The sequence below is a fragment of the Camelus ferus genome, chromosome 1 (assembly GCF_009834535.1).
Source record: "Camelus ferus isolate YT-003-E chromosome 1, BCGSAC_Cfer_1.0, whole genome shotgun sequence".
In the NCBI taxonomy this organism is placed as follows: Eukaryota; Metazoa; Chordata; class Mammalia; order Artiodactyla; family Camelidae; genus Camelus; species Camelus ferus.
The window spans coordinates 57,690,368-57,822,417 of record NC_045696.1 but is presented as its reverse complement, the minus strand read 5'-3'; the positions used below and the strand labels follow the sequence as shown (position 1 = coordinate 57,822,417).

Sequence of the window (132,050 nt, the reverse complement as noted above, 5' to 3'; positions counted from 1 at the left end):
ACGAGGATGACAGTTTTTGGAGTTTCTTTTCAAAGTGATGAAAATGTTCTAAAATTTGCTGTGATGATGGTTGCATACATCTTTGAACATACTAAAAACCATTGAATTGTATACTTTGTATATAATTGTATGGTATGTAAATTATACTGCAATAAAAGTGTTAAAAAGAGAAAAATGGCAATTAAATGGAGCACATGGTTTTGGACTGGAGCTTTTTTTTGCAATAAATGACATTTTTGGGATGAGTGGGGAAATTTGAACATTGTCTGAAGATTAGATGCTAGCAAAAGTTTCATGTTAATTTCCCAGTGTTGATGGCTGTATTTCAGTTACTCAGGAGAATATACTTGTTTGTAGGAAATGCACACTAAAGTATTTACTGGTGATGGGGCATCACTGTAGATAACGTACTCTCAAATGTCGGGAAGAAAGTCTTGGGGGGCAACTTATCAGTAAGTTGGAGATTGTTTCAAAATATAAATATATTTTGTAAAATACAAATATATTTTGTAAAATACTTGATTTTCTTTTAAAATGTGAGGGAGGATGGAGATGGCATGTTGGGTTTTCAGCAGCCCCAGGGCACTGACAGCCCATGACCTAGCCTGCTGGTGGTACGAGTAGTGGTGGTGTCATCCTTTAGCCAGCTGCATTAGGCCTGACTAATTTTTGTAAGATTTCCAATTGACATCCATTTGTATGGAATTTCTTCTCTAAAGCAATAATGTTGATTCTGAGAAAGAAAAGGTAATTACTATTATATAAAATAGATGAGAACTAATTGAAAAGATTCATTTATTTGGTAAGGGACAACTCCTTATTGTTAGTTACATTTATTAGCAGGGATCATCCATCAGCAGCCGGTGGAAAGAATTGGCCACTTTTGGAACATGCTGCTAAAAGCCCGTCAGCTCGTCGTCCTTGTTTTTGTCAGTCTGGTAACCAGTAAGTGTCAAAGACTGATCTTGTTGAGGAAGACTTTTGAATATTTTTAGGTGAATATATTTATTCTCACCTACTCGTACCTGAAAGGTTAAAAAAAGAAAAAGAAAAAATGAAAAAGGAGATTCATTCACATGAAAGATCTACAGACCTATAAAGACTTCGCATGCAAGAAGCTTTTCTGGAATTGCATTCCTAGGCCAGCATTCTTAGACCCTTGGTTTTCATAAACCCACCACCTTATTTTATGAGAGAAAGGGCAGGCGAAAGGCAGGGCAAGAGGCATAGGTCCTGGGTTTATTTTACTTGATATTTTACTCTACTCTGGGCACAAATGAAAGTCCAGAGTTGCATTTCATTTTTTAAATGCATAAATCAAGAAAATAAGTGGCAGACTTTTTGGCGATTCTGTTTCCTGACTCCCAAATTGGGACACTATTAATATTAGAATTTGCTGTATAAATACCCACTGGTAGGACTGGGCAGGGCCCAGCAGTGGACAGTCTTGTTTCCCTTCTAAAGTAAGGGATCTTGCTGGAAAATCATTGGTACGAAGATTGAAATGGTAGTGTGGGCATGAATCTGGGACCTAGAAAATCATGGTAAAAATTTCCACTTTTGTTCCTGGTTCAATTTTGTCCTTGAATAATATTTATTGTGCTTTGATGTCCCTTCCTAACCTAATTTTATTTTTATTTTTTAGAATTATTACAGATGAATGGCTTTATTGCCCTGTGCTGTACAATAGACACTTGTGGCTTATTTATTTTGTACATGGTAGTTAATAATTCTTAATCCCCTACCCCCATCTTGCCTCTCCCCCTTTCCCTTTCTCCACTGGTAACCACTAGTTCATCCTTTATATCTTTGAGTCTAACTAACCTAATTTTAGTAAATGCCATGTATCAAATGTTTACTGTGAGTTGAACACTATGATGACCATTCTACACACTTGATTTATATTTACTTCTTATTATAGGCCTGAAAAAAGGTGGAACAGTGACAATTTTACAGATGCTGTAGCAGATTAAGAGAGATTAAGTAATTTTCCACAAATCTCTCAACTAATAAGTGATAGAGCCAAAATTCAAATCCAGACCCCATCATCTGTGTTCTTTTCACTCTATGGGGCAACTTTTTAAAAACATTTATTCTGTGCTTGGAACAGGGCACCAGGCTTTGCATATGTTACTAGAGGCAGCGCAGCTGTAAGCATCAGACTGCCTGGGTTCAGATTCTGGTTGTGCTCTTATAGCTTTGTGATCTTTGTTAGTTACTCTACCTCCCCAGAGCTCAATTTTCTCATGAGTAGCACAAAGGAAGTGAGGAAATGATCGTACATATAGATAGTATATAAAGAGGGTTAGATGAGATAATACAGGCCCAGCTCTTAGAACAGTGCCCAGCACATTGTAAACGTCTAGTTTATTTATTCCACCCTGCAAAGCAGATTATTATTACTCACATTGCGTAGGTAAGGGAATTAAGGCTCAGAGAAAATGACAGGCTGTGATCACACAGGTTTTGCGAGAGTTCAGATGCAGCACTGCCTGACAGCAAAGCCTACAATCCTTCCATTTTACCACCTGCCTCTTGACAGAACAAAAGGAGGTCACAACACCAGCCAGACCTGAAATCCAGGGAGTGAGTGGCTCAGAGGAAAGAGATCAACAGCTAGACTGCCAGGAAATAAGGAGGAAGCTGGGATCAGGGCCTGTAATCCGGTAGGAAAAATATGATAGCAGATGGAAGGGGACTGTGGTTAAGACTGGTCTTAAGGGAAGAAATTTTCAAGATAATTTCAAGACAGTTTTCTGATGGGCTTTTTAAGAAATATCTGAGCTGGTTAGTATGTAAAAGTTACACACTTGGATTAATCATAATTTATTAAAATAATGATGCCAATTTTGATGGAATGCTTCTTATCTTTGAACAAGACCACTTTTAAATGGAAATCATTCTCTTCCAGCTGTGAAGAAAGCAGGAAAGGAGGAAACAAGGCCATTGCTTTCTGAGGATAAGGCAGGATCTCACTCCTGTGCAGCACCCCAGAGCATGGCATGTGCTAGGGGTCAAATTTGGTAGGACTGAGTTGATCTAGTTACGTGACCCAGTCTTGTAATTTTCTCATGCTTAGCTGGTTAGCACTGCTTATTTTATTTTTACGCTGAAAACATTAAAATATTTTTATATCTTAAGTATAATTGTTTGTTAAAGAGAAGTAAGCCAGAGTGTGCCCTGGTCAAATAGTTTAGGAAAGATGAAGTAAATACATTTGAATGTTTGTTGTTATTATTTATTAAATCAGAGTGACCATCTTCTTGATACAAAAGGACAAAAATGCCCTCCAAATATCTATGGTTAAACCATTGGATTCAATAACTTCACCAATATTTTTTTCAATTAGTGCTGGATTGGTACGTCATTTAATTTTCTGATATAGCTATAAAATTAATTTTTAAAATACTTTTAATGATCCACTGCTCCAAACTACACCTACAATGTCACAAGTTAATCTACTTATTGAGTGGCAGAAATTACTTAAATTACACTACTCAAAATGTTTATTTAAAAGGCAAAAGTGGTTTAAATTATCTTCCCACCTAATGATTCAAGTCATTCCTTAAGTCCATTTAATTTAGACACATAGAATCACAAAGCTTTAAGGTGAAATAAGCATCAAGGTAGCATCTGGTCCAGTCCGACATCCCACATCTCAGGATCCCACTTCATACCTGAAGCAGCCGTGGCCAGAAGCTAAACATGCTCTGAACTCTGAAAACTATAAAATCTTTTTCTGTACATTTTCTGGAAATTCAGTTAAGGATCAAAATAAGAAATCTTTCTAAATTCACAGAAAAAGATAATGTAAATATACCATCATCTTTCAAATTTGAGAATTTACCACTTGGGAAGTATCATGCTTTATAGGTATCTCAATTTAGGACAAGGAGAAGGGAAAAATTATAAGGTAGGGGTGACAGAGAACATTACATAGAGTGAAAGATACAATATCCTTTAGTGCTAAAGTGACTGTTGAGCTCTAACCTTAATGTAGTAATTTACTCCAGCAACCACTTGGGTTTTATATTCTACAGCTTCAAATTCTTCATAAGCCTCATTTGTTTTTTCTTCAAGCTGTGATTTAACCTGAAGAAGAGAAAAGAGGAAACAAATGACCAAACCTGTGTTGAACTCCATTTATGTAGTTTACAAATCTGTTAAATATGTTACGAAGAGGTATATGTGTTTGATTACCAATAAGGAGAGACCAATAATTACTACTTCATTATAAAATTTTAAATTTTGAAATAATTTCAGACTTAAAGTTGCAAAGATAGTATAGCATATCTTACGATCCTTAATTTAATCACATCTGCAAGTCCCTTTGCCATGTAAGGTAGCGTATTTCAGGATTTGGGGATTAGGATGTGGGCAACTTTGGAGGACCATCATTCTGTCTACCACAGAGGGCTACAACTTTAGATGCCAGCATTCCTGAACCAAGCAGGAGGAGGCAGCGAGAGGGTCTCAAATTCAATATGTAAACTTTTCCTAAATCCACCAGTTTTCAGTATAGGTCTTCCATTCCTGCCCTCAGCTGGGCCTGATATTCTAGGGTCCACTGTGGTTTCTCTAACTCAGTTTCTGCTAAGAGTAAAGCTCCAATCTCCTGCCTGAGTGGAGGACCGGTAATAGCTTGTCTTCCAGGGTGGTGGATAGTGCGAGGGAAGGATCTGGGTGAGGGAAGTCTAACTGCTCCTCATATCGATCTTCCATCAGTTCTCCTGGTTTTGGCCCCATGCCTCACTCTCGTCTTCCTGTTTCTGGCATTGCTATCTCTGGAGCCACTTTGGAGATCTGCAGCGTGAATGTGCGTGCTCCCAGCTCAGACATTCCCCTGTGTGGCTTGGGCTCTGTCTAGATGGCTCAGTCATTTTCCATTGTTCATATGTTTTCCATCTTCCAAGGTTTTATCGATGTCTCTGAAGTGTTTGCCTATCTCTCGTTGTCTCTTTTTTCCTATTCATTTCTTCTTTTATGTTTCAGTGTACAGTGGCGTGGGGAAGGGGAAATTAGCCCTCTTAGCTCTTTTTAAAAAATCTATTTTTATATATAGTGGCTAACATTTGCAAATCTCAAATTTATCTTTTCTCATCCTCTTTCCCTGGTAACCATACAATTGTTTACTATGTCTGAGAGTCTGTTTCTGTTGTGTAGATGAGTTTTTTTTCTTTTTTCTTTTTTTTTAGATTTCACATATGAGTGATATCATATGGTTTTTTCTTTCTCCTTCTGGCCTACTTCACTTAGAATGACGATCTCTAGGTCCATCCATGTTGCTGCAAATGGCATTATTTTATTTTTTATAGTTGAGTAGTATTCCACATAAATATACACAACTTCTTTATCCAGTCATCTGTTGGTGGACATTTAGGTTGCTTCCATGTCTTGGCTATTGTACATAGTGCTGCTATGAACATTGGGGTGCATGTATCTTTTCAAATTAGAGTTCCCTCCAGATATATACCCAGAAGTGGGATTGCTGGATCATATGGTAAATCTATTTTTAGTTTTCTGAGGAATCTCCATATTGTTTTCCATAATGGCTGCCCCAATGTCATCATCTTTATATCTGTGGATTTGTGCCTTTTCCTCCCTTTAATCCTTTTCTATCATTTAGAGGGAAAGGAAACAAATGTGTGAGTTCAAATACCTTGTTTATTGGGAAGTTGCCTCCCTGCCAGTAACTGAAGCATTTTATGTGCCTGGACAGCTTTAGTCAGGCCTCCAGTGGATCTAGGGTTCTCCCATGGCCACCCAGTCCTTCCCATCAGTGGGCAAATGTTTTGAATCCTTCTCTGTTAGTGCCTCAGTTTGGGTACCAGAACTGTTTCCAAAGACCTAGACATTTGCAAACTCTTTGAGTTCTCAGACCATTTTTGAAGGGCAAGCCCTTCATGGACCACCACCCAATCCTCCTGTACGGTTCAGAATAGATGAGAAGAATGTAATTGCTTTCTTGAGATGGAAAGCCAAGTTTCAAAGTGGAGAGAGGAAGAAGACAAATAGAAAAAATAGAAGAGAAAGAAAGAAATGAGAAGAGGTAGGGCACAGGAGAGAGAGGAGACAAGTGGACAAGTGTGCACAGAGAAGTTGAGGGAGGGAAGAGTTGCTGTCTTTTTGCTCTGTCCTTTCCCTTTTGAGCCAACACTGGGTACCAGTCAAGTAAGGAGCTGAGCTGGAAAGGGTTACTCTCTACACTCAACCCCCAATTATCTATTTAAGCCTCATTTTCCAGATGAGGAACCTGAGGCTTCCAGGAGAACAGGACCGCTTAAGGCTGAAATATTACTAATTATAGTTATTTAAAGTTTTAAATCCCTTGCCTGCTAAGTATCTGGTTTATCTTTTTTTTTTTTAAACCACATATCAGAAGTTTGTATTTCTATCTGTCCTAGAAACCCATCCAAATCTGTATACTTTCCATTGTTTCTATGCAATCCACAAGTCCAGAATTTCCCATGAAAGAGTTGATTTCAAATGTCCTGGTTTGTTTCCGTAAGTGCACTGGTGCCTGTCAGGCTGGGTGCCCTGAATTCAAGTTCATTGTACCTGTAGCTCTGCTCCCCCTTTCCAGTAAAACAGATTTGTACTTCTCTAATGTTGGATGCTATGAACCTGGGATGATGAGATTTAAGGTGATTAAGGTGATGAGATTTAAGATGAGGAGCAGGAAAAGGGGCAGACTAGGAAGGAGCTGGTCAGTGAACCTTCAGTTCCAGAAGACAGGTTGGTGTTGAAAAACCCCCCAGGACAGATGCCAGGAGGATGAAGGCCAGCTGGCAATGGGGATCCGGAGTCTGGTGGTAAATTGACAGATCTTGAGCTGAACGTAGTTGGCACTCACCCGTCCTCAGGCCCACCATGCGTCGTGGTGGCTGAGAGACTGGAGGGAACAGTGTAGGTTTGCCACATGGGCCGCAGCCAGGGGAGGATGCTACCAGAGAGGAGCACTTGGTCAAATGCAGCTACCCCTCAGCACTTCAAGCATTTCTTGTTGCTGCAGAGCATGAATCTTGGTGAGCTGTTCGTTCTCTGGGATCTGAAGATTTGAGCCACGCTGCACACTACACCCAGGCATTTCCACCACTTGAAATCATTATGCAGAAACATTTGGGCTATGCATAATTTAGGGAAAATGGATAGAAAGATTATGGTGGTAGCATGGATCGACTGTATCTTGGAAAGTTTTACAGAGTGACAAAGAAGAGTTTGGGTAGCAGCATGAAAGTATGGTAGAGCTGGTGAGAGGTGACTTGTGGACATTTGTCATGTGACGGTTTTAAGGGCAAGGGGAAGTATGGGGCAAGGCACCCAGGATGCAAGAAATGATGGCACTTAGCTTGAGAAAGGAGGACAAAGCTTTAGACTGGAGGGAGGAATGAGATCAGCAGGAATAAGTAAATCAGGGCATTCTCGCACCAGATGGCTGCAACCCTAAGAGGAGGAACTGAGACACTGACTGGTTGGGGCACGGGGATGGGAGGGATTGAGAAACTGAGGGCAGAGACGGTCCAGATGAATTTCTGTGGGGTTTCTAGAAAAGGACCAGCAGACTATGACTGAAAGGATGTTCTGGCAGCCCCAGGGTCCTGCTGCCATTTTTTGCTGCCATGAATTCGTAGGTTTGTTAATGAGTGAATTGTGTATGATTCTGCATCTTCCTTGAGCAAAGTTCTTCGTACCTGGAGCAGAAGCTGAGGAGGAAGTGGCGGCAGTGGGCGTGACCTCTAGTTGGGGACCGGAATGCCAGAGCTCATGCGGTCATGTCATGGAGAGCAGGGGTGGAGGGGAGTATGAAACCACCCATCATGGGGTCTAGGCTGGAGGAGTGAGCCTGGGGGCCCAGGCATCTTCTGATGAAGCCAGGAGGGTGAGTGCCTGAAGGATTCTGATGTGGCTGAATGGCAGGTTGTCTGGGTGTGGGGCAGTGGAAGGGGTGACTGATGGGGAGGCTGCGGTCAGAGAGAACAACACAAATCTGTGGGTGAGTGAGAGCTGTGACATGCTAGGCTCTGGGGTGTGCCCATAATGGGGTGCAGATGGGATGTTTGCATGGTGTCCTGGCAGACAAAAGTCATGATCTGTATGCCAGGAATGGTATTCAGGAGTCAGGTTTGAATTAGGGGTGTGTGTTTTGTGTGTATGCATCTGTGCATGTGTAATACTAGCCCTTATTTCTAAAAATACTTATTGAAATAACATTTTTTTCCTGTACCTAAACATACTCAGAATTCTCATCCAATTTTTTTTTTTCATATGACATAAGATAATGAATCAGCCGTAATGATCCAAAGGCTTTTGCTGGTAGGGCCATTCATTTGGTCCTTAATTACACATACTGTGGCTTTTCATGGATTTGGCCATGTATGGCTCTTTATTTCCTTGTGTATATCTCTTATCTCCAAACTATTTTGTAAATTTTTAAATTTGAGGGCAGGGACCATCTCTATGTTCCCTTCTCCACCAGCAGCAACTCACCCAGTACTATGTACAAAATCAGTGCTTTCTGAATGAAGAGACGAGGCTTGTTTTCCTTCATTACAACTTGCCTCCTCAAATAGAAAAGAGGATAGAAAAGGATTATAGCAAAGACCTTCAAGTAGTACAGAGAATCTTGGAAGAGAGGGTTTATTCTACATGTACTCTGTCACAAGTGCCATTAACACCCTTTAGTGCATGACACCACCATTCCTATCCAGTCTCTGTTATCTGGAGAATGGACAAAACCCCTTCTTCAGCCTTCAAAAATGTTCAGCTCTTCTCAACCCTAGGTCCTTTGTTTGATCCTCTCTTTCTGACCTCATCCAACATCCCTCTTCCCTTTTGACGTCAAATTCCTTGAACCTGCAGTCATCATTTTTCTTTGATGCTTTTTCTTCTCTGTGTGATGACCTTCCCCTCCTCTCCTTCCCTCCCTAGCAGGTCTTCCTTCAGCTGGCTCCACTACGAAGCTCTCTGGTAAGAACAGTGAAAGCTGAGAAACCTCAGAATACCTGCATTTTAACAGGTGAATATGAAAACTAGAAATACATTAGAACATCAAAGGAACAAAACTACAAGGTAAATGGCAGGTAAGTGGAGGTCTTCCCTGAGACCCCTTCAAATCATACTAGGTATGTGATTACCAACACCTACCTGTGTGCCCGGCCCTGCCTGGGGAACTAAATAATTCTGTAATCTTGGAGGTGTTGATTAACTTTCCTCACCTAAAAATGGTAGTAATAGTTGCCTTTTAGGATTGTTTCTGAGAGAATAAATGATACAATTGATGTGAAAGTGATTCCTAAACTATAAAGTGTTTCCTGACTGACTATCCCTCAATCTTCCAACATTTAATTTGGGAATTGTCCCCTGAGGCTGTCTCCTGTGAGAGAAGGAAGATAAGTAATTCTGAGAGTTTAACACACAGCAATTATTCATCTGAAAGGAAGGAGGTTTGACAAGGAATCTCTAATGTTTTTCCTAGTCCAAAACCTAGGATTATGAAAAAGGACTTAATTGGAGATTGTTTTATATTATGTTCCAGATAGCTTGACTTCCCGAAATGGATCATAAACTCCTTGAAGGCAGGGGCCATGTCTTACAGGCCTTACAGGTCTTCCACGACATTTGACACAATGTTGGACACCTAAGAGATATTCAAGAAATGATTCATTGATATTCATTTCTCATATTGATTTGAAACGGAGGCTGGCAGCTTGCACAGAGAAGACAAATTTGCCACCCAGCCTCCCCCTAGTGTATTTTGCTCACCCAAATACTTTGTCATGTTGCTGCCACTGTGTGGTGGGAAAGGCAGGTGATCAAAAGTCTGGAGATAGGCTAACGTCTTAACTAGGTGGTTATTAACCCCTTTGAGTCTCAGTTTCATCATCTGAAAAATGGGCAGAATGTCTTCCGTCCCTGCCCCAGGGGTTATGAAATAAGTCAAATGGAGGACCTGGCTTTTAAAATTGCAAAGCAATTTTGGGGTGAGGTAGCTACTCTTAATGGCTGTCTCTTATTCTACCTCTCTGGCAGGGTTGCAGCCTGAAATAAGCAGCAAGAAACACACTTTCAACTTAATTTATAAACCTAAGACGTGGCTCACAGACAGGTATTATTAACAACCCAAGGCTTTCTCATAACTTGTTACTTGAAAAAATTATTCTTGCGTACCAAGATAGGCTTTTTAAAAAATTATTAAAATTTTCTGCACCTTCTACCTTTTATATTTCAAATCTCTGTTGTTCCCCAGTCCCCTTATAGCGCTGGCTCCTGGAGAGTCTCAGAGGGATTTTCCAAGGTCAGGATGATTTCAGGCAAAAATTTGAAGTAAACAATTGTGATGCCTCGCCGATGCACATTGCTTTCTCATTTCCAAGTCATTTGTATGCACATGCTCTCATTAGTCCTTACAGTTCTGAGGTCACAGGGCAAGAGGTGTTATCTCTATTTCTCAGATGAAACTGAGAATTTTTTGCCTCCCTCTGAGTTTAGAAAGCCCATCTCCCATAGGCCTCTCAGGATATCGTGTATCTCTGGTCCTATAGGCAAGTGAGGTCATGGACAGTAGCCTGGGCATCACCAGAGCTGGTAAGAAATGCAGACTCTCAGGCCCCACCCTAGAGCCACTGAGTCAGAGTCTGTATTTTAGTAAGACCTCCAGGTGATTCATGTGCACATGCAAGCCTGAGAACACCGACCCAATACAGGGATTTGAATAAAGGTGTTAATGCCAATACTATCAGAATGAGTGGTAGAATTCCAGTCATCTGCTCTCTTAGAGAGCTTCCCAGTGCCCTCACGCAGAGAATCCCATCTCTTCCTCTTACATAAGAAGCTGATCTTGTTTGTCAAGTAGTGTCATAGAATGAAGGTTCAGCGAGAAAAAACAAGAAGGAATGGTACAAGAAAACAGGGCAACAATTTACAAGCCTAAAATAGCAATTTGTATATATTTTCTTTTCACAAAATATGCAATATGATACATTTTATTATACTGGTGATAGCTAGTCAGACAACACTTTGAAAAATGCATCAACTTGCTAAACACATTGAGTTCTATCTTCACTGTAATTTTAGAATCACCATAGACTACACCACTTTTCTACTAGTTTGATCATCTTCCAAATTCTAAAAGAGTAAAACATTGCCCATTTAGTCAAATCTGTAGGAAGTTTGGAAGTGGATGGCCTTTGTGAAATTGTTCTTCATTCAACCCATTAAAAACATTTCCCTGCAGTGCATTTGAGGTCTAGTTTGTCACTTGTTGACAACCTCAGACTTTAATTACATGTTGGCTCCACTTGGGAGATTAGAAAAGCATCATCAGAAACTGAATTAGTAATCCTAGAATCAGACATTGTAAAAAATTTGGAGATGATCTAATAAAAATTCTTCTTTTACAAATTGGGAAACAGGGTCAGAGAAGGGACGTGACTTGCTCAAGATCACTCTCATAGTTGGCATTATCAGAGGTTCCAGCTGAAAAAAATTTCGGTTGTGAGGAAAACTGAACAAAACCACACATTTCGCCACGTTCTGGCTTTCGTGCTCACCCACACTCTTAACATGAGGCCAAACCAGGAACCAAGCCTTTGGATTAAACATTTTAATGGGCTGCATCAACTCACCGAGTTAGCAATCTCCTGGATTTCTGGAGTGGCAGGCTTGGCTTCAGTTAAGCCTCCAGGCATCATTTTGGCTAATTGCTTCTTCGCTGGGCAGGATGCAAGTGGTCAGGTAAGGGCAGAGACTCCGGCTTTTAAAGCGGGCGTTGCTCACAAGCTCCGCCTACAGAATGTTTTATTTTCCACAAGGAGCAAAAGGCACAGGGAAAACGAGTATGCCTTGATATAAGTCCTTCTTCCTCAACAGACTGCGCTGACAGCAACTGGGAAGGATGTGGAGCTGGGGAGGAACGAATGAGTGTCTAGGAGTCCTGCTGTAACAAGACTTCCCTGCGTTCTCTTTGACAGTGGTTCCATCCTGTTGCCTCTGAAGTGGGAAATCAAAAACCACAACCAGAGAGTTTCCCAAAGTTTAAAACCTCTAACAAAAATTTCATTTTTTGAAAGGAATATCTATTAATAATGTCAAGGCTGATTGTTTAAAATTGACTCTTTAAAGAAAGTAAAAGTCTCTCTCTGGAGAATCTTGGCTGGATATTTGTATTTTACTTTTATCTACATTTCTGGAACTATTTAAAATACAGAAAAATACAAAGAATAAAACAACAAACACTTATTTATATTCCTATCACTCAGAACTAAACTTTTAACATTTTATCATATTTCCTTCCCATTTTTTTGGTAGTTATTTTCAAGAAATAAACCTTTACAGTTTCCCCCCTCCCCCTCTCCCAATCTTGTTCCCCACACAGGTAAACTCGGTGTTCACGGCTGGGGTAGATGTATCACTTACTGTACATCCCAGTATCTCCACTTCGAGCTATTTACCTAAGAAGGATAAAAACATATGTCTACACAATGACTTGTGTACAAATGTTCATAGCTGCGTTATTCATAATAGCCCAAAACTGAAAATGACCCCAACATTCATCAAATGGTGAATAGTTTTAAAAATTGTAGAGATTATGTCAGCCTCATGGTGGCACGAAATGCTCCCTTTGTCTCCCTGCTTCAATCTCCAATCAGTAAAACATCCATAACTCAACAAATGTTCCTCTTTCAAACACCACAGGATGCCAGAGAGTTCCACACATCTGTACACCTAAAAGCGGTGGACAGAAATACATAGAGGAGGCAGAACTGGGGAAACAGCAGAGGCAGTGCATGCAAACCCAGACCCCCGGCTGTGGCTACTGAACTTGCAGCCCCAGAAAGCTTGGTAGCAGCAGGGGAGGTGACACACATGACTCTGGCCTCCCAACCCCAGCGGTGCCCACAGCCGCAGGGAGCTAGGCCACAGTGGCAGTGGGGCCTGTAATCCCATCCCTCCAGCTGTGGAGATGCCTGCAACTCCAGATCCCTGTCTGCAGCACTAGTGCTGTGAACCTAACAACCTCAAAGGTGCCTGTGACCCTGGGTCCCCCTACACCCTTCTCCCCTACTTCAATTTGGTAACAAAATCACAACATAAAGGCATAATTTGAGACAACAACAACAACAACAACAAAAGATAATAAAAGAGGAAAAGGAAAAGGACAGAGCCTGTGTAGGCAAACGAAGATGCTATCAGCAGAAAAAGGACCGTTTTATTACAAGATGTTTTCAACGAACCTCATGGTAACCACAAAACATAAATGTAGAGCAGAGACACAAAACATAAAAAAGAAGCTGAAAAAAATCATAGAAAACCACCAAACTAAAATGGCAGGCAGAAACACAAGGAAAAAGAACCAATGGAGATATAGAACAACCAGAAAACAAAAGATAAAGCAGCAGTACTAAGTCCTTATTTGTTAGTAATCACCCTAAATATAAATGGATTGAAGTCAACAATCAAAAGAGATAAAGTGGCTGTGTGGATTTAAAAACAAGACTGAACTCTATGCTGTCTCCAGGAGAATCATATCAGCTCTGAAGACAATCATAGGCTCAAAGTGAAGGGATGGAAGTTAATGTTCCAAGCAAATTGAACCCCCAAGAAAGCAGTTGTAGCCATATCTTTCAGAAAAAATAGACTTCAAGCAAAAACAACAACAACAACAACAACAACAACAACAACAACAACAACAACAAAAACAGGAAACAAAGATGGACTTTATATAATGATAAGGGACAACTCTTCAAGAAGACATAGCAGTTGTTGATATATATGTACCTAACATAGGAATACCAAATATATAAAGCAGTATTAACAGATCTACAGGGAGAAATTAACAGCAATACAATAAAAGTAGGAAGAAATTAAAAAATACCTGAAAACAATTAAAATGTGACATACCAAAACCTATGGGATGCAGCAAAAGCAATACTAAGAGGGAAGTTTATAGCAAGACAGGCTTATCTCAATAAACAAGAAAAATCTCAATAAAAAATCTAACTTTACATCTAAAGTAACTAGAAAAAGAACAAACGAAGCCCAGAGTCAGTAGAAGGAAGAAAATAAGAAAGATCAGAGTGGAAATAGATGAAATAGAGACTAAAGAGACAACAGAGAAGATCAATGAAACTAAGAGCTGATTCCTTGAAAAAATAAGCAAAATTGACAAACCTTTAGCCAGACTTACTAAAAAAAAAGAGGGAGAGAAAAGGCTCAGATAAAAATAAAATCAGAAATAAAAGAGGAGAAATTACAATGGATACCACAGAAATACAAAGGATTATTTAAAAAATAGTATGAACAGCTATATGCCAGCCAATTGGACAACCAGCAAGAAATAGATAAATTCTTAGAATCATAAAATCCTCTAAGATAAAGTCATGAAGGAAAATAGCAAATCTGAATAGACTGCAGAGCCACCCTCTGAGGAGGGGCTGAAAGAGGCTGGGACTGAGGGAGCCCACGTCAGTCCTGCTGCTAAAATCTAAGCAGGGCCAGGCCTGCAGGAAGGGCCGTGACCTTGAGGGGAAGAGGAGGGAGGAAGGTGCGGAGGCCTCAGTGGAGGGGTAGGGGACTTCACGGGCTGGTAGCCTCTTCTGGTGGGTGTCTGCATGTCTGAAATGCACATGGGCTCCTGAGGCGGTTGATGGGTGGCTGCCTGTCAGACCCCAAATCATCCAGGGCCCTTGACATGGGTGTAACTAGAATCTCTGCCTCAGCCATTCCCTACTCCAACTCTTCATACACATGGCTTATGGCCTCTTTTTTCTTTTTCTTTATTTTTTTTTTTTTTACTGGATATACTGGGAATTAAACCCAGGACCTCACACATGCTAAGCATGCACTCCATCACTGAGCTATATCCACCCACTCAATGGCTTCTTTTTAAATTCCTTTTTTTTTCAGTCAGTTTTTTCCTTTCCTGAAGTTTAGTGCAGTGGTTTTCAAATTGCCTTCATGGGATAGTAAACATTTCTCAGAGCTCCCCTAGGGCCTGGAGGTGAAGGGTAAGAGGAAGCTGGGAAGGGGAAATGGCAGTTAGTCTGCTTCAGCCAGAGGGCGCGGCCACACACATTTGTCCAGCCCCCTCCAGGGAGGAAGCAGAGACTCTGGCCTGGGTGTTGGCTGGCTTCTTGACTTGAGAAATGCAGTTTTCTTTCTGTATTCAGATGGAGGGGAGACGGTCCAGCCCGCTGGATGGCAAGAGGGCCAGCCTGTGCTCTGCAATGAGACCCTCCCTGGGACTTTAAATTTGCAGAAAGGCCATCAAACTCACCAAGTGCTCGGCATGAGTGGTTTTTTTTTTAAGGGGGAGCACACTGTCTGAGTTTCATGCTTGTATTGCTGCAGAGGGAAAAAGAGTGAGCAGAAGGAATCAAGAGCCCTTAGGGCTCAGCCAGACTCTTGGGGAGTCATAGGGTTTCCTGGTCTCCAGAGTGGAGCTTGTGGTAACCCTTCCTAGATCTCTTTGGCTGGGGAGTTCCCACTTCCCATTTGGGCTGCACAGATTTTGATGTTCTAGATGGGACTTCTCCCCCTCATTTTAAAAGTGGAAGCATAATGTATGTGTGGCAAAATGCACACATTTTAAGTGCACAGCTCAGGAGTGTGTGCCTACATGTTTACCCTCGTAAACGTCCATGTAGTAAGTTATATTTCCATCATCCCCATCCGATTCCCCTCCTGCCCCTTCCCAGTCACTATAGTCTGCTCAACCCTCAGTTTTGCCTGTTTTTAAACTTCATTTAAGTGGAATTACACTGTAGGTGTTCTTTTGTGTTTGGCTCCTTTTGCTCAGGATGTTTTTGAGATTCATCCATGTTGTTACTTTTATCAATAGTTTTTGGTTTGTTTGGTTTTTGTTTGTTGTTTTTTTACTGCGGTGCAGTATTCCATTGTGAGAGTATACCACAATTGTTTATCCAGTCTTCTGCTGATGGGCATTTGGGTTGCTTCTAGTTTTTGCCTATTGTGAATAAACCAGCTATGAACAAGTCATTTCTCTTTGGTATATTCCTAGGAGGGGAAATCCTGGGATAGAGGGAAGGTGTATTTTTAACTTTATTAAAAACTGCCAAATAATTGTCAGTGTGGTTGTACCATTTTAAACTCTGTTGACAATTCATGAGAGTTCCAGGTGCTCCATCCACTCACACTTGGTTTTGTCAGTCTTTAAAATTTTAGCCATTCTCATGGTTATATAGTGTATCTCACTGTGGTTTTAGTTTGCATATCCTGATAAGTAATAATTTTTAACACCTTTTCATCTGCTTATGGATCATTTGGATATTTTCTTCTATGAAGTGCCTATTTAAGTCTTGCCGCCTGTCCTCTGCTTTTTTTTTTTTTTTTTCTGTATCGGTAAGTTCTTTATATATTCTGGATATGAGTTCTTTGTCAGATATCTCTGTTTAATTTTCTTTCAATCTATAGCTTATCTTTTTACTTTTGCAGTGGGTATTTTTTGATGAGCAGAAGTTTTCCATTTTGGTGAAGTCCATTCTTTCTTTCATAAGATATTGCCTATAACATGTTTTAAAAATATTTATCTACCCTTAGTTTCAGGAATATATCTTCCTATATTTTCTTTTAGATGCCTTATGTTTTTTTGGGGGGGGTTAGGTTTATTTATTTATTTATTTAATGGAGGTACTGGGGGTTGAACCCAGGACCTCATGCATGTTATGCGTGTACTCTACCACTCAGCTATACCCTCCCCTCTAGGTGCCTTATGGTTTTAGCTTTTACATTTAAATGTATGATCCATCTGTGAGGGAGGGAGGGCAAGTTTCTTTTATTTTTCTTATGGACATTTGGTTGCTCCATACTACTTACTGGAAAAAACCAAGCAACCAACCTTCTTTCACCATTGAAATTAATCAATGTTCCTGTTGAAAATAAATTTACTATATAAGTGGAGGTCTATATACTTGCTATTAAGGGTCTCTTTCCCCTCAGGTCCTGATGAGCCAAGAGAAAGGGGAAAAGGAAGCAAATTTCAGGTATCTTTCCAGGGAAGTCTAAATCCAAAGAGTAAGGCATATGGAAGGAAATGGTACTTGTTTGTTAACTTTGTCCTTCCCTTGTCCCTAAGAACAATATTCCTATTATGTATATAGTTATTCTGTTGGTAAAGGCATTAGATGCCAGGCTTGTAACCAGGTTATGTGAATTTAGGGAGTAGCCCTAAATTGTGAGGCTGTCAACAGAACAATGTAGAAAATCTTATATGGCCTCAGGGGTCATTCACACCTTTGCTCAGTAGCCTGGTCCCTGTGGTGCATTGTTATTGCTCTTTGAGGGAACAGGGAAGGGAGTTGTGGGGTTTATTCACCCTGAATATTCATCAAGTGATCTGGCAATCCTGGAGTCGGCTCAGTCAATTTTTATGACTAGTGCCAGGGTGGAGTAATATTATGCAATCAATGTTACTGCACCTCTCTCTAGGGAGAAAATTCTGTCCCTGCCAGAAGCACACTGAGATTGTCTCCCAGCATGGCTTCAGTCAGCTTCTACCCTGGGAAAAATGGACTCATTCATGAACATAGGCTGTGCTCTCAAAGGTTTCTTGATAAATGTTAATTTATGAGTTTGGCTTGGCATGGGCTCATTGTGTTGCCGGTTTAGCTGAGCAGTACTTCCCAACATATGATCTGGGAACCACCTACACTGGAACCCCCTGGGATGCTTATTCAATGCTTGTTCAATGACTGCACCCCATCCCACATTTATTAAATTACAATCTCTAGGGTGGGCCTTAGAATCTGTACTTAAAAAAATGCTCCCAAGCGATTCTTGTGTGCATTAAATTTAGAGACCTAGCAAATAAGAATGTTGGTTTCCTAAGCTTACAGATGCAGTAGGGAGGTGAAAGCGTGGAAAAATGGAAGAGCAGTCCATTACTACAGGGAAGCCATTTTTACAAAGAGAAAACAAATGAAAGTAGCCCAAGGAAAGAGTTAAAACAGATGTTGGTAACATGTGTTGTTCATATTGAGTTAGATGCAAGTTGATTCAGGGCTCACACTGTAGAACATTCATCTAGGGGCATGTAATGTGCCAGTCCTTAGAAGTGTTTGTCCTGGTCCAGTGGCCACAGCCCCAGTTCCAGCCGAGGAGCTGAGGATTCTGTGCCTGAACAGGTGGAGCTCTTCAGTCAGCAGGGGACAGAAGGTGGTCATAGCACCACCACACTGTTAACTAAAAGCCAAACTGATCAACATTTCTCTCCCATCTGTGTCATTTCCCCTATGCTGCTCCAGCCACCCTGGGAAAGAAGGTAAGGCAGTTGAACATAAATCTCTTATTTTACATCCACCAATATTTAGGAATACTGTATGCTTATAGAGGGCCTTCTAAAGACTGAAACAGAGCATTAGCAACCCAAGCCTTACATGAAACTGAAATAAATCAGGACTTGGCATAGTATTACTGCGATGCTGGAAACCTGCATCTTAAAGACTCATTGCCCAGAAACCCAGGGGCAATATTGCTAGGAGTTACTCAAATACACTGGCAGTTATGATTTCACAAGGTCTCTCAAATTCACCCTTCCTTGCCAGTTTCACAGGCATCACTCCATGAAAGCTGTCACCTCCCTGCTGGAATATTGCTGACACCTCCTGCCTGGGTCTTGCCCTTCTAGTTCCTCCTGAAAATCAAACTCTTTCTCATAGATCTTAAAAAAAAAAAGTTGCTCCATAACTCGGGAATTTTCTGTTATCTATCAAATCCATTGTAAATTCTTACAGAACCACATGATTCAAGCACTCATGATTCTTCTTGAGTCAGCCTCCTTGTTCAGAAGACTCCTTCAGGTGGATCTCAGTGGCTCCCACACCTCTTCCTCATTCTCATTATTGCCTCCATGCTCCTGCTCAGGCAATCCCTTGCCAGGGATGCTATTCCTCCTCTTCTCCAACAATTAACACTCAGTTCTGCTCTCAAAAACAACACCACCCAGAGCCTTCTGGTCCTCTTAGCATTTGGTTGGCACTGTATATTCCTGTTGTCTCAGTTAGTAGACTTCTATTTGGTTTATCTTCTCCACGGTCTGATTTTAATCTCTTCCATGGCAGAGATGGTTGTCTTGGCTCCATTGTATTTCCTAGGTTATCAACACATCATCTGCCCAGCAAATGTGGGGGCAAATTCATAGGTCTCACCACTTTCTTTTTGGGACATAGCGTCCACTATCCAATGGAGACTTCTGGAGTCCTCGCAGGTCGTTGGCTGAACCTGTCTTGGTTAAGTTCTCCATTTTTTCAGTTGAGGAAACTGAGGATCAGACTGGGTTCATAGTGCTGATTAATCATAGGGCTGAGACTAGACTTAACTAGCTGTTTAAATGGTCTTTTCTTGAAAACCCCCAAGGAAGGAAAATCCAGTCAATCACTTTGCTGGTGGGCTTTACCACCTTCTGATGTCTGTCTGCCTATTTGTGTTTCTTGACCGATAAAACAAAGTTTCACGTATACCAGAATGACACGGGTCGCCTTCTTCTTTTCTTGTTTTCCTTTCTTTCTTCTCTCCATACAGATAAGCTGGGCTTATGTTTTCCAGGTAAGCTGGAAAATATTTTCTGTATTTTCATACAGAAAATGGTTGGGCTCTGGAGAGACCGACAACTTAATGGCAAGAAAAGCAGGACACACCTGCCAAGTGTGGGTAGCCAGTGCCTTAGCAATCTCTGTCTTGGGCAGCAACTGAGGACAAGCCAGGAAGCAGGTCATAATTGAGAAACCTGTGGAACAACTGAAGCAGGTTTCGAAATTGCAGACAGAACCTTTGTTTGGCCCGGGTTATCATTCCTTACGTATCTGGGTTTAAGGTAATTCAGACAACCCTAATTACAGCTTTTAACTTTCCATCTTGAATTGATCATCTATTTCCAACCTGCAATATTGTACAAAGGATTTGAATCAGCCTGCTTTGGTGCTTAAAACGCAGCAACACGATAAACACGTACCATACGTAATAGAGGAAATTGGGAATGGAGGAGGGAAGGAAAATGACTATGAAGAAAAAAAATGAAGCCAAAGTGAGTTTTTTTCCACTAAATGCTAGTGTTTCTATGGCAAGGTTAGTGGCCAGAGACATGCTACAGATTTGGTTCTTAAGGTCCTTTGGAGCCAAAGCAAAGAAGGAAGCAAGATCATTTACACGATTCATGGAGAAGAGAAAACAAGAACAAGCTAGTTTCTTTCACAGCTGTTTCCAGATAGCAAGGCCTGAACTTTTCTCCCATGGTCCTAGAAAGAGGAGATATGGAAACCAGTGGGAGCTGCCTTCAACACATCCCCATGGGAAATGCAAGTTCCACAAGGCTTACACATTCTGTTTCTTATATATGGATGGAAGGGCAATGCAGAAAAAGCAATTGAGTAGCAAAATGACCAGTGTGAAAATCCCTTGAGCTAGCTTAATTCAAAGGTAAAATCTAACCGATCTAGAAAAATGGATCCACTGGGTCTCCCCTGGATGACAGCAGTAGCTCTCCCTGGTCTCCCCCTCAACCATGCTCCTCTTCCATCCATTCTTCATACAACAGCCAACTATTAAGAAGCAAATCTGACCATATTGTTTCCTTAATTAAAACCCTCCGGCAGCATTCTTTTGTCCTTAGGATACAGTTCTCACAAGCTCTTTCTGATTTGGTTCCTGCTAAATTCTCCTTGAGTGCCTTTCGCTCTGCCTCTTTGCTTATTCTTGGAAACAAACCTTTTCCTGTGCTTCCAACTGGCTGTCTGAATCTTCTTTCTCCCTCCGGCCTGTTATGGGCTGAAGTGCGTCTCCCCTAAATTCATGTGGTGAAGTCCTAACCCCCAGTACCTCAGAATGTGACTCTGTTTGGAGACCAGGGTCTTTAAAGAGGTAATTAAGTTAAAATGAGGTCATTAGGGTGGGCCATATTCCGAAATGACTGGTGTCCTTATAAGAAGAGGAAATTAGGGCAAAAAGAGGCAGAGGGAAGACCAGGTGAGGACAAAGGGAGAAGATGACCATCTACAAGCCACGAGAGAGGCCTCAGAAGGAACCAGCTCTGTTGACACACTGATTTTAGGCCTCTAGCCTCTGAAACTGAGAGGAAACCGATGTCCATTGCTTAAGCCCTCTGGTCTGCAGTACTTCGTTACGGCAGCTTTAGCAAACTAATACAAAACCCAGGCTCTTGGGACATAATCCCACCATCCCTTCCCCCCACCAACTTCCCCTCTGCCCCAACTTCCCCTCCCCCACTGCCATCCATATGCCTCTGCTACGCACTCCAACAGGACTTTGTAATTTCTCCACGAGAGCTCTTACCACAGTCTATTGGAATTGCCTGTTTTGCTTTTTTTTTGGATTGCTTATTTTGCTTTGCTTTTGGTCTGTGTTCCTGTCATTTTTGTTCACCATATCATCCCCAGTGCCTTGTATTGTGTCGTACACAGTCTAGGCATTCAATAAATAGTTGAATGAATAAATGAACTGAGGATGGTTAAAATCCTGAAAGTTAAACTAATGTTAATTAAAAGTCACCTAGACCAAGAGGGTCAGGAAGTAATTTTGAGGCTTCCTCTGAAGATTCAGAGTCAGAGATCAGTTAAAAGAACATCATCCAGATTACAGTTCTCAGCACAAGTCACAGAAATCACCCCTTCCACCACGCTGGCTACACAGCAACCCTGAGACCAAACAGAAGCATCAGGGGACAGCACCTCGGATTGAGGCAAACTCTGACTGATGATAACGCCACACGGACCTAAGAACTGATTCAGATATAAGAAAAAAATAAAGGGGTTATAGGTGAAGTCAGGCCCATATTCAGCAATGGCAGGCAAGATCTTACTCTTCACATTCTTAATTCTTCACTAGACATGCGCAGTCAAGTGCCATTCCTCCTCCTGACCACCATTGCTCTGCCTCATCGGTCCGCAAGCTTGTGCAAGAGGGTGGGGCTATCGGACAGCCAGGGCAGAGCTCTGAGGGTGGAGTCAGGAGCTGTTAAGTCCAGGACAAGTAGTCAGACTAGATTTTTACCCAACAGGTTCTTGATGATTCATTTAACCCATGGACCAGCACATTCATAATCTGTATGACATTCTGATCACTTCCTGGTTCTGTAGTCAACTCTGGGGAGACAGTACAATTGCAGTATAATCTCCTTTTTGGATCAGCAACTAGTGTGCGTACAATTTGGAAAACAGTTTTATAAAGCACAATAATATAAGAGAATCAAAAAAAAAAAAAAAGCAGCACATTTTCCATGGGACAGCTAAGAAATTTAATGAGTATGAAAGATTTCTTTGGTGAGAAGGAAGCCCAGTCAAGGCTGAGATGACCTCAGGAGTAGTTTCTTTCTTATTCTCCTGCTAAATATCTGGGCTCTTGTTTATTTTTAAAAATATTTTTTATTGAGAAACAGCTTCTACAAAGTGCCCAAATCATAAGCTCAGTAAATGCTTTTAGTTTTCTAAATAACATGATTTCTCTGGTAACGAAAACAACATATGTGCATTGTAGAAATACTCAAAAATATGAAAAGAAAATAATCATTCTTAATAATTCCATTCATAATCCCACCACGCAGAGATCCCATTTAACTTTCCAGCCTTTGGCTCTAGCTCTATTCAAGCAGGTACTTTATAAAATTGTGGTTGTACAGTACATACTGCCATTATTATTTTTGTTGTGACTATTTCCCTGTATTATCACATATTCTTCCACTACTTGACATTTAACAGCTGCATAGAATTTTATCATGTGAACTTACTCTATTGAAACAGTCTCCATTACTGACCATTTAGGTTATTTCTGATTTTTTGCCAATAAACAGTCCTGCATAAACATTTTTCAATATAAATTCCTGCCCATATTTATTGATTAGAGGATGTTAGTACTCCAGTTTCCTTAGTGAAAATGATCAGGTGCCCTGTTTTTGTGGGTTAGGTTGAGTTTATATTTTCAAGTCCCAGGATCCTTGGTATTACAGAAATACAGGGCCAAAGCAGAGAGAATACTCAACTGAGGAAACTCAGGTTAAAAGTAGAAATTAAATTTGACAACTCATTTCAGTAAATGAGAGGATGACAGATACAAAATTGTATAAGCAAGGCATCTAAGAGCCTATGTAAATACTGAAAAATAAAAGTAGGCCAGATAGTATTTCAGATATCTATCTATATTTTTTGCTCTTCTTATTCATAGCCCTGTCCATTCAAGCTAGTGGTCACATTGTCCTCATTGTCTTAAGGAAGGGATGTTGCATGTTAGAAAGCAGAAGTCTGATGCACTTTCTGGCATCTCAGAGGTTACATTCTAGAACAGGGATAGGTGGACAAGGTGTCTGTCTGAAACCAAAGTGAGGCTTGAAAATATTGTCCGAGCTAAGGGGAAGGAAATTGATAAATGCTCAGAAATCTCTGGGTCCTGGAGCAAAGGAGGGTGATAGCAAAACCCTAAAGACAAAGTTGCTTCAAGGTGCATGCAGCTGTGTGGGAGGCTGGGCAGCCTTGCAGGGCTTCCTGTGCCCAAGTGTGGGGTGGGAGTGGGGAGGCAGGCTGACTGGAATGGGAGGCATCTCCACTTGAGACTTGGAATCACATTATGACCCCTATTCTCCCATCTTTGGCATCATGTAAAGTTCTGGAAAAATGACAGAACCCAAAGAGTGTAAGGGGAGCCCCCAAAGCATTAAGGTTATTTCCCTGTGAGATAAGAGCTCAAAACAGAAATAGAAATATAGAAATTCAAGTTATATTTCTTTGATACTTGGGCTTATGGTTTGAATTTTATATCCACTCATTTGTTTTTCTGCTTTCTGTGGAAATTACTAAAAATTTCTAAAATCCCAACAAGAATACTAATGAGATACAGTGTGATTCTCAGCTACCTTGCTTCAAATTCAAGCATGCACTTTTTATGGAGCATAAACCTTTATGGGACAGAATTGTAGGACATAATCCATACAAAATCTGATAATATCATTGAGTTATTTAAAAATATGTGACGTCCCTTCATACCATTTCGAAGAAATGAAGCAGTGATTTGGTTATTTGAAGAATTAATTAATAATTAGAAGCTTTAGAATTTGCTTTAGAACTATTAAAGTATACTTAGTTTTTTATATTAATTTTCAGTGCAGGTTAATGAGGTCACATGTTTTACAATTCAGTAAAATCAAATAGTGGCTTATCAGGGTCTCTAATGTTTTGATCTAAGAGTCAAACTTGGAGTATTAAGAGCCTGAGCTGTACTCCCTCTGGCTATCCTGCAAAAATAACACTTCTCATAACTGGGTTTATGATGAGGACTGGATAGAGAACGCTGCAGATTGTATCATCTGGTAAGTTCCCAGTGGGCAACGTCTCTTTGGAGCCTTTTAACCTGCTTTGATTGGCCAGATAACTCCCAGGGGACTTTAATTATTCAAACATAAGTTATCTAGTGCTTTCCAGGGAGCAGATGTGGAGAGGAGATAGATAGGGACATGGATAGCTAGACAGACAGACAGATATGGCAGAGAGACATAGACAGAATGAATGGATAACTGCTTTTCTAGGCAGGTTTGAAATAGAATCCTAGCTCCTCCTTGGGTAACTGGGTTAACCCTCCAGGCCCCGATTCCTCATGTGCCCCAAGGGTGCTAAGAGCCTGCATGGACTTCACAGGGTGGACAGGTCACACAAAAGACAATGTGACCCAATGCTGCTGGCTCACTGTGGGCACTCAATGTTCACACCCCAGGGCATCTTTTCTGATGAGGCTCCTTAACAGAGAAAGAATTCATTATGGAGACAGGCCATTTTAGAACCCCTACGTCCTTCTAGGAGAAGTTTTAAGGCTGCTTGTCACCAGGTAGGAGTTTAAAAGCAGCTAACTTTTTTCTCTCCTGCTCTACAATTTAGAGGCATTTTATGCAGAGGGACCATGACTGTAGGTGCCCCACGTTTCATTCTTGCAGCAGTTATAACCAGTTAAGTGGCCATCAAGCTGATCAGATCTCGTCTATGGTCTTAGGTGAACAGGGGAGAAGGGCAAGTGCAGAGACCCTTGTTCCCTCTCGTCCTGCAGATTCTGACCAAGAGGAAGAAAGAAAGGACTGAGAGGAAGTCAAGTCAGAGTCTTACCTGGAACTCGCTGTTCTGCGCAGTAAACTTGAATTGGCCATCCTCACTTACATCAGGGCTTGTGGAAAACTGATGTTTTGCCAGTGGAAAGGAGAAGTGAGGGTTTCTGAGGGGCTTTCCCTCTGGGAGTTTTCGAGTTTAAGCAACTGTCAGGCAGTTATTCTCAGATGCACGAGGACAAACCTGGGAATCTCTTTGTGGTGAGGGGAGAGGAAGGATGTGTGAAGTTTGAAAACCCATTTTTGTACATACGTTTAGAAGATCAAAGATAACCACTTTTAAAATATTGTGAGCTACGTATGATGTGACATCTTTATAATTCTTATCTAATGATATGTGAGTAAATGGAGCTTCAGAAACTGCTTTATGCTGTAAAACAGAGTACAAGAAGGTGTAAAAGAAGTGTAATCCCAGGGACAGGTGAGTAGAGAATCCATGGCAATTAAATCAACAGAGACATGGGGCTGGAAAGGAGCTTAGGGACCATCCAGCCCAGAGGCAGCAAATTACAGTTGAAAAAAAAATTCAAAAGAAGAGTAATATTTTGTGACATGTGAAAACTATGTAAAATTCAAATTTCAGAGTCCATAAATAAAGTTTTATCAGAACACAGCCATGTTGATTCTTCTATGTATTGTCTATTGCTGCTTTTTTGCTACAATGACAGAGTTGACTGGTTGTGACAATGTGTGGCCCACAAAGCTTAGAACATTTATTATCTGATGCTATACAGGAAATTTGCTGACCCTTGATCTAACTCAGGGTTCAGGCAAAGAAACTGAAGCTCTGACAGAGTAACTGGCTCGCTCAAGAGCAGAAGGCTAAACAGTAAGAAGTATTATTCATGATCTTTTTTTTCAGTCTGTATCCTTTTGGTTCTCATTACTATGTGAGCAGTTCGAGTCTCCCTTTGGACCTTTCCTAGCTCCAAAGATCTCGTCTAATGGAATGTTCCAGACTATATCCACAATTATCTTTAATAAAGAGAAATATGTTTTTGCTTTGCTTCTAATGCCCTTTTAAAGGATATTCAGGATTTTGCTAACTTTTCCAACTAAAGCATCTTGTGACCTGCATGAAATGTCTTTATAAATTAGTTTCCAAATCCATTAGCAGGCTGTTTATTACCATTTAAGAACTTTATGGACAATTAGGATCTATTGCCAGCAAGTGCCCAGTGGCACTTTGGTTATGCGTGCCCAGCTGAGGGAACAGAGAATGTATTATTGTAGTATCGCAGAGATTCATGGTTGGAGCTGACCTTATATTCCAACCATTTAACAGTGAATCATTGGTTAAAGAGATCATAACAATGTCTACTCAGTTGTTAGAAATAAAAATAGAGTTTTGTTTTTGCTTTGTTTTTCAGAGAAGCATGCATACTTCCTTAGTCACTTTTAAAGCCACATGTAAAGAAATCCAAAATCGTTAAGTACAATTTGGTGCTATCTTCAAGGCTTCAGCTGTCATTAACCATTGATAAAAACTGACCCTGTTGTTAGACTGTATCACAGCTTTCTAACTCATTATGCTGTTTTCAGTTAAGTACCACTCAGAGGTGTTTGAAACACCTGATATTAAAAGCCCTTGCAGCTTCCCGGTGTTTACCGTTTTATTAAAAGAGAAGTTGGTGGCCTCTGTAGCTCTGTTTACAAACCGTCAGGACAAGAGCCTGCTCATCTTCACAGACTTTTTCTTCTCTCACAATAAGGGAATTGTGTGTTCATATCTTTTGCCTATTTTTATATTGGTTTTTTTTTTGTCCTTGTTTCCTATGGTTTTTAAAAATAATTTATATATTAGGGATATTGCCCGTTATCTGTGATACATGTTGCAAATGTTTTCCCCTCAGTTAGTGATTTGCCATTGGACTTTACTTTTGGTGTTCTTTTTTGTGATGTGACAATTTTTAATTTTTATGTAGTCAACTGTATCAGTATTTCCTTTTATTGAATCTGGATTTCAAGTCATAGCCTTTTCCCACATTCAGTTTGTAAAGGAATCCACCATATATTTCTTCTAGTATTTTTATGATTGTATTTTTTATTTTTTACATTTAGAACTGATGCATTTGGAGATTATCCTTGTGTATGGTTTGAGGTATAATCCAATTTGATCTTTTTCAAAATGGTTCTCTAATTGTCCTCAAATATCATATATTTGCCCCAGTGGTTTTTAGATGCTTCCTTTATCACATTCTGAATTTCCATATATACTTAAGTTTAATTCTGGAGTTCATAGATCTGTCTGTCTATTCATGTACCAATATCAAACTTTAATTATAGATGTTCTATATTTTAATATCTGGTACAGAGTACTGCTTTTATCTTATAGTTCTTCTTTTTCAAGTTTTTTAAAAAAAGATATTCTTTCATGTTTTTTCTTATATGAACTTTAGAATCTTATTTAATTTATAAATTAACTTGGGAAGAACAGACAGCTTTCTAATGTGACTGTATTTAAGAACATGAATGTCTTTCCTTTTGTTCAAGCCTACTTTGAAGAGTGTTTTAAAGTTTTCTTCACGTTGATTTTGCAGTTTTTGTTACGTTTATTCCTTAGAATTTGCCTTTTTTTGGTTGCTATTGTAAATAGGGCTTTTTCTTCTATTATATTTTCTAACTGGTTATTGTTAGTGCACCAAAAATGCTATTGATTTCTATGTTAGCTTTATCTCCTGCTAACCTTAGAACTCTTATTGCATGGTTAGTTTTATTATGAATTCTCTAAGATCTATAGATACACTATTAAGTCATCTGTAAGATCCTGGCTTTAGGACTGCAGTGTATACATTTTATTACAGTAAGGAAATATCCATTAATTCCTATATTCTTGAGTGCTTTTTTACATCAAAAATAGGTGTTAATTTTTGTCAAATATATTTTCAGCCTTTATGGAGATCGTCACGTGATTTTTCTACTTAGATCTATTAATATGGTGAATTATAGTAATTTATTTTCTAATAATAAACCACCCTTGTATTCCTGAAATAAATCCATTGGATATGGTGTATTATTTCCTTAATGTGGTACTGAGTCCTGTTTACTAATATTTTATTTTGGATTTTTTCATCAATGTACGTAAGTGATATTGCTCTGTCATTTTCTTTGTATCATTTTTGTTGGGTTTAGGGATCAACGTTATTCTTTAATTCATGAAAAGAATGTGGACTTTTTCTCATCTCTAGATTAATGTTGTATTAGGACTATCTGGTCTTGGAAGATGTGATAGAATTTCCCTTTGAAACTGAGTCTGGTGCCTTTTTTGTGAGTAAATGTCTCTATTTTTTATATGGACATCTGTCTTTTTTTTTTCCTGTTGAATTTGTTCATGTTTATTACAATCAATTTCAAATAATTTTAAAAGAAAATTATAGTCTTGCTTCAGATGTTTATTCCACCTGAGTACCTTTTTTTTTCAATTGAACAGTTGGACATCAGTCTTCTTAAGCTTTTGATCTCAGTTGGAGTCAATTCTGATAGACTGTATTATAGTAGAAAATTATCCATTTCATCTAATTTTTCAAATGTATTTGCATAGTGATGTGCAAAGTAGTTGCTTATGACTTTAAAAATTCTGTTTTGATGGTTATTTTTCTTTTGTCATTTAGTATTTGGTTGATTTCGTTTGATTTTTGTTAGTTTTTCAGAGAACCAGAATTTTTTCTTTGTTTTACGTCTCTTAATTCTTTTAATTAGCTGTAAGCAAGCAAGAGTGCGACATTATTTCTTTTGGTGTGTGAATGCTCCCAACATGATCTTAAGTAGCAGAAAAACATGTAATGCTCAAGTCAATTGAGAATTAACACTGAAAGCATTTCAATAGAGTGAGAAAAATCAGAATGTTTCTGTTCCACTATAAGTATGTTATTTTAAAGCACACTTGAAATTTTAAATGTGTACAAATTCAGAGGTTTTTAGAAACTTCAAAAGCCACAGCCACAGAGTTTAGGAAGCCGAAGGTTGTGAACGTCCCTCCTCACTTAATCCATGCTTTATTTTGCATTCCTCACAGGTAAGCAGGCAGTGCCTGTTATGTGCTGGACCAAAATCAGCCCCACGCAGCTGATCTTCAAAGGAGTGGAATTTACTCTGGCATTCTCTTATGTACGATGCCGTTCCAAGGCCAAATCCCAAGACAGAAACAAGTGCGACTTTAGGCAATGATCCAAATCTTGGATTAGCTGCTAAATAACCTTGGTGGACCAGTCCTTGGGTGACAAGCATGCTTATGAGAGAAAAAGGCAGAGCTCTCTTCCAGAAACTTTCTTCTTGACATTCCTGGATAATCTTTGAAATCTCTGCTCTGTGGATGTGCAGTTTCGATTTTGGACAAAACAACAGACTGCTTGCTTGGTGGTGGCAAATGGGGACCTTTGTTTTGGTTTCCATGAGTAGACACTGAAGCCATGATGGCTTTGCTTCTTTTCTAGTTGAGTGGACTCAGCTTCCTTGTTGACCCGATGTCTCTCTTTCGCGAGCTTTCTTCTCCAGAGAACCAGAATTTTGAATTTTGAATTAGTTTCCCCTTAACCAGCTCACTGCAAGCTTTTCCTGTAATTCAACTATTGTCCACTAGGTGGTAGCAGATATCTTGGATATGCCATTCACGAGCTCAAATTTCAATTTTCTTCTTAAATTCATTGTAGATTTTACCTGTATATTTTTCAAATAAAAATGAAGATTATTTGCATGTTTAAATAAAAACTTTAAATTATTATGTATTGTTTTATCGGAAATCAGTATTGACCAATCATATATAGTTAAACTATAAAAAATGTGTTTTTCTTTCTATTGTTAGCTAATTCTCTTATCTATGGACTGACTAGAATGCAATTCTTTAATTCCTTCTGATGTTCTCTTCTAGTAATATGTCCATAGGAAACTGGGTAACACAAATTTCTTCCAATTTCTTTCTGCCACTGGTTCCAGAATGTTGGGGTTCAGGGAATAATTTTTGTGCCTGCCTTTTTTTACTTGTCCATAGGTTTTCATTTCTTATTTTCAGAGTTTCACTTTTATTCCTTCTGTTGGCAAAATCAAGAAATGAAATCTCTGACCTGCTGAGACCAAAAATCCCCAGTCCACCAGGTTACTTTCTTCAATTAGAGAGCAGTAACTTTCCACTGATTCATAGAATGACATCACTTTTTTTCCCATCAGCTTTCTAACTGGAAACTCATTTAAACTATTTTACATATGTTGGTACTTATCTTGCCACATTCTAGCCACAAATCTGAGTTCTTAAAAAAATTTTAGGAGGAAAGTTCTATGCACAGAGAGCATTTAAGCTAAAATGTAAAGTTTTGAGCTAATAGCTCAACAAACATAAAGTTTAAATGTATAAAAATAAATATCTAACTTTTATTAAAAATTTTCTAAACATTCAGAAAAATAGTGCAATAAACACCCCATGCTACCACTCAGATTAAACAATTAATATTTTTGCCATATATTTTAATGTATCTATTTTTTTTTGTGAAACATTTAAAAGTAAGTTGCAGATATTATGACCATTTACTTCTAAACAGTTCATCTGGCATCCCCCAAGTATAAGGACATTCTTCTATATAACTACATTGCCATCCCTAAGAAAATTAACAATACTTCTTTAATTTCATCTAATAACCAATCCATATTCTCATTTCCCAAATTTCCCTCAAATTCAAGTTTCACTCATTACTTTTGGTTACTAATTAGAATTTTATAATCTAGAAAGGCCTTTAAAAAATTACATTGACTTTTTGAAGTAACCAGGACTTTTGCCTGACTTTTCCTTGTAGTGTCATTCAATTCTAAGAGCATATTGTCAAATTAACTTTATGACAACCAATTCCTATTGCCACGTGAAAGTTTTCAGAAGTTGCAGTGATTTGAAGCCACAAAATCATTTGCAAGACTGATTCTTTCATGGTTCTGGAGGAACTTGCAACCTAGAATGCTGGAGCAGGAAAGCCCACCCCCCACTGACAGATTAGAAAAGTTAAGTGTAATGGTTTCCTATTGCCACTGTAATAAGTTACTCCAACTATAGTGGCTTCAAACAACACAAATTGTTATTTTGCAGTTCTGGAGGTCAGAAGTCCAAAAAGGGCTAAAAGCAAGGTGTTGGCAGGGCTGCATTCCTTCCTGGAGACCCTAAGGGAAACTTCTCACATTTCCCAGCTTCTAAAGGTCACCTACATTCCTTGGCTTATGTTCTCTTCCTCCATCTTCAAAGCCGGAGCATAGCATCTTCAAAGCTCTCTCTTAAAAAAAAAATTATACATAGTGTTTTTTTTTTTTAGTTGAAGCATAGTTGATTTACAATATTATATTAGTTTCAGGTGTACAACATAGTGATTCAATAATTTTGTAGATTATACTCCATTTAAAGTTATTATAAAATATTGACTTTATTCCTTGTGCTGTACAGCATACACTTGTAGCTTATTTATTTTATACAGAGTAGTATTTTCAAACCTCTGACTCTGACCCCGACTTTCCTGTTTCTCTCTTTCATTTATAAGAACCCTTGTGATTACATTGGGTCCATATGAATAATTCAGGGTACTCTTCCTACCTCAGTGTCAGCTGATTAGCAATTTTAATTGCATATACAACCTAATTCTCCCTTGCCACAGAACATAACATATTCACAGGATCTGGGGATTATGTCATAGACATCACTGGGGGCCTTTATTCTGCCTCCAACAGGAAGTGACCTGACAAAGATTTGTTAGTTACTCACATGGGTCCTTTTAATACCCTACAACCTTATACGTTTATTTGTTTTGCATTGAAATTTAGTAAAAGGTGATCCTATGTCAAACCCTATTCCAGAGAATTTAATAAAAGAGGCATTAGAAGGATTTTATTACAAAATTACACTCTGATAACCAGGTAGATCCACAATTTGGTTCTTGAGGATAGTGCTGGTTTGTGCCCACTTTATCTTTTCAGTCTTAAATATGCCAATTTAATTAAAATTTTCTGTATTTAAAATACTGCCTTATCTGATACATCTGAAGTCGGATTGCTTCACTTACTGGTTTTGTTTGATTTTGATAAGGGAGTTGTTTTTTCTTTGACTCTAATTAAGAGAATCCAAATAGCTTAAATCACATAAATCACTTCAGTTCAACATCTAAAATTCTAGTTATCTTCTTCTGTTACTTCGAGGTGCGGGAAGAGTCCAAAAACGTAGGTGAGGGTCACACGCATCTCCAGGGTTATCTGTTCAAATCAGATCTGAGGTAGATCGTGCTGTTGACACCCAGACTCGTGTACTGCCAAGACTTAACACTTTACTAAAAGTGAGGTTCTGGAGTCTCACTTATTCAGTATGATGGTCACAGTTGTGGAAGTCCAGGGCAGAGATGGCTGGTGCCTTCACTGGCATCCTGGGGGAGGGGAGGAGGGTTAAGAAGCTGGTTGGAGACACTGAGGAATACTAACAACATTTTGTTTCATAATTAGTTTTCAGTTTACTTCCCACATCTGTATAGCAAAGTGATTTTAAAAATTATTCTTTGAATGTTTTACCTTCTACCTTATCTAAGATCACTTACTATTGGCCAGAGTGTAGGGAAATGGAGTCACTCTGTCCATTACCTATCCAGTCAAGACTTCGGGTGGATTTGGTCTATGAGTGATTTCTTCCAATCTACTGTCCATTGTAATCTTGGCTTTATTAGCCAAGTGCCTCAGGTAAGACTGTGTTTCTTCCTCTTTCTCTCCCCTTCACTCCCACCAGTGTCATGTCAATGAAGCTATGTGACTTTACAAAAGAAAGAAGCAAACAGTGCATTGTTTTCCTCCCATCTTCCCCCTGTATCCTTTTCAATGAAACTTCATTCATGTTATTCCATGTGGACATAGTATTCTGTGTCTTGCCCTCCCCCTTAACATCACTTCTAAACTTGATTACATGCTTTGACCGCGTGCACATGCCTGTCATATCTGATGTTTGTGAGTGGACTGTCCTGCAATGGGCTCATAAGAGTAATTTCCTCAGCCATCCCCTGGGTGCTGGGCATCTGGACTCTCCTGTTTGCATTGCAGGCCCTCAGCAGTGTGTCTGTTGTCCCTTGGGTGCAGGCCTACCTGCACATGGCCAGGGGGTCTCATGCAGCCAGAACACGTGGGTACTAATTAATTTTGCTGCCTGTTGGCTTCTTTCTTTGGGAATCTACACATAAAAGAAAAATTACTATCTCTCCCCCTGCCCCCTTGGCAACCACAAGTTTGTATTCTATGTCTGTGAGAGATAGACTGGGATTTCAAAATTGCAGAATAGATAAACAAGATTATACTGTATAGCACAGGGAAATATATACAAGATCTTATGGTAGCTCACAGAGAAAAAAATGTGACAATGAATATATATATGTTCATGTATAACTGAAAAATTGTGTTCTACACTGGAATTTGACACAACATTGTAAAATGATTATAAATAAATAAAAAATGTTGAAAAAAAAAGAAAAATTACTAGCACAAAAATGAAGAGGGATCTGTTAAACCTGTTGCTCAAGGACAATCCAGAAAACTTGAACCAGCCCACAGCAGGTTCATCCAAGGATAAGATCATAATAGATCACATGAAATCCGGAAGAATTGTCTTTCACCAAGTTCCAAGAAGGCCTTTCTGATATGCTCTAAAGAGTTGTTTTCTGAACCCTGTTATAAAGGTCTTACATTTATTTATTTATTTATTTTTTTGCTTTTCAATTAAAATTTTAGCTGCTTGGCAGACTTTCAGGTTCTTTTTGTTTGTGTGTTTGATGGACTGACTTCTCCCATTCAAATTACTGAAATCTTTTGACTGGTGAATTCTTTTTTATCCTTTGGCTGGTTTTTAACATTAATTTTTATTATGGAAATTTGAGAAACACAAAAAATAGGAAGAATAGAAAAATGAAGCCTCATGTACCTATCACCCAGCTCCAACAACCATTAACTTTCTTCTCTTCTTTCTTATCTTTCTCCCTGAATACTTATTTTCTCCCCCATCGTGATATTTAAAGCAAATTCCAGGCATAAATATGTCATGTGTATGATTTCCCCCATAAATACGTCAGTGTGCATCATGTTTTGTCAAATGACCACAGTGTCTACAGCAAAGCAAATGGGGTAAAATGTTAATAATAAATGAATCTGGGTAGAAGGGGTACAAGTGTTTTTGTACTACTTATTTTTGCAAAATTTCGGTAAGTGTGAAATGATCTCTAAATAAAAAGAAAAAAAGAAAAAAAAAAAAGAGCAAACAAAAAACATGACCATACTATCATCACATTGGATAATCCAAGAAACAGATTTTTCCTTGTTTTACTATAAATCATGCTCCTGGAAAGAAATTAATGGAAAAACCCCAGAAAAATATTTAAAAGAAGAAATCATTCCTAATTTTAACACCCAGACGTAGTCACTATTAAACGATTGTGTATCTGTCTCCAGGCCATTAGACAGAAGGACAGATAGACACATTCTTCCAAACACATTTCCTGATGCTTTTGTCAGGGATCAAATCCTGTACTGACTCTGAGAATTATTCTCTGGCTTTGATCTCTTACCTATTTTCACTATACTCAAGCATTTGTCCTCCTTGTGCTGGGAACTCAGAGTTAATTCCTTATATTGGCTCTAGCCTCTTACTCTAGCTGATTGTCCAGACAGCCAATGTCCAAATATCAGAGGGAAGCAGCTTATGATGTTACCTCCATCGCTCCCTCTTCCTCCAGTCCAGCTCTTGATGTAAACAGGTACCCGACCTCCACTCCAAACTCCCTCCACGCTAGTGCAAGACCCAGGGGAGGGAGGGATGTGGTGGTCATTCCAGCAGCAGAGAAGGTCCCCTTGCCCCACTTGATGCTTGGGTCACACTTCCTCCAGTTCCCAGACTGCACTTTCATGCTGGTTCTGCCCGGTTTCCTGCCCCTGCCTGGCTGCTCTTAGTGGTTCACTTCTTATGACACTGGCTGAGCAGTTCCCATCAAAGCTAAAATTCTTCTCCCTATGCTTGGAATGTACCTCTGTTTCCATGACTGGTCCTATCCTGTACTTTTATCCCTGATTCCTACCTCACTTCTTGCGTAACAGCAAAGTTCATTCAAAGTTCTCTTCCAACCCCTTGTACTTTTCCATGATGAGGGACAGGAAATACAGGGTCCCCAGGAGACCAGTGATCTCACTATAACAACTTCTTTCCACCTATTCTAATTCCACCCACCTTTGGGAGCTGCCTCTGTCTTCAACAGACTCCTGAAATGACCAGCCAGGCTCAGACCAATGCAGGCCACCTCCTCCAGGGATTAACCAGCACCCCTTACTGATGTTCCGTTGCTCATCCAACACCCATGAGGTCAAACACAGGAGGTGAGCAAGGGGAAGTTCCAGCTCTGTGCAGAGCCAGCCTCCAGCTTCTATGACTTTAGCCAGGCCAAGAGGAGAAATAACACTGTCCTGAAATGCAACTTTTGGAGACAGAGATAGGGCAGGCCTAATTTCCCCCAAATTAAAACTAACACAGTTAGAAAAGTTTTGATGATCACAGGGGCTTTCAGAGTGAAATGTTACATGCTGATTGTTAACCTGCTAAGTTCCAGATGTAAATTCTTAGACTCTTCTAGGAAGTTCTTTCATTTGAGTGAAAATCCTTCATAACTAAATAATTCATTTTTATTTTCAAAAGAAAGATAATTTCCCATTGCCAACGGACTCTAAAGAATCTTTCCAAAAACTTCTGACTTCTTTTATGCAAGAGGAAAACAAAACTACTTAGTTCAAAGCTACTGTTTTTCAGGTTTCTGCTACTAAGAGATAATGCATTGGGAGAACACGGCTGTTAATTATCTAAAACCAAGGCCCAGAAAGACTCAGGAAACAAGGTTTATACCTCCCCAAACAGACTGGAGGGACAGAACTTTGTTCTGGGAGGACAGAGAGGGAGCTAGTTGGAGAGGAGAGACTAGATTGAGAGCAGGTGTTGCTCTCTGAGCAAAGCTGAGCTCAGGGAAGGAGATGACAATAAAAACACTGTATGTATTAGTTTCCTGTTGCTGCTGTAAAAAAATTTACCATAAACCCAGTGGCTCAAGACAACATAAATTTATCATGCTTTACTTATTTATTTATTTACCTATGTTTATTACAGTTCCGGAGGTCAGCAGTCCAAAAAAGATCTCACTGGGCTAAAATCAAGGTGTTGATAGGGCTGGTTCCTTCTGAAAGCTCTAGGGGACAGCTGGTTCCTTGCATTTTCCAGCTCCTAGAAGCTCGCATTCCTTAGCTTGTGGCCCCTTCCACATTCCAAGGCAGCAACGGTTAGTGGAGTCTCCTCACATCGTATAGCTCTGACATGGCTTCCTCTGCTTCCCTCTCCCACTTTCAAGGAGACGTCGTTATTTTGGGCCCACCTGGATACTTCACAATAATCTGCCGTCTCAAGGTCCAGCTGATTAGCAAACTTAATTCTATCTGCAACCTTAATCCCCCTTGCCATGTAACATAACATAATCATGGGCTCTGGTGATTAGGATGGGGGCACCTTTGGGCGGCCATTGCTCAGTCCTCCACAAAGGCCTCTACAGGTTTGGAGCATCATGCCCTGTTCCCTCTCTGGCACCTTGGAAGCTTGTTAGTCTCCTTGAGTTCTCCATAGCATCCTGGGAAGGCAGCCGTCAAGCAGACGCAGCAGTGGAGGGGCCTGAGAGCCGCCTGGTAATTTCCAGGCCCCAGTCCTTTCTCATGGGGGATCTGGTGGGCCTGGGAGGGGCCTTGTGGTTGGGACAAAGTCATGCAGCTGTGAAAATTACTGTGGATTCCATGACTGGGGGCCACGTGGATGCGATGCTTGAGAGGCTGCCAGCATGGAGGCATTACAATCACTGAGGGTGGTAAGAATGTTCTCAGAGGCTCAGAGGCGTCAACAGGAGCTGCAGCTGTCTGGGGAACCCCACCTCCTTCCATTACAAAAACCTTCCTGGAAGGGTGAGGAAGAAACCTCTGAACTGAACCCCAGAAATCTACATTGATTCAGAAAACTCTGAAGTTACTGAGAAAACCCCAGTTTGACTAAGATGAAGTTTCTGTCATTAGGCTGAATGGGAATCTGAGATAGAAACTAGGTTGTTAAAGAAAAACAACGAAGGTTCGTATTTGACACCCCGATTTTGTGCTGAGAGCTATGCCTGCTATGTACAAATGAGAGTCTCCTTTTCTGACAAGAACATCGAGAGAGATGACTTTATTTGCAAGCACTGGGTGAGGTGACGCTCCATGTAAATGGCGTGTTTTCCCTGACCAGCCTCTTCCTCCAGCTCAGCCGTGAGGGTGAGCCGCACGTCCAGCTCAAATGGGGTAAGGACGAGCGTGTGGCATTTTGCACAGTAAAGCAGTTGTTTCCACGTAGCTATTTTGATCAATAAAATAAAAATCAAGCCATCAAACTTTCAACCTTTTTTAAAAGTCCCAAGTAAAATATTCAATGTAAGTCTTCACTCAGCTCTGGGTCTTGCTCAGAGGCATGACCCAGGCGGGAGCAGAAGCCTCACCAGGTCTTCCTGTGTGAGACCTTCTCTGTGCCCCCCACTTGTGCTCCCACGTGGTGCCTCTAATGCCTTTTCATCTAAATTGACAACCGTCATCTCCACAAGTCACTTTAAAAGTCATGGAAAGGTGGCCGTTTGGAAGAAAATGGTCCGAGGAGGAAGTCATCAGGAGCCGTAAACTTGAAGGCCTCACGTAGATCTGACTGCTCTACTTGGCTGTGGCTAAAGAGCAGCATTTAGAGTGAGCTGAGAAATTCCGGCCCGATGGGAGCGCTCTTCCCTTGGTGCTGGAGGTCTGGGTGCTGGCACCACAGGGGCAGGGGGAGCGTGGGGCCCTTGGGGGACTGAACTTTGGGCTTCTTCACCCTGAGTAATGTTGCTTGGGACCCCTTGAACTGGGCCCCAGAGTTCTTGGGCTTATTGTGGAGAAAGTTACTGTGAGCCATGGGCTTGTGGCTAAAATCTGAATAGTAAATAAATAAGTGCTGTTTTGTATTTTAAACAAATGAAAAAAATTTCAATGTCAGTAATAATATTAACTAAATTTATTGAGTGCTTACTATGTGCTAGGCACCCTGCTAAAGGACTTTATATACAGTTACCTCATTTAATCCACATAAGAGTGCTGAAGGAAAAGAGTGGTTATTACCCCCATTTTATACACAAGAAGCTGGGGCTGAGTGAGGTGAAGGTGCCCTGTCCATGGTCACCCAACTTGTTAGTCTCTCTGGCTCTGAAGCCTGATTGTTCCTGCCATTCAACATTCAATATTGTACCTACCCACTGCTGGAGGGAACGTAGCTACAGTATTTGGTGGGTGGAGTGCCAGGGTAACACCCTGTGAGAGCTCTCTCCATTTTCTTACCCCAGCAACTGGTAGGAGGCTGATGACTGGGAGCTTATTTTCCACAGAGGCTGGCATGAATCTGGCTTCAGGAAGCCTTTGGGGCAGGGAAGAGGGGGAGCTTCTGGACCCCTAGGACCCCGACAAGGCTCACATAGGGCTTAGCTCAGTGGGGTGGGTAAAGAAATGGAGCTCAATAATACTGCCTTATATAAAGCAGACCATGACTTTTTTTTCAGTTTATATTGTCCATGGGCTATCATAACAGAAGCATTTTCTTAAGGATAAAACTACATATCACAATATTAATTACAGACATAGCTCATTGGATTCATGCAGTCCCTTCCCAACAATTTGAGGTGATTCTTGTGATCCTGGAATCTAAACATGGTACTGCTATCACATTCTGCACAAAACCAGGTACAGGAGAGATGCTAACCTTCTAGATGTCACATGATAGTAGCAGCAAACAGGAGACCAAATATTTTATGGTTTTCATAAATAGGAGGGGATACATTCACCTTACAGTTTTAGACACTTCAAGTTCTTCCCATTGTCAAGGTGCTGGGCATCACTGGTGACATTCTGTCTTTCAGGCTCAACTCTAGTGGTGGCCAATCTGATGTCCTGTTGCTCTGCATACTTTTGTCTCTGGACCAGGCCGTCTGCAACGTTCAGGGGAGACATTTCAATATTAAAAACAAAAACCAAACCAAAAAACAAAACAAAACAAACCCCCAAACTGGAGGGAGTAGGTGGGCAGCTTATAGCCTTGGCTTTATCTCTGGCTGTTGAATTGGATAGAACAGAGGAGGAGAATGGAGGGAGGGATGTGAACAGCAAACCTGACTATGGGGATCTCAGTGCGCTGACAAATCCAACCACAGAAGCACAAGGCTCCTCTCTTAAATTTTAAAGGGAACATTCGTCAGTTCACTGTCGTATACAACAGTGCAACTAAGTTCGAGGAGTGTGGTGTATCTTACTCCTCCTTGGAAAGGAGTTTGGGGCAATTCCTGATCCCTGTGCGAGAACGTGATCCCAGGAAACCTCTCTAAATTCTCCCTGGACTGGCCTTCTTCCGTTTTACGAATGTAGCATGTTTTCTGTGACAGTACTGCCTCCGCCACTGATGACAAAGCTGCGTGAATTGGACACTACAAGGGCCGGGGACATCTCTTCCGGGTCCTCCATCTCTGGCTGGCGGTCCCTACCCACAGGCCCCTGCAGGCCTGTCTCCTGGGTGCTCAGTTCCGAGTCCGCCTCCCCGCACTGCAGCGGGAGTAACGCCTGGTGTCTGGTCAGGGCGTCGTTGTTTTTCTGGGCCTCCAGGGAGTTCTGGTGCGTGGAATTCCTGTGAGCCATGGCACTCTTCTGAGGCTCGTCAAAGCTCAGAGAGAAGGTGACTGTGCCACTGCCGAAGATGACCTTCTGCTTGCATCTGGGTTGCTGCTGCGACTGCGGCTGCGGCTGCGGGCTGGAGGGCGGCCGCGCGTGCGGCGGCGGCGCATGCTGGGTCAGGGCCAGCGGCTGCTGCTGCTTCTGCCTCTCGGGCTGCGGGAAGGGGTCCTCGCTGTTGCTCTTGCTGCTGATGGAGGAGGAGGGGGTGGATCCCGTGGAGCCCCCAAGGCTGCTGGACCGCTGGCGGGAGACGTTGCTGCGGCGCAGCGTGGCGCGGGCTGCCACCTTGAAAGCGTGCGCCGCGGTGCTGCAGCGCACCTCCTCGATGGTGTTACGCGACGGCTTAAAGAGGATGATGTAGACCTTGTTGAAGAAGATGCAGGCCAGCAAGCCAAAGCTGGCTGCCAGGATGGCGATCACCTCCACGGCAGAGACAAACTTGCCGTAGGTGCTGGCGTAGGCTGGAATGAAGGAGATCCAGACGATGAAGAAGATGAGCATGCTGAAGGTGATGAACTTGGCTTCGTTGAAGTTCTCCGGCAGCTTCCGGGACTTGAAGGCGAAGAAGAAGCAGATGGCTGCCAGCAGGCAGGTATAGCCGATCAGGAAGCCCAAGGCCATGAGTGAGCCCTCGTGGCAGGTGATGAAGATGATCTCATCCTCTAGCTCCTGGTTGCGGTAGCTGGAGGGGGGCGCGGTGTAGAGCCAGATGGCACAGATAACAATCTGCATGAAGGTGCAGAGGAAGACCAGCAGGAACTGCAGGTTGAGCCCCCACCACTTGCGGTGGAAGCTGGTGGGGATCTTGGCCTCAAACACCAGGAGGACGCGGTTGGTTTTCACCAGGATGCACGAGATGCAGAGCACAAAACTGATGCCGAAGGCCGGCTGGCGCAGGCGACAGGTCCAGTCCTGCGGCTCCCCGATGAAGAACAGGGAGCTGGAGAAGCAGCAGAGCAGGGAGAAGAGGAGGAGGTAGGAGAGCTCTCGGTTGGTGGCCTTGACGATGGGTGTGTTGCGGAACTTGATGAAGACGCCCAGCACGAAGGCCGTGAGGAAAATGCCCAGCACAGCAAAGAGCGTGAGCGCGATCCCAAAGGGCTCGGTCCACGACAGAAACTCGATCTCCTTAGCAATGCAGGAAGTGTGGTTCTCATTGGACCAGAAGTCATCAGGGCACTTGTCACAGGCACTTGCATCTGTAAAATGTCCCAGTGAAGAGTTAGTACTGTGGAGTATAGAGTGAAATTTGTGAGTGTGAATGTGGTGATGAGGGCACACAGGTTATTGGATATAGTCACTTTCAATTTTCTTTACTGATGAAATAATTGTGATTTTTACATTATCAAATAATGTATTGAACCCTGACTTATGCTTAATAATACAACTAGTTAATTTCATGTATCTTTGTTGGTTCTATTATTTTTTTCCTTTGTACATAGTGGGGCCACTTGTTTCCTTTAATACTACCTACTGGTGGTTTGTAGCAGAGAATGATCAGTCTTGCTGGATAGGTGGCTGCCCCGCACACTAGGGGTATGGCACTGTCCATCAACTTTTCACAGTGATTCAAGCTCAGCCTGACTCATTTTGGACATCAGGATGGGGTTTGGAGACGTTCCAGAGCAGACTTCCTCTTATATCAAGGCAAAGTATTCCATACATACGACCTGTGCCATGGCTTTCTAGTGAGGGAGGCTGCAGACTCATTTGATCAACAAATGTTTATTAAGTCTCTGCTGTGTCCCTAGCAGCATGCAGTTTTGGGGAGTTTTGCAGTCAGAGATCTGGACAGGAATCCTGGCCCTACCATTTATTAGCTGTGTGACTTTGGTCAGGGTCCTTAACCATTCTGAGCCTCAGTTTCTTCATCTGTGAAATGGAGGCAATAATAACCCCATAATTGTGGTGAAGATGAAATGAGTTAATAACAATGATAAAACAATTACAGTTAATATTTATAGAGTGCTTCTAACGCCAATCAGAGTTTTTATTTAACAAATATTTATCAATAATTTACCATGTGCTTTACCAATATTAACTCATTTAATTCCCCCAAACTCTGTAAGATAGGTTTAATATTATTATTCCCACTTTATAGATGAAGAAACTGAGGCACAGGAAAAACATAAGTAAGACAGCAAGTATGAGTGCCAGGCACTCAGCAGGCAATCTGTTATGCCTATTAACTCTGGAGCCTGGAACAGACAGAACTTTGTCTGTTCAGGGTCACTGAGCTGTAAGAAAAAGAAAACAACATTGGAGAGCAGTATCAAAGTAAGAAAAAGATGTGCAACAGATGTGTCTGTAAGCTTTTCCAGTGTTACTGAGACATCTAACATTCCTCTTTCTCTCCCAGCTCAGTGCCCAGCCCAGCATGATGCTCACACATTCCTTGTTAAATGAGAAACTGCTACTACACTGGAATTTGACACAACATTGTAAAATGATTATAAATCAATAAAAAATTGTAAAAAAAAAAAAAAACTGAACAAATGGAAGAACAAAAAACAAACAACAACAACAAAAAAAGAAACTGCTAACCACCATTTCAGCCCAGCCCTTCCAGGGACTTTGCTGATTCCAGGGCCCCGAAGTGGACAGAGCCCTGCATGGTGTCCGTGAGGGCCTGCTCCTTTACCTGTCTCATCGCTGTACTCCCCATCGGGACACTCCACACACTCAAAGCAGCAGGTGGGCTCCCCTTCAATGATTCCTTTCCTAGTCCCTGCCAAGCAGTCTCGGCTGCAGTTGGAGAAAGGCACCTGGAGGATGGAAAGCACAACAGTGAGGGGCTGCAGCTGCGGGATCAGTCTTCCAGCTCCGCCTACACGTGTTAAGAGGGAGAAGCTCTAACACTGCCACTAGAATCAGTGCGGTAGACTCCAGGCCCATTCCAGGCATAGGAAGATCCAGAGGTCCTTGGTCCTGTTATCTATGAAAGGCAGGGATTCCCATGGGAAGTGCAGGTGCACCCCCCCCCCCAATGAGATTCTAGGAAGGTTAATTATCGGGAGTCTACACAGTGACAAAAATCCTCCTTAAATAGTGTCCCCTTCCATCCTCTGCAAGTCCCAGAATGAGATATCTGTTCACTCTTCATGGAAGTAAAACTTGGAGACAAACTAAAAGACACAGGGACATGGACCTACACACAGAAGGAGAGTCACAAGGGGAGATGCTGAGACAAGGGGAAATCTGTTTGAAAATGAGCCTCTGAACTTTGCAGTGAATTGCAATTCTTGCCATTTTATTTTAGGCTTTACAGGGTAATTTCCAAGATCTTGCAACTCAGTGAGGCAGACAGGCCAGGCATGGAGGAGGTGAAAGTAAATGGATCAGAAAAATATATCAGGTAATTACTAACTGAAAGAAAGCTGCAGTAGCTACATTAATTTCAGATAACATAGATTTAATTAAATTAATTTATTTCCTTAGTGGACTTCAGGTGCACAGAATTTGATTAATCATAATCTTTGTTCCTTTCCATGATTACTTCTTCATGTTTGAACCACTTTTGGGTAAGTCATTTTTAATATCTACCACCCCAAACCAAAACTAGGACCGGGACAATAACCTATATCTAACTTATACACTCCTCTCTCCTCTTACTTCCTCCCCACCGTGTAGTCATACCTGAGATGACCATCAACCTGTGTTCATCACAGGTAAGTAACACTAAACTTGCAGGGAACAGATCAATCTAATCTTAAACCAACTCTACCAAAGATTAGGAAGATAAAAGAACACCCTCTAACTCATTCTTGTAAGGCCAATATAACCCTGATTCCAAAACAAGACAAGAAGAGTACGAAAAAGAAAAAAAAATTTACAGCCCCATCTTATTATTTTAAGTTGTCTTCAGAAGCAGAGCTGAGTCGAGTTGTGGCCAAGTGATTTATAAAGGAAGTTTCCTCCCTCACAAAAAAGAAGAAAGTCCTCCTAAAGGAATAGAGAATGGAGGAAGTAGGACATAGAAGTCAGAAGGACAAGCAAGGGTGTGATGTCCAGTGAAGTCCCTGCTTCCGCCTGGTCCCCCAGGGGAGCTCTGGACTGCAGGTTATGCCCCAGAACTGTCCTGACCTGAGGAACAGGACTAGGGCTTTCACACTTCCACACCACTCAAAGCTTAAGGGTCACCTCAGGGACATGTAAATTCCTAGGCTCTTCTGAGGCTCTCCTTTGCCTCACTGAACCCGTGGGCAGGGTGGGTTCCACTAGCCCGCAGGCAGTCTTCTGAAAAAGAGCAGCAAGTTCTGGTGATTGGAAGCAAAAATCCACCAAAGTCCTGAAGGTACATACAAAGTGTAAGGAATCTGAAAGGATATGGGAAGACTACAACTATTTTCTACTACTTGAAAATAGATGAAAAACACTAAAACAATGAACAGGCAAACTCAAAGGACATAAAAAAGAAAATACACCATGATCATGGTCATTTTGGGCTTATGCCAGGAATGCAAACAAATTTATTAGAAAGTCCTGTAAGTGTCACGCACTGCAGTAATAAATTAAAACAGAAAAATATGATCATCAATGAATAAAAAAAATTTGATGAAACTCAACACAAACTAGTGATAAAAACTTAATGAAAGAGAACAGGAAGAAATATCTTTAACTTGAAAAAAAAATTAAATCCTTAGAGTAAACATCATTCTATATGAGATAATATATTAAAAGCATTTCCTTTAAAACAAGGGTGCCCAATATCACCACTATTATTATCCATTGCCCTGCAGTTACTAGCTAGTGCCACAAGACAAGAAAAATAAGGGCAAAAATATTGGAAAGGGCTAAATAAAACATTTCTTTACTTATTGTTTAAAAGTTGAGAATTATGTTCTATTCAGAGGAATTTTCTGAGGATTTAAGCCCAGAAAACAGTTTCTCAGATTGCTCTGAGGGACTGCTCTGAAGAGGTAAGGGAGGAGCCAGGATTTAGAGGAGTTTTTGCAACAAAAACAAGGTAGTCAGAACATCAAAAGATTATGGTTGATTAAAGAAAAAACAGATGCCTTAAATGAATGGATTTAGCACTTTTTTAATGTATGGGAAGATGCAAGAGTCTGGGCTCATTGAAATCCTTCCTTTGATATGCACTTAACTATCTACAGCCAGGATCCTGCTTTTCTTCACCCTGAATCCCCCCTCAGGGTGCACAGTCAGGGGTGGTTGCAATGGCTGATGGCTTGATGGCTGCAGCATCCTCTGTAAAACTGTTATTTTTGATAAAACTGCAGATGATATGACTGTTCACATAGAAAACCCACAAAAATCAAAAACCAAATTATTAGAAATAATTGGAGAGCAGCCCTAGGCTAAAATGCCACAGATTGCCACTGTTCTTACTTGAGTTTCATTAGTTTTTCTTATTCTTAAAACAAAACAAAACAAAATAAAACAAACCCAAAACCAAAACCAAAAAACTTTACCTTTTGTTTTAAGCTTTTGGTTGATAAAGTTGAATCTTTTTCATGTTATAAAAAGTGGTCCAAGATACTCAAAGGTGTTAATAGAAAGGCAAATGCAAAGTTTTAATCAAGGAAACTATTATCAGCTAAGGAGTCAGATTTGTTAAGAACAAAACTGTTTCAATATAATAAGCATGGGGCTCAGGTTCTAAGGATTCTCCTCTGTACACTAAATACTCATGGATTTCATAGGGAGCCCTGGCAATACAGTTAGTGAGTTGAGGGAAGTGGATTCATGATTCCGGAAGTCTAGCAGTGAAGCCCAAGTTCCTCCCAAAGCCCATCACAGTTTCTGCCTTATTGGAGGCATCTGGTGTCCTAATGGACAGCGCATACCTCCCTGGAGAATCCACTCCACAGGATCTTCTCCTCATTGATGAAGAGCCTTTCTCCTTTCTTGGCATAGACGTTGTAATAGCCAACTTCCTTAAACACGATGGAGCCGTCCTCTGGGGAGAGGTGCCAGTTGATGATGGAATAGTTCCCCGCGAGGTCACCACATTCATCAAAAGTCACCTGCTCCCCCATATTGTTGGTAAAGTTTAGGTGCCGTAGGTGCTTCAGGACCTAAAGAGGAACAGAGATAAATATTCTGAATACAAGCTACAGGGCTGCCACGTATGGTTGTGTAGGTTGTGCACTGCACAAAGACAGTAAACTATCTTTTTCAAACAAATAGGAAGGAACATGACTTGAGGAAGAGGAGTCTTTTTAAAATTCACACCAAGGTACTTGCATGTATTAGGTACAGCCCAGGTAAGCTATGGACTTTACTTGGTACTCGAAATGTGAAGGAAAAGCTGGGCTGATCTAACAAGATAACTCACAGGTCTAGGAATGTGAAGGAGAGGCTGGGCTGGGCTAACAAGATAACTCACAGATCTGAGTTCTGCTAGACTAACTTGTAAATCTAGGTTAATTAGTGTTGGTTTTCTGTTCATGTTTTTTGCTAGCCAGCTGGGTTTTCAAAGATACATATCTGGCTTTGGAATGTTGGTTTGTTGCCTCCCCACCTCCACTTTTGTGATGATAATGCTTCTGCTAAAGCTGTTCCATGCCTATTGGCCTAATACCCCAAGCTTGTACTTCACCCTATAAAACCTCATGCGCACATCTTGGAGGTGCTCAGAGCTTTGGAGCAGAAGCCCCTCTGAGCCCGCCGGCATAATACATCTGAGTACTCCAACCCTCCGAGTGGTGCTTGTTTCTTGACTGGCCTGTCGTTTCCGTAACAGAAACACTTTCTTGAAGTCAGGAAAGGAAAAGGAGTACATCTCACCATGGCCACTGGGCAGATCAAGGCTTTTGCATGTGCACCATCACCCAGTGGTGCCCAGGAGGGACATGGTTTGTAAGCCAGAGCCGTTCCTGGTGTTTTCTGAGAAGAGCTTGGACAGAGCAGAGGCACTAAGTACTGTCATGCTCTGTTCCATCTTTCCCTGTGCTACTGGTTCTGTGAAAGTGTTTTGCTGCCAAAAATCACAGAGAGAGGGGTGGAAGGAAGAAAGAAATGAGGCTGTTAGTGGAGCCCTGGCCATTATTGTAATAAGCATGGCCAATCCATTAATTTTTATGGGTCACAAAGCCCTTTGACAAAACAAGTAATGATAATAATTAATAAACTTTACTAGTCATTTTACTCCTTTTGAGGCGCAATGCTAAATACGTGTATATTCATTATCTAATCTTCACGGCAAATAGTACTATTACCCCCATTTTATTGTTGGAGCAATCAAGGCACAGAAAACAGAAGTATCCAGTCCAGGATCACACAGCTAGCCAGTGGTGCAAAGTCTGTGCTCGCAGCATCTCTGCTCCGCTGTGGCATCATTAGGCTCCCGCCTCTGCTTCCTGTGTGCCCCTGACTCGGATCAAGAGGAGGCGGTGGGCACTTGGCAACTTATCTTTCATGCGGGACCTGCCCAGTGTCAGGGGTCACGGAGGTACCAAGAGAGTAAAACACACGGAGTGCAGACGGTGAGAGCCGGGGTGCTGGCTCCCACCATACTCATGACACACGGGGCTTTCTCATTCTCTGGCCCTGAGTGCCCTTCCTCACCTGTGGGATGAGAGGGTGGGCCAGAGAGGCTGCTGGGAATCTCCAAGCTCTACACGAACTCCTCTCTGCTCCATGGTTTGGCAGCTCCAGGAGTATATTTAGAGATACCTCTCCCTTTCAGCATTAGTTTTAAGGTACCTACAAAACCAGCATCTAATCTGACACTGGGGAAAAGTTTGGGCCAGCACTTATTATCCATCTGTGTGACAAAGGACACCTTTCATGTTCCACTCCACAGATGATATTGATTTTTTTTTAAACAGTTTATATCTGTACAGACTTTATTTTATTTTTTAATTTTTGGAGGTACTGGGGATTGAACCCAGGACCTCATGCATGCTAAGCATGAACTCTACCACTGAGCTATACCCTCTCCCCTGTATTGACTTTAAGATAAACATTTATTGTAAGGAAAATTAAATAAGGAAAAGGAGTCATCTGAATTTGCTCATGAACAGCTCTGGGAAGAGCTGGGGGAAAGAGTCTGTGGCCAGCCACATGTGTGCACAGGCACGGCACCCAGGGTGTCTCACCTAGACTGCTGTGTGTGGTTACTCCTTTTGTGTCTTCACTGCTACCCTGGTGGACCCTGGCTATCCTGACTTTTGTCCCAGGCCCAAGGATGGAGGTGATCCCTCACTCCTTGCTACTGGCTCTTCTTTTCTGCAGATAGAGCTACTCAGCGAACCTCAAAAAAGATGGAGAATGAAGCCTACTAAGGGTTCATGCCACCCGTATTCTCTTGAGTCTTCCCGAGTGGTCATCAATCTTACATTTTTCCCTTCATTTTTTACTGAGCCCTTAAAACAGTCTGTAGAGTGGTGGTGCCCCAGACACACTCCCTTCTTATACCCCCAACTCTCCTCCCTTCTCCCTCTTGCTCTTGGGATGACCTGATCTCCTCTTGTACAGTGGGGTACATCCTTTGTCTCTACCCTAACACATTCTGGTCCTGATACATCTCCTTCCCTTAGAGGAACATGTGTTCTTTCTGCTCTACAAGGCTGACCCCTCTTGCAGCACTCAGAACCTCATTTTTCCCATCTACTCTTTAAAAAGCATCATTCTTGTCTGAAGAATACTTTAAAAAGCATATATAGCAGTAAAGTTAGGGTAGTTAGCATAAATTTTCTTCCTCCTAACCAGGTGTCAATTCCTTGGTTCTTACTACGCCAGGGAACAAACTCCCCATCTCCTTTCCTCAGTCTACAGATTCTCTGCAATAAAACTCTCCAGGCACAGTGGGTGGATAGGAATGGGAACTGAAACAAGGTCATTTCATAATTAAATGGCCATCTTCCACACTGGTCAGATTGGACAGGAAAGTGACTCAAAGATCATCACTGGCTATAATCCACCTGCATTGCTGTTGGCACAGTCTAACAAATTCAACCCTATCCTGCCTGGAAAGAAAAGGGAACCAATCAAAATCATTTTTTAAAAGTTTCTATTTAAAAAACTCATTATAAATACAAGGTTAGATTTGTATACTGTTACAATCAGTCAACAAATATTTATAGAAAATCCACTCTGTGTCCTGAACTTGGCTACAGCAGCACAAGATGCAGCAATATAGTCCTCCTGGAGTTTACATATGGATTAGGGAAGTAAGATATGAGACACATGGGGTGAAATAGCAAACAGTGCAAGATAAAGCACAGTTAATGCCTAACTCGTGGGGTAACAACTCCAAGTACAGATAAAACTCAGGGGAGCTGGAAATGACACAGGGCTGAAACGGTCATCAAAGCCTTGAGGTAGAAATGTAGATTGGCAAAGGATAAAGGGAAAAAAAGGTGTTAAAAATAGTGGGTACAACAAGGGCAAAGATATCGAGCTAAGAATAAAGTATTATGGGGGCAATGAAGAGACAAAGTTCTCAAAATTTGTGAGAACAAAAGGCAATAAAATTGATAGGCAAAGAGCAGTCAAGGCAAAGAGGCTAGATTTCCTATCCAAAGGCACAGGATCAGGTAACAGTAAGTGTTGATAAGAATATAGAGTGGGGGAGGGTATAGCTCAGTCGTAGAGCATGTGCTTAGCATGCAGAAGGTCCTGGGTTCAATCCCCAGCACCTCCATTAAAAAAAAAGAGAGAGAGAGAGAAAAGAATGTAGAGAAATCAGAATCTTCCATACGATGCTGGTGGGATGTAAAATAGTGCAGTCACTTTTGAAAATAATCTGGCACTTCCTTAAAAAGTTAAACATAGAGTTTCCATCCAACCCAGCAATTTCACTCCTATGTGTATACCCAAGGAAAATGAAAACATATGTCCACACAAAAACTTTTACTAGAATGTTCACAGCAGCATCATTCATAGTAACTCAAAAGTGGGAGCAACCTAAATGCCCACCAATTAGATGAATGGGTAAATAAAATGTGTTGTATTCATACAATGGGATACTGGATGTATAAAAAGACATGAAGTACTGATAAATGCTACAACATAGATGAATCCTGAAGACAGGCTAAGTGGAAGAAGTCAGTCACAAAAGACCACATATTTTGATTCCATTTATATAAAAAGTCCAAATATATAGATACAAAAAGTAGATTAGTGGTTATTTAAGAAGGGAGGTGGGGGTGAGGCAGAAGGGAGTGACAGCTAAAGGGTATGAGGTTTCTTTTTGATATGGTGAAAATGTTCTGAAGTTAATTGTGGTTATGGTTTTAAAACTCAGTGAATATATGAAAAAACCAGAGTTGTACACTTTAAAGGTGAACTGCATGTCATGTGACTTATACCGCGATAAAGCTGTTACAAAAAAGAAGGTATGAAAAGGGATTTTAAGTATATGACTCATTTTAAGTGTTGAGAATTTACTAATGAGACATGGCAACTCTGGCCTCAAACAGGATTACAGACAGGTAGAAGGTAACAGTCAGTAGCGCAAACATCTTATTCAGAAAAGAAAGCACCCTGGAATCTTTGTGCCTACAAGTTTTATACCCACAATTTATTAGACAGACTCCTCTAAAGCAGGTGCTGTCTTATTCCTTTCTGTATTCCCAATGATGTGCAGAGGGTCTGAATTTTAATGGCTACTCAAACTAATGTCTATTGAATGTTAGGTTAATAGAGTAGACATTAAACCAACACTGTCAGGTTTGTCAAATGGTGTCCATGATGAGGTTTTCACCAGTCTGAGGACAGATGAGAAAAATAAGGTCAATGTGGTATCTGTATTAAAAGTTAAAAGAGAATAAATTTATCTATGAAAGAAATTGAATATGCAGTTCAAAATTTTCCCACAAAGAAATCCAGCCCAAAGTGGCTTCACTGATGAATTCTGCCAAATATTTGGGAAGAAGTAATGCCAATTCTCCACAAACTCTTCCAGAACATTGAAAAGGAGGCAATACTTCCCAACTCATTCTATGAAACTAGAATTACTCAGATATCAAAACTAGAAGAGACATTATAAGAAAGTAAAACTACTGACCAATATCCCTTATGAATATAGAAGCAAATTTTCTTGACCAACTTTTAGAAAATCAAATTCTCTGGTTACAAAAAGGAAAACACACTGTAACCAAGTAGAGTTTATCCTAGGAGTGCAAGGTTGGTTTAACATCTGACTTCATTAAGATGCTACAGAAGAGAAACTGGATGATCATCTGAATAGATACAAAAAAAGTATTTGATAACATCTAACTTCCATTCCTGATAAGAAGCTCTCAATAATTTAGAAATAAAAAGGATATTTCTAAACTCTATAAAAGGCATCTATGTAAAACCTACAGTTAACACCACACTTAATGGTGCAAGACTGAATGCCTTCCCCCTAAGATCAGGAACAAGAATGTCCCTTCTCACTATACCTATACAACATTTTACTGGAGGTTCTAGCCAGTGCAATTGGGCTGAACTAGTCTTGAAGATTCAGACTGAAAACATAAACATCTATGTTCTATACTCAAAAACAAATAAGCAAGAAACAAAAGATTTTTCAGATAAAGTGAAAAGACTTAGGATTCACTTTTTGAAAATCTTACCATTAAGCATCATAAAAATTAGGCTTTTATATAATTGGCTGAACTTAAACCTGCATATTAAAAAGCAGAATACTTAAAATTATACCATGGGATTAAGGGCTAACACAATTTCTCTCTTTGAGGTATAAATGTAACCTAAGTTGTTTTCTTCTGATTCAAAAAGTAAACCTTGAGATTCAAACAAACTGGCAACCAAGGAAATGGAAATATTAGAACTTTTATAAACTGTGCTGGAAGATTTTACCTTAAGAGTGGGAGGATCGACGTATCAGAAGAATCATAGTTTTCATAGGATAAAATACTAACTTTCTCTTCACAAAGGAAAAAGAAGATTCTTGGGCTTTTCTGGGGAAATATTTCCTTTGTGGTTTTTTTAGAAAGTGGCAGCTCAGTATTATATTTTGCTTGTCGTGTTTTCGGTTATAGGTGTACATTTAATTCTCAGTAACCATTCAACACATGGAATAAATGGATTATAAAACTTCCAGCACTTTCTTGAGGAAAAGGAAAGTTGGAATCACCATAGTGTAATAATGTTGAAGTAACAGCAGGGAATTTTCTGAAGAGAAGGGGTCAGTCCCAACATCACTGTTCCATGTAAGAATGATGACAGTGGGATGCCACCAACACCTGAAATGTAGGTCTGGAAGTCTCTTAATACAGAGAGAACCAGAATTATTCAATTAGCTGTAACAAAGTAACTCAGACTAACTGCATGAGGGATGAGCCTTTCTTTTCTTTTTAAAATTAAAAAAGGCCAAAATAGATTTTTAAAAATAGTTTATTATGTATAGGCAGTATCCTAAGCACTCTATACATATTAACTATACATACTATGTCATTCTCATAATAAACTAATACATTTCTTTTTTTTAAATGGAGGTGCTGGGGATTGAACCCCGGACCTCATGCAGGCTAAGCAAGTGCTCCACCGCCAAGCTATACCCTCCCCCTTAAACTAGTAAGTTTCACTATCTCTATTTTTCAGATGAGGAGAGGGAGGCACAGGCACACTGAGTGACCACTCAAGGCCATACAGCTGTTAGGTAGCAACTGGGATTTAAATCCAGTTAGTCTGGCTTCGAGAGTCCAAATTCTCAACCATGAGACTGTAATGCAACCTGCAAAGGTGTAGGAGTCTGATTAAACAGCCTGTCTATCAGGTTATCTATCTCTAGTTATAACAGGTTGTCTAGTGTACCATTTAGGTTGGACATACTTTAAAAATGGGATGGTAGAGACATGGTAATAGAAGAAGCTATAATTGGAAACGTGGTCCACCCTGAATGGCACCCAGATCTCGATGCATGACCTGCACTTCCCCACCCTGGGGACTTTCTACTGTTTTCCATTTTTAATCAGCCTGACTGAGGGTATAGTTTACATATCATGAAATGGACCCATTTTAAGAGTATAGTTCTGAGTCTTGGTGAATGTATATGCCTGTGTAACCACCACTACCGTCAACCCAAAAGGTTCCCTGATGTCCCTTCCAAGTAAATTCTCACCCCATGTGCATCCCTAGGCCACCGCTGATCTGTTTTCTTTCTATCATTAGAGAGAGAATATCATATAAATTGCATGATACACTTTGTACTCTTGTTTTTTCAGTCTGGATTTTTTTGCTCAGCATGTTTTTGTGATTCACCAGTGTTGCTGTATGTATTTGCCTTTGCATTTGACATTTCCTTTAAGGAATAGATCCTTTCCACACATCCTAATCCATCCTTCAAGACCTATCTCAAATGACTGTCCTTTATTTTCCTCCTTACTTCAAGTCCTAATCTGCACAATATTGTAGTGTTTCATCGTTACAGCAGGTGTATAAATGAAATCACATGAGTGTTGCATTCTTCCAGTCAAAATTTGTGCCTTGTCCATTAATAATCAGTTATCTGTTTACTAATTCATCTCTTTAGGCATCTTTAATATCTCTTTTGGCAAGTTGACTTGTACCTGATTTTCTGCATAATACCCTGCATAACAGGGAAGGTAGTGATGGAAACCATTCCACCCTTAAAAGCAATGATAGGAAATCTTTAAATTGAAATTCACTGACCCACAAAAAAGTGACACAAGCTACACAATAATTTAGATTTCCCCCCTGGAGAGAACATTCTTCTTTCAGACTTTTAAAAGAAGAAATTAATATCTCTATTAAAAAAGAAAATACAAAATTATACTTGAGATTTTAACTCTGTATCATATGCCTATAAATTGTTTTATTTGGGGAGAAATTTGAGGAGAAAGAAAAAAATAAATAAAGGGAGAGAAAGGAAAAAAGTTAAAAGAAAGACTTAATTTAAACATGTAAGATAATATACAAAGAGACACAGGCTCACAAAAAAAACTAAGCACTGAGAAAGACATACTAAAAGAGGGACAAACGCGTATAACATGCATACACTTAGAGGCCCACATATTAGCTCTCATGTGGTAATATTTCCATCTTGTGGCCTTTTAGGGTATTTCCTCTAAAGGATTTAGAAGTCAAACTATTGCTCATTGTAAGCACAAATGGGAATCACCTCTTGTTACATACTCTAAGGGTCAACTGAATTAAGCCAAAGACTAGAAACTAGAATTTCCAATGCTTACACAGGACATCATTTCTTAGCACAAAGGGAAAATGGGAGGGAGTGCACAAAGAACCCCATTTACCCATATAACGAAGGACAGTTCACACAGATAAGCAGCCTACTGCTTCCTGGCCACTTCCTGTGCTAAGAGTGTTGAAAAGAACCAGGACCCATTCCCTTCTCTAACCTCAGTCATCTTTTCTTATCTCCCCTCCATCTCCTCTGGCTCTGTATTCATCCCCTTCCTCCAAACCCCAGCAGTACCAGCCATTCCTGGAAAGATTGATTCCATTTGCCTTCTGTTATCACCATGGTTCTTTCATCATGCACACCTGTTTTTTGACTAGTGAGTGGTTGGTGGGGGAAAGCAGGAAGCATGCCTCATGTGCCATCATCCTGAGAGAAGGAAGCAAGTGGTTCCATGCTTACTTACACAATGTTCTATTTACATTTGATTGCTGGGTATGGACACAGGCTTTTCCAATCAGAGCCTAGAATATCCCGGCCAGGGTGATTGATTTAAAGATGGGTTATTGGGTTGAACAATTCTCTGCACAGGACTCTAGCTTGTGTTGGCAGGTCAAATCAGCTAGGTTGCTATTCATTCATTCATTTGACACATATTCAGGTGCCAAGTGTTCTGGACATGATGCTGAACAATACAGACATAGTTCCTGCTCTTATGAAGCTCAGAGCACAGTGGAAGAGTTGGAATGAAGAGACAGCTGAGGAGCAGTGTGAGGAGGGCTTGGGGTCTCCGTGGGGGTCAGGAGGGAATTGTGCATTGTGCGCTCTTAAGTTACCTGTTAGTGTTACTTTTAAGGCATATGAGCTGATTGATAAATTTTAGGGAGAGAAAAGATCAACAACAACAAAAAAAGAAATTGTGATTAACTTTGTTTAATCAGAAGTTTAATTGATAAGAAACTATTTCAGTCAACTGAAGAGCTATGAAAGTTTAAACTGGACATATGTAATGGTAAAAATGAGGAAGAAAGAATGGTCAGAAAGTTTACATGGGGATGATATGAAAATACTTCCAGGAGAAAGCAAATTTTGAAACAGTTAAAAGTTTGCAGTGGACATTGATAGAGGAGACAAAAACTGATGGCCCTTCCAGTGTGGGATATGATCTAAACAGAGGTGCTATGCCAAAAACTCACAAGGGCTTTGTGGGGAGGTGCCAGACCGACTGGCTTATAAGAGAATTGACAGAAGGTGAGAATGGAATTCCAGGCTGAGATACTTGGATTAGATTGTATGGATTGTACGGATGACAGGTTTCCTTGTTGGTCTCAATAATGACAGTGAATAATTGCTGGTCCATCTCTTGACAGAGACACGGACAAGATCTTAAATACCAGAATGCCCACCCAACTGCCTGAGTTCCTGAGGCTTAAAGGAGACTTACGGCAAGCACATAGGACACTTTGGCCCATGCCCACACGTTACTCCTCCCCATAACTCTAACTCTATTTTCCTATCTGTCTCCTCAACTGGATGAATTGGGCCAGACCATGTGTGAGCCAGGAGGACACATACTTGCCTGTACCAGGGTCAGCTGAGGTGTCTGTGCAGGGGCTACTTTTTACTTTGGCCACCTTGCTTCTTCCTCCCTCCTCATTTTGGCAGTAGCACTGATTTCCCTGTGGGGATCCACTCTTACTCTTACTTTCAGTCTAAGTAGTTTGGGAGGACTTCACTCCCAGCTTCAGGGATAGCTATGTAATCGCAGACTGGCCAATCGAAATAGTTTCTGGACTTTTACAAGAGATCCTGGGAAGTAAGGAGAGCCAAGCAGTAAGGATTTAATGTGCTTGAAGCTGCTGCAGGCTGAAAATTGCTAACCCCAAGGAATAAGGCATCAAGAGATGAAGATGAGAGCATCTAGTTACACCTGGAATATTTCCAAGATTTTCAGAATTACGAGCTACTAATAATGTTCCTTCTTTTGTTTGAGCCAGTTTGATTTGGATTTTCTGTTGTAAGCAACTGAAAGTCCCCATCTTGACTATAGCTTAATTCTTGGACTAAAGAATAGTTGAGCCCAAGGCTTTAAACACATAATCAAATTAAATATCAGTTTTGCAGAAGTCAGTTGCTCAGGCGTTTGAAATGGCAATTTGAATCCAAAGCTATATCTAGTGACCTCATTTATTTTCTTTGAGGTAACTACTTTATCTGTCTTGCCTGGATCAGCCCAAATTTGCTTTATTACACAGTGAACTGCTATCTAAGTGAAGGATGTACCTGCCAAGCCTCAACCTTCTTGATATCTGCACAGGAACCGTTGGTGAAGAGCCCTCGCCCGGGTATGCAGGTGTATATATCTTGCAGGGCATGAGCAATGGAGTAGACGGCTAAGTAGACGTTGTAGGATATCCGCAAATGTGTATAATCCATGTAAGGGGTCTCGACACTGCTGATGTTCTCATCCCCTGTACAGAGAGGTCGGAAGGCGGTGGAGCTGTTGCTTGTCCTGCCACCACCTTCTTCGTGACCTCTCAGGAAGTTGTCCACAGGTAAGGGTCCTTTAGCACCTTCCTGGAGGTGGCAGTTAAACGTTTCTTCCCAAAACTCTTTGGCAAAACCGTTATGGACCGACTTCCTGGGATGGACCTTCTGCAGGAATTCCCGGAAACCTGGGATCTGTCCAGCCTTCAGAGCGAATCCAATGGTGCCTCCGACCACGTGGAAGTACTCAGGCATGGCGATCAAGGAGGAGCTGGCCCAGGCCTCGCTGGCCAGCCAGATCCTGCCCGTGATGTTGCGCCGGACGATCTCCTTGATGAGGGGTTCAAGGTCTGGGCCACTGGAGAAGACGACGATGACTTTGGCTGTGGAATTCTGGATCACCTCCACCACTTGCTGGATCTCTTCCTCATCAGAGTACTGGGAGATGAGTTCGCTGAAGTCGATGCAGATGTCCCTCTCCTCAGCTTCCTCTCGGAACTTCTCGATCCCTGGGCGGCCGTAGTCATCGTCAGCTGCAATTGTGCCCACCCAGTTCCAGCGAAAATACTCGATGATGTCAGCCATGGCGGTGGCTTGGTGTTCGTCATTGGGGATGGTACGGAGGAAGGACTTGAACTGATTCTTGTTGCTGAGGAGTCTGCTGGAGGAGGCATAACTGACCTGGAAAGAACACAGAATGATGGAGTGAGTGAGGTGCCAGGTGAGCCTTAAGACTGTGTAGCGGACGGCTTTTTGAACATTCATCAGTGTAATATATCAAACATGCTAGTCACTGGAGACAGGATGAAAGGTAAGGACAACCAGAATCTGTTCCTCTCCAGTGTGAGCACTCAACCATCTGTCAGCCTATCAGAGAGTGTTCTAATTCCCACAGTGCTACCTTCAAAGGTGGGTCTGGCCTAAAGTCAACCCAACAACAGTAGAAGCTACTTATCCTTTCAAGGAGAGCCTTTATGCACTGTGCCAGTTTCTCTAACTTCCTCTGTGCTGTCTCACTGGCTGCAATATATCCATGTACACATTTTCTGCCTGTGGGGTCCAGCTTCTCATTTGAGTGTTTTAGCTTCCCCTTTACTATAATGAACACTTTGTCAGTGACTCACTTCTGGAAGGAATCAGGTTCCCTTTGGGTTATGAATCTAAGGGTCTTCACCCCGAGGGGTTCCCCTTTCTTACTCTGCCTAGTTTCTCTCTTCCAGTCTCCAGCTATTCCCTCTCTTCCCTCCCGCATCGCCCCACCTCCTCCACCTACTGTAATACTTTAGATAAAAGTACCCTCGATTGCAGTTATTTCTAAGAACTGTTTATCATTTAGGCTCAAATAGCCATTTAGGTACATTAGGCTCAATTCCTCTTCATCACAATAACAATGATGTACATCATTAAATACAGTCATAAAAACTTCCTTTCCTCTCCTGGCTTCTCAGTGACTTCAATCACCACCGAGAGCCCTTTCCTCTGGTCAATTTCAGGTGGTGGCTGAGGCCTCTGGACAGGCTTTAGATGTGGGTCTCCAAAACCTAGAGAGGCTGAAAAGGAACCCTGGAGAAGCTGCCCCAATGTGTTTCCACTTTCTCGGACATAGCCAGTTCAATATCTGAGCAGGAGTGTGGGCCACCAAGGGAAGAAAGCCCTACCTTTGCCAGTAAAAGATCCTTGCCTGAAGAAGTATCTGAACACTATGTAAGGCATTTGTTAGTGCAGAGCTTCCTGACTTCTTTTCACATTGTGGCAAACAGAGAAGGCGGGGTGAATGGCAGCAGCTGACCAGCCCTGCTGGGTGTGCTCTGACCACCCTAGACCCCACCTACCATCCCAAACCCAGAGAGGCTCAATATCTTAGCCCATCTGCAGCACTCCTGGACGTCCTGCTCACCAGTTAGGAAGTTCCAAGTTATTGGACCATTTCTTCTGAAGCACAAAGCTTTTTTGCACTGAATGGAATTTCTTCTTGGTAATGAAAGAGGGTTTAAAAATCTCTTGTTTTCCAGTTTTCTAGAGAGATTTAAAACTTAAGAAAACCATGTTGAAGAATTTGAGGGACTGCTTTTTTTAAAATATATTTTTCTCCAATTAAAACAGTTAGTTTTCAATGTTGAGTGTTTTGAAATGAATTATTCCATAAATAGTTTCTATATCAAAAACAGAAAAGACACTGATGTATGAAAGACCTGGGCCAACTTTGCTAAAGAGCAGGCATGAATTTTCTGATAAGAACTTTGATTTGGGGAGTTATAATACAAAAGTGATCCTTTTTTTTTTTTCTATTATTGAAATAAGCTTCTTCTTGCTCTACTCTGGGAATCCATGAGGTAGGCAGTTAGATTAGATAATCCTGGAGATGTTGTTTTTAGAGATCTTCATTTGCAGACCCAGACAACAGGCTTCTCAATCTAGTTTTTGCAAATAAAAAATCCACTCAGGTCTTTTGTAAATTCATTCATTGTTGCTTACTTCTTGATCTCTTTTGAAAAACTGGCCATAAAGGGTTTTAAAGATAAAAAATTACAAACAAATATATCCCCCATGGATATGTTTCTCTTAAAGAATGCATTTATAATATTTGTCCACTTTTTAAAAAGCAAACTAGAAAAGTGGGGGTAAATACCATTTCATTACCCCCCCACAAAAAACCCCCTTAAAAACATACAAAACTTTATTGTAAGAGGGGAGAAGTTTCACGAATGATTCAGAAAACTTCTAACCACAGCTCGTTCTGCTGGCCTGCTTGTTCCATCCACTTGGTGGCGTGAGTGGTATAAGAAATACAACAGGGCATCTGTCCCCACCCTGCAGGGCAGTGGTTCCCAGCTCTGCTGCACATCAGAATCACCTCAGGAGCTTTCAAAACTCCTGACTCCCAGGCTGCATCTCATATCAATTAAGCCAGGATCTCTAGGGGGTGGGAGGGTGAGACCCAGGCATCAATATTTTTAAAGCTCCCTGAATGCTCCAACATGTAGCCATGACAGACAACATTTAGATACACTTACATTGGTTTGACTGATAATCATTATAGTCTTCTCAACACTTTTACCATTCAAGTTCAACTTAACCTTATCTTTCATCCAAACCACAGTGAACTAGAATCCTCCCCTTTGTGTTCTTTATTTATTGATGGCAATTACCTCTTATGTTTATTGGGCATGACAACTTACTTTAAGTATGAATTTAAAATATTATGCTGCCTAATATGCCAAATTTAAAAGACGCATATTTGCATCCTGCCCAACACATTTACTGCTGTGGGCTTTGTGAGATCATTTTGGCACAAAGATTACAGAGCCAGGGCTTCCCCTTGGGAAACACCTTTAATTCCCTGAAGTAAGGATTCGGGAAATGATGACAAGACTTTCTCAGTTGCCACGTGTATAAAAACGGATAATGGCTATCACCAAGGAAACGGAGACATCCCAACATAGAAATGTGAATTTTTCAAAGATACTCTTACAGATTTTAAATATTAGACACTGAAAAAATAAAGTGTGATTTATAATTTAATTTAAAAATTGATATGCGATACATCACAATTGAGCTGATTCTCCCATCCATGGGCATTTAGGTTGTTTCCAATTTTTCACTATTATAAAATGATGTCACAGATCTATAAATATTAACATGAGAAAAGATTTGCTCTATAAAAAATCAGGTTATAAAATGGCATTTAGAGTTTGCTGTCTTTTTTTGGTGAAAAACATATGCAACTTTGAACGTGTTTATTAAAGCACTTGTTTCAGTGAATTGTGAGTATTTGAAAATGCATCTATCTCCCCACGTAGGCTGAGTTCCTGCAGAGTAGAAACTGCTTATTCATACATGCTCTACGAGTATTTCTTATAGAATACAAGAATGAAACAGAATATTTTCAATTTCTACAATGTGCATGACAATGATTAAGTTCCTGTTTTGTGAGAAAATACACTCTGTTTTCGTCTGAGCTAAACTTTCAACCACAGGGGAGAGAGGCAAAGACTTAAGGGAATAGGACTAAAGGCAGCTATTTTGGGTTTGAAGGTGGGCTTTACATTGTTTGGCCTCATTCCTCTTAGTAAGCAAGGGCAGAATAGCCATTTACTGAAGGGATGGAGTGGAAAATAAATAACTAAACTCTTAGGGGAAAAAAGACAAAGTTTCATACAAGGTATGCTTCAAAGAATTTTGCAAGAATTGTGAAGGTGTAGTTGACATTGTTGACTCTGAGGTCTCAGAAATCCCAATGGTTGTGAGACAGATAATTAAAAGAATTTCTGTGCCAAAGTAAAGCCAGAGAAGGAAAAATAGCACACTTGTACGGGCACTGGGCGTGGCAGTCCTCCACGCCTGCTGCTCCTGACCCCTGCCCACGTCGCCCCATCTAAGAAGGCACGGTACCTGGGGGATGTAGAAGAGCCCCAGCAGGTTCGCCACCGCCGTGGAGATGCCCGAGCCCGTTGCTCCCACCACAGCGATCGTAGAGGGGATGTGCTCCGAGCAGTTGCAGAACTCGTCAAGATTCAAAGAATCGATTTTGTTCTGGGCCACAAAACTCAGGGTGGCCTCCAAGGCTTTAGAAACAGTGTTGCAAGTGTCGAATATCCTGTAGCCCAGCGTCATGTTGGGAAGGAGGGCTGGGCTGCTGTTTATTTCCTCTATGGCAAATATCATGGCTTGTAACCAGCGAAATCCACGGAAATTATACCTGGAAGAAGGAAGAAATGGAAGAAAACAATAGACTTTCTGGTCAACTTCTTTAGAGTACAGACTGGGCAAAGCTGGGTTTGAAACTGGCTTTGTTACTCTGGTTTCATGACATATTGAGACTCAAAGTCCTCTCTGTAAAATGGGGATAACACCTCAGAGGGTGGCTGTGAGTATGAGATAATTATGCAAAGTTCTCAGCATGGTGCCTCGCAGAGTTAGGGAACAATGAGCAATGACAACAAGGACTGTGGTTAGTAGTAGAATGAATAATTTGTACCTGCCTCATCCTGCAAAGAATTTGAAGTAGCTGATGTGAGGTACTAAAATAGAAGTAATATCGAGATTTAAAAAGAAAAAAGACCGGGGAAAATATAAACAGGCTTTAATATGCAGGAGCCTAAAAATAACTTCAGATCTGCAGAGTCACAAATATAGACTATGGCATTCCTGAAGGCTGAAGGGGAAAAGGACATGAGTGATCTCATCTTTGTAAACAAACAAACAAACATTATGCACAGGAAGGCTGTTCACAAACAGTGGTTGCTTCTGGATGGTAGAATGATGAACTTTAAAATTGTGTGCTTTTGGCTTATATATACTTCCTATTTAAAAAAATGAGCATTCATTGCTTTTCAAAGAATGCTATCTTAAATAAAAATCAAGCAAATTAACAAAGAGAAATAGGGTCAATGACGTAGTTTTCACTCTCCTAGGACTTGGCAGACAGTGAGAGCTTGATAAATGTTCTGAATCAGTGTATCAGTGCCCAAAGAAGAAAACCTAACCTAACCAGCCTGGAGGTCCTCGCGTGGGTTTCACTACTTCAACTCAATGACAAGAGGAGAGAAACACAATCTGTTACATTTCACTGTATGTCAGTTAGGTTCCTGAAGGTTCTGGTCTAACTTTTAATGTGACATTTTCTCTTAGTCATTTCCTTCACATTTCCTGCTTTCATTTACTTATTTTTTTTAAACCTGCAAAGTCACTAAGACATATTACAGAATTTTTCATTATATAGAACATCTATACTGTTAAACTGATTTTCCTATCTTTCTTTAATATAATTAAAAATACGTATTATTTCAGGGCATGCTTCTAGCTTGATCTTAGGTATATACGTAGCACCTGCAGGGTACAATAAAGAGGATATTTATCCACATGGACTGTGAAGGATATAATCAGCATCACTGAAATTCTACACTTAGCTTTTCTGCATTCATTAAAAAAATGTGAAAATCTTGTCTAACTTGTGAGCTCTCATTAGAATATGAGCAGAAATCCAGTTTTGTTGGAACAATCCTAGTTTTCTTTTTCACTTTCGAGCTCTCAGGAAGACCAAGGAAAAGTGCCGGCTCCTTTCTGGAAGGTGCAGCTCTCAAGAGAAAGTGCTCTTCTCTCTCAGAAGATGGGTCAAGCCCTGGGGTGCAGTAATGGTTTCTGACGTCCAGAGTAAGGGAGGTGATAATGCAGCCCACTGGACTCTCAGAAGTCAGTTACTATTTGAAGGAATTGCACCTAGTTTTAGGTGTCAAATTCTAAAAGAGTCATGATAAATTAGGGAACATCAGATAGAGGGCATCCAGAATGGTGAGTGTCTGGAAATCAAGTCATTAAATAATTATTTTAAAAATCTGAGACTATTTGGCCTGGAAAAGAAATGATTCAAAGGGACATGTCAGCTGTCTTCAAATGGCTAAAGAGAGAGTCCAGTGACAGAGTTAGCTGGATTGCGAGTTTCTCCATCTGTGTTAGATGGATTCTGTGTTAGCAGGGGGAGTTCAGCTTTCTGTAAGACTTTCTCATGGGAATGGTTCCAAAATGCTACGGGCTGCATTTCGAAGATGCCTGAGTCATGCTAACCATGGAAGTTTCTTTAAACTTTAAAATCTTTTAAAAAATAAGAATGAGGCAGCCAACAGTCAGCTATTATGACCATTAGAGAACTTAAGGTCAACAGGAGATTTTAATACTCAGGTTTGCAAGACCTACAATAAATTTCCTTCTAGGTACTCGGTCTTCCATTAAGCAACACTATAAGGTCAACAGGAGATTTTACTACTCAGGTTTGCAAGACCTACAATAAATTTCCTTCTAGGTACTCGGTCTTCCATTAAGCAACACTACCTCCAGTGAACAGTGATGACTCAGTTATCAAGTGACTGGTTCTATGCTCCAGCAGGCCATGGATTTTCCTACTCCGTATCTCTGACATTTTATTTTTGGAAAATTCCTTTTAAAAAAATGAGAGGGGAATAATAGCTTCGGCATGATTACCAATCACCATTTCTGAAAAGAGAGAACCAACTTCGGAAAAATTATCGTGGGTATGGTAACAGCTTTTCTCCAGCCACCCAGAGGAGGTGACTCTCCGAGGTGGCTCCCTTCCCCTACCTGATACATTCCACGGACTCGGGCCTTGACTTTAGATCTTGATCTTTGGCAGCTACTCCAAAATGAATAGGAAAGAGCCCCCCGAGGATAATGTCCCCTTTCTTCTGGGCTCGCTGGTCAGGCCCATAGGCAGAAGCGCACCAGGCGAAAGCCAAGAGGACCCAACAGCAGCTGTAAAACGCCATAGTTCTGCTTTCTCTCCAGGGGGAGGACAAGAGTGCTGGTGGTCTGGGGCCCCCCGAGAACTTCCCCCTTGGTGGGGCTCACTCCCTGCGATGGTGACACATGTCCACAGCGTGATTAGTAACAGAATGGAACTGTGGCATTTGACTTTCCATTTCTGCCTTCTCCATTGCAGACTAGTAAGGTGGGTGGTTCTTGAGTCTTCAGAAGTCACATCACGTACAGACAACCTGTAGTATTTTCTAGAAAAGAGAGAGACAAAATGAATTCAACTAAGCCTAAATCCCACATTGTTATAATGACTGCAACCGAGGTGGCTCAGAATTTCCATTCAGAGAGGCTGAAGGGTGACAGGTGGGGAAGGCAAGGCTTAGCGTCTCATTTTTATAGCACTTCATGCAAGATAAAAAAAAACTTCATATTACACAAACACAAATCTTTGAAGGATGCAGATAAATCAAGGGTCAGATTAGGTTCTGCCAAGCTCTACAGCAGGATCTAGGGGACAGTCCTTCTGCTGTAGCATGATTATCCTAGTAGGAGCTCTCAGCTCTTCTCACTCTACACCCTCTCTCGTCCACTCTGTGGGGCAATTCCCAAATATATGTCAATGTTGGCTCAATGTACAGTTTCTCCTGAGGTTCAGGTTCAAGCACTGAACTGTCAACTGGACATCTCCACCTGGATGTCCCACAGGTGTTTCCACCTGGACAGACGCTGCACTCACCTTCCTCCCAAACTTGTTCCTCCTTTCCTGTTTTCTATCTCAACAAATGTCATGCCATCCACAAAGGCACCAGACAGAGTCCTCCCTGCCCTCTCTCTTTTCTCATCATTGCCCTTCATATTCAAACAGCCATCACATCCTGTAGACTCTACATCCTAAATCTCTTTGGAATCCATCCACTGCTTCCCATTTTCAAGGCCACCTTAAGTCCACCAGCATTTCTCATCTGGGTTTGTGCAACTATTTCCTAACTGGCCTTCCTGCCTCCAGTTGTGTCCCTTTGCAACCCACCTTTGAAAATCTTTGGATGCCATGGAACAAGTGGTTTGGAGCACAAGCTCTGGAGTTAAACCTGGCTTTGAATCATAGTTCCACTGTTTCCTAACATATGACTTTGGGAAAGTCACTTAACCTCTGATCTCAATAAAATAATGCACGGAGAGCCATTAGCACAGTGTAACTAGTAAACTCACAGAACATGCAAGCTGTAATGAATAACTTTCTAGCCTCACTCTTGCTGGGTTTCCCTTTGAACTCCACCCTCCAGCCACACTGAACTTCCTTTAGTTCCTTAAGTACAAGTTTTTTTTTTTTTAAATCCCCATATCTCACACATACCATTCCTCTTTCTGGATGATGCCTCTAGCCTAAACTTTGCCTAGAAAACATCTACCTGTCTTTCAGCTTTCAGTTGTCCATAACTGTGGGATCATGGCTTGGTGGACTGTGGGGCCTTTGTGTGAATGGAGAAAAGAACTCCTGTGGGCCAGACACAGTCTTGTACCAAGGTGTCCAACTTGGGAGTGGAATGCGGGCTGGATTTCTATCTTCACTGACCCCTCAGTTGTACAGTGAGCAATGTATAAGGAATCTTCAAGGAAGCCTTCCATGGACTCTCAGTTAAGGTAGGTCCACTGTTGTTGTCCTTTACATCTTGGATCTTGGAGTTCCCCTCTTGGAAGACTGATCACACTTTACTATAATTAGATGCATAAATGTCTCATTCCAGACCCCAAGCTCCTAACCATTGTCATATACTGTCCCTTGTCCCTTAGGAACCTACCTCCTCCTCCAACAGTCATTCTAGCAGAGGGTACTGGGCCCCAAATGGAAGGAGCACCCCATCAGATACTCAACAGTCACAGAATTGTCTCCAGTAATGTCTAAACATCCACGACCATCCAGATTCTCTGACCTCAGTCCTGCTCTTAGATTTTTAGCTTCATTTCTTGACCTTGGTCATGTATTCATTCATATATTTAATAAGTACATGTGCTAAGGACTGGAAATATAAAGGCATCACATCACACACCTGCATGTTTCCTGCCCTCAGGAACTCCCTGTCCAGTGGGCAGGCACACTAGTGGAGAGGGTCAGAATCTATGCCAATATTCAGAAGTAAGAAAAACATATAACTTTGTTCTCAATACCTAAATTCAACTTTGCTCCCCAGCACTTAGCACAGTGTCTGAAATAGTAACTGCTGAATAAATGTTTGTTGAATGAATGCATAAAAAAGAAAGTACTTTGGAAGGAGACAGAATCTAGCATTTATTGAACCAAGCATTGTGTCAGGTCCTTTAAACAGCCAATGTATTTTAAACTTCACAAGAGTAAAGAGGGCAATACCAACTCTACTTTCTAGATGGGAGAATGGACTCCTCATATATTCAGCTTACTCAAGTGAGAAATTCTGGCACTTGAATTACGAATGCCTCAAGAACTCAGAATTTTAAAGAGTCTCGTGTAATGTACTGAATTAGGAGAGGGAACATTATAACTGGCTAGGGAAGTCACTGAGACCTGTTAAATTTTCCTGTGAAAGATTAACTACTTGGAGAAGTTTATTAACTTCATTAGTCCATTCAACAGAAAATTCATGGCAAGAAGTAATAGATGAAGGAGAGATTTCGGGTCAGTTTGCAGCAGTTAACTCCACGAGTCTAATGTAGTCTCCAAACCACCCTTTTTAGTCCAATTACCAGGGTCTAATTTGCTTTCAAAGTTGAGAATCATTCTAGATCCTCCCACTCCCTTTCCTACCGCATCCAATTGCATTGTCTTGTTGACTCTACCACTTCTTTCCACCTCTGACTTCCCCTTTCCATTCTTGTTGCCAGTGCCTTAGCCAGACTCCCATCACCCCCCAACGTCCTTGTTGCAAAAGCTTTCTTCTTTCTACCTCACTCCTACCGCCTAGATCTCAACAATCACAGCAGTACCAAGCGCGATCATAGCAGTGGATTAACAATCGGCGTTCGTGACTGTGACTTCAGCTGGCAATCACTAGAAGACAAAGTTTGTGAATAATCACTAATGTCTCAGTTGTAGGATCTACAGTAGAGACTTCTAATTGTATCCTTTGTACCATACTCCTTTATGCCACAGTAAAATAGGTCTTAGCTGGACAAGTAGTTGTCCAAAATAAAGACTACTTTCTCCAACTTCCTATATAATTATATGTGGTCTTAAGACTAAACTTTGGCCAATAGGGTGTAAGCTGAAGTGCCCTGGAGCAGCTTCTAGGAAACTCCTTAAGAGACAGTTGGTGTTTGTCCTCTGGCCCTTTGTCCCCTCTTCCTCTATCCTGTTGTATGCAGGTGGATGTGACAGCTGGAGCCCATCTTGAACCATGAGCTTTATCCCAGGGAATGACGGTGACTCGAGCTGAGGATTTCATGAAGCAGAACCTCAATATCAGACTGTTTCCGGATGTTCACATGACAGAGGAAAGAACGCTTCTAGTTTGTTTAAGCCACTGTTGCATTTTTTTCTTATGGCAGCGATATTAACAGTATCTATCCAACAGTCACAAATAGACTCATTTGTTCTCCTTACTATAAGTTTATTTCGTTTAAATCATATGTAATCATGTTTGCACTCCTGCAAAAAAGTATCGCAAATACAAGCTGAAGCTAGTATTTGTTCTTTATCTCAATGGCAGATATGTTTGGAAGAAGAAATGATCCGTGGACCAACTGGTTTTGTATTTAGAAGGCCCTTGAAATCACGAGGAGAGTTTCAGTACTGACGGGTGATTGATCGCTGAGTTCCTCATCTGAGAGATGTGGGATGGGAAGTCAGAGCAGATCAGTCTATGGTTCCACAGGTCCATGAACTTATAAATTCAATTATTTATTCTTTCAAAAAAACATTGATTGAGCTCCTTTATGTGCTAGACACTAGGGAGTGCAAGGTACTCAGAAAAGAAAGCTGAAGTCGTTGCCTTCAAGGTGCTCATCTTGCAAAAGAGACAGATGTATTATAGTTGAAAAGGATACAGCAGAACATATTTTAATTACAGTGATGCAAAGAAGAGGCATGAACTAAGTACTGAGAAAGTACAAAGGGAGGGGTGACATTCTTTCTGGTGACTGCCAGAGAGAGTTAATTTAAAGTGGGGACAGGAAGCTTCATGAGGGTAGGGCCTGTTTCTTTTCCTCACTGTAGCCTGGCATCAAGTACAGTGACTGGAACTTAGTAGCTGTGCCACATTTATTTGCTGAATGAATGAATGAAGCAGAAGAGTGAAAAACGGGTTGGTTGGGCAATTCTAGGACAGAAAAGGGAAGGAGTCACCCCATAAGACCAAAGGTTCCTGAGAGCAAGGACTTCATCACAATCACAGTTGCATTCCCAGCATAGAACAAGGAACCTGGTAATGAACAGATGCTCAAAAAAATATCTGTTGAATTTGCATTTGTCCAAAAAGTTGGATGGCTCATACAAGTTCAAGGGTCTAGGACAAACTAAAACAGGATAGCAAGGCAAGGTTTGGAGTCAACACAGCAACATTTTAATTTCCATCAACGTAAAATCCACTCTGGCTCTTGCCCCTTGGCTTTACCATTTTTGGAAATTGTGTAAGTCTGGAGTGGAGTGATTGTGCTCACATTTCAACTCGAGAAAACAGGGACATAGACCTTCTGAAGATAAACCACTTAATAAATTAGAGACACAGCAAGCTCAGAAGGTACAATCTCTCAATTCCTAGGCTGCAGAAATTCTAGGTTGCCTACAAAAGGTGGTTAAAAAATGAAAACTGATTTCTAATAGAGACCGTTTATCTTTGTAGGTGAATACACCGATTTGTCTCTGATTTACTGTACTGCAGGTTTTTGCCCTCTTTCATCACTCTGATCATAAAGAAAACGAACAGTAAGCCACCATTGCAGAAAGGTGAAACTTGTATGTTTTAATGAGGGTGAACAGGGAAAAACCTGAGAAAGTTCAACTAATAATCACAAAACCCATGTAGCTGGCGCTGGTTACGGCTTTCTTTACCCCTTGCTGAGGACACAGCCACAATGTGGGTTTTTATATGCACCTGGTGCACATTTGCCAAAGACTTAGGGCTGTCTTATCTGTCATCACCAATGGAGCCATCCTCAGTTCCATGTCAGACTTCATTCCTTCCCTACTAAAGCAAGGGACATCTTCTTTAAGATGAGGGCCCTCTTTCAGCACTGGGGGAGCACAGCCTGCCGGGTCACACTCGGCTGCCTCCCTCCAGCCCTGCTTGCCACCCGCCCGCCCGCCCTCTGCACAGGGTCTTACCCTCCAGCTCCCTGACAACAGGTGTGACTTTTGGAGAGTCCATGCCTCATTTAGCTCTGGTAATGGCTTAATTGAGTCGGAAAAATGCAAGGACAGGAGCGTGATAAAAACCAGCTGAGCTGGGTTCCTGTTAGTCATTGGAAAAAGCTATCAGGGACGGGAGAAGAAAAGATGAACGAGGGTGGGGAGAAGCAGCACGCGGCGCCGAGCAAAGTCGGGGAAAGAGTGGAGACAAAGCAAATAAAGATAAAGAGGAGAGGAAATAAATGTTCATAAATGCTGTGCTGTGAGCTCCTCGATGCAGGTCTGGTCTGCTGCTTCTGTGGCCTGGAAAACAGAGGGGCTCTGCAAATGACTGAATGACTACATGTGTGGAGTGCCCATGAGAAACTGTCAGGAAGCTTATGGAACTACTGCAAGAAGAAAGAAAATAACAAGGGTGGAGGGTTTAGCTCAGTGGTAGGGTGCCTGCTTAGCATGCACATAGGCCCTGGGTTCAATCCCCAGTACCTATTAAATGAATGAATCTAATTACTTCCCCATACCCACCCCCCCAAAAAAAAAAGTTAAAAAAAAATGACAGAAGAATTAAAAAGAACTAGAAGGGGAGGTGAGGGGGAGTGAAAATTCAAGGTTAAAAAATGACAAGAAATGCTCACTTCTCTGGTCCAGAGTCCTGTGAGTTGAAAGTGGATGCTGGCTTTGGGCTTTGACATCACCAACGCCGGCTGTTCCACAGCAGGACTGAGTGAGTTCCTGGGGACATGGGCCACGAATTACAAAATTTCTTGCCCCAAAACATTTCCCTTAAGTAAGCCCTGCTGATCAATGTGTGGACACCCACAGACTTAATGAAATGGTTCAGGTGAAAAGCAAAAACATGCAAGTGATGTTTTTATAAAGAAAAATGCCAGAGCTTCAAGTCCTACGTGAAATAGTTCTGTGGAATAACATCTCAGTATTGCCTTTCAAAACTGTGAGGAACCCTGACATCTGAAGTGGTATTTTTTAGTCCAGTGTCCCAAGACGTGCCACCACAAAGTGTCCTGGGGTAAAATAAGTTTGGGAATTGTGTACTTCTGTGCCACAAGGGCACAGTCAACACCCAAAGGCTCTGAGAAGTCCTGCAGTGACGATAACTGCTCAACTTTAACTCACTTATTCCCAAATTCATTTCCGCCCGAGACCTCATCCCCACCCTCCCAACCCTAGAATACTTGTTATAATGCTGTGAAATACAGGCTTGGGAAGTGCTGATGTAGAGGAAAGCATAAAAGCCTTCACCTGAGACCTCTCCCAGTCTCTCTGGATGCATTTTTGAATGCAGAGATGTGTCTGCCTCTCACTGGAATTAGCATTTTTTTTGTAACCCCAGCTATGAAATTCCAAAAGGTAGCACTGGAAAGAAGGAGGGACTGAGGTAGGGTAGGTGAACAAATGCTGATGCACACGGTCATCATTCTCTGGCCTCAGGCATATACTCCCTCCCTCTTCTCCTGGGGTAGTTTCTGCTGCGCTCCACAAGCTTTCACACCGAGCCCTTCTCTCTCCTACTTGCAGCTCCTCTGGCCTCACACTGGGTCCCCCTAAAAGGACCACTGAAATATGCAATGCTTGGCTGACAAACCAGCTCTCTGAAGGCAAAAACGAAAAAGAAACCCCCAAAACACCCTGATTTGTAGTGTTTACTGAATACTCCCACCACGGCTGATTTCAAGCTACCAATGGTTTAACAACCAATTTGCAAAAATCCTTGGTATTTAACCATTGGCTCTTGTGAACCACTGGGATGCACCTCTAAGCTAATGGAATTACTGATCTTTGGAAAAACTGCACAAATTACTTTATAGGCCTTATGAATCTTCTATTTCCTCCTGTTTCCTTCTCTGCTCCAACTGTTAGGAAGCTGCAAGGCAAATTTGTGGCCCAGCTCCCAATTTCCTCACCATATTAAATCTTTTATTTTCATAAACAGTGAGAGGGATATTAACACACAAACAAATGCTTAAATCTGGAGTTTTGCTGCAAGCAATGAGAAGTATCGCCAGGTGAAACTGTGTGTAATTAGGAGGAAGGGGCACGGGAAAGTTGTTTTTGCCTCATTAACTTAGAGGGCAGATTTAAGAAGACTGGGACACCATGTCATTAGTCTAAAATACAGAATTTTGGAGATAGCAGGGACCTGGGAAGCTTACCTGGTCCACACTGAAACCTTCTGACACATCGATGTTTAGAACGTGGTGGCCAATTTTGTCATGTGTAGGAGCTGGAATTCAGAGCTCACTGAAAAACCTGTGAGGTTCAGTGATGGAAACGAAGGGAAATCATTTTCTTTTCTTTTTTTTTTTGACTTGTCAGTGCACCCTAGTGTGCCTTAATATTATTTCAGGTCTTCAGAAGATTAAACTTACTTTCAATTATAGCCCGAAATCTATTATGGGAATTCTCGTAGTTTTAATTGGACCTTAAGGTGCGCAAAATTGGATTAATCATAATCCTTGGTTGTGACACATCCTCATTATTGGTCCACGCCTGGTCCCCTTTTATTTCTTTATTTTTATTTTTTTCTGTTCCTATATCTTTCCCACTTTTTTCATTAGAGTTTTGGACATTTTCCTCTTGAATTTTAAGAATTCTTTATATATTATGGATTAGCCCTTAATCTGTGATAAATGCTGCAAATGTTTTCTTCTAATTTTGTAGCTCTTCTTTGACGTTCTTACTGTACAAATTTTAAAAACATTTTTATGTAGTCAAATTTATGAATTATTTTTATTGCCATTGGATTTTCAGTCAGTGCTAGAAAGCTTTTCCTTACACTGAATTTGTAAAGGAATTCACCATATTTTTAAACTGGTTTATTAAATTATTTTCTACCTAATTTTGTTTTTTTATATTTAATTTCTTTTTCTGGGGGGGGGTCAGGTGATTTATTTCGTTTATCAACAACACGGGGTTACATTTAATTTCTTGATAAATGTGTGTGAGATATGGATCTAATTTTATCTTTTTTCCAAGTGGCTGCCTTGTGCCAGCAGCATTTATTAAAAAGCCCATCTTTGTTTCTATAATTTAAGATGCCACGTTTAGTATTTCCATATTTACTCAGACCTAGTTCAGAACTTTCCATTCTGTTCTACTGGTCTGTAGGTCTGTTCTGTGGCAGTAGTGCCCTGTCTTTACTAAGGAAATCTACAGTATGGTTTAATACCCGGTAGGACTAGCCCACCTACGTAGCTTTCATTTCTTAGTGTGTTCCCGGCTATTCCTGCAGGTTTGTTTTTCCTTATGAACTTCAGCATCAGCTTATCTAGCTCTATTAAAAAAAAAACTTGTAGATATTTTTATTGGGATTGTGTTATGTCTGTAGGATGATGAATTGTCCCATCCAAGAACAGGAATGCTTTTCCTTTTGTTCAAGTCTAATTTTGTGTTTCTCAAGAGTATTTTCTCTTTTAGGTTTTGCACATTTTTGTCAAGTTTATTCCTAAGTACTTAATCACCTTTGTCACTATTATAAATGGGACTTTCTTTACTATTATGTCCTCTAGCCAGTTATTGTTTGTGTCTATGAAAGCTATTGACTTTTGTATGTTAATTATATATTCTGATGACTTACTGAGTTCTTTTATTATTTAAATTAGCTTTATTGTTCATTGATTCTCTAGTATTTTCTAGAAATCTTTCTTTTTTATTGAGCTATAATTGACATATAGCATTATATTAGTTTCAGGCACACAACATGATTCACCATTAGTATATACATGAAATGACAGCACACTAAGTTTAGTTAACATTCATCACCATACATAGTCACAAGCTTTGTGTGTGTGTGTGATGAGAACTTTTAAGATCTACTTTCTTAGCAACTTTCAAATGTACAATACAGTATTATTAACTATAGTCACCATTCTGTACATTATATCCCCATGACTTATTTTATAACTGGAAGATTGAAATTTTTGACCAATTTCACCCACTTTTATTTCTTTATTTCTAAGTTATTTTTAATAATGAATAAGCACCTGTGAATCTACCATCCAAAATAAAGAACACCAGTGGTACCCTGTGTTCCCCTTCTGCATCCTGTTCTTCTGCCTCTGTCCCTCCAAAGAAACCATCATCCCAAACCACATGTTTATCATTTCTTTGCTTTCCTCCCTACCCCCTAAACACCTTCTTAAAATTTTTTAAAAATCTTAATAAAGACTGAGAGGATACACATGAAAATGCTGAGTGATTATATATCAGTAATGGAATCATGTACTTCTTCCTTGTTTTATGTTTTTGAAAAAAATGTATTACTTTTTATATTAGAAAAGATATTACTGTAAAATAATATCATGTTATTTAAAAGGATGGCAATATAGACATAAACATTAAACAAGGAGGAAAAACATTGCAAAAAAAAAAGATTTTACGAAGATTTTACACTCTAGTCATGCTATATATACCTTGAAATATATTTTGAAAACATGCTTGTGGATACTTCTTCATATCCTCCACCCTTTTCTTATTTCACCTCACCTTTTCTCTCTCTTCTATTTCTCCCTCTCTCTTAAAATAAACTTTTCACTGATATACAAGACATCACACACACACAAATCATACGTGAATTTGCACAATTTGCACAATAAACACATCTGCATAAGCAACGTCCAGATCAAGAAGAGAAACAGAATGCTGAGGCCCCAGTCATAACCTGTCCTGGTCATTACCCTTCACCCAAGGTAACAGGCAGCCTGACCTCTATCACAAACCAGTTTCCCATGATGTTGAACTTTGTATAAATGGAACTATGCAATATATACTATTTTGTGTCTGCCTTCTTTTGTCTAGCACTATGTTTGCAAGATTCAACTATATTGTTCTGTGTAACAAGTTTGTTTTTTCTTACTATTACATAGAATTTTATATGATTATATCACACATTATCCCACTTCCTGTTAATGAACAGTTTGGGGTTTTAATGAATAATGCTACTATGAACATTCGTGATGTGCCTTCTGGTGAAAAATGTTGAGTGTATACCTACAAGTGGAATTTCTGGGTCATAGAGTTTATGTATATTGTATATCCAGTAGATACTGCCAAAAAGTTTTTCAAATGGTTGGAACTAATTTATCTTCCCATTAGCACCGTGTCTCCCTGTCAGGAAATGTCCGCAAATATTTACGAATTTACTAACTGGCCTCTCCAACCTGGCACAGGAGAATCATGAGCCATCATTTAAAATATAAATCCTGAAACACGCTACATTCAGTTGCCTCTATGAGAGGACTCTACATTGCTAATGATATCTGCAGCTGCTCTGGAGGAAGACTATCTCCAGGTAATAAATCTTCCCCAAATAAACCCCATGTATGTTTCTGTAAGCCCGACTTTGAAGCTGGATTATCCAACACACCCTCACACATGGCGGAAACCCATCCAGTTGGTTTCCTGTAATGTGGTACCCCTGAGGCAGAAATGTGACCATATAAAGAGTCTCTATCTGTCAGGCTAGGTGCAGGGCAAAGTGAGGTCCCTAGATCAGCAAGAGCAGCAGCATCTGGGAACTTGCCAGAAATGTTAAGTTCTTGGTCCCGCCTGACCTACTGAATTAGAAATTCTGGGGGGAGACCCAGCAACCTGTGTTTTAACAAGTCCTCTAGGCGAATTTAATGTACACTCAATTTTGAGAACTATTGCAATAGGTCAAGTTAGTAGACTGTTCCTTACCCTGAAAAATCTGTTTCCTACGAATGATTTTAAAAATGAACTTTTTCCCCCAATACCATAACTTTTTCCCCTGAACGTAACCTAGGAAAACAAAAATGCATAGGAACACAACAATTTCCTGTCAATGTCAAGTCATTCTTCAGTTTCCCTGAAATTTTTCTCATGCAGTAATTGCTAACATTTTATGACACTAGTATTCCAGGAAACACAGTTCAGAAACCATTGCTCTATAGCTAGGGTAACTTTCTGAATTATAATCAGTATGCTGCAGTCTGTGAACTAGAGAAAGTGGCTATTTACCATAGATCAGCCACTTCTCGCCTTTCCTCTCGGCCGGATGTAGGGGATTTACCTATCTGGTTTCCATTCTCCTCTACCTTTCCCTGGCAGAATCTTGGGAGCTCTACTTTTAAACTTAAATCTTTCATTATTAAATCCCTTTTTCAAACGTGCCAAATTTGAGGCACATATTCCTCACAGCCAGTGCATCTGTGCACTGGGACCCTGTTTACACGGGGCCATTAGAAGTCACCTTCATAAATTCCCTCTGCCCAGCACCATGAGTCTCTTCTGCTTCTTCTGGGACTCCTTCCAGGGGCTCAGAGAAGGCCTCTTCTGGAACTGGAATGGTCCTGAACATGCTGCAAGCCCTGGCCCTCCAGTGTACACTCAGTGCCTCCCTGCCTGCCCTTCAGCCAGTGAGGGGCTTCTGAAGAGCTGGTCAAGGTGAGGGAGGCCACCAGAGGCCTCACAAAGAGCTCTCCCCATCTCAGTTTCCCATTCATGTTTGGAAATAAAATCCTATCCTCTTATTTTTGTTTTCTTCTCTCTTCTCTCCCTGTTTTTCTTTCCTATGTCTTCTGGCAGTTTCCAACTCCTTCTTAAGTCTTCTTTCAATCTTTCTGATGAGAAATGAAGCTCTTTTAAAAGTTGCGGGAAAGATTTAATGGAAAGGAGTCTGAAAAAGAATATATATATATGTATATGCATGACTGGGACATTGTGCTGTACAGCAGAAATCGACACACTGTAACTGCCTGTACTTCAATAAAAAAAAACAAATAAATAAAAAGTTATGGGAAAGAGTGTCATTCCTGTTCTTTTTCAGCTGTGCCCATGTGCTGGTCACACTGGGCTGGGGTGGGTCAACAAACCACAGCCTAGGGGTCGAATCTAGCCCACCTGTTTTTTGTAGATGTTTTATTGAAATACAGGCATGCTTATTTACTTGCACATCATCTATGGTTGTTTTGGGGCTAGAAGGGCAGATGTGAGTAGTGACGACGGAGATTGTTTGGCCCACAAAGCCTAAAATGTTTACCATGTGGTCCTTTACAGAGAAAGTTTGTTGAGACCTGCGTTAAAATGAGCACATGAATGAGTAGTGAAAACTCTACTTTTGCCATGACTGTGCACTGACAGCTTTGGAAATAGTTATGTGCCTGGTGTAAGCAATGATTTCGGCAGGTTGAAAGTAGCTGACTCTATGAGCTTCCTCAGAGGAATGAGTCCAACAGCCTGTCTCACAGCTAGGGGAACGGGTCACTTCTTCCCCTTGGTTGCCAACTGACTCAGGAGGCATCAGGGGTGGTGTTTGTTTACCATTTGTTCACATGAACAGAACAGAGTGGGTTGTGTGGTGGGACTCTCCCCACAGTGAAAAATCTTTAGCTAAGGATGGGAAGTCCAAGCTGAGCAGCTGAATCACCAGCAGCAGCAGTTTCTGCCCCTTTGATATCCTCAAATGAGTCAGTTCCCTGGGAGCCAGTTACTTTCCTGTGAAGATGACTTTAAGGGAGGGTGTCAGTGGTGTGGTCTGGTTGGGAAACAAATATCACTACCACCCAAGTAGCCCATGCATGATCTGGGTGGGAGGCAGGCCTGAAGGAGGAAGCCCAGGGCTCAAGGGAGGGGAGAAATGTTCACTCTGGAGATAGTCTTAACTCTCTGCTCCATCATTGGATGGGAGCACATTCCCTTGTGAAGTCATCTTCTTGCATTTCCCTGCCTCACTCTCTTCTCCTCCTCCACTTCAAGGCTCTACTACCCAATATCCTGAGGCCCAGAGCAGGGTGCCCATGGTGAGATTAGAGGAGAGCATCAGAAGAGGAGGAGGCTGATGTCAGTGCCCTTTGGCTAAGGACCAGCAGGACGGGGTTGGAACGAGGGTGAGGAAGGGGAGGCAGTGAGGGTGCAAAATGTAAGAGGCGCTGCTTGCTACGGCAGCCCTAGTCCCGCCCTGCTGGAGGACCACCCCCGTGGTTGGATAAGCTGGACTTGTTACTCACTGCAGAGAAGTAGACTGGTAGAAAGGACTTGCAGGGTTGGGGCTTGTACCAGGTAATTTTGGGGAGGGTTTAAGGAAGCAGCACTTTGCATTCTGTCAGGAAGCGGGGATCCTTCTATGACTGGGTATCTTAGTAAATCTTGAGAAGAAAGAAAAACTAGAGTGAGGCCGAAGCTGTAATTGACTGAAAAAAGGCAGCAGTCACCTGAGCTAGGATGGGGAATGTTTGGTCATTTTTGTGGTTTGGACAATGTTAATGTTCTTTTTTTCCCCTGTGTTCAGATGTGATTGTGGAGTGGTCTTATTTTTGTCTTTAGCCATCACAGTCACAGAGTGGCCTTGTTGGTGGTGATGTTCTATGAAATTGCTTATGTTCAGCAGAAGACCAGGGCCTCGCTAATAGTACCGCCCAGCTCCCAGTTATCAGGGGCCATTTTTCTCTTTTTCATTGACCACTTCACTTTTTTTCAAAGTCACAAATTCACATGATAGTGGATCCAGAGAGGACGTTAGAAACCACCCAGTTCAAAGTTTAAGTTCAGGAAGTGAAAGCTCAGAGATGTTACCTGCCTTGCCAACATCACACAGCCAGTTGGTGTCACAGCCGGCACTGGGACCATGTTTCTTGACCTGGAAGCCCTGCACACACTGGCCCTACCTCCTTCGGCAGCCTCATCCGCAGGTGCAGGGAGAGCCTACACTGCCCTCCCTCTTTCTGTGCTCCAGCCTGCCCATCCCTTCAGTTTCTCTGACAGGCCAGATTCTTTATTGTCTTAGGCCCATCCTACAAGCTGCTTTCTCTGCTTAGAATGCTCTTCCACCCTTCTGATCTGCACCTCCTTCTTAATCCATTTCTCCTCACCCTTAGGAACTGGTTCAAACACCACTTCTCAAGGCAGCTCCTCCTAAATCCACAAGCCTCATTCTCCTTGCTTTGTGCATCTTTCTAGTACTTCCGTGCCAGAGTCCCTGAGTCTCCATGCAGTCAGGGTCTGGTCTATCAGTTCACTGCTGTACACTCAGGACACAGCAGATGCTCACTAATGAATGGATGCTTTACCCCGAGCCTGCTGGAGGCTCTATCACAAGAATTCTTTTTATAGTATAGTTAAAAAAAACCATTCTGAAATCTTCTCTTGAGGCCTCTATATAAACGTAGAGTCTGGCTGCAAGTAAACAATACGACAGGCTAAAGTAAAAATGCTGAGGTGTTACAAGTAGGTGGAGGATGGATGTGATGATCCCATTCCAACGTCGTCTTTCCTGTGATTGCTATCTGGACATGCGGGTGTGCTTGAAAGGCCAGGGTACAGCCAGGAGCTCTTCACACCCCTCACCCAGAGAAAAGTCCTGGAGCCTGAAGTGCCTATTGCATCATTATTTAAAATGTTAGAAGAGAGTACTGAGGAGACTGGCATGCAAGAGGCTACAAAGCTGAGATAGTTCAGTGAGTTCTTATACATATTTATCATCTTGGGAGGAGGGCAGAGAGGGTGTATGGGCCTAGCTGAGATTCAGCTGATGAAAACTATGGCTGCTCTTCCCAAAAAATGTACATCTGCACATAAATTCTATTTGTCTCAAGGGTTTCATGTACCTGAGAAACAAGGTTGTGACTTGCCCCCAGAAATAGAGCAAGAATGAAAGCCAAGCTTCCTCATTCCTCATGTGGCATCCTTTTCCTTCCACCAAAATGTTTATTCCATCATGAGAGGCAACAGGGCATAACCTTTGAAGGCACAGGCTCTGGATGACCCCAAGGTTCAAATCTCTGCTTCAACAACTCCGAGTTGGTGACTTGGGACAAGTTGTTTAATTTCAGTGTCTTTGTTTCCTCCTCTGCATAACAATACAGGAATAACAATAGCAGTGTTGCTGTAGGGATTATATTAAAATAATACTTGTAAGAACTTGGCATAAAGCTTAGCACATAGTAAATGCTCAAGAAACCTTAGTTCTTAATATGATGAGAACAGTGATGCCCCTTCCCCTCCAACTTGGACTGAGCAGAACTGTCACCTTGCCATCTCCCTCTGGTCCTAGAAAACAACTAGTTTCGTTCACCCACAGCCAGAGCATGGCTACCTTCAAACAGCAAGTGTATGATGATGAGACAGGACTGCAACAGAAAGCCAGCCAAGCCACCCAACAGCTCGATTAGCAACGCAGTTAGCCTCCTGTCCACAGGGTGGGTGAGATTAGCTGTGTGACACACTCTTACAATCATCATCATGACATTTGCTGACATCTTTAAGGTGACTGCAGTCCAGATGGCGACACTCAGAAAGCCTGGAAAAAGTCTGAACTGATGGCAAGCAGAACAAGCAAGGAAATTCTGCTGTTGATTCCATGGGGAAGATGGGTTTCAGGTTCCAAAGAGGCAAACCTCTGATCCTTCGTGTATCGGTCTGATTGGTCATTGCGATAACTTGGAAGCCTGCTAGTGAAGAAACCAAGAGAAAGCCTTCCGGCTGAAGAAACCTGGTGGAGGAGACAGTGGACTAGATAGAAGGGGTGGGGAAACCGTGGTTCTAGTCTCGGCTGTGCCACTGCCCCTTTGGCCCAGCGTCTCCCTTCTCTGGGAGTTGGTTTCTTCATCTGTAAGGTGGCTGAGTTAGGAGGCACGGGTCTGGTGGGTCCTGCGAAGTCCCTTCTATGCAGGCGGAGCCTCACTAGAGGCTGGGCTTAGAAGTGGCCACTGCCCTGTCTCCTCCCCTCGTTTGGATGAGGGGGTCTCCCTCGTCCCTCCCACCGACTGCCCACCCCCTGGGGGCTCAGCCACCGCACTGCGGCCAGAGGCGGCGCAGGGAGAGGACGCCCCTAGGGGACGTGGACTCCTTTCCCCGCTGTCAGCAGGCCGCTCCTGCGCCGCCCTCTGCCTTTCTGCCCGCGCATCCCCGCGCCCGCATCCGCCGCGGGGCCGGCTGTGCTGGAGCAGAAAGATCGCAGATCGATTTTCAGCCCCAGCCCGGCCGTGGCGTCAGCAGAGAAGAGAGGCTGTTTTGACTTGTGATGCTTGGGGCTAAAGAAGAGGCCCTCTGGCCTTGGGCGCCTACACGAGGAGACGCTGCCTTTGCACCTTCCTGGCCCACGCGGGTGACTCCTCCAAAGGGCCACCCCCGCGCGGGCCACGCTGGGCTTGGAGGATCCCGTCCGGGGTCCTAGGCTGATTGATAACTTCAGAACAGCGACACACACTCAGCAGAATGAACACATAATTAAGAATCCAGTAATGCCCAGGCCAGAAGACATCTCAGAATCGTTTAGCCTAAATCTCCCATTTATAAAAGGGTAAACTGAGGCTCGGTGAGGGGAAGCAGCTTGCGAAGGTGACATGGCCAGACTAGCAGTGCTAGGAGTAGGATGTGATCATTCTGTCACTCCATAGAGCTTACTTAGGTAACGAACGGAAGGTTCTAACAAATCTTTTAGTGTGCAAGCTTTACAAAAGAAAATACAACACAATGTAAATGATGAAATAAAAATTAATATTTTAAGGGAAGACAAGAAAAATTTAAACATAAAATTTTTCTCTGCCCATTTTGGACTCTTTCCTCCCCTCTAATGTGCACTATGTGTAAACCAGACCTCTCCAATGGCAGAAATACCTGCTCAGATATAAAGATCAATTTTTCTTCTTCTGGCGCCAGCCATATAACTCCTTAGAAGATAACATTCCTCTCTCAACCCTGTAAGGGGTCACGCTGACCCACAGCTTGCCTTGCACCTGCAGACATCTTTGGTGAACTTTATGTACAATGCCACTACTATAATTTCCCTTAAAGATAGCAACTGGTACAGAACAGACTGGTCAGACAGCCTGGGGAGATAATGGGCCGCAACTAATGGAAATTCAAAGCTTAAGTACTTACTTATGACCTCATTATGTTACTAGCCATGTTACTTGTATTCTGCCTATTTTATAAGATTGTTGTTTCTTGCATTACCAAATGTGTGACTGAGCCTCCAATAAAATTAATGATGATTAGGTAACATGAAACGATTGACCAGATATATGGTCTTATAAGATCAATGATTATTCTGTAAGTCTACATAATGGGAAGAAGAAACAAGAGGGAATTTTTTCCTGGACAGTAACAGACCAGTGAGATAGGATATCCAGAGGCCTTTGGCTTCTGTTAACAGGGCCCAGTCCAGTAACAGCACATTGAGTGGCCTATCAACGAAATCCTTGCCTGACTTGGGAACGAGCATCCTCACATCGTGAGACAAATTAGTTAGAAAATGACTCCCAAACCTTGGTCGAAATTAAGACTCAAAAGGGAAAGCACCGTGAAATCAAGAATGCTGCCCACCACCCAGTTCTATAAGAATCAAGTCCTCAGCCGCTGCAGTCTTTGACCTACAGTACACCTTGAAAAGAATTCAGGGTGAAAGATCAGGATGAAGCACTCTGTTCTGGGAAAACTGACAGAACTGGCCCTCAGATAGAGATTTTAATGAACTTGGATTCTCCCCATACTTAGAAAAGCACTAAAACCATTAACTAAGATGTCTGTTCCTCGTGACCAGCAGCAACCTTCTACCGAGATGTGTGCTTGATGGCATGTACCCCCTTTGCCAATATCACATGCACGCTGACCTTCCCCTTCCCTGCTTCGGAACAATTCTCAGAGCTCTCTGAAAGCCTGTCCTCTGGGTTATGATCCTCAGTTTGGCGTGAATAAAAACTATCTATTTCTTTCTTAGATTGACTATTGGTTGGTTGGTTCATTCATTCATTTATTTATTTTTGTCGACAGAAAGATCCAACCCACTGGCATATTGACATATTATATCCAAATACTACAGAATTTTAAATCAGGAAAGGATATGAGAGATCTTCTCGGTCACTCCTTCATTTCAGTTACTGACTGCTTAGTGGCTGAGAAGAGTGGAGACTCCCGTGGACCTTGCCCACTGCCACAGCTGTTATTATATAAAGGAACTCACCTTGACAGAAATGCAAATAAACTCCATACATACACTCCAGCAGGAAAGTAGAAAATTTTGTTTCTAGTGTGTATCCTGATTTGAGGGTGGGATGGGGTGGGAGGGAAAAGTATAGAGGCTGGCAAAAAGTGTTTAGCAGACTTAACAATGTCTATTTAAAATTTAAGACTGTTCACAATAAAATATACACTGAGCATAGAGTATCTTTATAGTGTTGTGGATTATTAAGTTTTAAGCTCAAAGAGTTTGTCTATCTTGCAGGGACTTCACTGCATGCAGGCAAGGCTGTGTAAATCAACTGTGGTACCCCTGAGGGTTAGATCATTTATAATAAAATGCTAAATAAATGATTGAGAATTACAGAAAAGATAAATCAGCGCGTCTCTGAGGGATGGATCTGACAGGAGTGGGGCATTGGGCGACTGGAGGTGTGGACAGGCAAGGGGAGGGGACAATAGATGGTGGGGAGGCAGACTAGGTGAAGGCACGGGAGGGGTGGCACCATGGTGGTTCTGTTCTTAGGGGATAATCCTTAACTCACAGGGTTGTCATTCTAACACATGTAAAGGTGTCTGGCATGTCAGTCTTAGTATACAGACACAGCTCTGGCTCTGTCCTACTCAGCCCCTTCCTCTCTTCTAAGTGACCAGTCTGTCAGTCCTTCCTTTTCAAGGACTGGATTCCAGCCAGAGACAGACGGGTCTATGTAAGTAGAGCACAAGAGGCATGATCACGATTTGAGGAGCCCAGATTCCTTCCTTTTCTCTGCAACCTGGCAACACTATTTCTAACAGCAAATAATGGAACTCCACGTCCAACAAGTGAGGATTGGCCTGCAAAGATGGGTCAGTCTCATAACAGACTGTGCAGTCCTAAAAAAACACACAATAAAACCACCTAAAGACTCATGATATGCTGTTAAATAATTTAAAAAATCAAAATTAAGTTAAAAAAAAACAAACTTAAAGAATAATACATACAGTGAAACCAGTTTGTCCTAAAAATATGAATACACAAAGGAAGAAAAGATGGAGAATTATTAACATCCTTGTGAACTGAACAGGGAGGAGATAACTAGTGTTAGCATGATGATGCTGAAAACAAACAACAGCAATGACAGAATTACTTGAGATTCATGGGGATTAAGTGACTTGACAAAGCCCCAGCTGGAACAAGAGTTCACACTCCTGACTCAATGTTCCTCCATGGGACCATTCTAATCCACTCCTTCTTCAGTCCCTCATAGGTATATAAATTTCAGGAAGGATATATTACTAAGTAACTGTACTGACGTGGCCACAGGGTCATTTAGATGCCTTAGAAGAATAGGGATTCTTTTTTCTTTAAGAAATGATGCTTGGCAGACATCCTCCCTGCTTCCCGAATCTCTCATGGGCAAGTGGTGTGGGCCAGCTGCCAGGCACTTATGCACACACCCTGTGTACCCAGACTACCAGAGCTGGTGGTTACCTTGGGAACTATTTAGCAAATGAGAAAACCGAAGGTCTAGACAAAGTGAACTGTCTTTACCCTTAGCTGGGAATGGACACTCCCAAGGGCCTCCTCCAGCCCCCATTATCTCACTTTGTAGAATCTACTCTAAAATAACACTGTTCTCTTTTAAAGGCTATCCCAGAAAAAGACCAGCCCCACCTCAAACCTGGGAGAAGAGGGCTGGGCAGTTCTCCCTTTCTGGCAGAATTCTCAGTTCACGTGCCCGAGTCAAAGGAGGGCTGTGAACAGATGTGGATTCAGGTATTTTGTGTAGAGAATGTGCTCGCTTAATGGATCTCAAAGGAAGTAGGAGAAGATGGGATTTAAATAGACAAATAAGATTGAGGTGAGTAAAAGGTAAAAGGTACTGCCACAGGCTGTTTATTAAATCCTCCCAACAATTTCCACAGGTGTTTTCCCCACTCATAGGATGATCTGTGTGAGACTCAGAGCGGTGGAGTGACTTGGCCAAGTCACATTGTAATAAATGATGGAGAAAGAATTTAAACCTAGGGTGGACACTTCACTGGTATACTGGAGATTTCTGTTGTTTTTTATTGTTACCACCTATGTCTTTACTGTACACTAGCTGCAGTTGTTACTATTGTTTCTAGCTGTAATATATCAGTAAACATTCTGCATCTTTAATAGAAGATTTATTGAGTTCAGGGTTCAATTCTCATGGTGGCTTAATAAAAACTACAGAAAAAGAGCCCGTTCCATTCCATTAGGTTCAATTCTTCGTATTTGTTGAATGAAAGATTAATAGATTCAGAGCTTCCTCCAAACCCCTGTAGATCCTTATTCTGCCCCACTGTGGACCAACAAGGTGAAGACTGGCTATGGGTAGAGAGAGGCTGGGACTGGAGCTGGGACAAGAAAGACTTTAGCACCAAGCTGGCAGCTGAAATGGTGAGGATTATGATTCTCCCAGGAAGGCAGTGAGGGGAAAAGAAAATGAATGATAGCCTTAAAGTGGAATTTCCCAAAGTGTTCTTGGTCAGATACATATGGAAGCACTGTGTTAAATAAAAACAAACATGTCTCTTTACTTGCAGGACTTATCAGAGTCTTTCATAGTTGAATGTGCATTGCAGAATATCCAAGAAAAGAACACAGTCAATAAAGTTGAGAGTTAAGACCAAAATAATGTCATTCTGTTAATTTGCTTGTTCTTATTTTTTCCTTTTCTCCTGGATCTCAAGTTCAAAGTGCTGCAAGTCCTTGGTGTTCTACGATTTATTTAATTTATTTGCAGTTAACTGTGATTCCCTGTGATGACTAACAGGGATGCTGCTCTATATTTCTCTAGAAATTTTCAGTCTAAGTCACACTAAATTCCCAATCGTTGGAAATAAGCAGTAACATCTGACACTCCACTGGCTCCTGGATTACTGTCATACTGTTGCCAACCTTTCTACATGTTGCTTGGCAGCATTTAGCACTGGCTGGGATTGACACTGGGAGAAGAGCAGAAAGGAGTGGTCAGATGATGACAAGCTCTGGAAGGAAGCAAGCTGCTGCTCCTTGTGCTTGACACCAGAATGGACCATCCCTTGTCGTGTTACTACCTATATTTGCCTTGGGATCAGGTGTCACTGTTCTCTCTTTTATAAAAATATTTTTATTGAGGTATAACTTACATATAACACAGTTCACAAATCATTAAAGTACAACTCGATAAATTTTTACAAATGCACAATATCCATGTAACCACCATCCAGATCAAGGCATAGAGCATTCCCAGCACTGCAGAAGACTCCCTCATCCCCCCTCCAAGTCAATTACACCCCCAACTATTATTCTCATTTCTATCGCTAGAGATTGGTTTGCTTATCTTTAACTTGATATGTAACTCAGAGCATAGCGATGCTTGTTGCCCTGCAGATTAATGCACCTTGGTGAAGCCTTTACTCACACCCCAGCTGCCACACATGTTCATGGGTCATAACTGGCACATGGTGTATATACACATACGTGCAGGCACATATGCCAGCATCACAGCACTGAGCTGAAACTTGTCACAGAACTCTGAATATTTCACCTTCTGTGCAAAACACTGTTGAAATGGCAGAGAAACAGAGAATGGGATCAAGAAGGCAATTATGTTCCTAGTGAGGCTACCAAAAGGCATCATGCTCCATATCAAACCAAGACTGGGTGGCAGGGACTCCTCCTGTCTAAATCACGAACTGCTAAAGAACATGGAGATCACACTATATCCTATTCTACTAGAGATGTCAAATGTCTGAATCATCCTCCAAATGTCTCATCAAACTGGTGTCACAGGTGGCAATCTCCATCCTTCTAACCTTTCACTGGCAGCTGTCACTCTAACCCAGCCCTGACTGAGGTTTTGAACCAGTTCCCATCTCTGGCTCCAGGAAGGCAGCTCTTCCTGCTGGGACCTAGCTCAGTGATAGATCCCCCTTCACTCTGGGGGCTGCTGTGACTTTGGTGACCCTCATCTTGGTGAACCCTGATCCCGATGACCCTGGTGCCAGGTTTGGGTCTCTGATCCAGATTCCTGATCCATGTTGGGTCTATCTAATGCCATCCGCCTGTTCTTCTGGAGCTTGAACAACTGTATCCTCATCCTTGCCTGGACTCAGGAGATGAGTCCTAGATTCTGTTTCTATAGGTAGGTTACACCAGGCTGTCAACCGTCTGAAAATGAATCATGTCACCACTACTTTAGGGGTCATTTGTATCTTAAATGGAGCCACTTAGATTGGTCTATGAAATGCATCTGTCCACCTCATATTGACCTCTTCCTGATTCACCAACATTCCACCTAGTCCCAGCTACCTAGTCCTAACTGGTCTCCCTGCTTTCACTCTTGCTCTAAAATAATCGATTCTCCCCTCCCCTATATTCCACATAGCAGTTAGAGTAATCTTTTAAACACCAACAAATGGCCTGCCTCTCCAGCCCCATTTTGTTCAAAACTCTCTTTGCTCGGTATTTGCAGCCACCCCAGTCTCTTACCTGTTCCTAGAACACACCAGGCTCTTTGGCCTTGCTGTTAGCTCTGCCTGGAGTGCTCTCCTCCTGACTGGCCCCTTCTCACTCTTCAGGTCTGACCCTAAATGTCTTTCCTGACTACTGTATCAAAAGTTGTCCTCACCCAGTTGTCTGATACCCCTTTGTATTTTTAATTCATAACATGTATCTTTATTCACATAGTCTGTAACATGTAACTAATTTGCAAAGGCAAATAGGTAATTATTTATCTGTTTATTTATTTATTAACAACTCTCTAGCTCTAGATTGTAACCCATTGAGGGTAGGGACCTGTCTGTCTTATTCATAGCTGAATCTTCAGTACTTAGCATAGTGTCTAGAATTTAGTAGGGGCTCAATAACTATTTGTTGAATAAATAGATTATTCACCCCACCCCTTTCCTACCTTCCAGTTTGCCACGAGATCCTATAGACTTTGCCTCTCAAGTAACTCTTGATTCTTTTCATTTCTGTCCAGCTTCACCATTCCCTCTTAGGTCAAGCTACCATCAACTCTCATGTGGCCTGCTGAGCTGACCTCTTACACTAGCTCCCTGCATTCACTTGGGTCCCCCCCCCCCAATCCATTCTTCTCTTTGCAATGGAAGTGATCTTTGAAAACAGAAATTTGGTTACTTCATGTTCTTGCTTAATTGCTTAATCACTTCAATGACTTCCTTTGCTATGAGAGTCAAGACCACAATTCTTAGCGTGGTCTACAAAGGTCCTGCCTGTTTCAGTCCCAGTCGGCCCCCAACCTCATTTCCTGCTCCACAACCCATCACTCTGACTACTCCACATGTGACTATGTCCTGTACCTTCTAGCCTCTTGGCTTTTGCATCTGTCATTCCTTCCACTGGGAATCTGCTTCTCCTCACTCTTTGCTACATTTGCCCTGCTCATTATTTGGGACTCAGCACACATGTCATTTACTTAAGGAAACTTACCCTGAATCCTCCCTGTCCACTCCCCAGTCATCCATATAAGATTGGGTCCCCTTGGCTACATGACCCCATGGAATTATATCTTCCCATCATTGCACTTAAGTTCTAATAGAATATTCATTTCTGTAATTATTTGTTTACCACTGTCTCCTTCACTAGACAGTAAGCTCCACGGGGATGAGGGCTATGTCTGTTTGGTTCTCTGTTGTATCTCCAGAGGATGCACAATGCCTTATATATAATAAACACTCAATAAATACATGAGGAATGAATACAAATGAAAAAGCAGACATTCCAAATGGTGAAATTATAGCAATAAATTATGTATCAGTAACAGCAGCTCATGATTGCTGAGGGACTCTTTCATGTGTCTAAAGTCCTGATAACATACACACTGACAGCTTTCTTACTTACAGAGTCAATAAATTCCCATCTTTGTGTTAATAATAAGACCAGAAATAACAGCTAACATTTATTGAGCACCCTTTAAGTGCCTGTACTAGTACCTGAAATTCAGCCCTCCCAATCACCTATTAGGATGGTATAGTTATCACTCCCATTGTTATAGCTGAGACAACTGTAGCTGTTAATCTTTCTCCCCTTTATCAATGCATCATTCACGGGAATTCATATTCCCTTGTTCTGTGAAAGAAGAGCTGATGAATTTTGAATGTCAAAAGAACTTTTCAGGTAAACAGTAAACTGACCAGATCTTTTTAAAATTCCAAGATAGACACCCCAGGCTGAGATCATTCACACTCCTTGACCCTTACCCCCAGCTACTGAAAGCTAGAAATGCCAGAGGTGATGACTCAAACTGTGACCCACTAGCTTTCTCTGATTTTCCTTGCCCACACTTGATCATGAGGTCAAGGGTAAGGCAGTCTTGAAGGGATAAACCTGTAGCCTCAGGAGTCTGGAAGGGGAGAGAGTGGTCCTACACACTTACGCTTTGATGATGTGGCCATGGAGTGACTGTGTTTGTAGGAGGTACACCCATCAAGAAAGAAGATTAATTTGACAAACGTACTTAAATAATAGTGCCTTCCGTTTGTATAGGGCTTGACAGTTTGCAAAAGAGCTTTCATGTCCATGACTTAATTTGATTCTCATAACACCTCATGAAAAGTGGACATTATGAACATCCCATTAAAGATGAGCAAACAGAGGCTCTGCGAGGGTAAGGACCTGGCCGAGCCCACAGCCTGCAAGGGGCACAAGCCTGGCTCAGTTCCAGAGTTTATGGCTCCCTAGGATTCTGTCCCCCCATGCACGTGTCCTTCAGAGACGGCCCCTTGGAGGGCAGCTCTTGTTGATGCTCAGAACACTTTTGACATGGGTGCCCTTTTGGAGCCAATTTCTGAGCTGTCCAAGGAAACCAATTACACCTGGCTTGGCAACAAAAATCTTGTTACTCAGCTTAATCATTACCTTTATCAGATTTAGCTGGGTCCTGGCAACAGGACCTATTTCCAAAAATCAAATCCTCCTTCAAAGGTGGAAACTTCACCAAAACTGATGATATTCAAAAGAATGGGATATAAAGAGAAATGCCTGGGATAATGTTCACCAAATATTAATAATTAACTTTTAGGTTTTTATAAAAAAAAACCTTTTAAAAAACCTTCTGTTCTTTTCTACATTACTTGAAATCTCGATAATAAGCTATGTTTCATTTTAGTGAGAAACAACAGAAAGAGATTTCTTAAATACAGAAAAGTGTTAGAAGCAAATATGCCAAAATATTGACACTAGCTAATTCTGAGCTGTAAATACAAGTGGTTGTAATTTATGTGCATGCGTGTGTTTTTCCTTTACCCAACTCCCCGACAAGCTTCTGAGCAACAGAAGCATCACAGAATAAATGGAAAGCCTTTCAAAAGACTTTTCTTAAAAGGAGACCACACTCATGTGCACACACCAGTGTGTTGGTTAAAGATAAGTCAGTAAGTTATTTTATGCAGTTATTTTATGCTTCATTCATAGTCCAACTGTCCAGCTGTGCCCTTAGTTTGCTCCTGGAGGCAGAGGGCTGTCATAATATGGCCCAGCTTACTCATCTGTGCAGGCAAAGATTCTTTAGTTGTTTTTTTTAATTCACAATGATGCTATATTTGGGAGAGTGGAAAAGGCAAGGATAAACCTACCTCCTTCTTTCCTCTACCCTCCCCCTTAGCGGTCCAGAGAACTCTGGTTTATGTCCTTTCAGTGGCAAAGATTAGTCTCTTGGTGATGCATTCCACACTCCTGAGGTTAATAAATGACTCTGAAGAAAAAGCAAGTCATTTATCATGGGCTTTTGTGTGACCCTCAGTCTAGTCAGTGAAAAAGTATTGTACTATGGGCACTTTCAAATAAGGAATTGGCCTTACTGCCCCATTGCCATGTACCCAGTTAGGGGACATGGTCTTCTCTTGGTCACTTTCATTCCAAAAGACTCCTTAGCAGCTAAGGGAGATTGTATGTGGCTAAGTTTTAGCCATTAGAGTCTAGACCGTAAAGTGCTCCTATACAGTTCGAGTACAAAGTGAACGACAACTGGGCTCACTTGAAAAGCAGCACATCTTTCCCCGTTGGGCTAGGGCTGGGACTCACTGTGTTCAACATGCGATGTTAGATGACCTTGATGTTCCCAGCCCAGCACCTCCACCTCCCACCCAGCCCCACCATCTCCCGAAGGTTTATGAACGTTCTAAACTAAGAGAGAGCAGAAGGCTTGCGTCTCCATCTTCTTGCCTGATTCATGTAAGTGAGAAACTGGAGAACCGGGTTTTCTTCTAGCTCTGAAACTGCCTGTCCACTGCCCCCCTCGCATTAAGACACCATAAAGCTGCTGTGGCATGTTTTAAGAGAAGTTCTGAAGAAAGCTTTCTTTTTTTTTTTCTTTTTTTTTTTTTTAAAAGAAGACAGCTCAAATTAAAGACTTTAATGGCTAAAGTGGATATTCTCTATTAAAGAATCTTCCAATGGATACCGCAGGTAGAAAAAAAAGAGGAGAGTCATAAAATAGAATCAACAAAAGAGCAAATGACAGAATCTGGCACAGAGATGGGAGGGACAAAGGGATAAGGAAATAGTATACAAATAGCAAAAATACAGACACTTCCAAAAGCCACTGTGTAGTTTTCCAGAAGAGGTGATGACAAAGGGTCAAGTGTTGAGGAGCTAAATACGGCAGACAATGCACTGGTTTAGGTCCTGGACAATAGGTAGAATCTGGTCAAGAGGAACAACTACATGGAAGAAATGAGAAAGACATCTTCAAGTGGAAGGCTTGCACCTCTTAGAAACCAGAGTTAAAATAGTCAGAGGCCACACTGAACAAGTCATCCTAATTATCTTTGACCTTTCCTCACTACAGTCATGAAAATTGTAGAGAGAATAAGTGATTTCAGCAATTGAGATAGGTGTTTTTAGACACTGGCTTAGTAACCATACATAAATAGCTAGAAAAAACAGAAGAGTCTACTATGTCTCATAAAGGTAATACATATGTGGTATGGTGTCCAAGTATGTGTATTTCAGTCTGAGAGAAGGTGACCCAGACAAGCTGGCTTATGTTCAGAGAAGACAAACAGGACAATAAAAGCTTGGACATGAAGCCATGGGGAGGAAACAACTGTGGGAACTAACCCTGAAAGTCTCCCTAGAGAAAAGAATTCTTAGTTGGGACATGATTGGGACCTTCAGGATGCTAAAAAGGGGTCTTAGATTTTTTTCTAGGCGGGTCAGAGAATAGGACTGGACAGACAGGTAGAAATTCCAAGAAAACAGATTTTGGTGTAATGAGAGAATTTTCTAACCACCAGGACTGTACAACAATGCACTAGGTCTCCAACACAGCACAAGAAAAATTTCCCATTACAAGTAGGACTAAGCAGCAGTGGAAACAATGCCTCCCAACGTGAGGGTGTAAAAGTTTCCAGAAAGAGCCTAGATGATCAGGTGTAAGGGAACTGGAGAGGACATCTGATGCTGGGTGACTGTGGACATGAGAGCTGAGGTACAATTAGAAGAACCTCAATTCTAAGAACTATCTCAAATTTATATTGCACTCCTCTTTCTTGGAACTTAAAGTGCTTTTACCTCTAATCACAGAACAATGAAGCAACTTGCTTAGAAATTGTCTGTAGCCAATTTGGGATGAAAACCCTTCCTAGGACTATAATTCTCAACAGTTTCTATGCCACATATGAAGCCACTTGAGTTTGCCCAAAGGCAAGCTTTTCAGATTCTATACAGTAAACACTGGGATATTGATTTATGTTTTAATATGCCAATAAATTGAGTCAAGCACTCCTAATGACAAATTTGTAAAATCAAGTAAATGAATGCAGTTACTCTGATTGACCTCTGGAAAGTCACTCCTGTTGTTGGGGCCCTGCTGGACCAGTGAGGATCACCTCTTTGGGTCATTCTAGCTCTGTTATATCGTATACTATCAAAGCCAGAGGCAGCTTTAAGACATTGGTGTCCCAGCAAAACATTATCTCACATACATCTCAAAAATGTTCTCCTAGGGCAGTCTACCCTAGCAATAGAAATAAAAGCAAGAATAAACAAATGGGACCTAATGAAACTTACAAGCTTCTGCACAGCAAAGGAAACCGTAAGTAAAACAAAATGACAACCTACAGAATGGGAGAAAATTTTTGCAGATGAAACCGACAAAGGCTTGATCTCCAGAATATATAAGCAGCTCATATGACTTAATAAGAAAAAAACAAACAACCCAATCCAAAAATGGGCAGGGACCTAAACAAGCAATTCTCCAAGGAAGAAATACAAATGATTAATAGGCACATGAAAAAATGCTCAACATCACTAATTATCAGAGAAATGCAAATCAAAACTACAATGAGGTATTACCTCACACCAGTCAGAATGGCCATCATTCTAAAGTCCACAAATGACAAATGCTGGAGAGGCTGTGGAGAAAAGGGAACCCTCCTACACTGCTGGTGGGAATGCAGTTTGGTACAGCCACTGTGGAAAACAGTATGGAGATTCCTCAAAAGACTAGGAATAGACTTATCATATGACCCAGTAATCCCAGTCCTGGGCATATATCCAGAAGGAACCCTACTTCAAAATGACACCTGCGCCCCAATGTTCATAGCAGCACTATTTACAATAGCCAAGACATGGAAACAGCCTAAATGTCCATCAACAAATGACTGGATAAAGAAGATGTGGTATATTTATAAAATGGAATACTATTCAGCCATAAAAACCGACAACATAACACCATTTGCAGCCACATGGATGTTCCTGGAAAATGTCATTCTAAGTGAAGTAAGCCAGAAAGAGAAAGAAAAATACCATATGAGATCGCTCACATGTGGAATCTAAAACAAACAAACAAACAAACAAAACAGAAATAGACTCATAGACATAGAATACAAACTTGTGGTTGCCAAGGGGGCAGAGGGTGGGAAGGGACAGACTGGGATTTCAAAATGTAGAATAGATAAACAAGATTATACTGTATAGCACAGGGAAACATATATAGGATATTGCAGTAGCTCACAGCAAAAAAAAAATGTGTGACAATGAATATATGAATGTTGATGTATAACTGAAAGGTTGTGCTCTACATTGGAATTTGACACAACATTGTAAAATGACTATAACTCAATTAAAAAACGTTAACAAAAAGAAGACATGGTGTCCCAGACAGCCAAGCTAGCCCTTGCCAGGGAGGTGGCTGGCAGCAGGTAAGAAAGGAGAATGGAGAACTCATGCCCCTCCTATTTTTTTTTATCAGTTGCTTATTCACACTGTTGATGGGTAAAAACCTAAGTTCAGAAGCCTAATATGACTCTGGCCCTATGTGCAGAGTTAGCCTCTGGCTCCCTCTGGCATGTCTGGTATTGCTTTCCATCCAGCAGGGTAAGCCCCAAACGCCTCTTCCTTGATTGACTCTCCCTGTCCCATCCCTGCCACCTCACAGGCCCTGAGCCCAAGTCCAAGCGTCTCTGGCAGGGATTGCAGCCCCGGAAGTGATGAACGTGACTGTAAGCCTTGTCTGCTTGCAGTATTTCCCTTTTTCTTTTCTACTTTAAGAATAAATCCAGTTTATCTGCTTAATAGGAAACGTGCATTAAGTCACGGGGCTTGGGTTTCTGGTTTATCCAGCATTCACTGTCTTACTTGGCAGAGGCCCATCTCTATGTGGAACAGATCGTCACAAGGACTGTGGCTTAAATGGCTATCGTGTCACTTCCCCTTCCCAAAGCCACACAGGTCTCACTGTGATCCTTCCCCTCAATGTTCTTTGTGGGCTGCAAACTGAATAATCAGCCCCACCTGATGTATTTGATTACTCATGGTCTCCTTTCATGCATTCCTATGTGAGACCCTTCCTCTGTTCCGTCCCAAATGTCCCACTTCCTCCTGCATTTCCCTCTCCTTCCATTCTCCCATGTTTGGGGGTGGCCATCTGTCCTCCTCTGGGGAGTACTCATGGTAGCTGCCGTCATTCTCTGCAGTTTTCCTCCTTCTTTCTCGGGCACTTTAATAATTTTGTTTCCTTGTCTCTGTTCTGCCCGTTGTTGGGATGCTTTAAAGAGAGAGTATTAGGACAATGCTTTTCAACGTGTGATTCCAGAACCTGCAGCATCGGCATCATCTAGGAACTTCTTAGAAATGCAAATTCTCAGGCCCCAATCCAGACCTGCTGAGACATAAACTCTGGGGTAGGGCCCAATAACATGTGATTATGATACCCACCCATTGCGTTAAGAGGTGGTTCTGGCTGGGGACTCAGAACTACTCAAATCCTGCCCTCAAGGTTTCAGAGGAAAATGCACGTGCAGAGATTAGCTGAGCTTTGGCCCCTTAACCCCACGTCAAACTCGAGTGACTGAGGGTGGGCCAGAAGGAGGATCCTTCATTCTCCACTAAGTTAGCCTAGGTGATCTAGATCTAAGGCAATCTTGCCTCTTTCTCCAAGGCTAAACTCGAGCTGAGTTCTTCTCAATCAAATATGAGAAAAGTGTGCTCCAAAATACACAGAAACTTGGTGCGAGAGATGCCGCACACAACATGCAAAGATAAAACGTTAAAAGCCTTCCCTTCAAAATCAGGAACAAGGATGCCTGATCATCATTAGTGCTGGGGTTAGTTTAGCAGTGCAGCTACCCTAGGCTGTAACACAGACGCAACCAGCACTTTCATACTAATGGACAGGGAGGAAATGAAAGCATCATGGAAATCTCACTCTTATGGCTATGAGGCCCAGCTGCTCTGCAGACCCCTTACAAGTTTTGGGAGAATTGCAAAAGGAAGATTACAAGCCCTGAGATGCGTCAGCTGTCAGAGTGAATCGATAGTACCACCCAAGCAATATTAGGAATAATGACCTCAAGAAGAAGGAGGAAGGGAGAAATGGAGAGGGGGAGGGGGAGGAGGGGAAAAGGAAAGAATCAAAGTGTACAGGCCAGATGAATGTGTCCCACTGTACTGGCCCTAGTAGGTCTCATTATGGTGGAAGCAGCTCTAAAGGTGTCCAAGTTGGGAGTGGGTGGGTGAGAACTCTTGACAGGGACTTGAATGAAGACAAGGATGCAGAGTGAAACTGGGAAGTAAAACAATGGAAATGGAATTTGAGTAAATATGAAAGGAGGATGGTCTAGAAAGCCTCAAGAAGAACTAAGAGTTAAAGGGCAGTGCAGACACTTCTCTGCCAGTGCAGGGCCTCATGAAAACGCTCCTCCTCATGACACCGCACAACAGCAGGACAAGCTTCAGCAAACCACCCACACCTACAGTGCAGGGAAGGGGATTAAGAAGGGTTCAACCTGGCCTCTTTTTGCCTTCTTGCCGGTGTAGCTTGATTTTACCAAATTAGGAAGGGACAAGGTGGGAGTCAGGGGGTAGGAAGGGTGGGAAGGGGCATAAGGGAGGCAATCAGTCTCCATCATGGCTATTCCAAGGGGAACCCAGAGACGGAAGGGATGGGCCCTGCCTTCAAGGAGTTCTGAGTCCAGTTAGGAAGACAAAATCCCTTGGTACGAAAACACATGATAAATGATCAAATAAGAACAGAGGATGCAGAGGGGTGTGGGATGAGGGAGGCATAACTGGGAAAGCTTCCTGGCATAGAAAGCCTTGATGGAATCTGAACAGGTGATGAGAAAAGGGTGGGTTACACATTGGGGAGCTACGTAGCTGGGGCAAGACTGAGAAGGGGTGTCCCTGGAGACCTGGTGACATGTACCACCATGTGAAAGGGGTAGGACAGTAAAATGGAAAGTAAATTATTCCTCACATCAGTTTTCTCACCTCTAAAATTAGGATAATAATGTCCTGCTTTCAGGGTGGTTGAAAGGATGAAAAAATAATATGAATAAAGCACTAATACAGTTATGGGCACATGGTGAATACTTAGAAAGTGATAGATAAATTTATTATACTACTACTCCTGGGCATAAAAGCACAGCATAGAAATAAGAGGCTAGGAGAATGATAATATAAAAAACAATATTACTAGAAATGAAAATGTTCACATAAAAAAAGGTACAACGTGAGGGGTGTTAAAAATCTAAGGTATGGATGACAGCAGGGCCACCTAATGTGTGGTCCCCCATCAGCATCACTGTGAGAGCTGTAAGAATGGCAGACACTTGTCTCCATCCCAGGCTTACTTAATCAGAATTTCTAGGGGTGGAATTCAGCAATCTACATGTTATTAATACCTCCCACCTTAAAGTATGAAAGCCCTGGACTACAGGATTTGGGAAAGTCTCTTGGCCAAGAGATTAGCTCAGAGGAGACACACCTGATTCCAGTTGGCTTTGCCCTCAAAATTAATATTCTCACTTGTGCACGAGGGTTACTAATTTATAAAGAGAACTTTAGAGAGTCTGCAAGGAAAGTAAAACTATGGAAAAGAATTAAGATTGACTGTAGTATTAGAATATAGCCACAGAAAGTGGGATAAAGTTGTGTTAGTTTATGTTATTCAATCATGTTTTCCTGATAATTAAGTTCTAAAAAAACCCTTTACATTTTTAGAGCTTGAGGATTTTGGAACTGTAAACCTATATTGATTCACTGAAGCCACAAAACAACCTTACGTGATAGGTACTCTTGTCATCCCCAGTGTATAGGTGAGGGAAGTGACAGGTGGAGAGGTTTCCAGAGTTAAAGGGCTAATGACTGGCAGAGTCAGGATTTGAACCCAGGTAGTGAGACCCCAGATCCATGCTGCCAGTTGTGAGTCTGGGCTGCTCGATCCCCACCATAGTTTATTTAACCAGTCCCTTCTTGCTGGACATGCAGGTTGTTTCTAATGTTTCACTTTCATTAATAAACACGTGAAGCACATCCTTGGGTAAAAGTTTTTAACCATATTTCTGATGATTTCTTTAGGATAGAGTTCTAAAAATTGAAATCCTTGGTTAAGAGTGATAAACAATTTTAAAGCAACTGGGTTTCAATGTGTGAGGAGGGTAGCCATTTCCTCACTCCACCAGCACTATCTTTAAGGTCTTAGTATTCTTCCTCAACACACTGGTTATCATTTAAAAAATTCTTACTTCTTTTATCAAGTAAAGTTAGAATATTTTTATATGTTCACTGACCATGGGCTTTTCCTCATTTAAAAACTGTTACATACTTTGCCCACTTTTTAAAAACCATGGTTTTAAATTCTATGAGCTCTTTAGACATTGAAACTCATCATCATTTGGCATCCTTGCTGCGATATTTTTTAGTTGATTTTCCTTTTAATTTAATTATGACTTTTCATATGTAAGTACTTTGTATATTAAACTTGTGTATTTTATACATAGGTATTTTAACTTTTTTTTTAAATGTTTACATAATAAAATCTATTGATATTTTCCTTCATGATGCTCTGTTACTTCTGCACTTTCAACAAACTTCCTCTTTCCCATAAAATATCCTCTTGTCTCCTCTCAACCCCCCTCAAAATAGAAACTTTCCAAACTTCAAGTTTTAACTTGAAGCTACTATTTGAGTATATTTACAGTAAGAAGTTCATATTTTTTCCAGAAAGCTAAATAAGCTGTGTGCTCATTTTTTCAGGTGGGTATTCTTTGAAACCTATCCAGGAAACCTGCATAGGATGGAGAGACAGCCAGATGGTGGGAAGAACAGAGGGCTAGAAATCCAGGCGGAAGCGTTAATCAGGGCTGTCATTTACAATTGTGTTTTTTTCTGGCAAATCACCCCACCTTTCAGGGCTGGTTTCCTCATGTGTAAAACAGAGATGATAACACCCATCCTGCCATCTCCCTTATTTATCTTGTGAGATGTTCTGAAGATCATGATAAAATGAGTTAATGAGTTAATGATAGAAGAGTGCTTTGTCAATCACTGACTGCTATACCAGCCTATACCCGTATTAGACGAGTTCACTCAGCTCCTCCAATGTACCAGGCACTGTGCTGGACTCTGGGGTTTCAGTGGTAAATAAGACATGCTGTCTGTGCTTGATGACCTTGAACAATGTGTATTAGTTCATTTAAGTCCTTTGACAATCAATGAGGTAGATAATATTAATAACTCCAGTTTATAGATAAGGAAACTGAGGCACAGAGAGGTTGAACAACTTGCCCAAGGTCACACAATCAGTAAACTGTAGAGCTGGGACACGAGCCCAGGCAGTCTAACTACAGAGCCCAGACATTTAACCTATGTACTGTACTGCCTCTCCTAAGACGAGGCTGAAAACTGGCTGACAACTGCACAGAGCCAAACTTTATTTGGAATATATTGATTTTTAAAAGTGCAGAAAGAGAAGGCCACTTGGCCTCCTCACTACCTTCTCCTGATGCGCAATAAACAAAACACTTAGCACAAAAGGGTCCTTGTGGGCAGGGGCATTGGGTGTAAGGATGAGTAAACCCAGATCCTGACCTGGTGCTCATGATCTGATGCACTTGGGGTCGGAAGCTGTGGTAGAGAACCTCGGCTGAGGGCTCCCCTCTCACCGGGTCTCTCACATCAGCTGGCACTTCTTCTATCCCTGGCCACGTTCTTCCCTCAGGGCTACCAGGCCGGAGATCTGGATTCTATGGCTGGTGTCTCTGAGTGCTTAGTGCCAACTCAATGCCTCACACACAGCAGGACTCAACTGATGCTTGTTTGTTTGGGTTTTTTTTGGGGGGGTAATTAAGTCAATTTATTTAATTTTTTTTAATGGAGGTACTGGGGATCGAACCCAGGACCTCCTGAATACTAAGCATACGGTCCACCACTGATGATTGTTGAACTAAAAGCTCATGTCAAATTACAGAACATTCAGAGAGACTGGAAGATATGATCATTCTTTCAACCATCAACTTCTATTACAAGGAGAAAAACAAAACTTTTTTTTTCCCCTAAGGACAAACAGCTCACAATTATTAGAGGGAACAATTACAATCTCTTTGAGTCTGCTTCTTTCTTTCTACATGAAAAACAACAATTTGAACAAGAAACATGCTTATTAGGAACTCCACCAACGAAATAACATGGGTGAAAGAAGTCAAATAACTCCATTTTTCAATTGTTTAGTAATTTTGCTTGTGTGTGTGTGTGAAACAGCAGTTGAAAGAATAATATCTAAAATTAGTTTCCTCTATAGGTATCTTATTACCTTTGTCCCCATCATCACTGATAAGCATTCTCTGAGGGTGGAGGAAAACAGGTTTCCACTCCATTCCCAGGGAAAAAAATCAATTGTAGATGAGAAATACATAAAAGCCAATTAATTCAGGTTAGTCATTCTTCCTGCTCTTTCAGTGTAAGGCTAGATAGACCTCAGAGACGAGGTGGGGCAAAGGAAACAGGCCAGGTAAACAGCTACCATATCCAAGCATTGTGTTAAGCACTTTGCACATACAGTTCATTTAAACCTCACAACCACCTTTTGGAAGAGACATGACTTCAGTTTTACACATATCCAAGGGATATGCATCAGTAAAAACTGAGACTCACTGAGGTTAGACATGTTGCACAGAAATAGAAAGTCCACTTCTAATATGAAAACGAATATATGTATGTTCGTGTATGACCAAAGCATTATGCTGTGCACCAGAAATTGACACAATATTGTAAACTGACTGTACTTCAGTAAAAAAAAAATATATATATATATACACCCCCAAAAAGTCCACTTTTAATCAAATTCTAGACTGTCCATGGCAGAGGCAAACCTTCTTTTTCCCTCATTTCACATTTTGCCACCTCACTCATTGGCCGCACCTAATTATGTCTGTTCATTTCTGTGGCTTCAAGTAATTACACACTTGTTCAAGCAACTGAATCCAACAGTACCACATTCAATCAGCATTTCCCAGGATCCGTATTTAGGGGGAACAGGCACAAAGCTCCCAACTTTTCAGAAAACACTATCACCCACATCTGGATGATTATTCTGTCTTATGAATGGATGATGTGGTTTCCAAGACTACAGTAGGGACTACCTACATCCATTAATTCTTACTGGCTTTAATAAAGGTAACCTGGTCAGTGGTTACTGGATTCTGGAAGGACACAAGAAAAAAATGGAAGGAAAATTGAGACAGGCTAGTGTCAGGCAAAAAAAGTTGAATGAAAAGTAGCAAGCATGAGTGAGTGTATGTGTGCCACTTTATGACAATGGCAAATGGATGAAGTCTAACGTCCATCTACCTTGAACTAAAAGCCTCCCAGAAATTAGAGAGAGAGAGAGAGAATGAATGAATGAATGAATGAATGAATGAATGAATGAATGATATTTGTTATGGACCAACTAGACCTTCCTGATTCTACTTAATGTTATGAGACAGAGGTTGTCAGGGGTCTTCTGAATTAGAAACACAGCTTTTTGAGTACCAATCATTAAGTCCTCAGCACATAAGCACTTCCTAAATATCTGATCCCCACTCCTGCTGGATACCCAGCTTCCTTTTTATCCTTTTGTGGATTGTTCTGGTTGTTGGCAAGAAGTAAGCCACATGCATGGTCTCCAAACCAAATTATCTGGAGGTTGTTTCTAAATGACAGGGCCTGCCTCCAGGATTCTTTTCCTCTCAAAGGTCTTGGCTTGCTCCCCACTTCTTAAGCCCTTGACAACTTCTTCTACATCCTTCCCTTTGCCCTTGTCTACCACAAAGTTATGCCCCTGAGCTCCTTAACAAATATAAAACATCATCCCTCTGAGGTTCTTACCGATGAAAAATCCTACGCATGTTACTCTGCTGGTCCTGGGTGGCAGCAGAGGTATGGCAGGTGTAATGGGCAAAGTTCTGCTTTGAGGAAGAGGAACTAGTGAAGTGTTAATTTCTGGAAACCCAGAGCATTTTAGGAAATTTTCTTCATTAATTTCCCTCAGTACCAGACTCTACTTAAACTGCATTTGGAAAATGCAGTTTAGGGGAAGGAATTGCTAGTAGAGAACTCAGGGAGTCTTCCATAACCCTCCCTTCTTCGAATCTCTGGGTCAGTTAAGGCAAGTAAAAGCAATGTCCTGTAGGGAGTGTGCTCCCGACCTCGAGGTCCACCTCGGTGAAAGACCTGTGAAGACAGCAGGGGTGGTGCCAGCAAGGAACACTGGAGATTAAGTAATGCGGGCAGTGGTGGTGACGTCATTTTCTTTTGGTATTTTCATTAGGAAGGAGGTGGGATAAAGAATTGAAAGAAGGGGATGGAAGAAGTAGAGTAGAAAAGATACGGATAAAAAACAAGGGAGGTATGAATAGACACAAATGTTAGTATGGGAATACCTCTAGAAGATAAATTGTATTTGACTTAAAAAAAATCTATTGAAACTATAATCTTAAAATAATTTGAAAAAATAATAAAAGATTCCTTCAAACTGGTACTTCTTTTTTCTCCCCAAGCAACATGGCGGCAAGTGACAGGGCCGGGGACTGACACCTAATCTGGCGCCACTGAGGCCAGGTCCGCAAGGCAGCTGGAGGCTTGGGGTAAGGATCTGCGAGGGGAATTATGGACCAGGAGGATGGGTGCTGACACTGTGGCTCCCTTTGCATATACATACATAGTAGAAAACTGCCTGTTCCCTTATGAACACACGGAAAGGGAGTTCTTTCTGACCGCATCACAGGCAGAAAAAAGGCGGAGGCACAAGACACCACCACAGCCGCGTCTTGGTGCGCACTCCCGTTCATCCGCGAAGGCGACCCACAGCCCCTTTCTGAGGACCGGTAAGCCCTAGGTCCTGCAACCTGGGCCCCGACTTCCCCCATACAGCGCGCGCGTGTTCTCGGGGCGGAGCTGCTCCGCGTGCGCCCCTCGCTTAGCCCGAGGGCCCGCCGCCCCCAGACCCATTGGCCCCTAGACCCACCACTGCCCCTCCCCCACCGGGACACTTTCTGCCCGCCCTCCTCGCCGCCCTTGGTCCTACCTGGCGCCCCGGCCCCGGTTCCCTCCCCTGGGGCAGCACGGCTCGTCGGTCCTGGGTCTCCACGACGCGCACTCAAGACGGCGCGCAGGGCCCGCTCCCAATGCGGAGGTCACGGCCTCGGAGAGGCGCCCGCCCTCGGGTCCGGCCCCCGCAGCCCCCGCAGACCCTCTGGGCGGCCGCCGCCGCCCGGGCCTTGGAGCTCCGCCCCTCTCCCGCTCCCCGCCCGCCCACCCCCTCGGGGTCCGGGACAGTGGAGCCCAGCTCCCCTCGGAGTCGCTCCCGGGCTGCTCTCTAACCCTCCACCCCCGGCAGCTCCGGCTCCCTCACCAGCTTCCCAGCCCGGGTCGAGGTGAGCGGATTCCTCTGGGGCCCGGCGCCGAGGGCCACGCGTCGGGTCTAGTTCCCGGGGCGGCGGGCCCCTCTCTTGGGTCTTCTGTTCTTTCCAGTGCGGCGCGGGGAGTTCCCGACCCCAGGTCCTGCTCCTAAGGTCGGAGAGACCCTCCTTCCCTCCTCCTTGGAGATGGAAAGAGGCTTTACTATTTGTGGGTTTACGACTCTGCCAACGTTCTCTGTGCCAAGAATGGGAAACTTCTGATAAAAGGCCGGAGAATCACAGTAAAATAAATAGAAATAGCGTGCTAAAATTCTTGCTCATTCTGCAAGACTCAGGTCAAGCGCTGCCTAGCTGCGAGACCTCCTCGGTGCTCGCAAACAGCTCCCTCCTTCCTCACTCCTGCGCGAAAGGGTGCTGCAGTCCTCCCTGGCCAGAGGCTGACACCTGTTGCATACCATTTCCTCTACCCGACCTGACCGTTCGCTTCTTGAACACCGGGACCGGTTTGCCTTGCTCATCCCTGTCCTCAGTCCCTGGCATGGCACCTGCCACCTATCAGGGCCTCGAATATTTTATGAATAAGTGGAAAATCAATTTCTTTTGTAGAAAGCCAGTTATTTCCTTTTATCCTTGAATAACACGTAACTCCTTTGGGTTTGCTAGTCTCTATAAAGAGCCATGAAAGTTGTTATCCTCTTTGATGAATTAATTCCGTTCTTGGGGAAATTTCCAGAACAAAATAATACTCATGTGCAGATGTTCATAGCAGGATCTTTTATTACAGAAAATAATAACTTAAAAAACCACAAAAAGCAAAGAAACAAAGCCAAACTGTCAACAATAGGAAATTGGTAAAGTAAATCATGGTAGGGTTACTTAATGAGATATTATACAATCGTTAAAATGATAAACATCAAGGCAAGAGTGCCTCAAAGTGTTCTTAGAACAAGGAGGGAGCATTTATTTACTTATTAAGTGAAAAAAAAGGAAACTATGAAGCAACATAATAAAAGTGTCTACAAAATAATAAGCCGAAAGAGTGAAAAATTGCATAGTTACCAGGCTTAACAACTTAAAGTAAAAATGCAGAATTCTTTTCTGTAAATGGAGATAACACATACCTTAAGGGGTTCTTGGATCATAATAAATGAGATATTTAAGAAAGGTGCCTGATATGTGGATACTGAGCAAAAAGTTTCCATTCTTTTGCTCCAAAGGAACACCCTCACATCTGGAGTCTCAAATACATCCTCATCCTAGCCCAATTCTGTCCATTTGACCTCTTTCCCCTCAAATGCAGGGTAGGAGAAAGAGGTGAACAAATACTGAAGCAGCAGGTTAAAGTGAAGGGAAGAATCTAGTTAATAAGAATAAATGCCCAGTCCTCCCTCAGGTTCAAATGCCCAGCAATACAAGATCACAAAGAGGGATTTGGTTCAGCAGTAGTACATATAAAAATATATTAGAGATTTTTGTTGGCCAGCACAGCCTGGTCAGTGCCTAAAGGCTGAATTTATTCAAACCCAAAGCTTAACGATGCTGCAATCGTAGCCTGAGTTTATGCTCTTAAATCATCAATTTACCACCAGGGTAAACTGTTCAAATGTTTTTAAGAAAGCATCACTCTGAAGAGCTATCATTACTCCCATTTTAAAGATGAAGAAACTGAAGCTTACGGAGGTTAAAGTGGATAGGACTGGGCAGCTAGGAGGTGGCAGAACCATCACCTGAATCTGATCAGGTTGACCACTGCCAAGGTGCTTGATCACTTTATCAGTGGGTCCCAGTGTGTACACCTCCCACTAGAGGTATAGGCAGTGCTTTTGAGTGGTACACAGACATTAAGTAACAGTGGGTCACACGGTGAAAAAAGTTATGCTCTCTTCAGTTCTCTTGAGCCTGTGGATTATGTCAAGGAAGAAGTATAATTTTGGTGGTACTTTGTCTTTCTGTGGTATTACCTTGCAACACTTGCTTATTTCCTGTTCTAACAAAGAGAGAGCCTGCCTCAGAATCAGCGCCTTTGCCAGGCAACAGTTCCTAAGTAGAATTTAATATTATCATGTTCTTTTCCTTCTGATATGATTACTTATGCTATTAATTTCTAATCGGTGTAGGTTTCACACTTACAAGGTGATGTAGTTTCTGTTTCAAGTAAAATTACTTAGCTAAGAAAATTGGGTTATTTGAAAGTAAGATATTCAAGAACTAATAGGACTAGTGACATTTAGATATGGTAAAAATGGCAAAATGTGAGATGGTACACAAATGCCTGACATTTGGGAACTCCTGCCCCACACTCTGCTATGATCAGTAGATACAAGGTATGGTGAGGCAGGTTTCAGTTTGAACTCAGTGAGAACTTTCTGACAATCAGAGGTGTCTCAGAAGATGCAAAAGGGCTGCCTTTGGGGGTATTAACCGCATTCCCCTCACTCTGGGGTTAAAGCAGAGGTTAGATGCTTGTTACAGATGATACCATGGGAGGTCAAATACCAGATAGGCTAAAAGCTTTATGTTTCTGCCAACCAGTAGAATCTGAGATTTTTGAAAGCAGAGCTTCCCAGGGACCTGACTACTGGAGAGACTGGATTTTGGAGTAAGGTACATTAACTCCCTTTCAGGGGCAAATTCCGTAGATGAGGTCTAAGTGAGCTCTGAGCAATAGCAGCACCACTGTGAAGTGTAACTTATGGTGCACTTGAAAATTGTTAGGGTGTTTGTTTACAGTTCATTTACTCTCTAAGTACGCTTTCTTCTGAGTAGCCTTTATTCATAACCATCCCCAAGGGCTGAGAAGATGGGGTTGGTCCTTCCTTGCCTACATCAGCATCTCCCAGCCCCAGGCTTTTGTGGTGTCTGCCTACTCCAAAGCTGCCCCTGCTGTTCGTTTTGACCCATTTTGACCAGTGTGAAAATACATGTGTGGTAAAAAAAAGGTAAACAGCATTTACAAAGTTACTTTGGTGTAGGAAACTTACTTTGCAACCATTTAGCCTAAAATTTACGATGTATAGAGTCATGATCTGACTGCCTCTTAGTTCTAGACTATTTAGCACATGAGATATCTTAGAGATCACTTGGGTCCATCATCACAAAGGTTAAAAATCCTCTTAGGAGCTGATTTGGCAGGCAAGCAGGAGGGATAAGAGCATTCAGATGGCCCCATGAAGGAATAACTGCCTCCCCTCAGATAACTGCATCCGGAGAAAGCTCAGACAGCTCTTTGGGTTAGAGAGCTCTTTCTTGAGGCATTCCTAGTGCCTCTTTTTCCCTCAGACTTCATATCCAATCCAACTGCAAGTCTTGTTGGCTCTAATTTCCAAATACATCCAGAATCAACCTCTTTTTCCCCACCTCCACCACTGCTAGTTTCATCTAGGTCAGCATTATCTTACTCTAAGAGACCCTCCTAACTGGTCCCGCATTCCCCCTTGCGGAGGTCTCTGTAGTCTGTTCTTCACACAGCAACTGGACTGATAACATTTAAAACAACTTGGATGTGTCATTTCTCTGCTCAAAACCCTGTGTGTAATGGCTTCCTGTCTCATTCAGAGTAAAACCTAGTAAAATCCATGGCCTGTGGAGGCCAGCATTATCTGGCCCCTGGCTATTTCTCTTATGTCAACTCCTACAATTTTTTCTTGGCTCCACACCCACTGTTCCCTTGCTGGTGTTTGAATGTGCCCTGTCTTGGAGTCTTGGAATTTGCTTTTCTCAGTCTCGAACACTCTTCTTCTCACTTCTTTTGCTCTCTGTTCTAAGTGTTACCTTTTCGAGGCCGTCCTTTGGGATTCCTATCCCCTAATAGCATAGTGGCTCTTTCTCCCCTCTCCATCACTATTTCTTTATCCTTGCTTCACTATTTTTTAAGGGTATTGTAAATTTTACTGATGGTTGAGAGCAGTAAATTGAGGGGGAGGGCGTGATGGAGTCACAGAGAGATTAGAGCAAATCACAGCTGTTCATGAACTCTCAGGTGTGTCCGATTGGTCTATTTATCTGTTATTTTGCCGAAGTACCACATTGTCTTACTTATTTTGGCTTTATAATAACTTTTGAAATCTGGTACAGTAATTTCTCTAACTTTATTCTTTTTTAAGATGATCTTGGCTACCCTTGGATCTTTACATTTCCATATACGTTTTTAGAACCAGCTTGATAACACACACACACACACTAAATTTTTTATTGGGATTACATTAAATCTCTAGATCAGTTTTGGAAAAAACTGACATCCTTATAATATTTAGACTTCTAATCCACAAACACGGGATATCCTTACACTTATTTAAGTCTTCTTTACTTTCTCTCACTAATAATTTATAGCTTATTTGTGTGTAAGTCATGCACATGTTTTGCTAGATTATTCCTAGATACTTGATGCTCTTTGATGCAGTTGTACTTGACATCCTTCTAAAATTGTATTCTTAATTGTTTGTTGCTGATACTTTGCTGTATTTTTCTTAGAATACATCACCTCATTACCTGATATACTATACATTTACATGTTATGTTCTATCTCACTTACAAAATGTAAACAATGCGAGAATAGGTAATTTTGTCCATTTTGATCACTGCTTTATCCCCAGGGCCCTAACATAATAGGGTTCATAAATATTTGTTAAATTGAATTGACTTATGTTAAGCTGAAATCTTCTTGCAACTCATGCTTCCTTCTGAAACAATACAGAATAAGTCTCCTTCTTGTGGATAGTGGGTCTTCATTTATCCCCCAGCAGCATTCTCTTCCCAAAGCCAAGTGCTTCATTAAGTTCTTTCAGCAGTTCCACATGAGGCACGTTTTAGAGACTCTTTCATTGTATTGTCTGCTTCCCTTAGTATGTTCTCTGGTTTGCCCACATTCCCTTTCAGTCTAGGCTCCCAGAATTTATCTGATCGATGCATAATGGTAAATTTACTATATTACTTTCCTGAGTTGGGTCATTTTCATTTGCTGTATCACAGTATTGATGCATAGTAAGATTGTAGTCAAACAATATCCCCCAGCCCATATTTTTGCAATAAATTTTAATTATTTTAACATAAATGTACTTAAGCTTCAGGGTCTTTTATTGGTCTGACCACTGTGAATGTAGGGATATGTTGGGAGTCGGATAAAGAGATCTAGCTCCAAGCCTGGGGTGACTGCTTTATCATGCTAATAAATATTGATTTTTATATTTTATTTCTTTATATTTTGTATTCATACTTTTTTAAATTAAAGAAGGCCCTCCAAATTTTGTAGGCTTCAGGTCCCATAAAACCTGGATCTGTTCTTGCTAAATTTTAACCTAGCATTCCAGTTTATTGAGATCATTTTGAGTCTTGATCCTGTCATCAGTCGTATTATTAAGCCTTTGACAAGCAGGTCCTCTTTTATATTATTTAACTAACTTAAAACCTATAAACCTAGACAGGATTAAGGATCAGACCGTGCTGCTCTTCACTCATTTACACCTTCGGGCAAATACCAGTCCCTTTACCAACTCTATAGATATACTTGGTCAGTCAGTTGCAGAGTTGCTGACTGTGTTATCACCTAGCTCTTATTTAACCATACAAGTAACATCATTATCACGAGAGACTTGCTGAACTCAAGGAATCTAATGACACCCTCCCTGTTATAATTCTAGTAATTCTGTAAAATAAGAAATGACAACTTGTATTGATGAACTCAATGACTCTTCATTCTAAATACTAAAAAAGAGTTTAATTTTTGAAAAATTTTGCCTGAATTCAGCACCTATCTTATTTGTCTTTTGTGTCCAGAATTCATTTGTTGCCCCTTGTTTGAAAATAAGGGGAGTATTTGTCTTCTTTATCCATGCTTTATGGTTTCTCTGTGTTGTATACGGGGACTCTTAGATCACACGATTAAGATTTTCTATCTCATTAGAATGAGATTTTCTGGAATCTGAGGACTCAAATCTGCTTATAGGGGTTAAGTGTTTTTATTATCTCCCCATCTACCTTAGACTGTCCTTATGATGTTAATTCTACCCTTTTCTGTTGGAGGGCCATTTGATTAATTTAGGAGATAGAAAGAAGTAAAATAGATCTAGAATAGCTTTTCCTTTTCTGCACAGTAAACTGCCTAGGTGTTCAGTTGGAGGAAATTTAGTTTTCCTCTCTTTGTCCCAGTCACAACAGAGAAAGAATACTCCCTTTAAGCTGCAATCCTTTAAGAATGTTAGTGTTGCTAAACTCTTCATATTTACCAGGCTCTATTGTCCTAATCCAACTTCTTGTTTCTCATGACTCAGCACTGATAGCCTGATTATAAATTATTTTTGAATTAGCTATTCCATTCCTTTTCCATAGTTTTAATCTCACTAGGGAAAAAGGGACCACAACTCACAAAAGTATCAGAGAATAAGAAAAAAACACACAATTGAAGTCTTTTGTTTAGCTGAACCAGCAGAAGTCCTGGGACAGACAGACACCACTCTTCAAAGGAGTGTAATTTGCGATCAGACAGCTCTCTGGACCCAAGCTGCTGACCATTACCCTTCTCCAGCTTCCATATCCACAAGAACAGTTCCTTCACCTTCCCACCTCCAGGTACTAGTCTTGACACCATCTATAAACTATAGGGACTAGCTGGGCCGGTGGCAGATGTGCTGCGGAGAACATACACCCTCTCTTGACCTCTGCTTATCTTTCCTCCTTTTCCACCTTTGCTTTTGTCTTTTCTCCCGTCTCCCCCTTTTCCAGCTTAAAGGGAAAGGGAGAGAAGTTAGAGGAGCTCCTGGGTACTAGAGAGAAGATGGATCTGAGCCAAAGAAGCAATTTACAAGTTTTCTAATTTAATGGTGGCAACAAAGGAGATCTAGGAGGTAACTTTTTAAAAACCATTAGGGGAAAAAAAAAACTGAACAAAGAAAACTTGATCAAGCAACAAAAACAGGAAATAGAAAAATAAGACCCAACAAAGAAAGCATAGTAAATGGAGAACATGACTGGAATAGATCCAACACATCACTAATCATGATAAATTATTAAAAGGCAGAAAGTCTCAAGTATAGTTTTAAAAGAATCCAGCTATATGCTGTTTCAAAAGACACACAAAAAATAAAATGACATAAGGAGACTTAAAACTATAGGAATAAAAAATATACCCGATAAATGCTTACAAAATACCTGATAAATGCTTACAAAAAGCTGAACCTAAAGCTGAAAACATAAAATGGAAAAAATCCATGGAGAAGATATGACAGTCATCAATTCTTTATGCATATGTCAAGTTAATTTTGAAATAGATCTTGTATTTCTTACAACCTCAGGTGTAAAAATGAAACTTAAAAAAATTTTTATGAGCGAATTTAATTTTTGTTTCATGCTGCTAGATGGTAGAAATGTAATCTTATTCAGTTCGGATTTTCCATACTCCATGTATACTACCTGACAAATTCTTGGAGTTGAATTTGTATTCCAGGGAACATACTTAATACCAGGGGGGCATCATTTTCTGTCTATTCCAGTGTCTGCAGAGGTGCTTGTCCCTGAAAGGTCTCTAATCATTGGTCCATGCAAATCACTGAGGCGGTATTCTTCTTGTCCTCATGTCAGTGCCTCTTCAGGTCCAACTCTCACTGTGTTATCTCTATGTCCTTCTGGGGAAAATTTGGAAAACTCTACAACACTGTATGAAATACTTGCCTAGTCAGTGAATGTAGCCACCTCTACACTACTGCTCCCATTCCATATTTCATGCTAGAGAACTCTTGAGTATTTGCCCCTTCTTCAAGCTTCACCTAGGAAGCAACATGCATGTCCTCTCTGATCTTGGATCCTTCAACCATGCCTGGAGTTTTTAGTGCATCCTCTAACTATGGTAAGTTATCCTAGAGTGGGGAGGGGCAAGGGAGCTGGCCAGTTTCTCAAGGGGATACACAAGTATACAATTCTCTTAATTCCTTTCCAGTCTCTTAATACTAGCCCAAGGAATGCTGATCTAGTCTGAGGCAGTAAAAACTAGCAATTATAATGTCAGGAATTCTTGCAAATTTATTTTATGCCTTGAGCCTCTAATCCATGCCTTTGAAACCCCGGCATGTGCAACTCAGAATCTTTTCACTGATACTGAACTTTTTCTTCCATTTCTCTGTAACAGACTTCCTCCATCAAAGCAATGAAGGATTGAAAGTCTCGTTTCAATGGGGGAAGAAATACTAGGAAAAGAGACATTACCAAGAGCAAAAAGCACATCAGCTAATATAACAAAAATTATCTTGAAACATATAAAAAATATGTATTAGAAGCACAAAGATAATTGTCAAGTTGACATTCATAGAGGGAGAATTAAGACATCTTTTTAAAGAAATTAAAAGATCAAGTAGATTTAAAAAACGAGTAAGAACATAGCATATATGAGTAATACAACTGAGTGTAATTAAATGCACACGCATATGTATAAAAGCTTATAGTCAAGAGATAATATTAATTCTTCTTGGTTGCTGCTAGAATATATATATTTTAATTGACTATGTATTAGATCACAAAGAAAATCTCAACAAATTCTCCAAAGTAGACCTGATAAAAGTCACATTTCTTAATTATAATAAAATAATTAAAAAACCACACATTTAAAGTCTTTACAGTGGGATATTAACAAAATATTATTCTAAATAACACTTAGGTTAAAGAAGAAATAAAAGCTGACATTATAGATTATTTAGCAATAAATAGAACATATAAAAACCTGTTGAATTTAGCCAAAGCATTATTCAGAGAAAAACTTATACTATTAAATTTTCTCCTTGAAAAAAAGACTAAACATAAAGTAACTGAACATTTAAGTCCATAATAGACAATAAATAGTCTAAAAATGTAGAGGACCGGAATTAATAGAAGTTGAAGACAGAAATTAAATACAGACATGCAAAAAAAAAAAAAAATCCAGTGTTTCAATTAAATTAGATACTATTTTTTCCTGAGAAAGCCAATAAAATAGATAAATGTTGCCAATCAAAAAAGACAAAAAAAATCATAAAATCATTAGAAACAAAAAAGTACACATACCTACAATGATTTTTTAGTATTTTTATTGACATATAGTCAGTTTACAATGTTGTATAAATTAGTATACAGCACAATACTTCTGTCATATAGGAACATACATATATTTGTTTTCATATTCTTTTTCACCATAAGTTATTACTGAATAACTAAGACACTGAATATAGTTCCTTGTGCTATACAATATAAACTTGTTGTTTATCTATTTTATGTATATTAGTTAGTATCTGCAAATCTCAAACTCCCAATTTATCCCTTGCCACCTCTTTCCACCTCTTATAACCCTAAATTTGTTTTCTGTGTCTGTGAGTCTGTTACTGTTCTGTAAATAAGTTCATTTGTCTTTTTTTTCAGATTCCACATATAAGCGATATCATATGGTATTTTTCTTTCTCTTTCTGGCTTACTTCACTTAGAATAACATTCTCCATGTCCATCCATGTTACTGCAAATGGCATTATTTTATTATTTTTTTACGGCTAAGTAGTATTCCATTGTATAAATATACCACAGCTTCTTTATCCAGTCATCTGGTGATGGATATTTAGGTTGTTTTCATGTCTTGGCTATTATAAATAGTGCTGCTATGAACATTGGGGTGCATGTGTCCTTTTGAAACTGAAAAGAGCAGGCAAACTAAATCCAGAGCAAGCAGAAGAAAGGAACAAAGGATTAGAGTAGAAATCACTTTTCTTCCTTCATTCCCCAAGACTTCAGGGATACAAGGTGATTATCTATATTAAACTCTGACTGAGGAGTTAGGATAACAGAGGGGAATTTGAAAACAGCATTGGAAAGAGCATCAAAATGAATGTACATTACTATTTCTTGAACTGGTTGTGCTCTTCCCTCAGTGGGATTCTGGTGCCAACTATTAAAATAGTAATGTGTTTTCCTCTCTTAATGAAAAAAAATATGCATCTTTAAACTGAGGCAATATGTATGGTGGTTTCAATCACATATGCCTCGTGTGGTTGGCAGGACTGCCAAGAGCTCTGTATTCTGAGGTTGAGTCTAGGTTCAGCAAAAAGGATCAGCACTGCTGCCTGTGGTGGCCCAGGGTTGGTCATCTTTGGTTAGTGTTAACGTTCTGTGATTAAATAGGGTTATATGCTGAACCCATTTCCACAGGCGAGAGAGGAAATCGAATTCTCTCGCCTCAGAATAGGGACAGCTTGTGCTATCCCAGAACCACATTAGACTGAATAAAACAAAATTGTGCTTTCCTTTGAAATGGTGCTGCCCTCATATCCATGTGCTGGAAGAAAGATGAATCATGTGGCTCTGTGCCCTGGTCAGCTATGTCCACAGGCTGCAGCCAGTAGTCAAGGACGGGGCAGGAAATGACCCTGAGTTGCTCACCGCAGTTTGCTGCTAGAGAGGAAAGCGGCTGGTGTCTTCAGGATATTTAAAGGGGGCTGCAATCTTGTCAGGCTCCTGTTAATCAGCACAACTTCCTTATTTATCAGGATAATGTGGTGTGGGATTAGAGAGAAAGCCTAGTCTTTAGCTTTCAGGAAATAAATTTTTTCCTGTCTTACCCCACAGCTGTGAACCCAAGATTAACCATTTTACTCTCTCAGTATTGACCCTAACTGTGATCTACCAAGCTCATATTTGAGTGTTTAATTCTGTCTCAAGTCTCGATTTTTAAAATTGTTGTCTGCTGATTACTAAGAAAACCATAATTATAAATATCAAACTTCCTTTCCAAGTAGTGTTTCAGGTTCCTTTGAGAAGGAAAATTCTGGCCTTATTTTCTTTTGTGGGAGAAGCAGCTCTCCTTGAATTTCAGATGAGCTGTTGATTGGGTCCATCAGATTTTCCATTAAAATGTCTAGGATGACTCTTCCCCTTGCAGGCAGGGAGTCCTACAGGCTGTCTCTCTCTTTTCCTGAGAATCCCGTTTTCTCCCGTGTCACAGGCTGGTTTGGGACCCAGTGCTGTTCAGAGGGAGCCTCCTTCTACCCCAGGTACCAGGCCCCCATGAGCAGAGTTCCCTGCGGAGCTGAAGCTTCCGTTAAACACTCATGGAAGCAGCCAGAGGTGGTGGCCTTGCAGGCAGCCCCCCACTCTGATGGTTCATGATTTGGCGTGGAGGTGGTAGTGACGCAGGTGACAGAATAGAGAAGATAGTTTCTGCTGCTGCACTGGAAAAGTTAAAACATGTGAGCTGACTGAAAACCACCAGGGCATGGCATAGAGCTCTGCTTAGGAAAGAAAACTCCAGATCCAGGTGTAGGGCCTGGGACTGGGTCAGTGTCCAGCCAACACCATACAACCTTATGTGCTGAGCAGGTGGTTGGCAAAACTTCTGGCCAGCTTGAGCCATCCTTTTAGCTAAGCTTGACTAAAGTGTTCACAAGCTTTGCGCAGTGCTAGCTAGCTAGCTAGCTAGATAGCTATTTATTTATTTATTTATTTATTTATTTATTTATTCTTACATACATACATACATGCATGCATACATACATAAATACAAACAAAGAATAGCCACATTGCTCTCTGCTTCTGTGGCGAGGTCTGCCTAGGAATCTGGAAGATAAGTAAGTCCAGCAGAGCACTTGGTCAGGTCAATGGAGGAAATCTTTTCCTCTCCATGCCTGGGGGCATTGGCTGGGCTCAGCAATCTTTGAATGCCCCTAGATCACTCTTTGTAGACTTATTGCCAGGCCTCTGAAAGCCTCTGTGGGGTCCCAGAGACCACCTACCCATTTATCTCAGAGATGCATCCTCACTATTTGAGAGAGGCCCCAGTAATAAAAGCACAGCAAGTCAAATAATAAAACATGTCTTGGGTACCTTATATGTGCTCAGCACTGAGCTGGGTGGTGAAAAAATTAAATATTATAAAAAGTATAATGCCTATCATTTATTGAGTATTTAAAAAAAACTCTAGGATTCATAATAAAACTGGGGGAAAAAAACCTAGGAGGCCCATTATTATTCACATTTTACACATGAGGAAACTGAGCTGAGGATAAGTTTAAAAAATCTGCCCAAGACTGTGCAGCTGGTGGAACAGAGATTTGATTGGAAATGCCAGGCTCTGAAAAACATGACTGCATGTTCTGTCTTCTGGTTTTTTTTCACAGTCTATATATTTAGGTTTGGTTTTGTGACAAGATCTCTGTTATTACTGTGAGGGCCTTTCTCAAATTATAGGAGGCATTTACATGCCACTGTTTCAAATAGTTCTCAAAAATGTACTTTTATTTACCTCACTATCTGTTTGTTCATCTAAGCACAGAGTATTTTATCTGGATCAGGTTCATCTGACAACTCCAGAGTGATTTTTCCACCCCTACATGCTCCAAATCCCTTACGCTAGGAGTTTAATTTTTCTGTCACCTGTTTGTTGGCTCAGTTTTCTCAGAACTTTGTTTCTTGGAGCGAGAGTGACTCAGGCCATGCTAAGTCAGCAGGGCAGCCAGGAGACAGGGAAGCACAGTCAAACCAGAGTCTATCCCTGTTCGGCAGGAATGGTGTCAGGCAAAATAATAGCCACAGGGATCAGACAATTAGAATGAGTCATGATGAGAGCTGCTGTAGAGGTGAGCCAGGCATGTGGAAGCTCCAACACCCATTCTCTCACAACACCTTGTTTTTCTCTTGCCTGATATTTACTACAATATGAAACGAGTGTGCATATTTAATTACTTGTTTAATGTATGTTCTTTCTACGAGACTGGGAGCTCCATGAGAGCAGAGGTCTTGTCTGCTTTATTCACCATTGTATATCCAAGGCCTAGCACTGTGCCTGGCATGTGGGAAGTAGTCAGTAAGTATTAACTGAATAAATGAATGAATGAATGGGAACCATTCCATCCTGAGAAGGACCAGGGATTCTGTCTCATAGTAGGTGCAATATAGAAGTGTTTACAGCAAATTAGATATAGGAAAGATATGGTTAGTGAGTTACAAGATAGGATGGAAAAAATTGTCAAGAGGAAAAAAAAGCTGGGGAACATAGGTGAAAAGTTAACAGGCAAGGAGGATAGCCTGGGACGGTCTAAATCAGTTCATCAGAGTTGCAGTAGGAGAAGAAAGAGAAATTTGGAGAAACAGTATATGAAGAGATAATGCATAACTAACTGGAAATGAAAAAGAGACTGCAATACACCAAATTAGGAAGCTAAACAACATAAATGAAAAAAAGTCCCATACATACCTAGACACATCGTAAGGAGACTTCAGAACTCCAGAGACAAAGAGAAGAAGACCTTTAAAGAAGCTGGAGGGGGAAAAACAGATTGCTTTCAAAGGAGTGACTGCTTGTCAGTTGACTTCTCAATTTAACAAGGAAAGCTAGAAGGCAGTGAAACAATATATTCAATGCACTGAGAAAATAATTGCCAAAATAGAATCTTGTATCTGTCAAGAGTAAGGGTAAATAAACAAAAACAGAGAGATTTTCAACAGCAGAGTGTCACTTAAAGAAATTCTAGTGTTCGTAGTGATGGTTTCACTGCTGTGTACTTATCTGCAAGGTCACTAAGTTGTATATGTTAAATACGTACAGCATTTTGTATGTGAGTTATACCTCGATAAAGTGGTCTTAAAAAGAAAAAAATTCTAATGCATGTACTTCAGAAAGACAGAAAATGATCCTGAGGGATCCTAGAGGGAAGGTCTCTAATACAAGAAGAAATAAAGAACAGTAGAATTAATAAATATGTGGGTAAATTGATCATATAAAACAATAATGACATCTTGTGATATTAAAAAAGATGAGATATAATTAAAATACGTAGTAAAAATAATATGTAAGTTGGAAGGGGTTTAAATGGTATTAAAAATGTTTTGTGGGCTTTTTATTGTCCAAGAGGAGATAGTGATTAACTGTATACTTTGATAAGTTTGGCTGTTGTAATTTCCATAATAATCATTAAAATAATGGGAACAAAATGTTTAATTTTGCACCTCATAGAGGAAGAACTTAGAATTTGGGGAAATAATCTAAAAGAAAGCAAGTAACAAGAGAAAAATACACACAGAAAAGGTGAGACAAAAAGCACAAAACAAAGTGATATAAACCGCCATATATCAGCAATTATACTTAATAATAATTGATAAACTGGCTATAAAACTGAAGTTTTAGTTTTAGTATAAAAACTAAAAATAAATGTCTAGACACATCTGAAGTATGAAAAAACACTGAGAGTATGAATTATAAAGACACAGAAGGTAAAAGGGCAGAAAAAAGGTACAGTATACAGATACTAACCAAAAAAAGCTGGTTAACATCTCACAAAGACTTAAAGGCAAAAAGAATTACTGTATGTGATGAGAATCACTCTATAACAATAAAGAGCTCAATTCACCAGGAAGACATTATAATTTAAAATTTATAATGCACCCAATTACATAGCCTCAAAATATACAAATTGAAAATTAACAGAATTACGAGGAGAAATAGAAGAAATATGCACAACTATAGTGAGAGATTTAAAAAGCTTCAGTAATAGAACAACAATGCAAAAAAAAATCAATAAGAATTTAAATGATTTAACTAACATGATTAAGAGATTTTACATAATGAACTTAGGCAGAACATTGTACCCAACAACTACAGAAGGTACTTCCTTTTCAAGCCCATATGGAAAATATTAAAAAATCTGACCACACACTAGGCCATAAAGAAGTCACAATAAAACCAAAGGCTGGAAATTATGCAGAGCATTGTCCTCTGACTACAATGTAATTAAGCTAAAAAGTGGTAAAAAAAAAAAAAAAAAAGAAAGAAAGAAACAAAAAAACCCTAAAAAATCCCTAAATGTTTAGAAAATAAGAAACACATTCATAAATAACCCATGTGTCATACAAGAAATCACAATGGAATTTAGAAAATATTTTGAACTGAACAATAATGAAAATGCTGCATTGCATATTTGGGGGATACAGTTAACACAATTTTTAGAGGGCAATTTATAGCCTTAAGTAGACCAGAAAAGAAGAATGAAAAGACGACTTACAGAATGGAAGAAAATACTTGGAAACAATGCAACCAGCAAGGGGTTAATATCCAAAATATACAAACAACTTACACAATTCAATATCAAAAAACCAAACAACCCAATCAAAAAAATGGGTAGAAGACCTAGATAGACATTTCTCAAAAGAAGACACAGATGGCCAACAGACACATGAAAAGATGCTCAAAAGCGCTAATTATTAAAGAAATGCTAATCAAAAACCACAATGACGTATCACCTTATACCTGTCAGAATGGCTATCATCAAAAAGTCTATGAATAATAAATACAGTAGACGCTGCGAAGAAAAGGGAACCCTCTTACACTGTTGGTGGGAATTTAAATTGGTGCAGCCACTATGGAAAACAGTATGAAGGTTACTTAAAATCTAAAACCAGTGTTACCATATAACCCAGCAAACCCACTCCTGCCCTAGGCATATACCCAGAAAAGATGAAAACTCTAATTTGGAAAGATACATGTACCCTAGTGTTCATAGCAGCACTATTTACAGTAGCCAAGACATGAAAAAACCCAAGTGCCCATCAACAGATGATTAGTTTAATAAGATGTATTTTACACACACGCACGCACGCACGCACACACACACACACACACACACACACACACACACACACACTGGAATATTATTCAGCTGTAAAAGGAATGAAATACTGCTATTTGCAGCAACATGGATGGACCTAGAGATTATCATACTAAGTGAAGTAAGTCAGACAGAGAAGGACAAATATTATATGATGTTACTTATATGTGGAATCTAAAAAATAATGTAAATGAATCTATATACAAAACAGAAACAGACTCACAGACATAGAAAATCAACTTATGGTATGGTTACCGAAGGGGAAAGGGAAGGAGGATATAAATTAGAAGCATGAGATTAACAGATATAAACTACTGTACATAAAATAGATGAGCAACAGAATTTACTGTATAGCACAGGGAAGTGTATTCAATATCTTGTAATAACCTATGAATAAAATAAATTTTAAAAAGAGTAAGTGGATTCTCAAAATCATGCTGAATGAAAGAAGCCAATAACCAAGGAATACATACTGTATGACCTCACTTATGTAAAATTCTTAAAAATCAATCTGTTATCTATAAGGTGAAAAAGCAGATCAGTAATTGTCTGGAGGCCAAGGATGGAGGGTGGTATGGATGGCCAGGGCATGAGGAGTCTTTTGGGGATGAAAGAAATGTTCTGAATCTTGGTTTTGGCAGCAGCTTCATGGTATATAGATATGTCAAAACTCATCTAATTATACATTTTTATGTGGCTAGAGTTTGTAAATTACACAAATTGGGGACAAACTATAGGATCGAGGCTGACCACATAAATTGCCAGGCCCAATGCCAAATGAAAATGTGAGCACCTTGTTCAAAAAAGCAGGAAGAAAGCTTTTTCCTTTTTCTGTGGCCTCTCTTCGCCTATCATGGTCTTTCTGACTTGCTATTTGATGTCATGCTCCCTTGGGCTCAGGGATACTCCTGGGGCAAGTGCAGATCCTCCCAGGTGCTTGGGGGCCCCACCTCATGACTCTACACTAGTGCAGGCATGAAACCCACCAACTGCTGGGTTACCCCTCCCATTAACAGAAAGTCCAGTCCGTCATCTCCCCTTCCCATGGGCCACCACTCCAACCTACCGAGTACTGCAACCTCCATGCCTGGACATGCTAGGTTCCTGGACACAGGTGGATGAGAGGCTCTCCTCCACCCTGTCACCTCTGAATTTGCCATGGTGCTGCCAGCCTGGGGCAAGGACAGCTGCCACCATCCCCCACCCCATATACTGTAGGGCACAATCCCAACCCTCTCTGTGCCCTTGCCCAGGCCCCCAACAGGGCATAGGGTGACAGCTGTTGTAGCATGGGGCTGAGAGTGGGAGGCTGGGGTGCCAGGGGTGATTGGCTGAGAACCTGTTCTAGAAAGATGGTAGGAGGTAGGATCAGTCTTGAGCTGGGGCTCCAAGCCTGTAGCACATTGTTCTGTCAGACTTCCCTTGTAAAACTCAAATTCAAAGATACAGTTATTAAACCAAGAATAGGCCCTTCTGATCACTGGAACGTTGGATGACTGCCCTGGTTGCACACCCCATGAAGCCAACCCTGTATGAAATATTCATACAATGGAATAACATGGAGCATGTTAAAAGTAAGATGCTTTAGGCACACACACACTATATGTATAAATCTAACAAACATTGTGTGAAACTAGTCGCACATACAGTGTATTTCTATTTACGTAATGTTTGGAATCCTGAGCAAATTAAACTATATTGATTAGGGTGCATACACAGGCTATAAAACTATAAATAAAACAAGAAAACTTTTATCACACAGGCAGGACAAACTTTGATCACCTCTGGGGGGAATGGTGGGTTTGTGACCTCAGTTTCCTTCTCATCCATTCTTGATCTCTCTTAATTACATGTATTAACCAGGACCCCTGATGGCAGCCCATCTCCTTACCCCGGGGAATACCATGTTCTGTGAACCATCTCTGGGGATCTCTGAGGCCCCCCTGGCCGCTTTTCCAAACTTGCTGCCCGTCACATCAACTATGAGCAATACCTCTGACGTTTAAAGTGCAGCCCCTGGCCGCTGCTGTTCCAGAGTCTTGTCATCCCCTTGGATCCTGTAAAGCCCACTTCTGTAACAGTGTCTTCTACTGTCAGTCCTAGCCAATGGAGAATATTACTGCACTTTTGACAATGTGTGTCCCCCTCTCACCAGCATGTTTCTTATCACCTTGGTTAATGAGGTATCTTTCAGGCCCTGCTGTGAAACACAGTGATGGGTTTTCCAGGTTTATGTAGCAGGCTCATTCTAGCATTCCAACTTCTCAAAGCCCTTTGAGTCTTTTCTCAACAGTTTGCATCTTTACTTCATTTACTATGGGCCATGTTTTTTTCTAATCTTCAGGCAACATCCCAGTAGTGTATTAGAACTGTAACCCAGGACCCTTTGACAACCAGATGTTAAATTCTTTATTTAGGTATTTATTCTGCCTCCCTTGATCCAGCCCGCATGATCCACTCCCAGCGTACTTTCCCAGTTCCTGCCAGTACATGCTAGCCAGGGTCTACAGCTCTTTTGGTATATTTTCTCTTTCTTCTCATAGCAAGTCTGGTATTCCCTCAGTCAGGTTTTGCAGAGACTTAGTCCTAACTGTGCGTCTGGTGGCCAGATGGAGGTGAGGGGTCCTGAAGAGGCCAAGGATTGCCTTGAAAATATGGTTGCCAGATTTAGCAAATAAAAATACAGGATACAGGAGGTTAGGATACTAAAATATTATTCATTGTTTGTCTGAAATTCAAATTTAACTGGGCATCTTGCGCATTATCTGGTAACCCTACTGCCTCATTTGAGGCTTCTTTTTAGCCTTTAAGCTGGGGAAGTTCTCTATTTTTCAACAAGGGAGAATTCATCACTCTGGAAGCCCCGGAGGGTTCAGGCAATTCAAAGTTCTCATTAAATCCCCAGCCTGATCTTCAGCGGTGCCTCCCTTCTAGCTGCAGGAAATGAGTGTCTTTTTAAATGCTGTCAAGGAAATACTCTGAACTCTTTTGCCCCTAAAAGTTGTTGATTAATAGAGCTGAGCCCATGATTTTCTCTCTGTAAAGAATCAATGGTGATTACCAACAGCTATCCGATTCCACAGTTTTACCTTTCAGTTATTAGTGCCCCCATACACCTCAAACTGACACAGTAGTTCCTAAATTTGTCAGCACATTGGAATCATTTGGGAGCTTCTAAAAATCTTGGTGCCTGTGTCCTACCCCAAGAAATTGTTATGTAATAGTCTTAGGTGTGGTCTGGGCTTAGGAAATTTTGAGATTACCAGGTGACTTTTTAATGCTAGGACATTGTACCAGTTAGTGCATCCCCTATATCCCATTATAGCTCACACAGGTAAGTCTTAGTAACCTACTGCCCCAGCATCCAGGCAGTATCAATATCTTGTCCTCATTGTCATCCAGCTGGTGAGTAATCCAACTACAAAATCTCACCCTTTGTGTTACTTCCTAGGACCCTTCCTGTTGTGGGCACACAACACAGTGACAGTGACATGCGGGTTGGTAAAAAATTAACCAGAGACCGAGAAAAGTTTAGGAAAGTTTAATAGGTATGCTGCCAAAGGCAACAGTGGGCCACACAGGTGAGAAGTGCCTGCATGAGTGCTGAGGGTGGGTGTACAGGGTCTTTTATTGGGGGGAGGGGGCTGTGCACACAAGGAGTAGGGGCTGCATGATCAGTTCGTGCACAGGTACCTGATTGGTTGTAAGATCTGTCAGAGACTTCTCTGAACAATAGGTTTTATAGCTTTGATAAGGGCCTGTCCGCCTAGAGTATTGTGAGGCAGGCTGTCTCCTGGGGCTATGAGTTTTGTTAGGGTAAACACACATCAAGAGAAGATGTTTTATATCTTGCAGAAATGCAGGTGTGCAAAGGGTCCTGAACTAGGGAGTGGGGGTTAAGGTGTCAATAGGCCCCAGGCACACACAGAGCCCAGGGGTGGGGGTTTTATGACCCCAGAGAATGCCAGCCGGCTCCCCACTTTCTGGCATTAGCTATCTTTGGTGGGTTTCCCTGAAGACAGAATCTTATCCAAGTAACTTGCCGTGAATGCTCTTAGAAAAAGAATGAGGATTTTTTGAATGACGGCCATTCTGACTCGTGTGAGGTGATACCTCATTGTAGTTTTGATTTGCATTTCTCTGATGATTAGTGATATTGAGCATTTTTTCATGTGCTTTTTGATCATTTGTATGTCTTCCTTGGAGAATTGCTTGTTTAGGTCTTCTGCCCATTTTTGGATTGGGTTGTTTATTTTTTTCTTATTGAGTCGTATGAGCTGCTTATATATTCTGGAGATCAAGCCTTTGTCGGTTTAAGTTGCAAAAATTTTCTCCCATTCCGTAGGTTTTCTTCTTGTTTTACTTCTGGTTTCCTTTGCTGTGCAGAAGCTTATAAGTTTCATTAGGTCCCATTTGTTTATTCTTGCTTTTATTTCTTCTAGGAGAAAATTTTTGAGATGTATGTCAGATAATGTTTTGCCTATGTTTTCCTCTAGGAGGTTTATTGTATCTTGTCTTATGTTTAAGTCTTTAATCCATTTTGAGTTTGTGGAGAAAGGGGAACCCTCCTACACTGCTGGTGGGAATGCAGTTTGGTGCAGCCACTATGGAAAACAGTGTGGAGATTCCTCAAAAGACTAGGAATAGACTTACCATATGACCCAGGAATCCCACTCCTGGGCTTGTATCCAGAAGGAAATCTACTTCAGGATGACACCTGCACCCCAATGTTCATAGCAGCACTATTTACAATAGCCAAAACATGGAAACAGCCTAAATGTCCATCAACAGGTGACTGGATAAAGAAGATGTGGTATATTTATACAATGGAATACTACTCAGCCATAAAAACTGACAACATAATGCCATTTGCAGCAACATGGATGCTCCTGGAGAATGCCATTCTAAGTGAAGTAAGCCAGAAAGAGAAAGAAAAATACCATATGAGATCGCTCATATGTGGAATGTAAAAAACAAAAACAAAAACAAACAAACAAAAACAAAGCGTAAATACAGGACAGAAATAGACTCACGGACAGAGAATACAGACTTGTGGTTACCGGGGGGTGGAGGGTGGGAGGGGATAGCCTGGGATTTCAAAATTGTAGAATAGATAAACAAGATTACACTGTATAGCACAGGGAAATATACACAAAATGTTATGGTAACTCACAGAGAAAAAAATGTGACAATGAGTGTGTATATGTCCATGAATGACTGAAAAATTGTGCTGAACACTGGAATTTGACACATTGTAAAATGATTATAAATCAATAAAAAATGTTAAAAAAAAAAAAAAAAAAGAATGAGGAAGGCAGGAACAGGGCAGGAATGAAAACCAGCAGGAATGTGGTCCTAGCTGGAGACTAGCTGTAGAATCTGGTCCCATGGGGAGCTCTAGAACACAAGTTCAACTGCAGAATTAGCCCTATCTTGAGGCAAGGGGGACTGACCTTTTGTATCCCTACATCGGTTAATCATTGACTGAGGTCTGCTCCCAGAGGGGATGGCAAAGGCCTGGAGTGCAGCTTCTTAGCCGGGATTAAGGTGAGGTGAGCAGGGTAAAGTTTGAGAGGTGCCAAAATCTCAGTAATCAAGATGAATACTACATTATTGCAATATTCTAAATAAATTAAAATTAACACCACCACCCCCTCCAAAAGTCACAACAAACAAAGTCAAATTTTAAATAAAGAGAATTAGGAGAGGAGGTTCCTCTTTGGCCAAGGGCAAGTGTCAGAGAGACTACAGCTTCAGGTTGTTATAAGTCAACATTCACAGCATCTAGGGGATCGGTACTGATAAAGGAGACCTGAGTGGGGCACCAACAACATCCAGGACACCACCTTTCCCAACTCCATGTATGTAAGTTTAGGTTGATTCCATGTCCCTAGGATTTAGGGGAGGGACAGGGAGAGAATAATACTTGGACTTGTTTAATTAGGTCAGAAATCCCTGGCCATGGTGATTGCTTCAGGGATGAGCATGTGATTCAAACAAGCTCAATCAGCATCCTCTCAAGGATGTTTCTGCTGGAGCTAAAGATGCTCTAGATAACATAGCTGTACTGGGAATCTGCCTATAATAGGAGACAAGATCAACATGTAAAGAAAATCTGAGCCAAAAATGAAGCGAGAGAGAAAAACTGGCCTGAATATATTGATTGTGCTGGGCTCAGATGGGCCATGACTTTTTCTGTTCTGTGATGTTTCAATTAGAAATATTTTTGTTGTATAGAACAGAAAGTCTGACTTAAGGAATGAAGCCAACCTGAGGAATAAAAAAGGGGTGGGAGGAGAGGAGAGAGAAAGAGAGAAACACTTAACTGGAGAACCCAGGAGTAGATTTGTTTCAGGTGTGGTGGCAAATGGGCCTGCGTGGCATAACCAGGATCTGTCTCTTGGATCTTGTTTCTTAGGACTGGCTCTGTCTTCAGGTTATATATGAATCAGACAATAATCTGAGGGACAAATAACTCTGGTTTTCTCAAAATCTACTTACCTCTCGACAATAGTTCCATGATTCCTGAATCAAATGTTCACGCCTGGATTCTCTCTTTCTTTGGGATGAATTATTTCCTTGTATCACCAGTTCTTCTTTACCAATTCTTTCCTTGTGATCAGTTATACCTGGGTCTTAGTGCACTGCAATGTAGGTTTAAACTGCACCTCCCCAGCCTGTCCCATTACTGTAAAATACTTGCTCACTGTTCTGCCGCTGTCATAATTTTTTCTTCTTCTCTAAATTCTCATACTATCTTACATCTCTTGGTTCTCCCTTCTTTTCTGAAAATGAGTTCTTAAACTTCCACAAGATGGTGCAGCCTTTCTTTTTTCTTCCCAAGATAAGGTATATGAGCTGTTTAACACAGTGCCTTGCACATAATGTGCTCGATAAATAGCTGTGATGATGGTGATGACCATGACAAGGACAGTGATGCCACGTTGCTCCCTGACATCAGGGTTGGGAAGATTTAGCAATTGTTTTCAATGCTTAACACCCTGATACAAGATTTTCTTCATATTTCCTGCTGCAAACACACCATTTCTATTAAGTTCTAGATATAAGTGATTACTCAGGGAGAATGAAAATTCTCATTGATCTGTCATCTTGTTTCTTTAAGTCTTGCTAGAATATTTTTTCCAGCCAAGACTCTTTAAACCCTGAGAACATTGACACATGTTAATATGCACGGCTGGTTTGGACACAGGAACAGGATTTATTTTTAATGTTAAAAAATGCACTTCTTTTCCCTTTCTTTTAAAATTGATAAGAGTCTTAAATATAACTCTGGGACTGTGACTCCAAGAGAGTTCAACAAATAAATTGAAAACTGGAGGAAAACAAAAGTATGAAAGGACTGATTTCATTGTTTGGCTTGGCTTTTTTTTTTTTTTTTTTAATGGAATGGACTTGATGTTTTCCCATCAAGTGGACACAGCTCAACTGTTCTTACAAAAGTTGTGAGGCCTGAAGCCTGAGGGCAAATACTTGATGTGTGCAATTAAAAAGTGGCAGGTGGACTGGTGGAAACAGCATGTAACTAGTTTGTGTTACCAATCAGCACGGGAACTATACCCTGTCCTGTTCTAATAATAAGCTTCAGCTATATGCTCTGGGTTGCAAATATGGATTTAAGAAAGAGTTTTTAAATTATTTACTAGCCAGTAGTCTGGGAGCAAGGAGCCACTGCTTCTGCTCTGTGTCTCTGGTCTCTCATATCTGAAATAAACCTTTGCCTTCACCCCATGCTGGGTGTATGATATAGAAAAAGATTTTTTTCACCTTGGTGACTAAATCAAAGACTGTGATTTATAATACTGTTTTCAGTCTGCTAGTTATGCCTGAATTATATAACCTTTCTAATACCCAGTTTTAGTATTTCTTTCCTCCCATTGTGATTGAGTACAGAGAACTCCTGTGGTCCATCTCTCCTAAAGCAGCTCACTAAAGTTTTCACTTCCATGTCGTTTGGATCTGCTTCTGCAGTGGAGTCTTTGGTCCTGCCATTGGTCTGACGAGCTTGGGCACCAGAGTCCAGTCTGGAAATGTCAGGATGCTTCTCCTAGTTCAGTTAGAAATGCCAAACGTGTAGGAGTTAATTGTGTCAGTTTCCCAACTGCTTTTCCTGCACACCCCTCCCCCAACAAACCATCCTCTGTATGACTGCCCTTTAAGACCAAAGTCTTCCAAAATCTTAGCTGGGAGTGGGAGCCCCTGGCCCTTGGGAGACCCCCTTTTACCTCCCAACTTGACTGCTTAGAATCTCATATTTTAGTAAGGACAGAGCTCTCTGCCACCATGACAGAGAAGTAGATGTTATTGCATGTCTGGAAATGATCTTGTTGAAGGAAAGATCAAGTAGGTCTTAGAAAGATGACTTGGGCCTCAGATAGTAGGGATGGAAAAGTCCCACATGCATAACATGATTGCATGAATCAGCTCAATCCCTGGGCTGAGTTGCTGAAAGAGGGACTTCTTCAAATGAGGCTGCTGTGGGAGGAGTTGTAGGAGCATGTCTGGCTTTCAGCAGGGTGTGGATGGACTTCTGGGCTGAGTGTTACATGAAAGAACCCCCTCCCACCCCTGTTACTCCATGATGGCTTCATTTTCCCATTCTCCCACTACTAAAGCTCCCTCACCACCGCCAACCCCACCTTGCTGCAACAAGCCACAATTGCTTGTTTTCTGCTCTCTCCCCTCCCCATCCTCCTCTCCCTTCTCTTCTCTTCTCTGCTCTTCTCTAACTGTATAATTCTTGTATCTTTTGGATTTCCCTTGATCCCCCTTGATTCCATGAGGGAGGTAGGTAGATGTTATTAACCCAATTTTACACATAAGGAAAACCAGAATCAGAAAGATTAAGTAATTTGCCTAAGGTCACATGCCAACTATACCTGACCCGAGGTCTGTGCTCTTGCTGCATTATACTCTGTTGATGCCCATTTCCCAGATGGTTCGGCTAACAGGAAGTGTAGAGGGCCACAGTAAGGTGGACAGCACCCTTGACTGAAGCTCAGGAACCTAACTTCTGGTCAGAGTGCCCTTTGATGTTTGGTGAATCCCTCTCCTCTCTGCATTCATTTCCCACATAAGATGGAAGGGCTCTACTGGATGCTTTCTACATTTCTTCCATTCCTAGTAGACCATTAAGACAGCTTAGTGACTCTTTGTACTCTCTATATTTAGGAAACCCGTGAGTTTACAGTGTTTAATCTCAGAAACAATGATTTACAATCAGATCATGGGAAGAGAAGCCACTTTGCCACATGTTATGAGCAGTAGTATCAAGCTGGCACTACTGCCGGGGTGGAAAGCTAGTTTCAGAAATAAGTTCATGTATATTTTTAAAAGGCATCTTTTCATAATAAAAACACTTAAAAGGTACTGAGCACTCTAATCTTTGTTGAGTTACACTTGTTTGTAAAAAAAAAAATAATACCTCGTTCTTGTGTATATTGAATAGGGAAGAACATAATTGGTGCCAGGATGAGGAAGAGTAGGTGCTAGTTTTCTCTGAGAGCGTCATTAGTAGACAGCCGCAGCTCGGTGATTCTGATTTAGACTCTACCGAAATAGAGTACTACTTTAAGATACAACACACACTGAGATGTAGCCCCCTTGCATGCCAAAGAACATTTATTAATCACTGTAATTGAAAGTGTAGATTAATAGGCAATAATTTGAGAAGTGTGAAATTTCATGTGTTTCTTCGTAAGATGTAAGAACTACTGATTTTGATCTCTTTTGTTTCCTTTATGCTTGTTAATGCGCTGTTAACAGGAAAATATTTTCTTAAGAAAGGTGTAAAGAACAGACAGATAACTGCCTACATAATTAGAAGCATTTTGTCACATGCTGGCTTACAGTGTTGCAAGCTTCAAAAATGTTGCTCTAGAGGGACGTTTTTCCTTTTTTAGTCTGCTTTAACCTTGCTACCACCCCACCCATCTCTGAGTGAGTCTTCACTGTCTTTCCCATCTCTCCAGACACAGCTTCCTAATTTCTGTGGTACCCAGCCTCCATCTTCCACGAAGGCCAAGGACTATGTGACTTCTTTTAAGCTCTAAAGCTATATGATTTCATGAAATGAGAGGTTTTGCTTTAGTTAATAAGGATCTCTACTAAAATTGAGGGGTAGATACAGGGTAGATACGTCTACCTCTCTTACAAAGTCATGTATGTACTCTGTAATCCTGCTTCCTGTAGGCTGGGAAGAGCTGGTCTGATGTGAATGCTCTGAAATAATGGGTTCTAAAGGCTGAGATGGAGACGGGATGATTATCCTTGGTGGCCAGAGGTGACATTTTTAAGGAAGTGAATCCAAGGCATTCTTAGAGTGGCAAACTATAGTTCTAACCTGGGAGGAGGAACTGATTGTTGAGTCTAGGTGGTGTGACAAGTACAGGAGGCAGTTGGGTGGTTGAAAGCCAGGGTGGTTGGGGAGAAGTTGGCATGTAGAGTGTGAAACTGTCCAGACCAAGGAGTGTAGGACTAAGGCTATGCACAAGAACGCTTGCTTATTTAGTGGCTTGAAGTTCCCCTTGGGAAACCTGGAGCTACTCTATATATTGACCAGCGGCCGTAGCTGTGGTGCTTGGTGGTGAATGAAAGCATTGGAACAGGAATGAATTATTGCTGGAATGGATATTCTTGGATCACAAGATATTGTGTCAGTTGTGTGCAGCCTGGGTAGTGGTGAGGTGTGTGTCTCAACAGAAGTAGTGGTATTTGAGCCAAGTTTAATGATGAACAAGAGTCCAATAAACAGAGAGAGCTGGGGAGAATTATTCCAGAGACACAGAATAAGTGAAAACTACCCAGATAATACAAGCTATATTTTGGAAATGATTAGTAGCTATATCTGACAGCATCATGGATATCTAATATGAGAAGAGGGAAAAATAAGGTTGGTAAAGAGTTGAGTTGGTTTTGAGTCACATTGTTGATGACTTTGGATTTTAGGCTGAAGGCAGTCAAATGTAGAGTCCTTAAAAATTTTGAATAGTAGAGTTCCAGGTAAGGTGGTAGGCTAAATACATCTAATTCCATTACCTCCTGAAATTTCACTAAGACTGAAAAAAAAATTTTAAAATTTAAAGTAGAAGTATAGGAGAGGAGTGGGGAGGGTATAGCTCAAGCACTAGAGGACATGCTTAGCATACACAAGGTCCTGGGTTCAATCCCCAGTGCCTCCTCTAAAACTAAGTAAATAAACCTACCCCCCCCCCATAACAAAAGATTAAAAAAAAAAGAATAGGAAAGAAGACAACAGTTTGGAATCTGAAAAGTACATGGATGCATGACAACTAACTTAGCAAGGCAGGGTAGCCAAATCTTGCTTGTCAGTGTGGAAACCAAGAAATAACCCAGTTTATACCCCACAGTCATCAGAAACCTCAGGAACTGGCAAGGCTGGAAATCAAGTGAGGGTGAGTGTTGAGGGGAAAGATGAGGGTAAAAATCAGGAAGATTGGGTAAAAGTTGTTTGAGAAGCTGAGTTCTCTTTTTCCCACTCCACACCACTGGGCAACTTCCCTCTCCCACCCTGGCAGAAAACTGGAGTCTTGATCTCTGGAGAGGGAAAAGCAGAAAGTGTTTGAGTAGAGACCTCTCATTCATTTGAGGTTGGAGTTACCATACTGAAAACATATGGACAAAGTAAATTTATACATATTGAATAAAGATTTCAGAGATTCCACCACTAACACACACACACCACACACACACACACACACACACATACACGTACATACACATACCCCTCTTCTCTCACCTGGCTCCCAAAATGCTGACAGCCAGACTTCTACCTTTCAGCAAGATACTGGAAAACTACCAGCCCAAGAGGAAGGACCTAAAAATAATTTTCCAACAAAGCCCTCCCACCAGATCCCTTTACGGTAAAGCTAAAATTAACAAGACCATCCATAGACTCAGATCCTTGAAACAAATTTTCAGTTCTGCATTTTTAATCATGAACAGGCATCCAAAGAACATCGGATATTTGAGGAATCCTCCAACATGGATAATGTAGAAAAACAAACAGGAAGAAACAACTTGGAGGATATAGAGACAATGCAGGAAAAATAAAACTTATTAACAACCTATTGTTAATATTGTCAGAGAGTTGAGAGATGATATTGCAACCATGAAGAACAAGGTCCTTGGAAAAAGAAACAAAAAAAGAACTCTTGGAAATTAAAACATGATAGCAGAAATACAAAAATACAACAGAGAGATTAGAAGATAAAGTTGAGGAAAATTTTAAGAAAGAATAAAATACAAATACATGACAAAGAGGAGAGAAAAATAAGAAAATAGGAGGATCATTCTAGGAGATATAACATTGGAATCCAGTATCCTCGAATATGAGGTGGGAGAAATAGAGGGAAAAATCATCAATGAAACACTCAGGAAAATTTCCCTGGAGTGAAGGACATGAGTTTCCAGATAGAAAAGGCCACCTCGATCTTAGTCATAGTGGATAAACAGGCATTTCATTACAAAATTTAAGAACACTGGAGATAAAGAAAAGATCCAAAAAGCTTCCATGTAAAAAAGATGAGTCAGAATATCCATATATTTTTCAAGAGTGACAATGGAAGCCAGAGACAATGGAAATTACTTCTTACCCCAAATTCTCTATTAAGCCAAATGATTAAATGGGAGAGTAGGGTGAAGACATTTTCAGATACATAAAATGTCATTAAATTTACTTCCCACATATCCTTTCTCATAAAGTTACTGGTGGATATGTATGTCCAACCAAAGTGAATTGAGTAAATCAAAAAAGACAAATATATGAAATGTGGGAAACAGGAGGTCTGGTGGAGAACGACTGTTGTTCCCCAGACCTAGGATGTGACTTGTTCATATTGGAACAGGTTCAGAAATCTGTGTGTAAAGACAGTGCAGGACTCTGTATCTATATGTATTTTTTTCTCTTGGAGTGAACAGGTAGCTTTGGGGTAGGCCAATGGAACCTCATTTATTTATAAGATCCATAAACATGCTGGCATATGGATAAGACAGAAAATGAATACAATAAGGAAGTGTGTTTTTATTTTGAAGGATTGCTCTAAAGACTCTAAACTATCTTTGCAAGAGCCTTAGTTTAAGTTGTGTAGGTTGCTTAGGTATAGAATAAAACCAAATCTTCCTGAATAAGGGGAAAACACATATACACACATATATATGTGTACGTGTGTATGTATGTATATACACACTACATATGTATATATATGAATACACACAGTCAATACACATGCGCACACACACTGACATACAGAAGAAGCTGAGATCAGAGCTGCCTCTTCGTAGCTAGGGAAAAGGAATGTGAGGGAGACCTTTTCACTATTTTCCTCCTGTTCCTTTTGATGTTTTGGACAAAATGCAGGGTGAGAGAGACGGTAGACTGGAATTATTTGGGTGGTGATTGTCATGTTCTTGGGATGAGGAAATAAGGGCCTGAGTGAGACAAGAGGAGGTGGGTGCTAAAGTTGGAGGAATCTTGGCTGGCCTGGTGATGACTGGACGCGGCAGGAGGGTGGGGTGGACGGTGGGTTCCTAGGGAAAGGTCGGAGGGCAGTGGTCAGAGATGACTCCCTGCTTTCTAGCCTGGGTTCACAAATGTGAGGACACTGAATGGATGGAGCTGGCTTCAGATAGCAGAGGGAGGAGGGTGGATTGCAAAAGAATAGTGAGTGTCGGGGTGGAGGGGGAGGAGCTGGAGTCAGCAACTGTGGTTCACGTTTCCTCTGACCAGACCTCATACTCAGTGGTCCTATCATGTGCCTTATAACCCACAGCTTGTGGCCCTATGTGACGATGGGTTGGCTTCTGGAAAACTCAGTGATGGGTCTTCCAGAGGTACCACCTAGTCGGGCTGAGGGAGTGTAGTGTAAGGTGGGGCGTAGGCCCTCAACGGGTAACCAACCAAAACACTGCCTCTTCTATGGCCAGAAAACACCAGGCTGGGAAGTAAAGGGGTGAAAGGGGTGACGATTCACAAAATTTTCCCCAACTCTGCCACTTACTAGGTGACCTTGGGTAAATCGCTTTGACTTCTCTGTGCCTACGTTTCCTCATCAGCAAAATGGGCATAATATCCCAATACCTATGTCACAGGAGGTATTAAATGAGATGGTGAGGATTAAATGGGATAATGAGTTTAAAGGTTTAGAAGAGCGCCCGGTACTAAATAAATACCAGTAATGTTAGCTGGTACTATTATAACTATGCCTAATGACCACTTGTAACCTTTCTTGCAGTTCTTTCCCCAGACTTGAAACACAGAAGGTCTAGTAAATTTAATATACAAAGAGGGGATGTTTACACCAGAGGGCA

General features: G+C 41.2%; 3 protein-coding genes across 6 annotated transcripts; all 3 read right to left on the bottom strand.

The window, feature by feature from the left end:
* Nucleotides 1-778: 778 nt before the first annotated feature.
* Nucleotides 779-11,771, bottom strand: CSTA (cystatin A). The gene is made up of 3 exons (XM_006189863.3): nt 11,625-11,771; nt 3,991-4,092; nt 779-1,025 (listed from the first exon to the last, which is right to left on the bottom strand). The coding sequence occupies exons 1-3, from the start codon at nt 11,688-11,690 to the stop codon at nt 897-899; spliced, it is 297 nt and encodes a 98-aa protein (XP_006189925.1). The 5' UTR covers nt 11,691-11,771; the 3' UTR covers nt 779-896.
* Nucleotides 11,772-28,791: 17,020 nt separating this feature from the next.
* LOC102521266 (OCIA domain-containing protein 2-like) lies at nt 28,792-29,612 on the bottom strand. Its single transcript, XM_032480315.1, is given in 2 exon segments — nt 28,792-29,453; nt 29,455-29,612. Coding segments are annotated over 2 exon segments (462 nt in total). The 5' UTR covers nt 29,520-29,612; the 3' UTR covers nt 28,792-29,056.
* A 9,094-nt stretch (nt 29,613-38,706) lies between these two features.
* CASR (calcium sensing receptor) lies at nt 38,707-102,535 on the bottom strand. 4 transcript variants are annotated; one of them, XM_032480301.1, is made up of 8 exons: nt 102,099-102,535; nt 63,540-63,964; nt 60,837-61,143; nt 56,241-57,125; nt 45,691-45,921; nt 42,525-42,648; nt 39,558-41,082; nt 38,707-39,147 (listed from the first exon to the last, which is right to left on the bottom strand). In XM_032480301.1, the coding sequence occupies exons 2-7, from the start codon at nt 63,722-63,724 to the stop codon at nt 39,569-39,571; spliced, it is 3,246 nt and encodes a 1,081-aa protein (XP_032336192.1). In that variant the 5' UTR covers nt 63,725-63,964; nt 102,099-102,535; the 3' UTR covers nt 38,707-39,147; nt 39,558-39,568. The 4 variants fall into 4 exon arrangements, with proteins under 4 accessions (XP_032336192.1, XP_032336187.1, XP_032336175.1 ...); XM_032480296.1 differs by lacking the exon at nt 102,099-102,535 and adding exons at nt 69,666-69,762; nt 101,772-101,834 and having other exon boundaries at nt 38,707-41,082; XM_032480284.1 differs by having other exon boundaries at nt 38,707-41,082.
* Between the last annotated feature and the right edge of the window lie 29,515 nt (nt 102,536-132,050).

What these genes read in the sequence shown, in the direction of transcription:
- CASR (XM_032480284.1), bottom strand. Translation starts at nt 63,724, where the DNA reads ATGGCGTTTTACAGCTGCTGTTGGGTCCTCTTGGCTTTCGCCTGGTGC. An exon ending in GAGTCCGTGGAATGTATCAG is followed by an intron (nt 61,144 to 63,539) that starts GTAGGGGAAGGG and finishes TCCTTCTTCCAG; the next exon opens with GTATAATTTCCGTGGATTTC. An exon ending in AGAAGGTTGAGGCTTGGCAG is followed by an intron (nt 45,922 to 56,240) that starts GTACATCCTTCA and finishes GTTCCTCTTTAG; the next exon opens with GTCCTGAAGCACCTACGGCA.
- CSTA (XM_006189863.3), bottom strand. Translation starts at nt 11,690, where the DNA reads ATGATGCCTGGAGGCTTAACTGAAGCCAAGCCTGCCACTCCAGAAATC. An exon ending in TCCAGGAGATTGCTAACTCG is followed by an intron (nt 4,093 to 11,624) that starts GTGAGTTGATGC and finishes TCTCTTCTTCAG; the next exon opens with GTTAAATCACAGCTTGAAGA. An exon ending in GAGTAAATTACTACATTAAG is followed by an intron (nt 1,026 to 3,990) that starts GTTAGAGCTCAA and finishes TTAACCTTTCAG; the next exon opens with GTACGAGTAGGTGAGAATAA.